Consider the following 144179-nt stretch of genomic DNA (forward strand, 5'->3'; position numbering starts at 1 on the left):
TTTGTAAAAGATTAAGCTCTAGGACTAATATGTCTAAAATCAATTCGTAAAGGGGTAGTATGTATGGAAGATTAGATAAAGAGATGGCAGTTCGCATTATAATAGTTAAAAACTAGATACTGTAAAAGGAATATGCTGAAAATTTCAGTTAAATTGATCCACTCTGGACCGAGAAATTAGCTTTTGAATTTTAGGCCAAGCCTCAATCATCATTACTAAAGTCGGTACAATAAAAACATAATCTCGTTTATCCATTTTTGGATTACATCATCAATGAGCGTTGAGCAGCAAATTGGATTCAAATCCAATAAATATCACAAGCCAGCGATGACATTGAGAGTTGACTATGGTCTGGATAAGTTAATTAATTAATACTTTATATAACATTTCAAGCGTAAAGAAAGGCCTGCAATAGACAGATTTAGCTCTTGCATAATGTATGTTTAATATGCTTTGCCTTGGTTTAGGATTAATTGGAGTATATGTGACCCACAGATCTTATTTTGTAACATATTTGACCCTAGGAATAATATTTTAAAATCAAATCGTTAACGATATGTATATAGATTTGATGTACCTATAAACGATTTTGAATTCCCTGGCGATTTGTCAGTTACTGTATTTATTCTATAAAAATAGACGAATCCAAAATGGTTTCGGCTTATATGTGGGTGTATCGTAGCAGCCTTGGAGATGTATTGAAGTTGATTTATTATATCGATTCATGTGTTAGGTATAATTATTGCTGAAGGATCTTCATTTGTTTAATATATTTCAATGACAATGGTGAATATAATATATCCATTCAATTAGCCACATATTCAATTTAGAAGGGATAGGAAATATTCCGTTCAACAACTGAAGCGTCCAAAGTACAAAATGCTGTGAAATGAAACATTTCGATTGTCCCAAGTTGTTGTTGGAGGATATAATTGTTGGAATCGACTAAATTGACTATCAAGCGCTGTCTATTTGACGAATTTGACGTGCGAATTCTGTGGTATGAAACTTTGTATACGTCAATCATACGTTTTTCAACAAATTTAGATGTTCACGCTGTTGCACGAGGACTTGATTGTTGGAATCGCCCAGCTTCCAGGACACTCTGGGTGAATTAAAGGGCTTGCCGCGCTATTCTTTGGAACCTTAAATGGGCCTACATGTCGATTCATAATCTGGCCAGTACTGGATCACGGACAAAATTGGAATTCATGAAAATTGTGAATTGGTAATGTAAAAGACTTCTCGTTAAAAGAAATCGCTTGCATGCCGTGTTTATATGCAACTCACGTACATCTGGTATTATCGAACCCAGGGAATAATTGAGCGGTCGATCGGAAGTGTTACTGAGTTGACAACTAGTTACATGGGTTTCACCATGATTGTGTCCTGAAAGTATGTGATATGTAATTCGCTTGTACTATCATTTAAATAGAATTAATAGCTAGGGAATTTGTGGTTGACACGACACCAGCTTAACTTCAATAACTCGGTGGAAACAAATTAACGAGCACGGAAACGAATTGGTTGTGGATCTAATTTATGACATGAACTGGTCAGCCAAAACATTTCCACCACATGTGATAACTAGTAAGGAACACCTGACGCTAGTTCAATACTAGGTTACTTTCCTTTCAACCAACGATTTGAATTTGAGCAATTTGTGGTGTGACGAGACGCATGTACGTTGACCCTGATATCCAGTTACGCTTTCGAAGAAATAATGGTTCAACATTTAAACGTCTCGTCCTGTATGGACAATATAACAACGGCCCAACATTCAAACATCTCGTCCTGTATGGACAACCAGACATCGAAAGAATGCATTACAACAGATATAAATGATTTTCTACTTGGAAGTATATTTTTAGTAACAGACTTCGTATTGATAGCACAAAATATTATATTGTTACAAGCCGTACGTAAACTGGTTAGTATTTCAAAAGCCTGTCGCTGGATTTGGTATAATGAATTGATTGTAGAAATAGGGATTTATTTGATATATCTCGGAGGGGACATTCCCGCCTTTTTCTTAGACGTTGAGATAAGTCATTTAGAGCTGGTCATAGTGGTCATTTTGTTTTTCACATGTTTATTCATGTCAACACATATGTTAGCAGCTAATATGTACAACATATATCTAGCATTCCATGCCAAATATGATTATTCGAATATCAGTAAAAAGAAAATTCGTATTTTCTTGTTGGTTTCTTGGATGCTCAACATTCTGATCTCTTGTATGGTTTTGTTGGACAACAGCCTACTTGTTCCAAGTCCAACTTTGTTAGTAGATTTCCAATTAACAACATCAAACATGTGGATTGTATTGATTCAGATTTTGAATTTCATTGTTTATCCCACTGCCTGTGTAGCATGGTCATTTATGCGAATTAAGAAACTTCAGGCTTGTAACAAAGCGTTGAGTAATGCGGCCCAAGTAGGTTTCCTTGCTGGATATAAACTGGCCTGTCTGTTATTTAAATTATATATGATACACATGGTATCCATTGCTCCTTTTATCATTTTTGTCTATCTTGGCCGCACCCTTAAAATGTTCGAAATTGGTATTGAATGGAATGTGTTAGAAACCGTGTGTATGATTATGGGTCTTGTGGCTCCGTTTTTAAAATTGCCGATATTTATATTGCGAAACAAGGAAATAATACAATTTCTAAAATGTAAACAATGTTGCTACAAAAACTCAGTTGTGCCATCTTCCGCATAAACCAAATTTAAGTTTCATCACTATCGTATAATACACAATTTGCTATCTCATATAGTAACTATTTTTGTCCACGGTCATTATAACTGTCGTTTCTGAAATGAAATGGGGTTTAACGTCCTAGTGTTCTGCACCGACTGGGCTAATGAAGACGAGCATACGCAATACAGTGTACTATGAGGTAAATTTTGCCAGGGCAGCAGCGCTACAACCCACTCTTTTAACGAATTCCAACTGCCAAGGGATCTTTTACGCGCTTGCCAATGTGTTTACGGGACCTCAGTGTTTCGTCCCATCCGCACTACTAGAGAGCTGCCTTTGTCAGGCCCTCTATAACCTGCAGCACTGCCACAACAGACAATAGGAAACCACTTTGAAAAATCCCGATGAACTTTTTTGGCCAACACAGTGGCTGTCCTGTCGTTCCTAATTTTCTGATATATTTGTTTATCGATTTCACTGATACCCCCCCCCCCCCCCAAAAAAAAAAAAAAATTGATACATATGTATATGTTGAATTGGGGGGGGGGGGGGGGGGGGCAAGAGCACGCCAGAAAATCCTAGTGATCATTCTCTGCCAACACTGGGATCCAACACAGGTTTTGAGATCCAGCGCCTTACTGAATGGACCATCGCGGTTCCTTCAAGGATAACAATTATTGTACATGAATTTCTCTGCTATTACATGTATGTGAATTATATGCGATGTATTCTGCAATTAGATGTTAAATATTATATGTGAATTATATGCGATGTATTCTGCAATTATATGTTAAATATTATATGTGAATTATATACGATGTATTCTGCAATTATATGTTAAATATTATACGTGAATTATATGTGATGTATTCTGCAATTATATGTTAAATATTATATGTGAATTATATGCGATGTATTCTGCAATTATATGTTAAATATTATACGTGAATTATATGCGATGTATTCTGCAATTATATGTTAAATATTATACGTGAATTATATGCGATGTATTCTGCTATTATATATTAAATATTATACGTGAATTATATACGATGTATTCTGCTATCATATGTTAAATACTGTACGTGAATTATTCTGCTATTGCATTTTAAATACTGTATGTGAATTATATACGATGTATTCTGCTATTACATATTAAATATTGCACGTGAAATATATATGATATATTCTGATATTGCAAGTTAAATACTGCATGTGAATTATATACGATGTATTCTGCTATTACATATTAAATATTGCACGTGAATTATATATGATATATTCTGCCATTGCAAGTTAAATACTGCATGTGAATTATATACGATATATTCTGCTATTACATGAATTTCTCTGCTATTACATGTATGTGAATTATATGCGATGTATTCTGCTATTATATGTTAAATATTATACGTGAATTATATACGATGTATTCTGCTATCATATGTTAAATACTGTACGTGAATTATTATGCTATTACATGTTAAATACTGTACGTGAATTATATACGATATATTCTGCTATGGCATATTAAATAGTATACGTGAATTATATACGATGTATTCTGCTATTACATATTCAATATTGTACATATATTATATACGATGTATTCTGCTATTACATGTTAAATATTCTCCATGAATTATATATATGAAAACTTTTCCGAAAATGAAAAATTCTAAATGCACAGCTCTGCAGTTTTATTTATTATATCTTACCCCTATACAAACTTCATTCATTTAAAGAAATCCCTCACAATTGTGGTAATTATAATCAGAATAGGTTTTAGCTTCGTTTTATCTCCTGAGGGGGTAGGGGTGACGGGGTGGATTGCTGAATGGTTAGCACGTGCGCGCTGTATCATAAAGTCTGTCATTGAGTCAACTGGCATGGTTTCGATAACCCAGTTGTACATGACAAGGAGTAGAATGGCCTGTCCAACCTCGTGGGTTTTCTCCGAGTCCTCCGGTTTCCTCCCACTGCTAAAGACCCCTACGCGCAAGCGAATTATTGAAATAAATAAAAAATTAAACCATATGCTAGTCCCGAAATGTAGTAATATGGAGGGAAAGAATTTGTGCTTAGAAACTGCTGTGTAAATTTTTTTATGGTTTTGATTAATTATTCCTCATTGCCAAAATATTAGCTAAGGTACATATTGTGACAATAACAAGACAGGGGGTCTACAGACAAAGGATGGAGAAATATGATGGCTAGAACAATAGCGTTATCTTTTATATTATTGATTCTAACTTCATAACCACAAATATAGAAAGTATATGCTGGTTATTACGTTAACTAAGCTATAGATTAATGAACATGTTGGTCGTTTACATTTTTCTCTACCTCTACTACTAAATGCCATTTAAGGATATTATATCATATTTGTTGACTAAATTAGGAAACAATCCCTGTCGATATACAGGTTTGGGGTGAATGACCATTCCATACTTGGAATTTAGCTGTTATCAGTTGTTTACGTAAATAACAGAGACAAAAGACTATGCACCTATATAAGGGAGCGGGACTAGAATAATTGAGTGAGATCATGTGGATTTTGTAGACGACTATTTCATGTGGTAGTGTTTTCCTGGGTCTAGCCATGCTGGCTAGATTTTTACAGGATTGGGGTTGGAGAGAAAGAGATGTTAATTTTAAATATTATAATGTAGACTATAATGTGTAACTGTTGTGACATAAAATGTTTAGCAAAAACACTATCGTTGTTCCTGTTACTTATTTGAGTCGGTATCGTGAGAAAACACAATGGTGAAGTCCTTAAGAAGAAAGATACAACAGTGGCAGTCCAGAGCCAACCAACCCCCCATTAGACGATCAGGCCAAAAACTAAGATGTGTAGTTGGATAGTACTACATGTCTTATTTGATTGCCGTGCCAGGATTCGATTTTTAAGGGAATGAAGCAGCCTCATATTGGTACATATGTTGATTTGGCACCAGACAAGGATAAATCTGAGATGAACACGGTGAGCAATGGAAAATTGGTGGAAATGGGTAAATACATTTTTTTCCTGACAAACTGAAAGTGTCACTTGCTTTAACAGGCCAAAAACTTAGATGTCTAGTTGAATAGTACTACACCACTGCTAAAGACCCCTACGCGTAAGAGAATTATGGAAATAAAATTGAACCATATGTTATTCCCGAAATGACCTAGTTTGTGTCGAGTGGACATTAAACCCTATCTCTATCTATCTCTCTATCTCCTGAACACGACACGGATAAGACAAGATTAATTAACGGAAAGAATTACTGTTGACACCTGTTATGTTTCCTCTCAAATTGTTCATGATATATTAATATTCATAATATACTTAAACATACATTTTCATTAATTTTCTCGAGTAACTATATATATAAGTTCCTGACAATAACTATGTTATATACCATTTAAACGCCATGTTTAAGTAAACATACATTATGCAAGAGCTAATCTGCAGATTTCAGATCTTTCTTTAATTTCTATTCCCTTAAATAAGAATAAGACAAGACTGGTTTGGGCGTTATAAGATTTTAATTTAAAAATTAGCGAGTAAAAATAGATTGATTACCCCTCGCCGATAAATTTGTCAATATTTAAGACATAAAATCAAATGTTGAAAGGGGTTTTAATTTTACAATATTCCAGTTTCAAGGTTGTCTTATATATGAATACAAATACAATAAAAATATATACTAAAAATGTAATACACAAATGCTGATAAAAGGGAATGGGAGGGTGGGAAATAAATAAGTCGACAGCCAGGTAAAGAAGCGCTTCAATGCTAGATTACAGGGCGAACAACACCTATCATCTCGCGCACTTGCGGCAAGTTGAGCGAGTTCATGGTTTGGCTGAAGGAAACGCACGCTAGCTATTTGAAACCTATCACGGTTTAAAGGGCTAATTCGACTACAAAAATTAACAGTAAATTCCCAAGTACTTTTATACTTAGACCTGAAATGTTATCTAAATTATTAATTAGACATTAACTTATCCAGACCATAATCAACTCTCGATGTCATCGCTAGCCTATGATGTTTACTGGATCAGGATCCGATTTGCTGCTCAACTTTCATTCATAATTTAATCATGAAATGGATATTTCGAATTCCATGCAACTGTCAGGGGTTCGGTTACGGTAGCGTCAATGTGTACACGGGACCTCGGTTTCTCGTCCCATCCGAACAACCATACGTTATCTCCTGCCAGGTCCTATTACCTACACCACGTCAAAAAATCAAGATGAACATTCTAGGTCAACGCAGGGATCGAACACGGGGCCATCGTTGGGACTTCCGTTTTGAGTTCTTAGAAATGGCTGGTTAATCATAATGATCATCTTATTCATGTGTGGCTTCCAGAGACATTCAGACGTTTGTTCTTTATTAGTTTTGAAGTTTTAACCAGAAACAGCTGATTTTAAAGTAATACTGCCTGGATAACCACGCTCGATTGTCAGTCTATCGAGGACTAAAAGGCGTGCGGCACTAATCCATTCAATTTCTTGGCTACCCGATAGTCCAGGGAATTATTATGGCTTCTCGGGGCCATGTCTAATTTTCCAAAACCATCAAATGCCAAAAACCTCTTCATTTTGATCGAGATTGAAGGCTTCGTTAAATATCAGAAAACCCACTCCCGGCATTTTTCCATAAAAGTGCCTATTTTATGTTACTAATTCTATCTGGTGAATACGAACAACAAACTAGCTCGTTGTTCAGGTATAAAGATAGCTTGTAACAATCTATTTCCTAAGACTTTGACGTTTTAAACCAATTAGGCTCATAAAATAACAACCCCAACGTATTCCTGATAAAATTGTCTTTATGGTGAATAACGAAGGACGAACCACAAGTTAACTTCACTTGGCTTATTGTTGTCATCCGTACGTTTACGTTTGTGGTCACTCTACAGGTCACAATTTTAATCCGATTTTAACGAAACTTAAAACATAGGTTTATCTTCCACCACAGATCTCGGTTCCTTTCCTTTCGATATTGGCATGCATCGGACCGTAACTTCATGGATTATGGACCCTGATTGTACGAAATAGGTTGTGGACACTCTAGATGTCAAAATTTAATCCGATTTTGATAAAACTTGAAATGTATATTTATAAATAAAATATCTCGGTTCCTTTTAATATTCGTGTCTCTCCCACCGTAAATTCATGGATTATGGACCCTGTTTGTACTAAATATCATGTTTTTAGGTTGTGGACGCTCTAGATGTCACAATTTAATCCGATTTTAATAAAAGTTGAAACTAAAAGACATCGCTCACAATCTGATTAAAATACAGATCTATATTTCGTTTCGTTGTTTTATACTTTCGATGGCCTACACTGCATGAAGATCTGACCAGTTGGTTTGGGAGGTTGCGTCAGGGGTCATTCGAGCGGCTTTTGACCCTATGCCGCCAGGCCTTTTATTAACCAATCAGCATTCATGTTTGTAGTGGATTACCACGCTTGCCATAACAGACCGTTTCATTGGCTAATCCCTCACATCATCCAGAACACGTCAATGATAACAACTCTTCCAGATCCTAGTGTAGTAAAGACAAGTAAAATGAAATTTTGAACTATAAAAAACGAAACAAAATAGGATCTGTGTTTTAATCAGATTGTGTCTCTCAAACCGGAACTTCCTGATTGTACGAAAACCGCGATTTTAGCTTTAGTCACTCTAAAAGGTCACAATGTTTATTCGATTGGATATATCACCGTTACACCCTAATGACGGTTAAGTTCGATTTTTTTTTTAAAGCCGGACTAAAATTGCCAAACAAAATGACCGCTCCTGTAAGCAAACTTTTATCTGATTTTGATGAAATCTAAAATATATGCTTATATCCGACAGATCTGAGCTCCGTTCCATATCGAGCATTTCGGAACGTAGAAAATCAGGTTTGTTGCTTGCGAACCCTCTAGAAGTCACAAATTTTATCCGATTTTAACAACAGTTTCAATATATCACCATTACACCCCAATGATAGTTGATTTCGAAAAATCGGACTAAAAGTGCCCTACAAAATGGCCTCACCTTGTACGCAAATAGTGTAAAAATATGTAATACCGACGTTGTGGAACCTCTAGAGGTTACAATTTGATAAAACTTAAAATATATGTTTATATACCAAAGATCTCGCCTTTTTCGATATTCCCGCATATCGGACCATAACTTCCTACATTATAGACCCTGATTTTACGGAAAATCGCGTTTTTAGCTTGTGGTCCACCTAGAAGTCACAATTATTATCCGGTTTTGATGAAGCTTAAAATATATTTTGATATCCCAAAGATCTTGGTTCCTTTTGGTATTGTCGCTGGTCAGATAGTAACAACCCGGATTATGGTTCCTGAGTGTACGCAAAATCGTGTTTTTAGATTCTTCTCTGTCCATCTCTTCCACATTTGCACGGCAACAACCTTTTAACAAACGTTTCAATGAAGACCAAAAAAGACCAATTTTTGGCAATTGGCCATTTTTCCAATGAACGCTTAACAAGACCCAGAATAGACAGATTTAATCGCTCAGTAAAAGATCCCTTGGCAATTGGAATTCGATATAATAGTAAGCGATAGTGCCGGGCAAAATTTCCCTCATAGCACACTGTATGGCGTCATAGGTCATTTTTGACTTATTTTTGAATTCCTTGGTATCAATTTCCTATAGGCTCCTAGTACATTATTAACCCCAAATATGAATATTAAGCGAGTTATCATAGACATTAACGGATTTTAGGGCGATTTCGGGGGTCCAAACAAAAAAGCCCCCTAAAAATTTTCCCCAAGGCCGACCAAGGGGGAAATTTTTTCTGAAAGGCTACTCACATTACTTGTTCATATGAAATAATATTCGCTTGGGTAGGAATTTTTTCCCACCAATTATGTACCTCAACCAGGCTATGAGCATTCTTGATATAATAGTAAAAAACAAAGATATTGCAAAATGAATATATTGAAATTTCATTCAAATTACTTTGTTTTGAGCGATTTATCACTGTTTGTAGTTTTGACAAGATGTACGCATTGATTGGTTTTGCTTCTCTATTTTAAAATTAAAACATTACATGGTTGAAGCATTCTAATCTACTTATAATCGGTGCCATCCGATCACCTAGAATATGGGCTTGTCATGTTAATAAATATTTAAATAATAGTTATAACTATTGAAGCCAAACGAAAGACCGGCTCCGGCTGGGCTAATAAAGACGTGCATACACCATACAATTTAAAATGCTCTTATATCGAATTCCAACTGTCAAGAGGTCTTTTACGTGCACTCCAATGTGTACACCTGACCTCGGTTATTTGTCCCATCCGAACGACTTGACAGTTGTCCTTGGCATCCCCTCGTACTGCATCGCTGACAGCGGGAAACCACGCCTGAAAATTTACTTCTCGGCTAACACCAGAAGTGAACCAGCAATCTTACCCACTTAGCCACCGTGTACCAGCATCTTTAAGAAATCAAAATATATATAACAGCGCTAGATAATGTCTATCAATTTGATTCACGGCAAAAGAAGATGGTGGCGTTTTGTAACATACGGAGCAGCATCTACTATGCAATTTTCAGTTCGTCATATCTTTGTAAATAATGAATGGAACTGAATCCTATTTGAACGGAAATTTCTATTAGAGAATCATCTTTCACAATTCTGCAATGGATTCTACAGCGTCAAAACCCTGCATGGAATCTTTCAAAATACATTATGCAAGAGCTAAATCTGCCTATTGCAGGTCTGTCTTTAGGCCTCAAATGTTATCTAAATTATAAGTTAAACATTAATTAACTGATCCAGGCCATAATCAACTCTCGATGGCATCAGATTTCTCCGATATTAAATAGATTAGAAAGGTTCAGCCATATTTTGATTTAATTTAAAAATGGAGGAGCGAAACTGAGCTTCGAACAACCAGTACCGTATTTGCATTATTGCACACCACTTGTCAAACCTTCAAAGGTTAATATCTTCGCTCGCAATAGAGTAATTTGAATGAAATTTTCAAATTGTTCATTTTACATTATTTATTTTCGAACTATTATAGCAATAATGACTAGTTCTTTATCTAAATCTACATAGTGTATCTTTAATAATCAGATTGTTATTAATGTTTCTCAATCTGCATGATTAGTTTCTTACATAAAGAATATAGAAGCGTCATTAATTGTTTAACATCCGTCACCCTGGCATTATTTTATAGCATTGTTCAGGTTGAAAAGGGCGTTTGGTTTTGAAAGAATCGGACGATCTAAGGTTCTATATACATTATTTATTTATCTAATATCCCGTTTCTTCATTGATCTTTTAACAAAATGATATCTTCCTTTTAAGCTGAATACATGTAATAAACGCTGGAGGAATTTATTTTATTAATGGTTTTAATCATAATTTTTTCATAAAATAGCAAACATAACATGACAATAATAAGAATATGATACAAAGCTAAAATCTTGTAATATATAACGTGCTTCGTGTACGACTTTATTCCCTTGAAGATATACAAGAATAGATTTGTATACTTAGTAGTACTAAATACATGTATTTAGTATGTTTCTTGTGTAAATTCCCAGTGTTTTGTCAAAATGATCTCTGATCTCTGTATGTGTGTCGGGGGATGGGGGGGGGAGCAGATGAGACACTTGTCCAGGGTCCAGAGCCGAGAGGGGCTCGGATAGGTGCTGAGTAATGTTTTAAAAGAATTGTTGGTAAAAATTAATGAACAAAATACATTATAACTTATTCGTAAAGTAGACGAAAATCGGTTACTTTCCTGTGTGTTGGTGGGATTAGAATCCGATTATGTCAGGCCACTTCGGTGAATTAAATATTATAATCCATCTCCGACCAGTTTGAAGCCCTCGTCACCATCAGGGTATCCGGGACCGTTAGGTAATTGGGCCTAGTCCGGGCCTGTCGAACCGTACAATAATTGTGAGGACATCAGTGTTGATCGCTCTAGACAGACTCAATAGTTTATGTGATTAATTTTTTTTATAGATGTTTTTGTTTATCCATTTGTTTGCTGGCTTAAAACTTCTTATCAAAATCATGTACAGCTGATTATTATTACATGAGTAAAACTAAAACGTAGTACATGTATTTGATATGTCACATGTTATTTTAGCGAAGTCATCCCCATTTACCCCAGATATACACCAAAATGATGCTACAAACCATGTATCTTTCAAAGATTTTCGAGCCCATGGTTGGGCTTACGTATCTCTGAATTCTGGTTAAGTGGACATAAATCCTCAGATTCATGTATGCCTATGTGTGGGCCTATTGTTGTAAATGGCTGTCGGGCTGCGACGCAGCAAAACTTTGGTCAGTTCTCACTAAAATATAATATTTGAAGGAACTCCTCATAGATATACCCTTTAAAGATTTTGATTGGTTGGGCTTACGTATCTCTGAATTCTGGTTAAGTGGACATAAATCCTCAGATTCATGTATGCCTATGTGTGGGCCTATTGTTGTAAATGGCTGTCGGGCTGCGACGCAGCAAAACTTTGGTCAGTTCTCACTAAAATATAATATTTGAAGGAACTCCTCATAGATATACCCTTTAAAGATTTTGATTGAATCAGTGCGTGGTGATTTATTGCTTTAGATCCTGCTCGTATCTATACCCGTAAACTGACCGACACGAAATTCATTAAAACGAATAATACTAACGCAGTGATTCATTGTGAATATATCGAGTAAGTGGCGGATTAGCTTTATTAACGTCCGCTTACACCGAAGTGACGTTCGTTCGTTCCTAGAGTTTTCCGTCCACTTCCACCATAGGGATCTTTAGCAATGGGATGAAACTGGAGGACCAGTAGTAATCCCCGGTTGTACGTGACAAGAAGTAGGGTTGCTTGTCTAACCTCGTGGGTTTTCTCCGGGTCCTTCGGTTTCCTCCCACTGCCAAATACCCCTACGTGCAAGCGAATTATTGAAATTAAATTAAACCATATGTTAGTTCTGCAATGATCTAGCCTGTATCGAATGGACGTTAAACCCAATATCTCTCTAACTATTGTCCGGTTGCCATGTCCGGTATTATATGATTGTATAGTCATATCCTACAGGTATAATACACAGTACACCGTACATATAATATTCATGATATATTCAATAACATAGTCTACATGTCACGCCTCATCAATTTCCACTCAGTACAACAAAATACCAAACATACTAACTAGTCCTTGACAGTTATAAACGGTGATTAACTTTTACACTAGGAGCGGTCGTGCAGGATGTAACACAACTAACCGTGTGCTTAATGGACAAAATCAAAAGTTGAATTATTGACAACAGAAGAGAATCATAACAGGTAAATACGACCAGTGTTTTACATGTTAATAATAATACACAAAGTACAATCTAGTGTTCAGGGTAAGACAAATTTCGTAGAATTCGACTTTAAATGGTGTCAGTATATAAATATTCACACACTGTATGCGAATTTAATTTTAAAAGAAAGTGAATTGACACACTGAGGCGTGATATATACGAGTGATCTAAGGAACTGTGGATATAATCAGTGACTTATATAATCCAATAACCTATACAGTAGTAAATTTACCTAGTAATCGTTGATACAATCGGGGATATATCAGTGACATATACAATCCATTAATCGATAATGTAACATCCACACATCCGGATTCATACATTGGGGCATAAGAGATTGATACACAAATAAAATGCATGCTTTGATTACAATATTGTGTCGCAATAATGTGACTATTTAAGCTGCCACGCGGGATTGCGCCAGGGCGATATACCTTCCCCGCCTTTGTTCACTCAATTTACAAACGATTTGGTGGACAAATGTTTCTCTTTATTTCTTGAGTTTCTTGAGTTTAGAAAAAGTATTAAATGAAATGGGGTTTAACGTCCTACTGTTATACCCCGATTAGGCTTATGAAGATGGGCATACCCAATACAGTGTGCTATGAGATAAATTTTGTCCATTGTCCATTGAATTCCAAATGTAGAGGGTTATTTTACGTGCGCACCAATATGTACATGAATTTCGTCCCATCAAAAGACTCGAACATGAGACCCCCTTAGTTAGCGAGCCAACGTCTAACCCATCAAGGAATCTCGGCTCTCCAATTTTTTATAGTACATTTACTGAACCTCCAGTTGATTAAACATGCATTATGCTAGAGCAAAATCTGTTTATTACAAGTCTTTCTTTAGGCCTGAAATGTTATCTAAATTATCAATTAGACATTAATTAACTTATCCAGACCATAATAAACTCTTGATGTCAAGGCTAGCCTTCGATGTTGGCTGGATTAGATTCCTATATGCCGCTAACGGCCGTTGATAATTAAATCAGAAAAAGTGGATAATCGAGACTATGCTTTTTATATAAATGATTTTAGTACTGATGACCGAGATTAATTAACTTATCCAGACCATAATAAACTCTCGATGTCAAGGCTAGCCTTCGATGTTGGCTGGATTAGATTCCTATATGCCGCTAACGGCCGTTGATAATGTAATCAGAAAAAGTGGATAATCGAGACTAAGCTTTTTATATAAATGATTTTAGTACTGATGACCGAGACTATGCAAAATTTTCACCCGCTTCTTTCTCAGCTCATAGTGGATCAATTTGACTGAAATTTTCAGCAAATTACCTTTACACTATCTAGTTTTTAACTATTATAGCGAGAACTGCCATCTCCTTATCTTATCGCCCATAATGTATCTTTAATAAATTTAAAATTAAACTTTCTTGTTTGTGAACAGAAATAAGAAAAATCATGTAAGAGACTCAGAACACAAGAGGATATGAGTAGTGAATCTGAATCTGGTGCTGCCGTGGAATTAAAGACAGTTGGTGATAAAGAGATTCCTAGTGATGGTTCACATGAGATGTCAACCAACAAAGCTGTGGATGATACTCCACGTCTTGATTACTATGAAGAACAGGTTTGTATATAATACAAGAGAGAGAGAGAGAGGGAGAGAGAGAGGGGGAGAGAGGGAGAGAGAGAGGGGGAGAGAGAGGGAGAGAGAAAGAGAGAAAGAGAGGGAGAGAGAAAGAGAGAGAGGGAGAGAGAGAGGGGGAGAGAGGGGGAGAGAAAGAGAGAGAGGGAGAGAGAAAGAGAGAGAGGGAGAGAGAGAGGGGGAGAGAGGGGGAGAGGGGGAGAGAAAGAGAGAGAGGGAGAGAGAAAGAGAGAGAGGGAGAGAGAGAGGGGGAGAGAGGGGGAGAGGGGGAGAGAAAGAGAGAGAGGGAGAGAGAGAGGGGGAGAGAGAAAGAGAGAGAAAGAGAAAGAGAGAGGGAGAGAGAAAGAGAGAGGGAGAGAGGAGAGAGAAAGAGAGAGAGAGAAAGAGAGGGAGAGAGAAAGAGAGAGTAAATAATTTGTGAGAGAGAGCGAGATAGTTTAACGTCCACTCGACGCAAACTAGGTCATTTCGGTAATAACATATGGTTCAATTTTATTTTAATAAATCCCTTGCGCGTCCGGGGGTTTACCAGGGTGGGGAAACCGGAGGACTTGGAGAAAACGTACACTTGACACACACACTAAATCGTTTGAGTTGTAACATATGGTCCAATTATATTTCTATAATGACAGGGGTTTTTGTGTGTGGATGGAAACCGGAGTACCCGGAGAACTCTATGTTAAGATGTTAAGAAGAGGCTTGTAATAAAACTGTGTAACTGCTGAGGGTTATATGTACGTACACGTCAACATGTACACATGACCACGTGTGGTTGTCTCCATCAAACGACTAGACGCTGTTTGTTGTCAAACCCACGGGACCCCTTGACTAGAGCCTTACTCATTGAGTCACTGCGTCGAGAGAGAGAGAGAGAGAGAGGGGTGGAGTTTAACGTCCACTTGATACAAACTAGGTAATTTCTGGACTAACATATGATTCAATGTTATTTCAATAATTCGCTTGCACGTAGGGGTCTTTAGCAGTGGTAGGAAACCGGAGGACCCCGAGACAGACGACCCTACTCCTTGTTACGTACATTCGGGGAATCGAAACCAATCCACTTGACCCAATGACAGACCTTATGATACAACGCGCACGCGCCAACCATCCGGCTATCCAATCCCCCCCCCCAATTCACCGCGTCTCGCACCATACAACACTAACTTATTAGCATCTTTTACAAATGAAATCGATTCAAATAAAAAAACTAGGCCCAAATAAAGGGACATTATGGAAGATTAAATAAAGTGCACTGTAAAGTTAAAAAAAAAAGATAACGTGACGAGAATTTGCTAAAAATTTCGGTTAAATTATTTCACTCTGATCGGAGAAAAACGAATTTCAAAAACACTGTAGCTCCGATTGTCATTGTTACCCTTGTTATGACAAGTTACAAAATCTCGATTATCCATTTTTACGATTATCATGCGCAGTCGTTGAATCGCAGATCGGATTCAAATCTGTTTAAAAATTGGGACCATCAGATGACATCGCGAGTTGATTATGGTCTGGATAAATTAATTAATGTCTCATCAATAATTTTTATAACATTTTTAAGGCCCTAAGAAAGATCTGCAATATCCAGATTTAGCTCGTGCATAACATATGTTTAATGGATAACAATTACCATGGATTATTTCACTGTGGCGTTTTAAAAGAGAGTGAGAATTAGGGTTTAACGTCTACTCGTCATTTGGGAACTTTGGTTCATAACCAAATAATGTTTTATTTGATTATGTTCCATTTTTAAACGTGCAACTTTTCTGCAACAACCGGGATAATGAAATCGTTGCCAACAGCAACACCGCGATATCATCCATTCGCAGAGTTTAGGTCAGTGACCAAATATGCATGGTGTCTAGCTTAAGGGTTCAATTTGATTTGTAACATCGGCTTTCTGCCTTGACGGAAAGATACTCAATAAATTTAGACAGAGCTGCAAGTCAGTGGCAGGCTTTGTTAACGCTTGCGCGTTTGATCATAAGGTCTGTCATGGAGTCAAGTGGTGTAGGTTCGATTCCCCGCTAATTGTACATAACAAAGAGTAGAGTCCGCATGTCCAACCTCTGCCCCCCCCCCCTCCACACTGTTAAAGACTCCTATGCGGTAGCGAATTGTTGAAATAAAATTTATTTCTCTCTCTCTCTCTCTCTCTCTCTTCTCTCTCTCCATGTTTAAGACTACACTGTGTATAAGAAATGCTTCTGACAGTGTCAAAACTATATACCAGTGATTCTCAACCTTTATTTGCCAACGGCACACCTTGGAACACATGAACAAATAGCGGCACATGTGGCTAAATATATATGAAAAATATTTGAATTTTGAAAATTTAAACATGGCAAGTCATAGACGGCATTTTTTTAGAGTTCCGTTAAAAATTTTGCGGCACACTTAGGAAGATCATTGCTATATACACATTATCCGTTTCGCCCTAGATCTTAAGGCCCTAGGTTTTAGTCTGGGCTATTAATTTATTTCCAGGAAGAAGAAGACGAAGTTCGCTGGATAAAGTCACATGTACAGAAAAAATGCCAATACCATAAATATCTTGAACCTCTACACACACGAAGTAGACTTGATGAGTTAGTAAAAAGTTTTTTTAAAAGTATAATCTCTTCATTAATTCATTTTGATTATTGTTCAGGATTAACAACCCCATATGTTACTGTTACTAAGGTATAATTCACACATTTAGTAACATTCCCATGTTAATGCCGTGGAAATATGCTCATTATGTCCATGCTGGTCAAGGAGAACTGTCTATGTTATGAATATACGTCGTATCGGCTTCGCTGCCGAGAATAATACCCCCATTTCACTGAGCTGCGGAAAGCTGCGGTACTCACGGACGCCGGCGGAATGGCTTCTACGGAAGAGCTTCGGCATTTTTACGCGGAAAAGTGGAAAAATAATTCCACGGAAAATGTCCATTTCACACGCTCTCGGAATACCTTCGGAACAGTCACGGTATCTTCGGAACACATACGGGTAAACTATGGTAGAAATCACGACGAAGCGGCGGAGAAACTGCGGAACAATTAGGAATGCGCCCAGATCGTCACGGAAGATATTCGGACAACTTGCGGGCTACACTCGGCAATGGCGGAAAATACGCGGGATAACTGCGGTAGCTGGCGGTACTAATCCGTTTGGCAAGGTAAAACTTCGGAATGACTGCGGAACAAGCGCGGACCATCTTCGGCAACCGCGTTTCGTCTCAGACCATTCGCGACGTACCTGCGGAAAATCGGTAAAGATCAAAGGAGGGCACCGGATTCCGCCGATAAAATCACTGTTTTGAAGACAGAAAGAACGTTTGCGGAAAAATTTGTTCGTGCTCTTCCATTGTTAAACCGGGAGTGACCCCTAACATTCGCAAGTTTTCCGCTGTTATTCCGTATACAAAGGCAGTTGCCGCATGTATACCGCAGACATTCCGTCACTTTCCGCGGGTGTCAAATAGTCACGGATTACATGCGTTCGTGTAAGGTAAAATACGGAAGACCTTCGCCTGCGAAATAAAAGCGCGGTATAATCACGAAATGTTACGGATTAGACGCGAATGAGATACTGAAGTGGCCTAAATAACCTGACGCCATGGATAATGATGCATTACAGAGCGGTGTGATGACGGGTTAGTCACGGATTAGGCGAGGTTAATATACGACTCGTTTGCGGACTACCTGCGGAAGCCGCGAATCAATTGCGGACTGTTTGCGGACTTCCCGCGGAACAATTTGCAGGGTATAAAATCCGTGCAAAGTCATCCTTCATTCATAGATATTTCTACCTCGTCATCCACAACAGGTATTGCAAACAATTGTTTTAAGATGCCAAAGGGGAAGCCTAGTTGTAAAAAGAAGGGTGCAGCAATTTTATAGGCGAAATCACGTGCAAATCATGTGCTCTTTACCAATTTTTCCGCAGGTACGCCGTGATTGATCCGAGACCAAACGCTGTTGCCGAAGATCGTCCGCACTTGTTGCGCATTTATTCCGCGTATAACGCAAGTACTCACAGATTATTCCGCAGTTCTACCGTGCCAAACGGATTAGTATCGCCAGATACCGCAGTTATTCTGCTACTGCCGGGTGTGACCCGCAAATTATCCTTATGTCTTCCGTGCTCATTCCCATGTGTTCCGCAATTTTTTCGCGATTTTTTTCCCGCAGCTCTGCCGTCGAGGTAGAAATATCTATAAATGGAGGTCGGCTTCCCACGGATTCTATACCCTGAAATTTTTTTCCGCGGGAAGTCCGCAAACAACCCGCGATTGATTCGCTGCTTCTGCAAGTAGTCCTCGCGTACCGCATGCAGTACTCAAATGACCCGTATATTAACCGCGCCTAATCCGTAACTAATCTGTCGTCAGGTCGGCTATCCCTCGTTCTTGTGCGTCTCATCCGCATCTTTTCCGTAAACATTCCTTGATATACCGCGCTTTCCTTTCGCAGGCGAAGGTCTTCCTTATTCTTCCTTACATGAACGAAGGTCATCCGTAACCATATAACACTCGCGGAAAGTGACGGAATGCCTGCGGTATACATGTGGACAACTTGCGGCAACTACGTTTGTATACGGAATAACAGCGGAAGACTCTCGGATCGATCCCGATTTAATTGCGGAAGAGCACGGAAAATTTTTCCGCAAACGATATTTTAAGGAACGTTCGCGGAACAATTTGGGCTCGCAAAAGTCTGTGGACGACGAGGAATGACTACGGATTCACTGGGCTTCCTGGCGGAGCCATACGGAGTGAGAGGAAAGACTTACGGACTTTGCGGTACACTTGCGGATTTCCTTCCGCAAGTCCTCCGTGGCCCAGTGAAATGGGGGTATAACCAACATGATGAAAAATGTGTGACCTATTTGATACATCAGTTCTAATGTGTTTTATATCTGTTATACACACGGGGACAAACAATGTAAATGGAAGCAGAATAAATACTTCTCATCATTCGAGAAGATTTGTCGATGTAGGAATTAAAATTTGATCAACTCGCTTGGTGTCTGTTTTCAAGTGGAGCTAATTATAAACAAACAACGGACGTTTCGTAGACGACAGGGAATTAGAACACGAGGATAATAACGATATCTGATTCTTTAATAATCTTTAAGAGTTATTATGAACGAAATATGATATTTTTTATTGATGAAGAGAGCCACGGTGGCTAAGTGGGTAAGACGCTGGCTCGCTAGCCTCGAGGTCACGGGTTCGATCCCTGCATTGGCCGAGAAAGTTCATCCAGATTTTTCGGCGTGATTCCCTCTTGTCAGTGATGCATGGCGGAGGGCCTGACTAGGGCATCTGTCTAGTCTTTCGGATGGGACGAAAAACCGTGGTCCCGTGTACACATTGGCGTGTGAGGGAGAGAGAAATGGCGTTTAACGTCCACTCGACACAAACTAGGTCATTTCGGGACTAACATGGTTTTAATTTTATTTCACTAATTCGCTTGCGCATAGGGGTCTTTAGCAGTGGGAGGAAACGGGAGGGCCCGGAGAAAACCCACGAGGTTGGACAGGCGACCCTACTCCTTGTAACGTACAACCGGGGATTCGAAACCACGCCAGTCGACTCAATGACAGAGTTTATGATACAGCGCGCGCACGCTAACCATTCAGCCATCCAACCCGCCACATTGGCGTGTACGTAAAAGATCCCTTACAGCACACTGTATGGCGTATTCCTGTCTTCAGTAGCCCAGTTCGGAGCAGAACCGTAGGACGCTAAACCCCATTTCATTTCATTTCATTATGAAGTGATATCGATATAGATTTAAATTTTATATTTTAGTAAGGTGGTTGGTTTAAACCCCGTGTGTACTTGTGGTAATCTCAGAAGTCAACATGAATCCACTGATGTTTTTGGTGAATTTGAATTTGATAACGATGATAATCAACTTGCAAGGGTAAAACATTTTTTTGATATAGATAATATGTTTAAATTCAAATGCAAATAAAACGTTTCGGTAGTATACAATGATTTTAGTGAACACATTAGAAGTCATCTGTCGGGGAGGGGTAGATGTCATCTAAGTTTGAAGAGAGAAATTAAACATGTACAACGTTCGATCTTGGGATATCTCTCTTGTGCGAAATTCGAAAGTCATGTAGATATCCCGTATGATTAATGTTTTATTAAACTAAGGCTGTAGAAATACATATAAAAGCACATTGAAAATTATCAAAAAACACACATTTATAACTACACTATATAACATATTCAAAACTCTGACAATTCAAAACACGAGAAATTAAAAGAAATTACGAACACTATAGCGAAACTTTTGTTAAAATATTTTCAACAAATAGAGCATTTTTATGTCTTAAAATTTGCCAGTTACATATCCGAAATTTTCGTTTGAGTTTTTCTACAATAGTCACACCGATAACAAATTTTCTTTTAATGATACAGTTTATCAATAAACTTAACCAGAAATTTATATAGTTAATGAGTTTACGCTCTACTGACGTCGGTAAACTTACCCAATCAACATTCTTAATCTCTTGAGCACTATAACACCAAGGTGCTAATTAAGTGGTGAGATTAACAGAATTTATTCCCATAAAAGATTTAATACACAAGCCGTACATTACTAATGTATGGACTAGTCTCTGTGGTTCTAAATTATAACACCGAGAGAAATATTAAACAAAAATTAACAAATATATTATGGCGTGGTTGCTATGTGATGTAGAGTTAGAACATAACAATATCTTTAACTTGCTTTTTCTCAAAACTATCTTTTCTGACTAGTGCGACCTCACACGGATATAGATTAGTCAATTTACAGTTTAATATCAGTTATCTTTTTAAATAAAGCAACCGAACTGCAGTCGCCTTGACACCAAAAGTTTTCCAATATGAACTCTGAATAAGCTCGTGCACGCTTGTACATGTATAAAAGGAATTGCTCCTTTGATCCAGAAGGTTGTCTACGATATCACCCTAGGTGGAAGTGGACGTAAAAATCTAGAAACGAAAGCACGAACGAATGATCGAGAAGGGTTACTTGATTGAACGGTACAGAGGTGTAACTTGGTCATTTCTACATAAATTGTATCATTATAATATTCTAAAAAAAGACACCCAGGCTTGTAAGCGAGTTGTTCGGATCTTACGAGTCATTCTGATCACAAAATTAAAGATAAGGTATATGTGACCCCCCCCCCCCCCCTATAGCATACTGAGTCGCAATGAAGACATTGATTTATTTTTATTGTTATTTTCACATTCTCCAACTCATTACCTTCAATTTGATGTATAGTTTGTTTGAATTGGGCAACAATTGACTGAGCTGTGTCCATTAGAAACTACCCAACTCACAAAAGTAAGTTTTGAGAAAAAGCAAGTCAAAGATTTGGTATGTTCCAAAACAAAATCCCATAGCAATCAGGCCATTTATTTGCTGTTTTGTCGTTGAATATATCTTTCCATGGATTTTCAGGGGTGCTGAAGACGAAAATCGTAGTCAAAATTTGATCCGACGATTTCCGAAATTCATTTGCTATTTTGCCGTTTAATGTGTTTTTTTGATTTAGGATTTCAAGGGTGCTGACGACGAAAATCGTAGTAAATGCACTTCTTTCGTAACGAAACATCCACAACACATACGACATAATATTCACATCATAGTAGTCTGTTGTGTACATTGTATAATAGGTGTGCCCCCACTATGCCCACTTTTGAAAAATAAGGGATTGGATTAAGTCCAATTAATTCTTAATTGGATTAGTGTATTAAGCGGATTAGTATATTAAGCAGATTAGGATTAGTTGATTGTGGGCACTTGGAAGGAAAAAAAATATAGATATTACTGTATAAAGTTTTATTTTTATTTTTCTGTTTGATATATCATACATGATGAAATATGGCAGTATGACTTCTGTGTGTCCTTATAAAGACAGTGTAATGTGTGCTGAACATTATTCATATTATATTCAAGTGTAATCATGTTATTATAAAATTCATCAATTTAACGATTAGAGTGAGTTCATCTCGTCAATCATAAGACTGAATATTTAGTCACTTCCAGTTTACTTCTGCAAATGCAGGTGAACTGTAGTTCATATATCAGGAGATATGTGCTAAGTACTGACCACACTAATTAATTCCTTGTTAATCTCTCTATTGTTCCCTCTAATGTTCGTCGCCTGAGTGAAACTTGTTTTTATTAGAAAAGTGGGCATAGTGGCATGCGACCGTATAATATAACTTTGGTGAGGTTAATCTCATCAATTAATTAACACATTAGCGCCAGCTGGTGGTCAGGAGATTAAGATTGTTGATTGGATAATCATCAAAAAAGCCGCCACAGCTGTACGCGTGTTCATTAACGAAATGAAATGGAGTTTAAGGTCCTACTGTTCTGCTCCTATACTGGGCTAATGAAGACGGGCATACGCCATACAGTGTGCTATGAGGGAAATTGTGCCCGGGCAGCGGCACTATCGCCTACTCTTATATCGAATTCCAACTGCCAAGAGCTCTTTTACGTGCATTCTAATGTATACACGGGACCTCGGTTTTTCGTCTCATCCGTGTTCATTTAACACGTGAATTAAAATAAGATTTTGCGTGTACGATATTTTCAGGTACCATAACGTTATCAAAATATGAGTCCCTATAGAAATATCAATTTCATAGTCAAGAAATGCTTACGTTCACTTCCGTGCATTTTGGCTTTGATGTAAATATCAACAATATTCGACCCATGGTGAATTTTAAACAATAATATCCAAGATGCATTCCATACTAGAAGCGACAGTAAACAGAATTCGGCAATCTATAAAGAAAATTATTGGCCATTTCGTTTATTTCCTTTTAAGGCCTATAAATTATGTTATGAGATATCAAATAATCACCACTTGGATTAATTATTCGGAGTAAATAATGTAAAATGAAAATATTGAAAATTTCAAACAAATTATTTCGTTCTGAAGCAAGTTATCAATGTGTTTAGTTTAATTGGGATTTGGCCTTGCTTTTCCATTTTTAAATTAAATTTTAAATGACGAACCGTTCTAATCTAGTTAAAATCTCGAGTATCCGATGCCATCAAGAGTTGATTATGGTATGGATAAGTTAATAAATGTCTAATTAATAGTTTATATAACAATTCAGGTCTAAAGAAAGTCCTGCAATAGGCAGATTTAGCTCTTGCCTAATGTATGTTTAAACACACACAGAGAAAGAATATGATCTTGTAAAAGAATCACCACAATTATTTCTAATAGCATGATACGCGAAAAGAATGTATACCCCCACCCCCACCCCACTATTCAATCTTATATTGTCAATTTGGTTTTCTCATTTCCAGTTCATGAAAACTGATGATGTCCAGTTACTCCCACAACTACTGACTAGAAGTCAACGAAGATGGAACAACCCAAGAAAACTGATTTCTATCGTAGGAGGAAATCACAACATCCTAATGTCGAAACAGTCAAAGGAAATATTACGTCACGGTTTTACAGATATTGCAGAGAAATATGAACGAAGTAAAGTCTTCATATCTTATGATGTGAATTTGTTTTTTTCACTTTGGGACCGTTCTGCGTGTAGAACAGTTTACGGTCTTGTTATTCTTGGTCGAAGTGAATTGTTTTATAATACATAAGAATATATAGAGAATCTCTTAAAAATCGTTTTTGATATCAACACAAGTCGATAAAGTAAAATAAAAACCGAGGCTTTAGATATATTTTGATATCAAAAAAGGCGAGTAGGAGATTTTATTTATCACCCAATCCTTTCTTACATGCAAAAATAAATAAATATAATTTACTGAACCTGATTACATTACGGCGTAGTGATACATCATTGTTTTGACAGCAATTCAACCATTGCAAAGTCCTTTATATTGACCCAATGTTTCCATCATGGCCAATTGAATAAAAATAGTTCCTTTTTAATAAAGAAAGAAGAAGTTACTTTTAATAAAAAAATAAATTGTTCATTGAAAATAAATAAAGTAGTACCTTTTTAATTCAGCAATCAAATTCATGTAAAGTGATATCTCTTAAGGAGATATCGCAGTTGATTATGAAATTTATCACACAGGCGATACCTACTTTAGAATGTGTTATTGGGTGATAAAAGGATATTCTAATATTACTAATGACTGATTCGGTTGTTATTGTGGAGTCGTTGAGTGTATGGTGGAGACGAGATTGAAATAAAATGAAATACTGTAACGTCCTACTGTTCTGCTCCGACTGGGATAACGGAGAGGATGGTTACTGGTAGTTTTTGTTATGCAGTGGGGCTTAACGTCCGATTGGGCTAATGGAGACGGGAATTCGTTATACAGTGTGCTATGAGGGTAATTTTTGCCCGAACAGCAGCACCACGGTGTACCCTTATTTCGAATTCCAACTGTCACGTTCACGCTAATGTATACTAGGTTCCTCGGTAATTTATATGCCATCTATCAAACACATTAATCAAAGTAAATCCGAGAAGAGAGAGAGGAGGAAACCGTACGACCCGGAAAATCCAACGAGGCTGGGCAGGTGACCCTACTTCTTGTCACCTTGTCACGTACAAGCGGTGAATCCAAAGCACACCATTTGACCCCATGCCAAACCGTATGATCTAAAGCACTCTCCGTATGTCATTCGGTCACTCAACCGCCCAAAGGGGGGTGGATGGCCGAATGGTTAATACGTGCGCGCTGTATCATACGGTCGTGGTTTCGATTCGCCGGTTGTTCGTGACAAGGAGTAGGTTCGCCTGTCCAACCTCGTGGGTTTTCTACGGGTCCTCCGGTTTCCTCCCACTGCTAAAGACCCTTACCCTTCTCCCTCTCTCTCAACCGCCCAAACTCACGAAGAGTAAGTGAAATCCGTACCTTTAATTTATTACTGGATTTATCTTTTACTGGGCAATGGCGGTCAATAAACCGGAGAAGAAAACTCGAATCCGTCGCATTGATCTGTAATTTAATATTTCCCTTCTTTTATCCTGTAGATATCTGTTTTGTAACGAATGGCGTGAACACCACAATCAACAGACTTGTTGGTAAATCATGTAAGAAGATGAATTTATTAACCGGATCTAACGGATATATTAAATTGACACCTGTTATAGGAGTTGTACCTTGGAGTAACATTCCCAATAAAGACCAGTTAATAGATAGACAGGTAACTATAGTAACAAGATATTTCATTAATAGTTATCTCCCCTTGGTGTAACATTCCCAAGTAAGATCAATTAATACACAAAGGGCGGAGCAAGGTATGTCGTTAATGGGGTTAATAGATACATAGGCAACTATAGTAACAAGATATTTCATTAATAGTTATCTCCCCTTGGTGTAACATTCCCAAATAAGATCAATTAATACACAGAGGACGGAGCAAGGTATGTCATAAACGGGGGTTAATAGATACATAGGCAACTATAGTAACAGGGTATTTCATTAATAATTATCCCCCCTTTGTATGATATTCCCAAATAAGATCAATTAATACATAGAGGGAGGTAATTGTAATACCAAGGTATTTTATTAATAAAGTTAATCCACCTTAGATTATCTTACCTCAGAGTAATTCACATCTAAGATCAGTTAATACATAGAGAGTTAATTATAATAACACGTATTGCATTAATGAGGTCAATTGACCATAAGTTATCTCCCCTTGGTGTAGCCTTCCCGACATAGAGAGTTAATTATTTTAAGACGGTATTTCATTAATGGGATTAATTCATTGTAGGTTCTCTCCCCTTGGTTAAAAGTTGATATTTTTAACCGGACGTATTTTGTTTAATTTATGTGTATATTTTAGGGTAAATGGCAGTTTAAGTACAGTCAAATATATGATAAAAATAGCGTGAATTTAGAAACAAATCATACAGATTTCTTCTTTGTGGATGATAATGACGAATACCGAATGGCATTAGAGAGACAATATTCAATAGGTAAGTTCTAAGGCACTCAGTCAGCAACAATCCCGTGTGGGTCGAGAAATTTCATCAGGATTTTCCAGCGGTGCAGGACAGAGGGCCTGGCAAAGGAAAACGTATAGTCGTTCGGGTATACATTGGCGTGTACATTCGGCCACTGTGGTTTGGTTAAACCTATTACCTCATGAAAACCGTGCTATGAATATAACTTACTTAGATATTTATCCAAACTTTAAATCTCTAGACCATTGGATGGTTGTGATTTTCAACGGATTTAAACATGATCACATGATTTAGTTAAAATTAAAAAATGGATAACTGAAATCGTAGCAACGACGTAACTTCGACTCATGACAAATGATTATAAGTTTAACTTATGGCAAATGATTATAAGTTTAAATTCAAATTTTGTCAAATGATTATAAGTCTAACTTCAACCTATGACAAATGATTATAAGTTTAACTTCAACTTATGACAAATGATTATAAGTATAACTTCAACCTATGACAAATAATTATAAGTTTAACTTCAACTTATGACAAATGATTATAGGTCTAACTTCAACTTATGACAAATAATAATAATAATGTATATTTATATAGCGCCAATTCAATCCAAAATTACATACTCAAGGAGCAGTCATGACACTCTGTACACTTTACACTATTTACACTAGTAGCTTGATCACACGTATGAGTATAAATGAGTTTTCAATTTTGTCTTATAAAATGATTATATGTTTAACTTCAACTTATGACAAATGATTATAAGTCTAACTTCAACTTATGACAAATGATTATAAGTTTAACTTCAACTGATGACAAATGATTATAAGTCTAACTTCAACTTATGACAAATGATTATAAGTCTAACTTCAACTGATGACAAATGATTATAAGTCTAACTTCAACTTATGACAAATGATTATAAGTCTAACTTCAACTGATGACAAATGATTATAAGTCTAACTTCAACTTATGGCAAATTATTATAAGTCTAACCTCAACTTATGACAAATGATTATAAGTCTAAATTCAACCTATGACAAATGATTATAAGTTTAACTTCAACTGATGACAAATGATTATAAGTTTAACTTCAACTGGTGACAAATGATTATTACGTTTAACGCTAGGATCATTGATTAATAAGTTTAACCTCGGAGTGCTAATATTTACGATGACTATTCCATTTGCTAGGTATTTTATTGGTAATACGGGGCGGAACAGAAGCCTTCCCGTTTATTGAAGAAACAATTAGAAATGGTTTGAGAATAGTTTTTATAAAGGTGAGAATCAGCTTTTTCATTCCACCCTCGCTTATACATGACAAGGGGTAAGTTCGCCTAACCTCGTGGGTTTCCCCCCATTGCTAAAGATTCCTATGCGCTAGCAAATTATTGAAATAAAATTGAAGCATATGTTCGTCCCGCAATGACCTAGTTTGTGACGATTTCTTACAAAATCCATACTATGAAGACCTACTCAGGATAAATGTCAACATTTGTTGTTTTGTTTTGTAACTAAACGTCGAAATCTTCAAAATATAAGCTTGTTTCACGATTTCAACCCAAAAAGTCGACGAATTTAGAATACGGATCGGACAAATATGAACTTTACTTTGCTAAAGATTTAATACATATAAAATTATCCATCGATGGTGAGATGAATACTTATATAACCTTATAAATGTTGTTGGTGTCGTTGAAATGGTTTCAAGGGATCTTTTACCTAATACTGAGCAAATAATATTTAGTAAGGGAGGAATGCGTTAAGATTGATAGAAATTGAGCTCTTTAAATTAATAATAGCATTATATTATATCGTTAACCAGTTCCTGATATAAAATGTAGAAACGAACTGGTGCATTGTTATTTCTGGTAGATAAATGTCTTACCGGCCGAGATAAAAAATATAGTAGAAGAAAATAAGAAAAAAATAACCAGAGACAATACTAGGCGATCACAAGGCTATTAAAATATGTAGCAGAATAGAAAGTATGCGTCACACGTTGGATGTGGGAAGTTTTTATGCGTTGTGAACTTTCCACATCTAGCCAGCGACTCATAGTACGGCATAGTGCTACACAAATTGAAGTGATGTTTCACTAACTAACTAAATTAATAATCATCATTAAAACGAGCAAACGCATATAATTATCTTATAACATTGACGTGATGTTTTACTAACTAACTAAATTAATAACCATCATTAAAACGCGCAAACATAATTAGCTTATAACATTGACGTGGTGTTCTACTAACTAGCGCGATATAAATGGAATTATTATTATTATTATTATTAACTAAATTAATAATCATCATTAAAACGCGCAAACATAATTAGCTTATAATATTGACGTGGTGTTTTACTAACTAACTAAATTAATAAACATCATTAAAACGCGCAAACATAATTAGCTTATAACATTGACGTGGTGTTTTACTAACTAACTTAAATTATAATCATCATTAAAACGCGCAAACATAATTAGCTTATAATATTGACGTGGTGTTTTACTATATTAACTTAATTAATGATCATCATTAAAACGCGCAAACATAATTATCTTATAACATTGACGTGGTTTTTACTAACTAACTTAATTAATAATCATCATTAAAACGCGCAAACATAATTAGCTTATAACATTCACGTCGTGTTTTAGTAACTAACTAAATTAATAAACATCATTAAAACGCGCAAACATAATTATCTTATAATATTGACGTTGTGTTTTACTAACTAACTAAATTAATAAACATAATTAAAACGCGCAAACATAATTATCTTATAACATTGACGTGGTGTTTTACTAACTAAAACGCGCAAACATATATGATTAGCTTATAATACTACCGTAAATAAATAAATATATATCTATTTATGATACAGCTGTTCTTACCATTGTTTCACATAAAAAAAACATATCAAAACACGACCCGGGATGGGGGAGGGCAGCCTTAAACGTCCACTGAGCTGTACAGTGCCGGACCCGTGATGGTCACCCCTCAACAAGTTTAACTTTTTATTGCCGGTGTTTAAAGTGAAATTGAAATCGATATTTAAATCATCCAGTTATTTGGTTGTTTGTGTTTTTATTGTAGGGGTTTGGTGGTGTAGCTGATATCGTGGCTCAAGTTTTACCGTTAACCAAAGATGAGGAGTAAGTTAAATAATATAATATTGGTTGATTTATGCATTACCACATTCATTTTACCGACTTCAATGTGGCCTACATCAATTTTTGAACATTCCGCTATGTGTATAAGAGAGAGAGAGAGAGAGAGAGAGAGAGAGAGAAAGCATTTGACGTACACTTGACACACACTTGACACACTAGGTCACTTGATGACTAACATATGGTTCAATTATATTTTTATAATAGTAGGGGTCTTTAGGTGTGGAAGGAAATCGGATGACCAGTAGACCCTCCACCCCATCCACCCCACTCACAGACAACGTTGGACAGGCGACCATAGTCCTTGTCATGTACAAGCGGGGAATTGAAACCACAACACATGACTCAATGACAGACCTTATGATCTAAAGCACGCGCGTTAAACCATTTTGCCACTACCACAAAGATTAAATTATGTGATGGATAATGGCCGAAGACTGTTAGCCCCGAAGTTTTTCTTTGTATTTACATAATGGACAGTCTGAGGCTATTATCAAACTTAAAAAATAGCAGCATAGAGATACAAATAATGGATAGTTTTCTAAAACAACAAGCCATAAAATAATGGATATATTCTTAAAACATCATGCGCATGCTCATGAATGCATGTGACAAAACACTCCAGTCATACCATGCAAGCATACACAGACAGTCCAAAATATTTTACATGGAGACATGTTTACAACACAGTCGAAAACAAATATTAATAATGAGAATATATTATGTGATAAGCATGTGGATACTGATTACATTGGTAATGCACTCGATATGGAAGATAATAGCCGTAATAATTGTGATGTTCTTGATATGGGGGATAATAGCCGTCAAAGTTGTGATGGAAAGGCTCCTCACGAGAATGATTTAGATATTGATAATATTCTTAGTACTGTGGTTAATATGGAGGGTACTAGCCGTCCCAATTTTGATTTAAAATTTGATATATACTCTGGTATAAGTGACAGGATACAGGATCACAGGCACACACCAATTCACGAAATGCAAACTCAACTGTCATTATGGTGTAACGGTGATATATTTGACGTTTTTTATAATCGGATAAAAATTGTGACCTGCATAGGTTTCACAGGCTCAAAACACGTTTTTTTGTTCAATCCGGGGCCATAATCCAGGAAGTTACGGTCCGATATGCGCCACTATCGCAAGGAATCGAGATCTTTGGGTTATAAACACACATGTGTTCAGTTTCATCAAAATGGGCTAATAATTGTGACCTCTAGTGTGTACAGTCAGGGGCCATAATACATGAAGTTACGATCCCATACAAGCCAATATCGAAAGGAACCGAGATCTTTGGATATATAGACCTGTAGAGTGTCCACAAAGAAGGTGTGAAGTTGTGGGCGTATAAAAACGTATCATCGATATAGTGCCGAACATACTATTAAACGGATAAGTGACATATAACGGAGGGATTTAAGTGGAATTCCTTATGTAGACGAACACGTGAAATCCACATTCGGCCATGTGACATTTCGGTAACTATGAGGTTTTAAAGTAATTTCATGTTCTGTAATTTAATTTGTTCAGAGAATAAATTATCCCAAAATACATGTTCATTTTTCAGATACGTGTCTATTATTGGTATTTTCTTAAACAATCGTCTATTATTTATAAAATTGTCCATTATTTATTAACAAAAAATAGACAGTTTTATAAATAACATACGATTGTTTAAGAATAGCGTACATTCCCCTATATACTGGTTAAAAACATCAAAGGGTGACGTCATATCTATGTTTTAACCAGTGATACGAGGCATCGTAATGGAAGCAAATCATACAATGTATCGGACGATGGGCATAAGATGGTATACAGCAAAATAGACAGTTTTATAAATAACATACGATTGTTTAAGAATAGCGTACATTCCCCTATATACTGGTTAAAAACATCAAAGGGTGACGTCATATCTATGTTTTAACCAGTGATACGAGGCATCGTAATGGAAGCAAATCATACAATGTATCGGACGATGGGCATAAGATGGTATACAGCAAATTCGGTTACTACGCAAAGACACAATATCAAAGTACCCCCCCCCCCCCGAGCAGAAAATTCAAACTAAAAATAAAGAATAAAAAAAAAGACTTCTATGCTAATAAAACACACATGGTATATTGTTTTCTTATTATTTAAAATCAAATAATTGATGTGATTTATTTTGGTTTTGTACAGGAGACACAGCCTATTAAAAATACTGATCGAACGCGGCACATGTCTGGGGGTCAGTTACTGTGGTGAAGAACTGCAACAAATCATGGATGCCGTAGAAAACATTGTCCATCACAAGAAATCCGTAGCCGTTTATGATCTCAGTTCAGACAGATCACAAGATTTTGGACGGTTTCTTTTGTATCAGATTGAAGAATCCCGTTATGGTAAACTAAGAGAAATTACAGCCCAATCTGATTAAAACACAGATCTATATTTCGTTTCGTTTCTTTTTATACTTTGGATGGTCTACACTACATGAAGATTTGCCCGGTTATAGTGGAAGGTCGCGTCAGGTCATACGAGCGGCTATTGACACTATGACGTCAGACTTTCAATTAACCAATCAGCGTATCAGCGTTGATGTTTCTAGTGAGTTACCCACAGTTCCGTGCACCTCACGCCAAAAAACTCGCCGTAACAGACCGTTTCATTGGCTAATCCCTCACATCATCTAGAACTCGGGTTATATAACAACTCTTCCAGATCCTAGTTTAGTAAAGACAAGTAAAATTTTGAACTATCAAAAACGAAACGAAATAGGATCTATGTTTCAATCAGACTGACTACAGCCCTGATGACACTTCGCCCTCCATTTATAAAAGATGCAGTATATAAGATATAGATAAAGAGCTGTAATATTTCAAACATAGATAAAGACAAATTAATATATTCAAAATTTCAGTCAAATGACTCGTTTCTGAGCGAAGTTATCAGGTTTTGAAATGTTCTTAACATATCGTCTTTGATTGGCATATTGAACATATTAACACAAGGTACAATTTTATGGATACACAATTACTGAATTTAATACTAAGCGATGTTTTGACGAGGATACTCTCGTCTTTATCAAGCAATTGTGTATCCATAAAATTGTACCTTGTGTTCTCAATTATACTACATATTGTAAGTCGGGACCATCCGGGTTGCCACGTGAATAAATGTCTAATCAATAATTTATATAACATTTGAGGCCAAAAGAAATGAAATGTATCTTTAACATATCGCTTATTATGTATCGACAGTGTGCTATGCTACAGTGTGCTATATGCTATGCTACAGTGTGCTATATGCTATGCTACAGTGTTATGCTACAGTGTGCTATGCTACAATGTGCTATATGCTATGATACAGTGTGCTATGCTACGTGTGCTATATGCTATGCTACAGTGTGCTATATGCTATGATACAGTGTGCTATATGCTATGATACAGTGTGCTATGCTACGTGTGCTATATGCTATGCTACAGTGTGCTATATGCTATTCTACAGTGTGCTATGCTACTGTGTGCCTTTTTGTAGAACTTCTAAGTATCGATATGGATCCGTCTGATTAAACGTCTCCTACATGAAATTCATTAAAATAGACCGGTATTTGTCACATCCAATGTTTTAGACTTATTTATCACATCAACCTTTTTTGAAATATTGTAATTATATTTTCGCCGCTCCTAGACTCAACGACATCAGTATTAAAACATGGCTAAGAAGTAATAGTTATTGTTTTTCAGCTCCTGGAATAGCCAAGCACGAATCTCCGATCGGCGGTGACTTGATGATTATAGAGGAAATGAGAGATGCAATTGTCGGTGGTAATAACAGTGTAGCTATAGAATTACTGGAGAGTGGAAGATATGATGTTAATTATTTACAGGTATTTATATAGTCTAACTGACAATCAATCGCATCAACCAGTATATACGCCAAGAAGAAGGGCACACGTCATGCAATGTGCTATTTGGAACATGTTGCCTCGACAGTAGCGTTTCTGGCTACTCTGCAATCGAATTCTATCTGCTAATTGTTCCTTTAACTGCAGCTCAACAAGTATATGCCCAACCTCGTGGATTTTCTACCGGACCTCCCATTTCCTCCCACTCCTAAAGTCCCCTACTCGCAGGCGAATTATTGAAATAAAATTTAACCATGTGTTAGTTCCGAAATGACCTACTCTCTCTCTCTCTCAACAGGTATATGACAGACGCTTGGTTGTTCTTGCCCACCTCCTCGTCTATCACGACTGACACGGGTTAACTAGTCTGGACAATTCTGTCGATCTTTCACTGTTGAACCCGGGACCTTTGGGAACCACTGTGCCCCCCCCCCCTCATAAAGATATGACTAGGCTAATAAAGACGGGTATACGCCATACAGTGTGCTATGGGGGAAAATATGCGCGGACGGTGGCACTACAGCTCACACATATATCGAATTCCAACTGCCAAGGGATCTTTTACGTGTACTCAAATCCGAACGACTAGACAGCTGTCCTTGTCAGGCCCTCCGTCCTGCATCACTCTTATGGGGTAGGGGGGGGGGGGGCACGTCGGAAAATCCCGATGAACGTTCTCGACCAACGCAGCGATCGAACACGGAACCTCCAGATTAGCGAGCCAGCGTCTCACCCACTTAGCCACCGGGATAACACTCGAGGCAAGGAAGAAACATCCACGGAATTATATCATATTGTAATCAGGGTGATAAAGATGAAAGAACTAACTTTAAACTGTGCTACAAATAAACAAATAACTTTAATGCCATAAAATTATTACTTATTCTATTCGGGTTGATGCATCTGAAAAAACCCACCCGAAACAAACATCCGAACCACATATGTTCCACATATTTTATACTATGAACGCCGTCTAAAGTTGCTGATATATTGTTATATTTTATGAGTTTTAAAGTTCATTGGATTAATGGATATATTTCAGGGTAAAGATAGTAACTTCGGACGGAGAATGACCAAGTTGTTATGTAGCAACAATTATGAGTGTCTTGATGCATTTTTTAACAATGGTTTAAAGGGTGGCCAGTTTTTAAGTCTCCGAGTATTAGAAGACTGTTATAAAGCTGAAGGTGTAGATGTTCACACGGTATAACTGGATATTATTATTATTATTATTATTATTAATGGACTAGAAACCATTCCCCAGACGCTACACATCTTATTGTTCTTTTTCGTTTGCTTGGGGGAGAGGGGGGGGGGGGGCGTGACGGCCTTTAAAAAAAGTCCAATACTCTGCCAATTCAAGTACGATGGGCACGACATTTGGCATGCGCATTCCATGGGCATCACAATTTCAAGATGGCTGCGATGACGTCATACCCGGTTTCTGTTTTATGGTATGCAGCACTTGTTTAGATAATTTCCCATTTATGAAGTCCATTTACAATTTCAAGATGGCTGCGATGACGTCATACCCGGTTTCTGTTTTTATGGTATGCAGCACTTGTTTAGATAATTTCCCATTTATGAAGTCCATTTATAATTTAATCGATTTTGTCTTACGGTTTATAGTTTACCTCGTTTAGGAAATGCAATGAAATAAAATGGGTTCAACGTCCTACTGTTCTGCTCTGAATGGGCTAAGAGGGACATATATCGAATTTCAACTGCCAAGGGATCTTTTACGTTCACGTCAATGTGTACACGCCCCCCCCCCCCCGACACACACACCCACACACACACCTGAACGACTATAACTCGTTTAGGGGTTTAATCACAAAAAAACATAATTTGGAACAAAACTACTATTTTAATTAGATCGTTTATGGTTTATAACGTACAATATTTGCACTTCAGACTTCATATCATCTGGAAATCTTAATTCTATGTAATAATCGATTTTGTTAATATTTATTGAGTTTGTATATTGAATATTGGTAATGGTTGATTGATTATATGGTAGTTAGGAGATAAAAATCGACTGTTCAGATTTTAGCGGATCTCCCCGCCTTTAAAGGCTCAATACCACTCTTGTTGTAACTGAATAATATGTCCCAATCTTTATTCTGGTCAACAAATTGTACCATTTCAATTAATTGATGATACAAATTTCATCTTAACACACCTTATTTAAAAATTTTGAAAAATTCAACATAATGGTTTGAAACGTCTAACGTAAACCTTTTCAAATGAAACTTCGATTTAAAAATATTTTCGAACCCTCTGGACAAGTAAAATAGGATGTAATGGATAATTTACACAACAGGTAGGACACTTAAACATCTAGTACTTAGATAGAGATATTATTTATTTTCTGGAGCTTTCAAGCCAGCATTAGTGTTATTGTCCCTTTAATGATTTAAAGTAGTTGAGTCTCTAACTAAATATCATCCAAAGTCTTCGACATTAATAACAATTTAAATCAACATTGATGATGTGATCTTATCGGGAAAAGATGGACTTCTGATATCCAATATTTAAGACAAAATAAACATTTTACCACGAATCGTGTACCATAATGTGTTCCAGCGCCATTTGTAACAAGGGAGTCGAAGAACGGGGTTAGACGAATTCCTCAAGTCATGTTAAACGGTGACGCCATTTTCTTATCTGGAGATAAATTCTATCGGCGTAGACTAGAATAACCAGACGCTAGAGATTGCCATTCGATTAAGACTTCTGTCGTATTTCGCCGAACATAACTGATTTGAAATTACAGTAAAAACAGAAACGATTAAATGTAAATCAGTTTATATACATTCATATTGCATTATTATATGTGTTGCGAACCATTTGTGTCAATTCCTAGAACCCAAATATTGGCGAATTATTTTATGTACTTACTATTATAAACTTTCAGCTGGAGGATACCTGGAAAGAATTCATCGATAGTTTAAAAGATTTGGGATACAGATGGCCGTTTGATCTAGGTAGACCAGGTAGGATTATGGGTTGTTTTATTGTAGTAAAGGTTTGGGATACAAATGGCCGTTTGTGCCAGTTTCACAGGGTGGGCTTAATTGTTTTATTGTAGTAAACGAATTTAAGAATGAAAAAATGAAATGGGGTTTAAGAACCCACTTTTCTGCAACAAACAAGGCAATTAAGATGGGCATAAACCATACAGTGGGCTATGGGGGAAATTTGGCCTGTCCTGCACCACTTAAAATAGGAACCACGCTAACAAATATAATCGGGAAACTACATCGGTATTTTCTAGTTAGTGAGCCCGCCCCGTACTCACGGAGTCACCATGGTAACCAGGAAACATAACCCGTAAACCTATAAAGTCCATATTTAACGTCGTTCACCCAATTACCATCGAATCAGAGCGGTATGTAAAAAATCAGTTTATTTGTAAAAGGTGGGGAGGGGGTATATCGAATTTATACCTTTTTCCGGTCGCAGTTGATCGGACGTTGATGAACCTGGAACATAATGAGATCTACTTAAACATGCAAGATCTAAATCTGCCTATTGCAGGTGTATCTTTAATTCTTCTTCCCTTTCAGTTGATGATAAAATAATAGACCTGGAACATCTGTTTGTGTGGAGTGTAGTGTTTAGACGACACGAAATAGCAAAGTTAATCTGGGCAGAATTAGACGTATGTTATATTTTCACCCTATTAATACGAAAGTCACTATAATTCCAAGTAGTCGAAAGAAAATTGAATATAGTCTAGTCTGTATTGTAATTCCTTCTGCTTTTCGGGCAGAAAACATGGACAAGCTCTTTTTTGAAGGTTTCGACGTTTAGTAACAAAAAACAAATGTTGACATTTTTTCTGAGTAGGTCATCATAATTATGGTACGCCATTGTTTGAATGGTAGCTATTAGGCGATAATATTCCAGCTTAATTTTGATTTTTCAATTCATATATAATGTTATCGACATATCAACTGTGATTTGGCAATGCACTAATATCGACAGGGATTATGACAATGTTTCAGTTTTTTCCAGCACATCATGCAGATATTTTCCGGATGACGACCATTTTTTTTCGGGGGGGCGGGGGAGACGAGGTGCAGATTTTGATTAAGTGGTAGTGTTTGGTGTCCATATATATGTTTTCGGGTATTATCGAAATCTTAGAATATAATTTATTAATTAAGTTCTGACGAAAAGTATTATTTATACAGGAACCTGTTGCCGCAGCTTTAGCGGTAAATAAAATACAACAACTTATAATCAGCACCAAGAGGATTAAAGATACGGAAGTTTTAAGTAAATACGAACAGTACTCAAAGTAAGAAATTATACAAGTTACTGTAGTTACCTTCAGAGTTATGTATGTTATTATTCTTACTGTCGGACTTATACTAAACCCCATTTCATTTCATTTCATTTCATATTGAAATTACGTATAGTTGTGACGGTCATTAGCAAAGTGATTTATTGTCATTTTTCTTCAATATTCTTAGTAAGAAATTTAATCAATCTAGTTGCCATAAATATCAATAATTAAATTGGCTTCGTATCACAAACATGTTGACAGTTTGGTTGATCAAGGCTATCGTATTAAAATAGAAACGAAATGAAATGGAGTTTAACGTCGTACTGTTTTGCTCTGAACTGGGCTAATGAAGACGGGCATACGCCATGTCATTTCGTATTTTTTGGGAGCCACGGTGGCTAGATGGTTAAGACGCTGGCTCGCTAGCCTGGAGGTCGGGTGTTCGATCCCTGCATTGGCCGAGAAAGTTCATCTGGATTTTACGACGTGGTTTCCCCTTGTCAGTGGTGCAGAACGGAGGCCTGACAAGGACAGCTGTCTAGTCCTTCGGAAGAGACGAAAAACCGAGGTCCCGTGTATACATTGGAATGCACGTAAAAGATCCCCTGGCAGTTGGAATTCGATATAAGAGTAGGCGATAGTGCCCGGGCAAAATTTCCCCCATAGCACACTGTATGGCATATGCCCGTCTTCATTAGCCCAGTATACATGAAGGAGCAGAACAGTAGCACGTTAAACCCCATTTCATTTCATTTCGTATTTCGTAGCTGATCAACTTTATTTGTTGATTCCAGTGATTTTACAGATTTGGGTATTGAAGTTATTGATGCATGTTACGAGAATAAGATAGCTAAATATAACTTACGTCGGAAATTAAGAAATTGGACGGATCAATCTTGTTTAATCATGGCTTCAGAAACTGACAATAAAAGATTTATATCTCGAATAGCCTGTCAAGAATACATCCGATCTATTTGGTGGCGGAATGACGATCTTCGATACTCGAAATATTCTGTAAGTATCAAGTTTATCTTTTGTAACGTCTTTAAAATTGAATAAAAAAATTCAGAAACGGTATCTAATATTAAGTCGAGTGGACCACACTACACACAACTAAAACTGAAAACACCAACCTGTGTACACAATATCGTCGACTACTGGCTGGCGTTTCGAAATAGCGATAGTCTGACGTCATGTGTCACAACGTCAAAACAAAAAATCAACAATAATAAGGACGATAATCGGGACAAAATTTCGGCGTTTCGAAATAGCGATAGTCTGACGTCATGTGTCACAACGTCAAAACAAAAAATCAACAATAATAAGGACGATAATCGGGACAAAATTTCGGAAAACGCTAAGAACGTATAAATAAAATGAGAAAATAATCTGTGAGTACCGGGTGTATATTATATAGATATTTAGTAAATATCCCCATAAATATCGAATAAATAATTCTGAATATATTCTATAAGTAGCCAGTAAATAGTCTATAGTTAACAACTAAATATTCTATAAGTAACCAGTAAATAGTCTATAGTTAACAACTAAATATTCTATAAGTAACCAGTAAATAGTCTATAGTTAACAAATAAATAGTCTATAAGTATAGCCAGTAAATAGTCTATAGTTAACAACTTAATTTTCTATAAGTAGCCAGTAAATAGTCTATAGATAATCACTAGATATTCTATAAGTAACCAGCAAATAGTCTATAGAATAATGACTAAATAATCTATAAGTAACCAGTAAATAGTCTATAGAATAATGACTAAATAATCTATAAGTAGCCAGTAAATAGTCTATAGATAATCACTAGATATTCTATAAGTAACCAGCAAATAGTCTATAGAATAATTAGTAAATAGTTTATAGATAATTCGGCCCTTTTTAGGCATCTCTTAGCATTTAATTTCAGTTTTCTCGGTATATACTGTATTGGCTTTCACGATGTTGTTCCCAGGAAATGAGAGAGAGGGCTAAGCAACTGAGTACATCACCAGTGGTGAAATTCTCGTTTAATGCGGCAAGTATTATTTTTATAATAAAGTCAGTTAAACATTTTACTGCCCAAATCAATCTTTTAAAAACAACTTCCAGTAAAAAATTTCACTGTATCAAGTAACCTTTAGCAACAACCTCGGGCCACATATATTTTACTGTCACGTATTTGACAACAACGTCCAGTAAAACATTTTACTGTCCAAATTAATCTTTTAAGAACAACTTCCAGTTAAAAATTTCATAGTGTCAAGTAACATTTAGCAACAACTTCAGGCCACATATATTTACAGTCAAGTAAACTTCTTAACTCAACTCTCAAGCATTGTATTGTGTCAAGTAATCATTAACAACAACTTTCCGTCAAACACATTACTACTACAAGTAATATCTAACATCAACTTGGCGTCAAAGATGTTACTGCGCCAAGTAATATCGCTAACTATAACTTGGCGCCATATATATTTCTGCACCAAGTAATGTCGTTAACTTTAAATTGGCGCCATAGATATTAATAGCAAACAATGGTTTATTTTTCAGTTATCGTATGTGATATTTCTTATTCTATACAGCTATCACATGCTAACCAACTTCAATAGTCAGTTCACAATTATTGAAGGAGTTCTATGTTTCTGGGTTTTTACGTTGATTTGTGAAGAAGCTCGACAGGTCTGTTAATGTAATAAAACAACTTGGTTGATCATTATTAAGAAGTTAGTTTTATTGGATAATTTGAAATTATTATTTGAAGTGCTCTCAATTTTAGTTTAGTTGGCTTGTTGTACCATATTTATTTTTTAATTTAAGAAATTAGAGTAAAGGGGGGGAGGGTATTTCAAAACGTTATTAGGAGGGTCTTATTGTAAAACAGTATTAGACTGGCAGAACACAATTTTTATGGGAAACAATCACTGGTTTTATTCTAAAAGCACGACGTTTCGATAAGAGGATATTTGTCGAACGTCGTTCTTTTAGCATAAAACCAGTGATTGTTTCCAATACAAACTGTGTTCTGTTCATGTGATTCCCAATCGCTAAATTTCAATTAATGATTATTATTAGATTGGCTATATCTTAAAACGTTATTAGAGAGATCATATTTTAAAACATAATTGGTGTGTGTGTGTGTGTGGGGGGGGGGGGGCTATTTTAAAAAAGTAATTGAAGGGGTTATATTATAAAACGTTATTAGACTGGCAAAATTTAAAATGTTAATAGAGGGGTAATAATATTAAACTTCATTAGAGGAGTTATATTTGAAAACGTTACTAAACTGGGGATATTTTGAAAAGTATTTGGAGGTGGGGGTAAACTCTGAAACCTTATAAGAGGGGCTATATTATAAAATGTTATTAGGCTGGAGATATTTGGAGGGGTAATATTATAAAACGTTATTAGAGAGGTTATATTTGAAAACGTTATTAGAAAACTGGTAGTTAGAAGTGGTATGGGATTCTTAAATGTTATTAGAGGGGACATTTTATTTTTAAAGTAATTTGAGGGCTGAATTTTTGTGAAATAATTAGAGGGAGATATTTTAGAATGTTATTAGAGGGGACATAACATTTTTAAAGTAATTGGAGGGCTGATGTTTTGTGAAATAACTAGAGAGTGATATTTTAGAACGATTTGGAGGCTGATATTACGGGGTAATATTTTATCTGAAAAGTTGACATAGTTAAACAATTTTTGTTATAATAAGTATGTACGAGTATACGTATACTATTTTGAATTTGTTTCTATTACAGTTTGTAACCAGTGACTCAGTATCTCTGAAGTCTAAGCTAAAGGTGTATATAACTGATTCGTTGAATGTTTTAGACTTAGTGACCATTGTGTTATTTATACTGGGTATTATATTACGGTTTATACCGAACAGTGACTGTTTCGAAGCATCTAGAGTCATTTTCTGTCTCAATCTCGTATCGTTTTATATCAGGTTACTGCGAACATTTGTACCGTACAAACAGATCGGACCTAAACTTGTGATGATTAATAAAATGGTAAGTATTTAGATGTACTGTACTTAATCTGATTAAAATACGTATTGTTTAATGGTCGAGAGCGAGACATTAAGTAATATATTGTAACAACAAGAGGGCCATGAGGCCCGAGTGTTTTTACAACATATTACGCAATGTCTTAAGCTCGAGACCATTAACAAACATAAAATACAGACACATGCACGTGCTTTGCAATGACATACGTCACTCGGGTTCAATATTTTAACTAGTTAAACTTGGCATTTTTATTGTCTGTACGATTATTTGAAATAATGGTACGCCAACATCAAAGGAATACGTCACATCTGTTTTTTTAAAGATTTATATTTCGGTTCGTTTTGTTTGCTTTGGATGACGTACACCACATGAAGATCTGACCAGTTATAGTTGGAAATCGTGTCAGGGGTAATACGAGCTGCTTTTGACTCTATGACGTCAGACATTGATTGATCAATCTGCGTTGACGTTTTTAATAGGATACCAACAGTTCTGTACACCGCACGCCAAGAACTCGCACCAACAGTCCGCTTCACTGGCTAATCCCTCACATCAACCAGAATGCGGGTTATATAACAACTCTTTTAGATTCTAGTGTAGTAAAAAGGAAACATGATCTGTGTTTTAATCAAATTGCACTGTACTGTGCATGATTTAGATTACTCTAGATCTGCGTGTACCATTTTGAATATTCTGACGTAAAATTTTAGCTGATCCCATAAAAGCATTATTCAAGATAACACACACATCATGCAGTTGTTTTCTTAAAGTGTAGCCGTATCAAAGTTGAAACAAAAGCTGGATCATTTTGTTTTTTTACTTCACTGAAATGCTTCTAGGCGTTCGGATGGGACCACAAATAAAGAGTTCAGCTCTTGTACTGGTTGGCATGCACCTACAAGAACATTTGACAGTAGGAAACGCCGCTGTGTGGCAAAATGCCACTAATAGCAGACAGCATGGCCATGGCGGTGTATACCCGTTTTCAGTTAAACCCCATTTTATTGAAATTCATTTTTCTAGATCGAAGAAGTAAAATAAACCAATTCATTCTCCATGCACATTCATATTTTTATTTACAAATGTTCGATTTAATAGGACCTTGAAATAACTATAATATTAATATTTGAAATTTGTATATTTCGTCAATATATTTAACGGGGGGGGGGGGGGGCACCGTGGGTCAGTGAGTAGGTCTTTGTCTCGAAAACCAACGGTCCCCGTGTTGCGCCCCACCCCCGACCCCCGGTGTGGGCTGAGAGAGTTTATCGTTATTTCCAGCGTGGTTCTCCCTAGTCAGTAGTGCGGGGCACAGGCAAACATATAGTCGTTTGGATGGGACGACAAACTGAGGTCGCGTGAACGCATTACCATACACGTAGAACACCCTTCGAAATAAGAGTGGGTCGTAGTGCCGCTGTTCGGGCAAAATTTTCCTCATAGCACACTACAAGGGGTATGTCTGTCTTCATTAGCTCAGTCTGAGCAGATCAGTAAGACGTTGCACATCATTTCAATTCATGTCTTTTCATTTATGTTTATCAGATTTGGCAGGATTTAACACCTTTTATGATCATCCTACTGGTCTTTCTGGTAGCTTACTCTGTAGCGTCGGAAGCATTGTTATACCCAAATACAGAAATATCTTGGAAACTGGTTTACTACCTACCGAGAAAAGCCTACTGGCAGATATACGGTGAACTATTTTTGGATAATATTGAAGGTAAGAAGTGGTCGGACAAAAACAAACCATAATCGACACATGATTCAATTTACGTGGTTCATCCCGGTAATATTAGGTCTGTCGTACAGATGGCATGGTCGATAAGACGAAATACGCTTGAGATCTATGATTAAATCACTATGTCAAGGCCCTATATGTAGATTTTATCAACATTTCCTCCTTGACAACAATGCAACTTTTACTTTAGATGTTTGAAAATTACTATTCTCTTTTAGAGAGGTGCAGGTCCCAATAAACCAATTCCAGTTCTATCTATAGCCGATCCTGATTGTACTATTGATATCGTTTGGAGAGTTGCAGGTCCCAAATAACCAATACCAATTCTATCTATAGCCGATCCTGATTGTAGTATTGATATCTTTTGGAGAGTTGCAGGTCCCAAAAAAACAATTCCAGTTCTATATATAGCCGATCCTGATCGTAGTTTTGGTACCTTTTGGAGAGTTGCAGGTCCCAATAAACCAATACCAATTCTATCTATAGCCGATCCTGATTGTAGTATTGGTATCTTTTAGAGAGTCGTGGCTCCCAATAAACCAGTACCAATTATATCTATAGCCGATCCTGAGTGTAGTATTGGTACCTTTTGTAGAGTTGCAGGTCCCAATAAACCAATACCAGTACTATCTATAGCCGATCCTGATTGTAGTATTGGTATCTTTTAGAGAGTCGTGGCTCCCAATAAACCAGTACCAATTATATCTATAGCCGATCCTGAGTGTAGTATTGGTACCTTTTGTAGAGTTGCAGGTCCCAATAAACCAATACCAGTACTATCTATAGCCGATCCTGATTGTAGTATTGGTATCTTTTAGAGAGTCGTGGCGCCCAATAAACCAATTCCAGTTCTATCTATAGCCGATCCTGATCGTAGTATTGGTATCTTTTGGAGAGTTGCAGGTCCCAATAAACCAATACCAATTCTATCTATAGCCGATCCTGATCGTAGTATTGGTATCTTTTGGAGAGTCGTGGCTCCCAATAAACCAATACCAATTCTATCTATAGCCGATCCTGATCGTAGTATTGGTATCTTTTGGAGAGTCGTGGTTTCCGATAAATAAATATCATATCTATTTGTAGGCGATCCTGATTGTATACAGGATGCTAATTTAAATAGTGATTATAGCAAACAAAGATGTCCGACTGAAGTAGGAAAATATGCAGGCCCTGTTTTTCTTGGAATTTATGTTCTTTTTACAAATGTGTTGTTGTTGAACTTATTGATCGCCATGTTCAGGTAAACACGTGTTTTGTTTACAATGTTAATATATACCAGTATAAGAATAAGTCACACATTAGATGTTCTAGTGTATACATACCATGTACAGCATCAATAACTACTTGTCAGTAACACATTGTTTAGGATCGGTATGCTTACTCTTTTTAGACCATCTGATACCAGTTCTGATTTTTGGACTGCACATAGCTAACAATGTTTTGTTTTAATTAAGTTAGCCCTGTAACAAGGATCCGGAGTGATATGATATTATGTTTGTTTTAATATCTCTTATAATATAATTAATATTATTGTTGAATTTATAGTATTAAATCAAGATTTCCATACTTATCAAAGGGTGAAATAACTAATTTGTAATACTCGTATATCTTAGAAGTTAATATGGTTTTCATGCTTATCTGAGAAAATAATGAGAAGTTAATATTGGCTTTATTGTAGTAAATCATGATTTTCATAATTATCTGCGAAGTTAATATTGTTATGTATTTAATAGTGATATGTATTATTTTTAACAGTAATACATTTGCAAGAATCCAAGAACAATCGAATCTGTACTGGTGTTCTAATTATTTTCACCTTGTTCGTGAATATGATGGTCGTCCCGTTCTTCCTCCACCGTTGATCATCATTGAACATATCTACAGGATATTAAAATCTATAAAATGTCGATGTTCGCGATGTAAACAAGTTCAATCGCATTCAGATGCTAACGTCACCGATACAAAATTTAGTAAGTTTTATTTTTTTATTTTATGTCGATAGATTTTTTTTATTCATGAAAACAATGTTTTAGATGGACACCATAGGACTTGTGTTACAAACGTTTGGCACACAAATATGGTTTCGATATTCAATTTTTTGTCTCGTTGTTTGTATATGACACACGTCGAGTTCCCATTGACAGTGTGAACTTAGGGGATCTCTCGAGTTAGCTTGTTCGATCCCTGCATTGGCCGAGAAAGTTCATCTGGATTTTCCGACGTGGTTTCCCCCTGTCAGTGGTGCAGAACGGACGGCCGGACAAGGACAGCTGTCTAGTCATTCGGATGAGACGAAAAACCGAGGTCCCGTGTATACATTGGAATGCACGTAAAAGATCCCTTGGCAGTTGGAATTCGATATAAGAGTAGGCGATAGTACCGCTGCCCGGGCAAAATTTCCCTCATAGCACACTGTATGGCGTATGCCCGTCTTCATTAACCCAGTATAGGAGCAGAACAGTAGGACGTTAAACCCCATTTCATTTCATTTCATTTCTCGAGTTAGCTAAACAGACGGAAATACTGATTTCACTTTAAAAAATGTCCCCCACGATCCCGTTGTTAAAATCTCATTCTATTCAAATTAAATTTATTTTCAGAAATGACTCTGGGCTATAAAATAGATAATTACTGTGGTCGTTTTGAAAGGATGGCAGCGAAATTGTGTTTACAAAAGAGAAGAGAAGTATCTGTCGATAGTTCCAAATATGTACGACAGTGGTATGTTGGCCAATCTTATATTTAACGACAGTCATAGTGGTTAAATCTATTTGTTACGGTCGCCGAGATGTAAATAAGGTTAGGGAACAGTCCGCACGTGCTAACCATTCGGCCATCCAACCCCGCAACTTTATGGTGCACTGCGTCATGTGAATCAGCTGTAGTCATAAAGAAGTGTAGAGTTCAGTACTTGCTTCATCTTGTGAATTAAAGTTACAATTTTATATTTTTAAGTTATATTTTTAAAATGTATTAAAATAAAGCCTTAAAATAGATGGTATCTATAAACAGTCCTACCTTGTTAAAGAATAATCCTATTAATCCTATAATTCACTATTGCCAGTTGAGAAATTGGCAAAAATATCATTTTCAACTTCAAATTCAAACGTTTGAAGATAGCTATTCCATGGTTGGCAATAGAAAAACAAGGGAGGTAATTTGGAGGTAATTGAGTTATTTCCGGTGTGAAGATGTGGACACAGATCACTAAAGATTGCCCCATTGACTCCAATGTTAATTCTCGTATCTTAGACCGGCTCTAACTTTTTCCCAAATTTTCGTTGGGTAGAACGCTTTCTACCACAGATGGAGCAACATGTGGCAACCACTTGCCCAAAAGCACGTATGAGGTTCTTCATGAAAAACTTGAGATACACAAGCTGGAAGTAGAGACAAGTAAACATGCAATTTCAGGCCCTACATTTCAACGTCACCAACCTCTCAACTCTTGTATCCTTCCGCATCAAAATTATGAATATTCACCAAAACCTGGCAGAAAATGTATTTTCAAACCCTTTTCCTCGATTCTACACCAAAAAGTCAACAAAAATCGCCATGCAAAAGGGGGAAAAAGGAAAAGGGAGAGGAAGACTAAAAATAGCTTTGGCCCTTGTTTCGTGGGTGACGGCGTAGGAATATTTGGTGATCTGTGTCCATGTTTTAAGTGTGAGAAAGATAACCTATGATCGTATAATAGTGAGTTGACAACCTATTGGGAAAAAGACATAGAAATAATTATGTTTTGACTTTCTTAGAAAATATGAAATTGTAACTTTAAAGGTACAATATAGGGAATATTAAAACACACATGTGCTCCAAAAAACGTCATAATAATAACAGTATTGTATATTATATTTAAATTAAATAAGAATATTTAATTACAAATATTTATTAGGTTAGAATCAAATCAGTCAGAGTTAAAGGAAGCTTTGAACAGAGAGAAGACGATAAGTGAAAGTCCTGACCAGGAAAGATCAAGACGAGATATCAATGAGGATAATCTGACAGCCTTGAGACAAGAGGTAGATATGATGAAGGTTTTTATATGATTAAGTGCTATTGAAAATGCACTTACAAGAACTCTTTACAGATTAAAAAAACATACTTATTACTTGCACTTGTTCGGATAAAAACATTATAACTTGGTGGGGGGGGGGGTATCAGTAGGTAGCAACCTTTCAATGTGGAAATAATTCACGTCTAATTTGAAACAAAAAAAAATATTTTAAAACTGTAGCCACTATCGCTTTCAGATTGTCGTCAAAGGAGGTTACTCCTAAACAGAAGATTGCGTACCGCTAAATATCGCAGTCACGAAGTATTTGGCTAAGGGGCATAACTCTGAAACGAAAGGAAACCAGATGATCAATAGAGTTCGTCCCCTAATGATGTCAATGTTTCAAACCCTATTTGAAAAAAAAAATCTGTTTAAAACTATAGCCCCTATCTCGCCCACAAGTTTTCGGAGAATGGAGCATAATTTCAAAACGGAAGGTCACATGCGTACCGAAATAAAACTCAGAAGAGTTATTTTCATCCTAAGCAAATATATTAAAGGGGCATTTTGAAAATATTGGCAGTTCTCAAAATATTGGTAATGTAAAAGAAGTATGCTGAAAATTTCAGTCAAATGGGTCCACTCTGAACCGAAATATTTTCGATTGAATTTTAGGCCTAGCCTCGGTCATCATTACTAAAGTCGGTACGATAAAAAAAAAATAGTCCCGATTAATCATTATCAATGAGCGTTGAGCAGCAGATCGGATTCAAATCCAGTGAAAATGCATAAGATGGCATCGAGAGTTGATTAAAGTCTTCTCACGTTAATAAATGTCTAATTAATAGTTTATATAACATTTCAGGCCTAAAGAAAGACCTGCAGTAGACAAATTTAGCTCTTGCATAATGTATCTTTAAGTTCCAACATACTTCACGTATCTCCATAACGGAAGGTCAGATGCGCACCAAAATAAAACATGTTGCGTAAAAGTCAAGGGGCATAACTGCACAAGGGAGGTCCGATGTACAGGGAAGGGGTCATACACCTGTAAATCTGGCCGAAGGTGAAGATAACAAAGTAACAAGGCTGTCACGATCATTTCTATTAGATAAAATCGACTGAAAGGAATTATACATTATTTTCTTTTGACGTTTTAAATTTTGCAATTTACAGATTGATGCCAACCAGAAGAAAATAGAAGTCCAGGTTAGTTAAATGTCTAGTGGTTGGGGTGACTTACTGGTATAGAGTGCCGCACTTCGACCTCTAGCTGGCCGGTCAGCTCTGACTTACGGTTGTGGTATGTGGCTTGGAGATAGGGGCGCCTTCTCAACAACGTGGGTTTACTCCGGGTACTCCTGTTTCCAGCCACAGGAAAGACCCCTGCGCATGCGCTAAGATAATTAAAATGAAAAATAAGACTTTTTTGCGGTATCACCTTCGGTGGAAGCAGAAGTTAAACACTGAGAACAACAACAACTCTAAACATCAATCCTGTCCATAATAACATATTTCATGTATTGGACGCTAAATCTTTAATAAACAACTACAACAATGTCTAAACATCAAGGAGAATACAATCTTTTATTTAATTAAAAATCTATTTGAAGTAAAATAACCGAGGGTGTATGACCAAGTGTCATGTTTATCCAATTTATATTAACTTGTAATTTTACTCAAAATCTATTCATTTATGCTATTGAAAGTGCTTTGTTATTCCTATTGATGCCAAATGATTTATATAACATAAGACCTGAAAACGAAACTTTATCCAGATTAATAACAATAGTTTTGTTGTTTTTATTTTAGATGAAAGAGATCTTAAATTATATATCCAGTGTATCAGACAAAAACATCAACTAGAGTACCAATCTGTTTCACAGAGGATTACGAAAGTCTTCTAATATCTCTGTAAAGCTTTCATTTGTATGCCGAAGATACTCAATGATATATTTCATTTACACCTAAATTGTCCATCTTCTTTCAATTTGTCAAAATTGCAACTTGAGAACTGTATTAGTGAAATTAGAAAATGGATGTCAAAATACTTTCTAAAATTGAATGATGATTAAAACTGAATATTAGTTATTAGGCTCAAGGCATCAATTAAGTAAATTTGCACATGATAACCACCCTGTTGTAATTGACGTGGCAAGGAGTAGGGTCGCCTGTCCAACCTCGTGGGTTTTCTCCGGGTCCTCCGGTTTCCTCCCACTGCTAAAGACCCCTACGCGCAAGCGAATTATTGAAATAAAATTAAACCATGTGTTAGTCCCGAAATGACCTAGTTTGTGTCGAGTGGACGTTAAACCCCATCTCTCTCTCTCTCTCTCTCTCTCTCTCTCTCTCTATCTCTCTCTCTGTGTTGTAATTGGTAATTGTGATATATTTTCATCTTATTCTGCTCGTAATATTGGTGCAATCTTTGATAGTTTTATGCTTATGGGAGCTCAAGTAAATAATATTTGTAAATTGTGCTATTTTAATTATTTTATATAGGTAAAATACGTAAATTTGTAATTGTAGAGGCCATTCTTAAAAGTCACTTGTTAATTATCTGGTCACTTCTCGGTTAGATAACTTTAATTGGGTTACCTTTAAAGCTTATAGATAAATTACAAAAAGTACAGAATACTGCGGCTAGAGGTGTTACTTTAACTAAGAAATGTGACCACATAACTCCGGTTTTATATACTTTACACAGGTTACCTCTTAAATATCGTATTGATTTTAAGATTTTATTACATACTTTTGAATGTTTAAATAATTTAGCTCCTGTACGGACTATTTCTGTTGTCTCGTGTTCTCTTATCTAATGACATTCAATTACTTTATTGAATTGTCAGGTGTCCTCTTACAGTCCCATATAACAACTTTTGGTCTTCGAAGGAATTATTAGTGAGCAGAAATTCGGTCGTGTATCTGTTATCACTCGTCACATCAGTAATTATATAAGGGGTGACTCGTGTTTCCCTTTGTATAGATATGTATAGATACATATACAATAATTAAGGATACGGTATAGGAGATTAGATAAAGAGCTGATAGTTTTCACTATAATAGTTACAAACTAGATCATGTAAAGGGAACATGCTGACAATTTCAGGTAAATTGTTCCACTCTGAACCGAGATATTATCGATGGAATTTTAGGTCTAGCCTCAATCATAATTACTAAAGTAACGGAACCGTAAATAAAACATAGTCTCGATTATCCAGTTTTGCATTTAATCATCAATGAGCGTTGAGCATCAGATAGGATTCAAATCCAATAAAAATCGAACACATAAGGAGGCATCGAGAATTGATTAAGGTCTTCTCGTGTTAATAAATGTCTAATTAATTATATAACATGTCAGGCCAAAAGAAAGACTGCAATAGGCAGATTTAGCTCTTGTATAATGTACGTTTAAGCATAAAAACACAAATCATATTTGAGGGAGATTAAACAGTTAAATCATTCAATATGTTCTAATTTCATAAATTAGTAAATTAGTAATTTTTCGAACTCATTTGCATAAAATACAGGACACATAATTATGCCTTGATATCAAAACTAATTAAAAAATTGCTTCGGCAAGCATCTTATATTCCAGTCGTACATAATGATTTCAACAGTGTCACTTCTTTGAAATGGTTTAGACATGATGAATTGGTAAGTTTTGGACATTTCCAGGTTTAGTATATCATGAATTGTGCAGTAGATTCTTCTTCCTTGGAGTTTTACGTACGCTTCCACCAAGGGTGATATCGCAGACGAGCTGTAGATTCATTGTCACCCCCTTGAATTACTTTAGGATACAATTTAGGTTTTGGTTTGAAAATTAGGTTACAACACGACAATTATGTTACAACACGACAATTGGGTTACAACACAATTATGTTGCAATACGACAATTAGGTTACAACACGACAATTAGGTTACAAAACCCCAAAAAGGATCAGAAAACATGCAAATCTATTTGTGAGAATGCTATAAAAAACGTAACTTTAAAGAACTATAACAATGATTCCAAACCCCAGGAGATGAGAAAATAAGGCTAATTTATTTGTGAAAAAGCTAAAGAACAAACGTGGTTTTCAAGGACTAATAATGATAATAATAATAATATTAACAATAAAAATTACAATAGCTAATCCACTTACGGTTAATCAGGCATAAAACTTCAAGCAAGTAATTCTACACTATTATAGTAAACAATTTGGATCCCGTTGCTAGACAAGATAAACAAACCGTGAAAAGTTGGTTGAATTTATTTTAAAGGGATATCGACACTCTTGATCGTCCTTAGTTTGTTAAATTTATTTCGAAAGGGTATTGACACCCTTGATCGTCGTTCTGTGTAAAATACGGAGCCCAATTTGTGATACTGGATACTGGGTTTCCGGAGTGGCCTCGTGTCCCACGGCTAGATTGTCACAAATAATCAGGTCACCTTCCTCCCACTGAAAATAAATGCAGAACAAAATCCATGAATAATTAGCACTTAGAACAAGTTGAACAGAACAAAATCCATGAATAATTGGCACTTAGAACAAGTTGAACAGAACAAAAAAAAACATGTGTTCAGATTAAATTATTTCAGCTTGGTATAAGGGAGTCGCCGTAGCTCAATGTGTAATATGGTGGCTCGCTATCCAGGAGGTCCCGGCTCATTTCCCCTTGGAAGGACAGAAGGTCTGGTATGAAGTGTCTAGTTGTTCGGATGGGACCAAAGTCCGCAATCATTTGTACACAAATTGGAATTCAATATAAGAGTAGGCTGTAGTATAGCTGTCGGACACAATTTCTCTCATAGCGACAGAGAGAGAAAAATGGGGTTTAACGTCCACTCGACACAAACTAGGTCATTTCGGGACTAACATATGGTTTAATTTTATTTCAATAATAATCGATACTCCATTTTTATTTCCAATTTGGTCTGTAAAACCTGTAACGGAGAGAGAGAAACATGACGGGAAATAATTTAAAAATTCAGCTAATCCCACTCCCAGCGGATATCTCTCAACAAAAGAAAAAAAAAGGGTTTTTTTTTTTATCAAAACAAAGATTTGTACCGTTCGGTCGAAGTACTAAAACAATACATTTCAGCACAAAAACGAGAGAGAATGAGAGAGAGGGAGAGAGAGAGAGAGAGAGAGAGAGAAATGAGGTTTAACGTCCACTTGACACAAACTAGGTCATTTTGGGACTAACACATGGTTCGATTTTATTTCAATAAATCGCTTGCGCGTAGGGGTCTTTAGCAATGGGAGGAAACCGGAGGATCCGGTTAAAACCCACGAGGTTGGACAGGCAACCCTACTCCTTGTCACATACAACCGGGGAATCAAAACCACGCCAGTTGACTCAATGACATACCTTATGATACCGCGCGCACGTGCTAACCATTCGGCCATCCACCGCTCCCCCCACTCCAATTTGGGACGACGATCATGCAGAAACTAATGTATTCCTTCTAACAACCGTACCTTTCGTTAGACTGAGACTCGCCGTCTAAAACCTACCTTCTACAACAATCTACACGATCATGTCTCTCCTTGAATATATCTCGTCGTGTTTTACTAATGTATTTGTGAGCGTTATTCTTAAAGGACCTAAGTCCGTAACTCAAAATCCTCCAAAATCTTCGACATCGAAAACACGAATTATTGGTCAATTTAAATCAACATTGATGATGTAAACTTACCGGGAAAAGATGAGCTTCTGATATCCGATATTTAAGATAAAATAATTTTTTTAACATTGGTACATGAATCGTGTACCATAATGCGCTTCAGCCCCAGTTGTATTGAGAGACTCGAGGGACGAGGCTAGACACATTGCACCAAATCAAATGGAGTTATATAGACTAGAATAACTAGACGCTAGAAATTTGCACTCGATTGAGATTGCCGACTTATTTCGCCGAACATAACTGATTTGAAATTGGAGTAAAAACGGAAACCATTAAATGTAAATCAGTTTATATACATTCATATTACAGTATTATATGCGTTGCGACCCACTTTTGTGAATTTCTAGGTCCCAAATGTTAGCGATTTAGCTCCTTTAATTGCATTTTGACAGTGAAATGTAGCGTATCTTTTAATCCGTACTTGGTAGGTGTAAATATATACGTTTATTGTTATTTAAATGTTCCGTATACTATAAACTATCTCGTTAGAAATATGTCCATTGTAGAAGATTGTTTACTTGTCACCGGGACATGGGATCACGTGAGATTGGATCACGTGCACTTTAATAAATTGTGGTTTATATAAGATAAATGATGACGGATTCAATACAAAGATGACACGCGCAAGGTATAAACTAATTTATAATGTAGTTTGGAGCCGCGGTGGTTCAGTGGGTAAGACGTTGCCTAGCTAACCTGACGGTTCCGTGTTCGACCACAATCTTGGCGGAAAAGGTGCATCGGGGTTTTCCAGCGTGATTACCGCTTGTCTGTTTGACAAGTGATAGCTTATAAACGTTGGGTTATGTAAATCGACTCGTGTAATACTATAAGGGTTGTTTTTGTTCTATTATATGTGCTCAGTTTAATATATTAAATTGGTTAAACAAATGGGTGACAAAGCGGAATAGGCTAAGTAATTATTTTGCAATCTCATCATGATGAGACCGTAGAGAAGACATAATCCGTGAGTTCCTAAAGTTGAGAGGCTGGGGTAGAGACAAAATGTGATGTTTAATCCGTTAGGTCAGAGTTATAAAAAATGTTAAACTCAGACCGTGGATATTTTAATAACTCCTAAAGTATCTCTAATAGATGTTGTAGTTTTCCTGTATTTAGTTTGCTGCATTTGTTATATAAACTTAGTAAAAACATAAACGGCGTTCGAGAGTCAGTTAATTGTTAACTGAAATGATTGATCTTACAACGTAAAGTCAGAGAAAGTGCCACATCCATAGTGTCACACCAGTACGCCTGTGAGCAAGCCGTATGGTCTGGCAAAGAAAAATGTCTGGTCGTTCGGATGGGACGAAAATCCGAGATGCCTTGTACTCTAGATTCGGATATCGTCCCGCTGTTCTGGTAAGAAGAAAATCCCAATAGCGTGTATTATGCCCACCTGCATTAAGACAGGGGATAAATCACACAAAATCTAAATTGGTTTAAAATTGGTTGATATATTATCAGTTACATTTATATAAAAGTTAATATAGTCACTCATACTTGACAATTCTATAAAATATTTAAAACGTTATCCAAGTCAGATAAGGTCTTAAGTTATAATTACCCCAATGATTCAAATATGTAAATAAACTGGTTTGTCTTCTACCATAGTATATGTCTAACAGTATATAGGTCATAATTCATGGGTACATGGAATATGATCAATGTTTAAATGAGAGAGAGAGAGAGAGAGAGAGAGAGAGTGAGAGAGAGAGGGGGTAACGTCCACTCGACATAAACTAGGCCATTTCGGGACGAACACATGGTTCACTTTTATTTCAATAATTCGCTTGCAGTGTGGGTGGGGAAACCGTAGGACCCACAGAAAACCACAAGGTTGGACAGGCGACCCTATGCCTTGGCAAGTACATCCAATGGACTCAATGACAGCCTTATGATAATGCTAGCACGCGCTAACCATTCGCTCCCCCCCTCCCGCCTCCACTAAGACTAGAGAAGCCTTGTCAAAACGTCACATGGAGGCCTATAAGTCAGAACGACTCTAAGCAGTAAATATATTCCACGGAATTGTGACCTAAATACCACTGAATCATATTTATTCTATATCTTGACACAATCAGCTGACATGAAGACCCTGGATGTCTGACGTCTCGACTTTATACACACTTCAATCAATATATACCAACCTCGTGAGTTTTCTCCGGGTTCTCCGGTTACCTCCCACTGCTAAAGAACCCTACGCGCAAGCCAATTATTAAAATAAAATGGAACCATGTGTTAGTCCCAAAGTGCCCTGATTTGTGTCGAGTGGGCGTTAACTCTACCGGTTTCCTCCCAAGATCCCTACGGGCAAGCGAATTAGTGAAATAAAATAAAATCATATATTTAAGTCCCGAAATGACCTGGTTTGTGTCGAGTGAACGTTAAATCCCCCTCCCCCCCCTCTCTCTCTCAATCAATATATGACTACCTGACAGGTAAGTTGTGAACATCTCAGTGTGACTAGGTAGAAACCAAGGAGGTTATTAACACCAACGATATAAATGATACAATGTCTATGAAGATGACAGAAGATAATAGTTTGCACTACCATATATATATATTGTTGCTAACTGACATTTTAGTTCTGGGTGTGTTAGAATAGAATCTGAATGGAGATGGCACTATTTATTGTATATTATGTCAAATATTGTTATTACTAGATACATATATATAAAGATACTAGACAATAATTAAGTTGGTATTATGCTTTGTTCGGATCCCCAGGATTTTTTAGACCAGGTATTTTATTTTATATATAAGGCCAAACCCATTCAACCGAACAAATCGACCAGACCGACGAAAACGACCTAAATATATATATATATGTACATACTATGTCTAAATGTTTGTCCGTGTCCAAATGTCCGTCCACATTCATGTCTGTTTTGTTACAAATTCGTCTGTTTTGTAAACGTCCACTGGCACCTTTTTATTCTTTGCACCTGTTATCTCAGGTCTCTTGCTGTTATCTATTGTCTTCTGTACATATATATAAAAACCTAATTATCCTCTTTTTCACTAATCGCATTTTAAATTATTGCACCTTGTATACATACCATATTATTGTCTGCGATATCACCTCGGTGGAAGCGGACGTAAAATACAACTAACTAACAACAACAACAACATTTTATCATCCCAAAACAGAGACAATTACTACTGCTTAATAAAGATACATTATTGAAGATTAGATAAAGAGCTGGCAGTTCTCACTTTAATAGGGAAAACTAAATAAGGTAAAGGGAACATGCTGAAAAGTTCAAGTAAATTGATGCACTCGAGATATAAGCGATTGGATTTTAAGTCTAGCCTCGATCATCATTACTCTAAAGTCGGTACGATAAAACAAAAGATAGTCTCGATTATCCACCTTTGCATTTAATCATCAATGAGCGTTGAGCAATCAGACATGATTCAAATCCAGTGACGATCGAACACATAAGATGGCATTGAGAGATGATTATGATCTTCTCATGTTATTAAATGTCTTATTAATTATATAACATTTCAGGCCAAACGAAAGACCTACAATAGGCAGATTTAGCTCTTGTATAATGTATTTTTAAGCTTAAAAACACAGATCATATTTGAGGGAGATTAAACAGTTAAATCATTCAATATGATCTAATTTCATCAATTAGTAAATCATAAATAAAATACATGTCACAATTCAATTTATTTCATTTCTATTTTTCGTACTCAATTGAATAAAATACAGGACAAACAATTATGCCTTGACATCAAAACTAATTAAAAATTGCTTCGGCAAGCATCTTATATTCAAATCGTAATGCAAAAAAACAATATAATTCATTAATGGTTTGAACAGTTTCACTTCTTTGAAATGTTTTAGACATGATCAGGTTTTGAATTGAAATGCAATGGGGTTTAACGTCCTACTGGGCTAATGAAGACGGGCATACGCCATACAGTGTGCTATGAGGGAAAGTTTGCCTGGACAGTGGCACTATGGCCTACTCTTATATCGAATTCCAACTGTTTAGGGATCTTTTACGTGCACGTCAATGTATACACGGGACCTCTGTTTTTCGTATCATCCGAATGACTAGACAGCTGTGCTTGTCAGACCCTCCGTCCTGCATCACTGACAAGTGGGAACCATGCCGGAAAATCTGGGTGAACTTTACCGGCCATTGCAGGGATCGAACACCCGACCTCCAGGCTAGCGAGCCAACGTCTTACCCACTTAGCCACCGTGACCCCCGATCAGGTTTTGAACATTTCTAGGTTTAGTATATTATGGATTGTGCAACGGATTCATTGTCACATCTTAGGAAAGATTTTAGGTTTGGTATGAAAACATAAAATGAACTAAAACTTGATTAAAATGAAAGGCGTTTAAAACAAAGTAACAGAATATAATAGCATGCTCGACCTCATTTTGGGGTATGTTGGTTCGCTCCCGGTGTTGGCCGACAAAGTTCATCGTGATTTTCCGGCGTGGTTTCGCCTTGTCAGGGGTGCAGGGCGGAAGGCCTGACAGGTACAGCTGTTTAGTAGTTCTGATGGGACAGGAAACCGAGGTCCCGTGTGCGCATTGGTGTGCGGGTAAAATATCCCTTGGAAGTTGGAATTTATTATCAAAGTAGCCCATAGCGCCGCTGTGTGGGCAACATTTTTCTCATTAGCCCAGTCGGACGTAAAACCCCATTTCATTTAATTTCAAATTTCACTGGTTAATTGAAGCAATATTTCTATTCCATGTTTCCTAAATATGGACAGGGGAAACATGCAGAGCTTATCCAAACCCAGCTTCCCTTAATTAAAATAAAAGTAGGTATATCAATTTTAATTAGGGAATATGTTTTTGATGAACCTGTTTGTTTCCCAATCCTTAGTGAGTTCGGCATGTTTATTGTGAAACAAACAGGCGTTAAGCAAAAACATATTCCCTAATTACAATTAAGTTACAACACAACAATTACAACACAATTAGGTTACAACAATTACATTACAACACGACAATTATGTTATTAGGTTACCAGACAACAATTATGTTACAACACAATAATTACGTTAGAATACGACAATGACGTTACAGTACGACAATTACGTTACAACACGACAATTATGTTATTTGGTTACAAGACAACAATTATGTTATTTGGTTACAAGACAACAATTATGTTACAACACAATAATTACGTTAGAATACGACAATGACGTTACAGTACGACAATTACGTTACAACACAACATTTATGTTACAACACAACATTTATGTTACAACACGACAATTAGGTTATAAAACTCAAAAAGGATCAGAAAACATGCAAATCTATTTGTGCGAATGCTATAAAAAAAACCGCGACTTTCAAGCACTAAAAATAACAATGATTACAAACCAAGAGATCATAAAACATACACATTTAGTTGTGGCTTTCAAGCGCTAATATTAATAAGAATAATATTAATAATAATAACTACAATAGGTAATCCACTTAAGGTTACCCAAACATAAAAGTTCGAGTTTACACTTATATAGTAAACAAGTTGGAGCTCAATAAACTATAAACACACTTATGGAAAACAGCTACTGATTTATTTAGGCGACGTTTCGACGAGTATTCTCTCGACGTTTTCAAGCTAATACAATATAACAAAATTTGAAGCAACATATATAGACAAAATTACAACAAAAGGTTGAAACCATTCATAGCAACAACAAGATCAAAGGCCTATGAAACAATGGGGTTATGATATACAAAAACAAGATAAAAGGGACTAATTAATTGTCTGAAAGTGGGGGTTGGGGTTCGTGGCTAGACAAGATAAACAAGCTGTGAAGAGTTGGTTAAATTTATTTCGAAGGGGTATTGACACCCTTAATCGTCGTTCTGTGTAAAATACGGAGCCCAATTTGTGAAACTGGATACTGGGTTTCCGGAGTGGCCTCGTGTCCCACGGCTAGATTGTCACTAATAATCAGGTCACCTTCCTCCCACTGAAAATAAATGCAGAAGAAAATCCATGAACAATTAGCACTTAGAACAAATTCAACAGAACAACAAAACATGTGTTCAGCGTCGTCGTAGCTCAGTGTGTAAGACGGTGGCTCGCTTTGCAGGAGGTCTCGGTTCATCTCCCCCTTGTCAATGGTGCATCTATAAACAGGGTCTTGTCCTTTGGAGGGGACGGAAAGCCGTGATAATTTGTACACATTGGCGTGCACACAAAAGAACCCTTGAAAGTTGGAATTAAATACAAGAGCAGGGATCAGGACAAAATTTCTCTCAAATTACACTGCATGGTGTATGTCCTTCTTCATTTTCCTCCTGTCCAACCTCATGGGTTTTCTCCGGGTCCTCCGGTTTTCCCCCACTGCTAAAGACCCCTACTCGCAAGCGAATTATTGAAATAAAATTAAACCATACGTTAGTCCCGAAATTGCCTAGTTTGTGTCAAGTGGACGTTAAACCCCATCTCTCTCTCTCTCTCTCTCCCCCCCCCCCCCAATTAACTAGTGCATAGCAGAAAAACTAATTGCGTGACAAACGGGTCTATCCAAACGGAGACAATGTAAATAATACTGTTTGAAGACGAACAATACCTTAAATCAGATTAAACGAAGGGCTGTCATGTTTCGGTACTTGGGATAGATTTGATTGAACGGGAAGAATAGACACATTCCCTCAAAAGCTGACGTATCAGAAGTCAATCCAGCAATGGCCAAAGGGGGATTTCTCGGGCCATTGCGTCAGAAATATGAGAACCCTCCTATTTCAACTACCCCCCTATTTCGACTACGGTTTATAACAGATTATATGGTCTGGTGGTTTCATTGTCACTACTTATATACCTCTCTATAGTTAAAATAGATTCGTCCATAAAAAAAACATCCCATTTCATTCCATCCTTTTCAGAGGAACCTTCCTATTTCGGAAACACCCCATTTCGACTACAGCCTATACAGATTACATGGTTTGGTGGTTTTATTATCCCTACTTATATACCCTCTCCATAGCTAAAATAGATTCGTCCATAAAAAAAAGTCCCATTTCGACTACAGCTTATAATAACTGATTACGTCTCACGAAGTCCCGCCATAAATATACACATAAAACAATGCAATATCAATAAATACATTAAAACAAACGCAAAATATTTCTACTTCCGACGTCTTGAAATTGAAAATAAACACGACATTTATATAAAAAAAAATCCAATCCAGATTACAAAATTTTGTCTGAATGATAGGGATCTCGAAAAAGGATTGCACAAAATTTATCTCATATAGCTAAGCAAGTATTAAACTCAATTTTTCCAAGAAAATTCCATACCAATTTTTAATTATATTATAATGTGCATACAATAATGCACATAACAATATGTAGCTTATGGCTATTGATCAACAATGTTGTAGAATACACATAACATAAAATAACAAAATGTAGCTCGTGGTTAGAAATACAGCACCATGGACATTATATCTCAAAAGGCTCACTCTCGCAAATAATCATGAAAATGGACAATCTGATTAGAATACAGATCTATATTTTGTTTCGATTTTTTATAGTTTCGATGGCCTGTACTACATGAAGATCGGGCCAGTTGTAGCGGGACGTCTTACGAGCTGATTTTGATCCTCTGGCGTCAAACATTTGATTAAAGGACAATATTGGTGCCAGTCATTATCACATGTCATAGAGTTGGTTAAACACATTCCAAATATAATTTTAACACAGAGATCATTGCTACGATAGCTGAGTAATACAGGTTTCCTGAATCGGAAGTGACGAACGCCAAAGGAAAACACGAGTCATACCTCTATATAACTGACTGATGTGATAACAGATACACGACCAAATTTCTGCTCACTAATAATTCCTTCCAAAACCAAAAGTTGTTGTGTGAGACTGTGAGAGGATATATTTGGAATGTGTTTAACCAGCACTATCACATATGTGATAATGACTGGCACCAATATTGTCCTTTAAGCAATCACCGTTGATGTTCTAGTAGGTTACGCACAATTCCGTGCATCGCACGCCAAAAACTCCTTGCAACAGACCCTTTCATTGGCTAATCCCTCACATCAACCAGAACGCGGGATATATAACAATTTTGAACGATAACAGAAAACGAAACGAAATGGGATCTGTGTTTTATCAGATTGGAAAATGGAGAAAGTAAGACTCCCCTATCTCCTAGACAAGCCTCTAATCTACGACTGTCTCTTCATGGCAGCTTACTAGAAATCACTTGTCTTACATATCACCTTGGTGGCAGCGGCTACGGACCCCCCCCCCCCCAAAAAAAAAAAACCGAACAAATATAATACATACCTTGTGCTTATAAATAAGACCGTTGCTTTGCTTTATTTCTTTGTCAATATCTTTCAATGCATCTTCTGTTTCATCGTTTTTAAGGAACCTTTCATCTTTCCCGCCAAAATCAAATATACATTCTTCGATAAGTCCTAAATTGAAGCACATCGTCTGAAAAACACGGAATATTTCATTTTATTTGTGTATATTTTAAATACAAATGAAAAGAAAAGAAAATGAAATGGGGTTTAACGTCCTACTGTTCTGCTCTGACTGGGCTAATGACGACGGGCATACGCCATACAGAGTGCTATGAGGGAAATCTGCCAAAGGATCTTTTACGTGCATGCCAATGTATACACGGGTCCTGGGTTTTTCGTCGTATCCGAACGAATTGACAGCTGTCCTTGTCCATCTCTCCGTCCTGTACCAATGACTAGGGGAAACCACGCCGGAAAATCCGATGAACTTTCTCGGTCAATGCAGGATCGAAAACGCAACCCCCAGGCTAGCGAACCATCGTCCCACCCACTTAGCCACCGTGGCTCCCTATTTTAAATACAACAGACAGTATCTTATCTCGATTTGTTTATAACTTGTATATGTTGATTTGTTTTAAAAATAAAGATATGTTTAGATTTTAAACCCAACTTCTACAGACAAAGCCAATTATCAGACATAATCGATATTTGGACACCAAAATTAATCAACAGTATATTCATACCCACTTCCGCTTTATCGGTTTACTGGGGGTTGGATGCCCGAATGGTTAACACGTGTGCGCTGTATTATAAGGTCTGTCATTGAGTCAACTGGTGGGGTTTGGATTACCGGGTGTACGCGACAAAGAATAGGGTCACATGTCCAACCTCGTGGGTTTTCTCTGGGTTCTCCGGTTTCCTCCTACTGCTAAAGACCCCTACGCGTAAGCGAATTATTGAAATAAAATTGAACCATGTGTTAGTCATGAAATGGCCTAGTTTGTGTCGAGTAGACGTAAAACCACATTTCTTTCTTTCATTCTTTTATCTGTTGAATGCAGCGCACTCGGATGCAACCCGACCCGTCAATGTTCAATGTTGAAAGGTAGCTAATTAGCTATATTAAAGGTGTTTGTCACTTACCGGTTGATAGGTAGCTAATGAGCTGTATTGAAGGTGTTTGTTACTTACCAGTTGACAGGTAACGTGTTGGCTACCTGTTTGTCACTTACCGGTTGACAGGTAGGGGGTTGGATGGCTGAATGGCTAGCGTGCGCGCGCTGTATCATAAAGTCTGTCATTGAGTCGACTGGCGTGGTTTCGAATCCCAGGTTGTACGTGACAAGTAGTAGGGTCGAATGTCCAACCTCGTGGGTTTTCTCCGGGTCCTCCGGTTTCCTCCAACTGCTAAAGGAATCTAGGAAAAAAAGTCACAGGAAAAAAAGTCACAGTAAAAAAGTCACAACTTATATATATTGTATTGTAGAGTGAGTATATCCTTGCACCTTTAAGTTATTTGTCTTTGAGTTAATTAGGTTTGGTTAATCGAGTGGTTTGGTTAATAGATCGTGGGTAAATTGTATTTAATCATGAATTTATTATAAAGCTGTTTGTATGTAGGTATTCTTGTTAGGTCTGTACTGTTACTCTACATTATCTTGCTGCAAACACAATACAAACACTATGGAACGTACATGATGCAACCATGAACAGTGCCCCCTGTACCAACAACATCTGCGAGGGATGGAACAACAAATTCTACAATCTTGTCGGCCAACACCATCCATCCATCTGGAGATTGGTGGAGTGGTTCCAGAAGAAATCAGCCACAGTCCAGACTGTCGTCGCCCAGGATGCCATCGGAAATCCACCTGTCAGGAAGGTCAAGAAGAAGTTTGTAAAGATGCAGACACAACTACGAAATCTTTGCAGAGATTGTGTCAGCGGTGCCAAATCCATCCCAGAATTCTTACATGGAGTTGGATGGAACATTAGAATTAACAAAGAGTATTGATGTGGTAGAATGTTGAATGAGCTAATAAGTGCTAAACCGTCTGATGTACTGATATGTCAAATGTGCTATAATGTATTAAAATGTGCTATGATATCAAAGTGTGCTAATTTCTAAAGACTAAAACAGTCTGGTTACATCTGTGTAATGAAAGGTTAAATATGTATGTTATTGTTTATATTGTTATTGAATTTGAGATGTAATAAAAAAAACTGTGACTTTTTTTCCTGTGTTTTTTTACCTAGGCAAATTTGTGACTTTTTTACTGTGCCTTTTTTTCCTGTGACTTTTTTTCCGCGCACCTGCTAAAGACCCCTACGCGCAAGCGAATTATTAAAATAAAATTAAAAACCATATGTTAGTCCCGAAATGACCTAGTTTGTGTCGAGTGGACGTTAAACCCCCATTCTAGCTATATTGAATGTGTTTGTTACTTACCAGTTGACAGGTAACGTGTTTATCACTTACCGGTTGACAGGTAGCTTATTAGCTATATTAGAGACTTTTGGCAAGCGGAATTTTTACCATCCGTATCACGTATCCGTATGTATACGTGATACGTTGCGTCAATGCAGTTTTTGAGTTTTGGCAGATTTTCGCGTAGCGTACGTTTGCATCGCTGAGCCGAGCTTAGTTCTATTACAGCATGATGGCAGATATCTACCAAGGTCACCATCAGTGCTAGTCAAGTGCCTAGCCTACAATTTCTCGGTGCGAGTGAAGTCGCTCGATATTAAAAAAAATTAATATCGACTTTGGTTTCACTTATGTATCATTTCAGAAAGTTTAGATTTGTAAGATCCTACCTCCCTAAATTGAGCACGTAGATCAACCAGCATGCAGACAGACGGGAAATGTATGAAAATCCCGAGAAAATCCCAACAAAAATAAGGATTAAATTCCAGTCTTTATCATGGTTAAATCACATCAAATATACACCTTCGTGTTCTAGGATACACGGAGATTCATAAAAACGCTATGATACAACATTTCAGCGTCTAAAAGTAGCAAAAGAAGGCAGTAAAAAGACGACAATGTTATACGGACCTTTTCCGTATGAAAGCTGTTCGATACGTGCTACCGTATCCGTGTTCCGTATCACGTATGAGAAATACACACACATAGATGACGTCACACACAAAATCCATACGGATACGCGATACGGACCAAGAATTTACGCTTGCCAAAAGTCTCTATTGAATGTGTTTGTTACTTACCAGTTGACAGGTAACCTGTTGGCTACCTTTAAAGATGTTTATCACTTACCTGTTGACAGGTAGCTAATTAGCTATATTGAAGGTGTTTGTTACTTACCAGTTGACAGGGAATGTGTTGGCTACCTTTAAAGGTGTTTGTCACTTACCGGTTGACAGGTAACTGGATGTGGATAGATCAATGGATGTATATTTTCATAACCATATTGTCTGAATATTCCATGAAGTGAATTCCACTGTTCTCTCTTTTCGGGTGTTAGTTGATTGATCAAATCATTCAGAGAAATAAAGGCTGTAAATGATAATTTTCCTACTTCAGTTTGTTGACGTTTATTACCAATAATTATGTGTTAAATGATTATCACTGCCCTGGAGTTAATCATCCTGACCAAGTACTATGTCATATAAAACCGGGGAATGGCGGATTGGTTAGCGAGTATCATAAGATCTGTCACTGAGTCAATTGGTGTGGTTTCGTTTGCCCGGTTGTACGTGACAAGGAGTAGGGTCAACTGTCCGGTTTCCTCCCAAGCGAATTATTGAAATAAAATTGAACCATGTTATTCCCGAAATGACCTAGTTTGTTTCGAGTGGACGTTAAACCCCTCCATCTCCCTCTCTCTCTCGCTCTCTCTCTCTCATAAAACCGCTCATATAAACCCATGTTCACAAAATAACGTAATAACATAATAATACATTGCAGTACTAATATATATATTACGAACAGTACCTACCTGTACTGCCTTCTCTTGGTACAGATACCATATTTAATATACAGAACCTGAATGGCTTTTCTATAAAACTACCATCAATATGCCAACCGTCTCGATTAAAGCCCACACATCCTTCCGTGCTATCATTAGAAACACGAAGAATATCAGGATGGGGTGATCTTTTGTGCTTTATATGTTTGGAATCCAGTTCTCCGAACCATCGACTGATTTCCAGATGGCGTTCAGCGGTGATTTCACCTTGGTTTTTAAATATCAGGAGTTTATGTTCATGTATATCCTTTTTAATCTTCTCAAGAATATTGTCTGGTACTGTTTTCTTGAGATCAATTCCACGTACTTCAACTCCAAGTTGGCCATTAGATCGATACTCCATTATTATTTCCAATTTGGTCTGTAAAACCTGTAACGGAGACAGAGAAACATGACGGGGAAATAATTAAAAATATTCAGCTAATCCCTGATTTTAGTACCGTTCGGTAGAAGTACTAAAACAATACATTTCAGCACAAAAACGAGAGAGAGAGAGAGAGAGATTTAACTTCCACTTGACACAAACTAGATCATTTCGGGACTAACACAAGGTTCAATTTTATTTCAATAATTCGCTTGTGCGTAGGGGTTTTTAGCAATGGGAGGAAGCATGAGGACCTGGAGAAAACCCACAAGGTTGGATAGAAGACCCTACTCCTTGTCACATACAACCGGGTAATCAAAACCACGCCAGTTGACTCAATGACAGATCTTCTGATACAGCGTGCACGTGCTAACTATTCGGCCATTCACCGATTCCCCCGCTCCAATTTGGGACGAAGATCATACACAAACCAATGTATTCCTTCTAACAACCCTACCTTTCGTTAGGCTTAGACTCGCCATTTAATACCTACCTTCTACAACAATCTACACGATCATGTCTTCCCTTGAATATATTTCGTCGTGTTTTATTAATGTATTTGTGGGCGTTATTCTTAATTGCACGATGACAGAGAAATGTTGCGTATCTTTTAATTCATACTTGGTAGGTGTAAATATACACGTTTATTGTCATTTAAATATTCTGTATGCTATAAATTATCTCGTTAGAAATATGTCCCTTCTAGAAGATTGTTTTCTTTTCACCGTGACATGGGATCACGTCAGATGGGATCACGTGCACCTTTATAAAATGTGGTTTATATAAGATAAATAATGAAGGATTAAATACAAAGATGACACGTGCAAGGTATAAACTAATTTATAATGTAGTTTGGAGCCGCGGTGGTTCAGTGGGGAAGACTTTGCCTAGCTAACCTAAAGGTTTCGTGTTCGATCACAGTCTTGGCGGAAAAGGTGCATCGGGGTTTTCCAGCGTGATTGCCGCTTGTCAGTGGGGCAGGACGGAGGGTCTGACGCTGGGTTTGGACAAAACGTCGAGGTCCCGTATACACATTGGTGTGCACGTAAAAGAACCCTTTGCAGTTGGAATTTTTCTATTCTAATGTAGCCAGATTGCTAAGAATACGTATTTCAACGGAGTATTTTATTAATTAAAGGGGCTAAGTCTCTAACTAAATCTTTTACATAATATTCGAAATGTTGTTATCTTGCCGTGCAACTAGATGATCCTAATATCCAATATTTAAGACACAATTAACACTTTACAATCAGTACACGAGTCGTGTACCGCATGCTTTCGGTGCAATTTTGTAATGAACAAATAAAAATATATCCTAAAACACAATGTGGAAATAATAACTAAAGACTCATTCACAAACGACAAAATAATAATTTTAAAAATGTGTAGAATGCACTAAGCAGGCGTAAACGACTGCCATTTAATTTGAACTGTTCAGGTATATCACCGAAGATAATTGATCTGAAATCACTTTTTGTTCAAAAATTGAATATTAATCACTTTACATATATTGTCATATTACATAAATATGTGCTTTTAGAACCATTTTTGTCTATTTCAAGATACCTAAAAATAGTGTCATATGCCCTTTAACTATTCCGTTAAACCATTAACTAATCTTTTACAGTAAATATTTTACAATCATTTATATACCATTATATTATCAATGAACATAAAGGACATTTTATAATGGGGAGAGACGGGGGTTAACGTCCACTCGACACAAACTAGTTCATTTCGGAACTAACATACGGTTCAATGTTAATTCAATAATTCGCTTGTGCGTAGGTGTCTTTAGCAGTGGGTGGAAACCGGAGGACCCGAAGAAACCCACCAGGTTGGACAGGTCACCCTACTCCTTGTTACGTACAACCGATGAATCGAAACCACATGCGCGTGCTAACCATTCGGCCATCCAACCCGCCTTGTTTAAAAGGAGCTGTGACATTATGTGTTTAACCCTAATACAACCCTTTGTATTTATGAGAGAGACAGAGAGAGAGAGAGAGGGGGCGGGGTGTTAACGTCCAGTCGACACAGCCTAGTTCATTTCGGGACTTACATACGGTTCAATGTTATTTCAATAATTCGCTTGTTGTTATATAGGGACCTTGTCTCGTATAGTGCGGAATCGAAACCATGCCACTTGACTCAATGGCAAACCTTATGATCTAACGCGCACGCGTTTAACCATATTTGCTCCCCATCTTTCAATTATTTTAGAAACTGAATTATTAACTCAACTTACCTCTTCAGACTAGTCCAAACAAATGTGAACCAGACTGTCGTCTCCCCTGCTGAAAAATAAATAAATATGTTAATATCACCACATGAATGCGGTGGTTTTCTTTGCACAGTCATGCCTGACCGTTGGCGACAAGGAGTAATAGCTTACTGTGTATGGTGTCAATTTGATCTCGGTGTACCAAATATAAAACGAAGTTGATTGTACAGAATATGCTCATGTCCGACATATAAATTCAGTACATTATTACGAGACCTTGTCGACAAACAATGTCATTTGCCTGGCTCATATTATTTCTTTAAATATTGTTGTGCAGACTATTGCAAGGGAGGTAATCCATGCACGGAAGCAGACCGTCATTAATTTCCCAATTGCCACTGACTCCAATGTTAATTCTGGCTCTTTTCAAGGCTCCAACTTTTTGTGGGGCTGAATGATATTCACCACAGACAGCGAACCAAATGGTCATGTCTTTGCACCAAATTTTGAGAAACGCAAACTTGAAGTAGCATACTAAATGCATGTATCTTTTCGCCGTGCATATCGCCGGAACAAACCATGATGAATGTTAATAAACACTCTCCTCTTCCATTCTAGACTAAACAAGTATGAACGTATTATGGACCAGGAACTGACAATGTTGTCAGATAGAATTCAAAAATCTAATTCACCAAAATTGTGCAAAGAACAAGCGAGCCCCCTTCCATGTCGATCAGACTTGACGGTGAAATTTAATGATCATTTTCTACCAGGTTAATCATAGTGATAAACAATTTAGATTGGTCAGTACCTCTGAGAACACTATACTAGCTTTGGGTATAAATGAAGGATAGGGATGCAACTGGGTGTTTCATTACTGCATCAATACCCTGACTACGTTCGATTATTTTAATTACCTGTCAATGCTTAGTATTTCTGATTCCAATCAGAAAATCGGGTGTTATTTTTAGATTACAGTAAAATACTCTAGCTTTTTTGCTCTATTTATGCCATTTTCCAGACCAAATGCAAAGACATACAAACTGGTAATATCAAACTGTTCTAATTTGAGTCTAACTGAAGAAGGGTGGTGCAACTTGGTATTTCATTACATCAATACCTTAGTACTATTGATTCAAATCAGAACAAATCAGAAATCGGGTGTTATTTTTGGATTACAGTAAAATTTCTCTAGCTTTTGTGCTATATTTATGCCATATTTCTCTGCCATTAAAATGCAAAGACATACAAACTTGTAACATTATTATATTTTATTGTTTTAATAAATATCTAAGACGAACAAGCGCCTTGTGATTTACTAATTACAATTAAGTTACAACACAACAATTACGTTACAACACAATTAGGTTACAACACAACAATTACGTTACAACACGACAATTAAGTTATTAGGTTACAAGACGATAATTATGTTACAACACAATAATTACGTTACAATACGACAATTGCGTTACAGCACGACAATTACGTTACAACACGACAACTACGTTACAACATGACAATTAGGTTACAACTCGACAATTAGGTTATAAAACTCATAAACGATCAGAAACATGCAAATCTATTTTTGCGAATGCTATTAAAAAAAACCGCGACTTTCAAGCACTAAAAATAACAATGATTACAAAACCAAGAGATCAGAAAACATACAAATTTAGTTGTGGAAATGCTATAAAATAAACCTGGCTTTCAAACACTAATATTAATAATAATTACAATAGGTAATCCACTTAAGGTTACCCAAGCATAAAACTTCGACTATGTAATTCTACACTTACATAGTAAACAAGTTGGAGCTCAATAAACTATAAACACACTTATGGAAAACAGCTACTGATTTATTTAGGCGACGTTTGGAAGAGTATTCTCTCAACGTTTTCAAGCTTATACAATATCACAAAATTTGAAGCAACATATAGTCAAAATTACAATAGCAAGGTTGAAACCATTCATAGCAACAACAATATCAAAGGCCTGTGTCACAATGGGGTTATGATATACAAAGCAAGATAAAAGGTTGGAGCTCGTGGCTAGACAAGATAAACAAGCTTTGAAGAGTTGGTTGAATTTATTTTAAAGGGGTATTGACACTCTTGATCGTCGTTAGTTTGTTAAATTTATTTCGAAGGGGTATTGACACCCTTGATCGTCGTTCTGTGTAAAATACGGAGCCCAATTTGTGATACTGGATACTGGGTTTCCGGAGTGGCCTCGTGTCCCACAGCTAGATTGTCACAGATAATCAGGTCACCTTCCTCCCACTGAAAATAAATTCAGAACAAAATCCATAAATAATTAGCACTTGGAACAAATTCAACAGAACAAAATCAAGTATAATAATCACTTAGAACACATTGAACAGAACACAATCCATGAATAATTAGCACTTAGAACAAATTCAAAAGAACAAAATCCATGAATAATTAGCACTAAGAATGAATTCAACAGAACAAAGACTATTAATAGTTAGCACTCAGAACAAATTCAACAGAACAAAAAAAAACATGTGTTCAGATTAAATTATTACAGCTTTTTATAAAGAAGTCGCCGTAGCTCAATGTGTTATATGGTGGCTCTCTATCCAGAAGATCCCGGCTCATTTCCCCTTTGCAGGACGGAGGGCCTGGTATGGAATGTCTAGTTGTTCGGATGGGACCAAAGTCCGCAATCATTTGTACACATTAGCGTCTACGTAAAAGAACTCTTGAAGATTGGAATTCAATACAAGAGTAGACTGTCGGGACATAATTCCTCTAATAGCACACAGCGTGGTGTATGTCCGTCCTCATTTACCCAGTCGGTTCAATGTGGTGGAACGTTAAACACCATTTAATTCACTCCTATTTCATTCATTCCATTTCAGAGGAACCCTCCTATTTTGTTTATTCCGTTTCAGAGGAACCCTCCTATTTCGAGGAGCCGCGGTGTCTAGGCAGGTAAGACGTTGGTTCGCTAGCCTGGAGGTCGGGTGTTCGATCCCCGCATTGGACCGAAAAAGTTCATCCAGATTTTCCGGCGTGGTTCCCCCTTGTCAGTGGTACAGAACAGAGAGCCTGGCAAGAACAACGGGCAAAATTCCCCTCATAGAACACTGTATGGCGTATGTCCGTTTTCATTATCCCGGTCAGGAGCAGAACAGTAGGACGTTAAACCCAATTTCATTTCATTTCCTATTTCGTCTTCAGCCTATAACAACAGATTATACGGTCTGGTGGTTTTATTAGAGACTTTTGGCAAGCGTAAATTCCTGGTTCCTATCGCGTATCCGTAACGATTACGCGTGTGACGTCATCAATGCGTGTGTATTTCTGTAGCACCATGGGTCTTTCTGTCTAACGTGGAGAGCGGGCGAGAAAACCGATCGCCACATCCTACATACGACCCATGCATCTTTTCTTACTACATATTTCTGTAGCCTTGTGATCGTCTAGAATTTGTCTCTACTTCTGCTTCACGTTGTGTATTTACTTCTTACAGTTTCTTAAGACGTTTGTCTTACCAGGAATAATAATGCATAGTTCGCTTCTACATTTTATATAGCATATAACTGAATACAGGTATACAAGCATAGCACAAATTACAATACTATATAGCTAAAACCACTTCTCCACCCTATCCAGCCTCTCGGCTGTCTAGGAACTCGGATGTACCCTCGATCTATGGAATCTAATGCAAGTCTGACATACAGGGTTCCACGGTTTCTTTTAAAGATATATGAATATCATGCACAATAAAGCGTGATCATGGCCCTGAACTTGTGTAATTAACAAAATGATTGGTTACTTTAAATCAAATGATGCAATTAAAATAATTCCACTCACGTGTAATTCTGGTGGTAAATAATTGACATATTTTTGTTAAAGAGCTCTTTTTTATATGTCAACTGTCAATTACAGACTAAGTTGATTTAGTGCACACTATATATGCGAATATATTTGAAATTACTAACTTGCCAAAGATATTAATTAATGAAATATAAAGCCATCTTATTTCAAGAGCAAAAATTCTAGCAATATTATTACATTTCTCATACGTGATACGACACACGGATACGGCAGCAAGTATGGAACAGCTTTCATACGGAAAAGGTCCGTATAACATCGTCGTCTTTTTATCGTATTTTTTGCTTCTTTTATACGCTGAAATGTTGTGCCGTAGCGTTTGTTTATGAATCTATATCATAGAACACGAAGGTGTATATTTGATGTGATTTTAACCATGGCAAAAACTGGAATTTAATCTTTACTTTTGATGAGCTTTTCGCGGAATTTTCATATTTTTCCTGTTTGTCTGCACGCTTGTTGATCTGCGTGCTCAATTTAGAGAGGTGAGACCTTGGAAATCTATAAAAGGGGTATATTTTTAATAAGATTCGACACTAATTTTTATTTTTTTTTAAATAAATCAGCGACTGTCGAACGACTTGACTCCCTTCAGGAATTTGTAGGCTGGGTACTTGACTAGTACTGATGTTGATCTTGGTAGATAACTGCCATCATGCTGTAATAGAACTACGCTCAGCTCAGCTACCCATACGTAGACTGCGCGAAAATCTGCCAAAACTAAATTAACGCAACGTATCACGTGACGATACGGATGGGAAAAATTCCACTTGCCAAAAGTCTCTATTATCCGTATACCATCTCTATAGCTAAAATAGATTCTCCCATAAAAACACCCGATTTAGGCGACAGCGTATAACAGATTATACGGTCTAGATTCTTCCATAAAAACAATATCGAAACAACAAAAGAATGAAAAGGTAATCTATGCAGAAATCATATAATATAAGTAAAAAGTAAGGACGCCCATTAGGGTCAATCAAATGAAAACAAATCTAATTGCTAGATAGTTATCTTGTTATTACAAGATACGGGGAAGCCCATGAGTAACTTATTTTAAGGTCGCCATACACCGATTTATCGCCAACAGCTAGGCCAACACCATATTCTATTTTATGTTACAGAATCGGTACATTTATGTCATGCTCCCATAAATATCATTCGCTGTTTTCATTTCTCCATTAAAATCATAAAGTTCATACTCCCATTAACATCATACTCCCACCAACTTCATATTAATATCATAATTCATCAACTTTAATGCTGCACTTGCAGCCACAGAACGCTATTTACATTTTTCGGAAAACTTCTTTAAATTTTTCGTTTTCCTTTGTGTTGGCTTTATACAGTTTTTATTGTCTGCAGTTATCGAGTTTAGCGATTTTGTTCATTTCAACACGAACGAAAACAAAAATCATTTTTATGGTTATCATCAACGGCCGATGAACAGCAGATATGATTCAAATCTTGTAATGTTAATTTAATGCATAATTAGCAGTTTATATAACATTTAAGGCCGAAAGAAAGACCTACAATAAGCAGATTTAGCTCTTGCAAAACATATGTTTAATAAGAACCCACTGACGTATGCTTTAAACAGTCATATAAGTTTTGGTTGTTTGGGCTTAGCGCCGTTTCGTCTATATCCCTTTTAAACACGCCGTTGCCATCTTTACATTTCGCTGAACCTCGTTCATGCGCCTCTAGTAGTAGGACGTTAAACCCCATTTCATTTCATTTCATCTCATTTGATTTCATGCGCCTCTATTTAATTATATTGAATCAAGCCTACAAATTATCTATCGTTGCTATCTTGATTTTGATTTCTTTAGTTACATGAACTTAAAACGTCAGTAAAATATTAAAACATGCAAAACATTTACTGGCATGATAGGGTAACATGTGAAATAGACATGCATGAAGTTTGAATTCTACGAAAATTGCATGCAAATTTTAAATCATTTTATATAATGTATATAAAATAAGGCACATTAATCAACAATGTTGTAGAATGCACATAACAGGGAAATAACAAAATGTACATTGTGGTTATCAATCAACAATGTTGTAGAATGCAAATAACATAAAACAACAAAATGTAGCTTGTGGTTATACATCAACAATGTTTCTATAATACAGATGAATGGACCTTAAACAGCACCATGGACACTATATCTCAAAAAGCACGGTTGTGCAAATAATCATGAAAATGGAGGCAGTGCAACTCCTCTATCTCCTACCCACGCTAGACAAAGAGAGAGAGAGAGAGAAAAATGGGGTTTAACGTCCACTCGACACAAACTAGGTCATTTCAGGATTAACATATGGTTTAATTTTATTTCAATAATTCGCTTGCGCATAGGGGTCTTTAGCAGTGGGAGGAAACCGGAGGACCCGGAGAAAACCCACGAGGTTGGACACGCGACCCTACTCCTTGTCACGTACAACCGGGGATTCGAAACCACGCCAGTCGACTCAATGACAGACTTAATGAAACAGCGCGCGCACGCTAACCATTCGGCCATCCAACCCCCCCACGCTAGACAAGCCTCTAATCTACGACCGTCTCTTCATACATGTTTACTAGGAATCACTTGTCTTAGATATTACCTTGGTGGCAGCGGCTGCGGAGCCCCCAAAAACGAACAAATATAATACACACCTTGTGCTTATAAATAAGACCGTTGCTTTGCTTTATTTCTTTGTCAATATCTTTCAATGCATCTTCAGTTTCATCATTTTTAAGGAACCTTTCATCTTTCCCGCCAAAATCAAACATAAATTCTTCCATATTTCCTAAATTGAAGCACATCGTCTGAAAAACACGAAACATTTCATTTATCTGTGGGTTTTTTTTTAAATACAACAGACAATCTCATCTCGATTTATTTATAACTTGTATATGTTGATTTGTTTTAAAGATAAATATATGGTTATATTTTAAACCCAACTTAAACAGACAATATCAATTATTTGATATTATCGATATATGGACACCAAGAAAAATGACCAAATATATTTATACCCACTTCCGCTTTATCTGTTGAGGGGGGTTATATGGTCGAATGGTTAACACGTGTGCGCTGTATTATAAGGTCTGTCATTGAGTCAACTGGCGGGGTTTCGATTCCCCGGGTATACGTGACAGGGAGTAGGGTCACCTGTAAAACCTCGTGGGTTTTCTCCGAGTTCTCCGGTTTCCTCCTACTGCTAAAGACCCCTACGCGTAAGCGAATTATTGAAATAAAATTGAACCATGTGTTAGTCATGAAATGGCCTAGTTTGTGTCGAGTAGACGTTAAACCCCATTTCTTTCTTTCATTCTTTTATCTGTTGAATGCAGCGCACTCGCATGCAACCCGACCCGTCAATGGTCAACATAAGATCAACCAATTGGACTTTTAGGGTCACGTCTTCTCCCTTATAGAATGTCTCAATTTGCAATGTCCCCTTTTTGAGTAATATAACGCTCACAGTCTGAACAAATTCAGTCCACATCATATACCTTGAAGATGTTATTAAACGTGTTGGCGATCTTAAAGTTGTTTGCCACTTACCGGTTGACAGGTAACAGGGTGTGGATAGATCAATGGATGAATATTTTCATAACCATCTTGTCTGAATATTCCATGAAGTGAATTCCACTGTTCTCTCTTTTCGGGTGTTAGTTGATTTATCAAATCATTCAGAGAAATAAAGGCTGTAAATGATAATTTTCCTACTTCAGTTGTGTTGACGTTTATTATCAATAATTATGTGTTAAATGATTATCACTGCCCTGGAGTTAATCATCCTGACCCGGTGCTAGTTCATATAGTTCTGTGTTAAATTCTGGTGTGAAACTGAATAACAACATGGTTCTCACTGTCCTGGAGTTAACCATCCTGACCTAGTACTAGTTCATATAAACCCGGGGTTGGGGGCGGGGATAACCGAATGGTTAGCGCGTGTGCGTTGTATCATAAGGTTTGTCATTGAGTCAACAGGTGTGGTTTCGATTCCATGGTTGTACGTAACAAGGAGTATGGTCGCCTGTCCAACCTCGTGTTTCTTCTTCAAGTCCTCCGGTTTTCTCCCAAGCGAATTATTGAAATAAAATTGAACCATGTGTTAGTCGCGAAATGACCTGGTTTGTGTCGAGTCGACACCACAAAATAACGCAATAACATACAGTACTATATAGCGGTACTAATATATTACGAACAGTACCTACCTGTACTGCCTTCTCTTGGTACGGATACCATATTGAATATACAGAACCTGAATGGCTTTTCTATAAAACTACCATCAATATGCCATCCGGTTCGACCAATGCCCACACATCCTTCCGTGCTATCATTAGAAACACGAAGAATATCAGGATGGGGTGATCTTTTATGCTTCTTATGTTTGGAATCCAGTTCTCCGAACCATCGACTGATTTCCAGAATGCGTTCAGCGGGGATTTCACCTTGGTCTTTAAATATCAGGAGTTTGTGTTCATGTATATCCTTTTTAATCTTCTCAAGAATATTGCCTGGTACTGTTTTCTTGAGATCAATTCCACGTACTTCAACTCCAAGTTGGCCAATAGATCGATACTCCATTTTTATTTCCAATTTGGTCTGTAAAACCTGGAACGGAGAGAGAGAAACATGACGGGAAATAATTAAAAAATTCAGCTAATCCCACTCCCAGCGGATATCTCTCAACAAAAGAAAAAAAATTATCAAAACAAATATTTGTACCGTTCGGTAGAAGTACTAACACAATACATTTCAGCACAAAAACGAGAAAGAGAGAGAGAGAAAGAGAGAGAGAGAGAGAGAGAGGGGGGTTTAACGTCCACTTGACATAAACTAGGTCATTTCGGGACTAACACATGGTTCAATTTTATTTCAATAATTCGCTTGCGCGTAGGGGTCTTTAGCAATGGGAGGAAACAGGAGGACCTGGAGAAAACCCACAAGGTTGGACAGACGACCCTACTCCTTGTCACATACAACCGGGTAATCAAAACCACGCCAGTTGACTCAATGACAGACCTTCTGATACAGCGTGCACGTGCTAACTATTCGGTCATTCACCGATTCCCCCACTCCAATTTGGGACGACGATCATACAGAAACCTATGTATTCCTTCTAACAACTGTACCTTTCGTTAATAGGCTTAGACTCGCCATCTAATACCTACCTTCTACAACAATCTACACGATCATGTCTCTCCTTGAATATATTTCGTCGTGTTTTATTAATTTATTTGTGAGCGTTATTCTTAATTGCATTATGACAGTGAAATGTAGCGTATCTTTAAATCAATACTTGGTAGATGTAAATATATACGTTTATTGTCATTTAAATGTTCCGTTAGAAATATGTCCCTTTTAGAAGATTGTTTACTTTTCACCGTGACATGGGATCACGTGTGATGGGATCACGTGCACCTTAATAAAATGTGGTTTATATAAGATAAATGATGAAGGATTAAATACAAACATGACACGTGCAAGGTATAAACTAATTGATAATGTAGTTTGGAGCCGCGGTGGTTCAGTGGGGAAGACGTTGCCTAGCTAACCTGAAGGTTCTGTGTTCGACCACAGTCTTGGCGGAAAAGGTGCATCGGGGTTTTCCAGCGTGATTGCCGCTTGTCAGTGGGACAGGACGGAGTGTCTGACAAGGGACAGCTTATAGACGCTGGGTTTGGACAAAAAGTCGGGGTCCCGTATACACATTGGTGTGCACGTAAAAGAACCCTTTACAGTTGGAATTTTGCAATAAAAATGTAGCCAGATTGCTATGAATACGTATTTCAACGCAGTACTTTATTAATTAAAAGGGCTAAGTCTCTAACTCAATCTTTTACATAATATTCGAAATGTTGTTATCTTGCCGTGCAACTAGATGATCCTAATATCCAATATTTAAGACACAATTAACACTTTACAATCAGTACACGAGTCGTGTACCGCATGCTTTCGGTGCAATTTTGTAATGAACAAATAAAAATATATCCTAAAACACAATGTGGAAATAATAACTAAAGACTCATTCACAAACGACAAAATAATAATTTTAAAAATGTGTAGAATGCACTAAGCAGGCGTAAACGACTGCCATTTAATTTGAACTGTTCAGGTATATCACCGAAGATAATTGATCTGAAATCACTTTTTGTTCAAAAATTGAATATTAATCACTTTACATATATTCATATTACATAAATATGTGCTTTTAGAACCATTTTTGTCTATTTCAACACTGAAAAAACACTTGTGTTGGATCTCAACACAAGTACTTGTGTTAAAACTAATCTACACAAGTTATGTGTTGTTTTGCATTGCATTAACACAAACTTGTGTCGATTTATAAAATCTTGTGTTTTTTTCATATCATTAACACAAGTAATGTGTACCTTCCAAGATTTGTTTTCTTTTTAAAAAAAAAACTCCATACAAAGTCTGAATTCGGGAGTCGTCAAGTTTTAAGAAAAGTAATAAAGGGCTTAATTCACATCTCGAAAATCACATGCTGTTCTTCACTGGAAGGGTGTGAGTACCAATTAATCAGACAATTGCCAGACAGACTTGAATGTTAATTGATGTTAAGTTGTCTGTAAAGTTAAAATGTCTGTCTTTTTTTATTGACCCAATAAACCGATAGATCAAATGAATATATAGTGTACATGTGACTTTCAGCACCCTGGTGTTTTCGAAAATTGATTCAATGTACAATGAACAAAAAAAATGAGTAAAACTCTTAATAATGTAATTGGTTGATGTGATCGAAATTGGACAGTATTGGTTAACTGAAAAGTAACCAATCAAATTTAATTGATCATCCACGTGTATCTCATAATCGACTTATTGATATAATGGTTCTCCAAGTTATCTATACTTTTTGTCTGCGATATCACTTCGGTGGAAGCGGACGTTAAATACAACTAACTAAGAAGAAGTATCTATACTTTAGTCATTGCGACAAATTCTTTCTTTGATATTATATCAGCGACATTCAGTTAGATAGATGTAGTGAAGTTAGCATCAACAGGGTGCTTTAGCCGTGATATTTTAAAAAAAATTATAATGGTCACATAGAATACCAGACCGCAGGTTTGTAAATTTTTACAAAAAATAAAACCGTGTATTTAATTTAGCATGTATATATTGCTTCTATGTATATAATAATTCGTTTCGTTTAAAACAGTCAGATTTAGAACTACTGCCACTGGCTGCACCGGAAGTCTATTTATATAATGGCGCCACAAAGAAATTTTTTTTGATGTGTTCTAAAAGTGTTCCGCTAATTCAGCAATCTAATGAATCTGTCTTAATTTTTCTGAAATAGTGTTTAATTATTATTAGCTAGTCGGCGCTACACCGTTGTTCAAATACTTATAATTGCAAGAAACCCCCGACTAGGACCAGCAGGTAAGAATCTGTCTTGATTTTATAGTAATACCCGGTTGCAATTATTGGCCGCCATCTTTGATTTTTATAGACGTTCAGGCAAAAGGAGAAATGTATATCCAGACATGGACTATAGCTAGATACTAACTTTTGTGTTAGTTGTTTAGTTGAAATGTAATCTTATTTCTGTAAAAGAAAAAAACAACAACAAACAAATCAGCCTTTTTTTATATCAATGTCATCAATGTGTAGGCCTAATATTAGACTTTCAATGATTCAGAAGTTTCTCTACAGTTTCGTTATTTTTTTTCCCAGTCATTGATGTTAGCATGTACTACACAAAGAAAAACAGGTAACAGAATTTCATTTCCTTTTAATATATTTTTTTAATAATGGCCAATAATTGTTATTGTATGTAACACGAAAAGTATTTATCTCTGTAGAGAGAGGGCGAGTAAATGGGGTTTAAAGTTCACTAAATTCACGTGACACAAACTATGCCATTCATTTCCTTGTATTAAATTGGTCGAATCAAGTAGGTCCATGCTATATATATATGTCCTAGAATCAAGTAGGACAGGTAGTCTTCTTCCGCCCTTTTTCTGAACACTGTCTCATTCTATTGCCATCTGTGTATGTTGTGTTATATTAATTCTGCATAATTAACTCTAGTTAACCTAGTTAACTCTATAATAATAAATGAATTTAATATATAAATAAATAAATAAAATATAAATAAACCAATAATATATTTGTAGTTTAATATGTTTTATCTTATCATTACAGGCAAAGCATGAAGCCAAAGGAAATGTTTTTACCAAGGCATGTTCCTCAATAGCGGAGAGAGTTTTATCCAGTGTCGGTTCTGCAGAAGAACCCATTCATAGCAGACCACCCATTGCAGCACTTGTAAGGTCGCTATAAAGAACCCGACAGACTCTGCGACCAAAAGATCCCACTGACGTGTCGTCAAGCATAAGTACTCATGCAATTAAATACCCATGTATATAAGAATTTATTAACATGTTATTAAATGTACAATTTTATTTATTTATTAACATGTACTTAAATGTACTTTTTTTATTTATTTTTTGTTTTAGCTTGACGAAGATTTCAACGATCATAGTGCACCAGGATTTTATCAAAAAAGAGTAAAAGTTGTGGAAAGGCGCCATCACATTTTTTGTACTGATAGACAGATGCAACTACTCGCACGCGCAAAAACTTGGTATATGGATGCAACTTTTCGGGTGGTGAACAAGCCATGGTCTCAGCTGTTTTCCATACACGCCTTCATTAAGACTGGAGAGACCACTCGACAGTTACCATTGGTGTTTTGTGTAATGTCGGGTAAAAGCCAAGACGACTATTATAAGGTAAATAGCACTTACGGATTGAATTACTATTAATAGTAAAAAAGGACTATTATTTGGGACCTTGAAATTGTCACAAATGGGTCGCACTAACAGCGACATTTGTTTCAGGCATATTTGTTTCATCGGTGACACGTCTGGTGTCATGTGAATGCAACGACAACAGCCTGGTTGATTGATTTGTTGATTGGAGTTCAGATGTCTACATTAAAATCGACCACTTTCAGGTTGCCGTATTCACGGCCAGGCAAGACCGACTTGAAATTTCTAGAAATTTTTCTGGGGGAGACAGGCCCCAACAAATCCCCCGACGGTGCGTTTCACGACTTTGGCGCAAGACGGTGACCTTGAAGAGACGTCGAAAACCATTTAATAGACATAGTAAAAGTCATATCTTACGAGATTATCGCTGGTCTTGTCAGAAAATGCTATTTTATATATGACCAGTTTGTGTTTGAAAAATTTAATTATTTATTCTCCCACCATTAAAGCACACTAATTACGAAATATCGCTCTCAGAAACTTCATGGTTTCTTTTGCAATTTGTTTGGGGTAAGACGTTATATAAATAATATCAATCTGTCTACCACACAAATTTAACAGATACAAATGCATGTTATTCCACAGGTAGACAGACAGGGCCTCCTTTGAAGGGACTCAGTGAAGAGAACGCGGTTGGTTTAGAGTTTGTCTGACCCCTTTGAATATTTGCGTCTCATCTCCAATGAAAACAATCATGTTGCTCTCATGCTGTTCTCAACCAGAATCAAACATATATCGTACCTGAGATTTGTTAGCATGTTCCACACAACCCAACATTTATCGGCACCGGGATTAAGGGTGTATATCTTTGTTTCTAACGCTTATTGGGAATACGCCACGGAAACTACAATAAAAACTTATTTACAAAAACATTCTAAAGAGGGAAAACTGACATATTTCAAGCTTTACTGTATTTAAAGAAATAATTTAAATCAGCCGGCTGAAACCCCGTCTCCGCTATTTGTTCAGTCATTCTTTAGGTATAGTGCCAGTTTCCACCGACAATGATATTGCAAACAAGTGTCCAATCTATAAAAGCATACATGCCTACAAAATGTTTCTTTAGTCAAGTGAAACAATAAATTCATAACTATGCGAGGGTGTGGTGAGTAAATTCGTGGTAACAAGTGTGAATAGGCTAAAGTAACATAGAACAAGGTCACATTGATGTTGACAAATACGTAAGACGATATGAACATCAACTAAAAAGATATGTAATGTGATTCAGCTGCAAGGTGATATATGCAGCATAGATAATTAAAACTTCTATTCAAGTTAAACCAACTGTATCTATTTATTTAAGTCTTACGTCGAGCTGAATACATTTTATGATTTATTTTCATCTATTGGTGGTTAACAGTGTGTAACTAAAAACTAAAGTTGGATCTTATTATTGCCAATGATATAATGTACATGTAATAGCAAGTGTATATATATTTTTTGTTCAGTCTGTACACAGTAACATATCTGAGAACCATATTATTATCATTTCTGCCCAAGGCTCCCTGTGCCTTATAGTTAGCAGTGATACAAGGCAATTACCAATTTTCCATGTTCTTGGCCTGAAGAAATAAAATAATAAAAGTCAAGTTTTTATTATTATGCAAGTGGAAAAATACAATTATTCATAGTATGATTTGAATAAATACAACTGATTTGAAGTTGGAATTATTATTTGTCTAAGATGACTGGGCATTTACAAATTGAAATAGCTACTCTTCATCAAGAAAATACATGAATATTTTTCCCAATTCACCTGGATTTTATTGTAGGTCTTTGTACGTGAAATAGCTTTATTTAACGTCCGCTACCACTGAAGTGATATTGCAGAAAATTAACAAATTCGGATTCCCTTTTAAAGGAAATTGACTGCACTATCGCTGGATTGTATTATATAGGTCATGTCAGTTTTTTTCAAAATGGCGCCCAGAACACAAAACAAACATTGCAATTCAGGGCTGACTGGTGTCGAGGCTATATCCTAAGAATGATTTTTTGAATATTTAATCACACAGAAACACAATTATGCACATGCAGTTATGATATAATATTAAATTAGCTTACCTCAAATACCTCGAAATATACTGTTTGGTCAGTTTGTCCGCCCGCCATATTGCTATTAGTCACACATCCTTCGGTCAATTAAAATGGACGTATATTTTGTTTTAACCGAAACGAAAAATTTGCGTTATAAATAGTAAACGAGCTTGATTGACCGACCACTGCTAATGTTTTTTCGTGAAACGGTATAACTGCAATCAACACACGGCCGCCATTCTCGATGATTGACAACTCACATTTTTCCTCATCCACCAAAGAACCGTTAGGTTTCTTTGAACATACTGTAATAACATTGGGATTATCAGTTAATCAGCTTTAATTATCCCGCTTTGATCGTTGCCATTTCTTATATTTTCCACAAAAAAACTTTGCCTTGTACGCACTAATTTATCAATTGGTATTGCCATCTACGACAAGCATGTCAACGTGCAGCTCACGGATTATCGTTAACAATTTCTAGGGGCTTGTAAAAAAAGATTGCATGTCGTGTAAATATTTATTTTGTTTTTTGTGTAGGTCATTTTCAAATAAATTCATCAGCATATTATTCGTTTTAAATAAATATAAAACTTTTATGAGAAACGATGATTATCAAAGAACCGTAAGTGCAACTAATGTTTTATCGTTTGGTTGAGCCTTTTACTAACCACGTGTTTCATGTTAATAAATATTTTCTTTCATGTTTTGTTTGAATTGGCCTATTTCTAATAAATTATCCCGAGTCCCAAACGTCGTTAACCCGAGTCCCAAACGACGTATACCAAAGTCCCAAACGTCGTATACCGGAGTCCCAAATGTCGTGGTCATATTTTTTTGAGTCCCAAATGACGCGAGTCCCAAATGACGTGAGTCCCAAATGACATGTAATCAACCTAGAGTTGTTGTTAGTGTTTGTCGGATAGATCCTTTATACTTACTGGCGCTAGGTAATTTCGAGGCTAATATTGTTCAATTTTATTTGAATGATTTGCTTGCGCGTACCGTAGGAGTGTATTAGAAACAGTGTTTGCGCAGGTTCGAGAACGGCTGAAGAACATGAAAACACTTTCATGAGTCTCGAACATGAGAGAACGGTATCCATGGTAACAAGATGAATTAAATTTATACAATCTGTTACGATAACTTGTTTAGTATTTACTTCGCTATTAAGCATAATTTTGATAAATTATGACACCGTTTTACTCCTTTTCAATTCTTTGGATGACGATTACATCACCTTTTAATACGCCCTCGTCCGTAGGTTTGTCCGTCGTCTACAGAACTGATTATTTTAAAATCGATATGTTGTTTATTTTAATGAGATGAATCCTATTTAATTTCAATAATTTCTGTTAGTTTCTTCTGGAGTTATGGCCCTTGTTTCACTTTGTGAAATTCATTTGAATCTTTTAAATTAGTGAAACGAAGACGTCTATTAAATTTCTGCGATTTCTGTGAATTATGTCTAGAGTTGTGGCCCTTGTTTCACTTTTTCGAACCTTGTGAACGCACGAACAACAAAATTATCATCCGATTTGTATGAAAATTGTATGCATTATTTAAATTAGTAAAACACAAAACAAAAAAATCTGTCAAATTTCAACAATTAAGGCCTTTGTTTCAGTTTGTTGAACCTTTGTAAACCCACAAAGGACGAAAATTATAATCTTGTATGAAATTTTCTTGTAAATGCCCACATTACCTACAAAAGAATGAATATGCGACAATCCCAGTTGACTGCGCAAACGATTAAACTGCTGTGGGCATATGTTTCGTTGCCTGGCAACCTAACTTACTTCATGTTATACTGGCCACATACTACATCCAATTTTCGAACGGTATTAAACTTCTAAATTAATAAATGCACCCATGATGCTGTTTTCTCAGCAGTTATCGATGCGTCGACCTTTGTAAACCCACAAACGACAAAAATTATAATCTTGTATGAAATTTTCTTGTAAATGCCCACATTACCTACAAAAGAATGAATATGCGACAATCCCTGTTGACTGCGCAAACGATTAAACTGCTGTGGGCATATGTTTCGTTGCCTGGCAACCTAACTTACTTGATGTTATACTGGCCACATACTACATCCAATTCTCGAACGGTATTAAACTTTTAAATTAATAAATGCACCCATGATGCTGTTTTCTCAGCAGTTATTGATACGTCGACCATGTTTGTTCTCCCTCACACCAGCTATGAGGTAGTGTGGGATTTGAGAACGGGAATGTGTTCGTGAACGCATTCCAGACTGCTCAAGTCCGACAAGAACCCATTCTCCGTCCATTCTCTGCACCGGAACACTGTTTCGAATACACCCTAGGGGTATTTAGCAAAGGGAGGAAACCCGAGGACCCGGCGAAAACCGACAAGGCTGAACAGGCGACCCTATTCCTAGTCACATTCAAGTGGGGAATCACATAATAATGGCCTATTTCAAATAAGATATTTGCATATAAAGAAAGTAGGCTTACAGCCTCTTCCAAATGTGATATTTGCATATAAAGAAAGTACAAACTTAAATCGTCAGTGCTGGATAAACTAGCCAAAGGATTTGGCTGAATCAATTGGCGCTAAACTTCACCTAGTTTATCCACTGACATACGCCCGAATCAAACATGTTTGATATATTTGGCCGAATTGTATTTGAGTGGTGTGTCTGCTTCGCCGAAGCATTCGTCTGATTTTAGAATTCATTAGCCAATCACCACTCATTCATATCGAGTGGGTATCGCAAACTAGCAGTCGAACTGTGACACGGGTGCTACAGCCAACAAATTCCAACTACCATACTATCGGCTTAAATGCACGCCAATGGGACCTCAGGTTTTGTGTTCCATTGAAACGACTAGAAATGAAATGAAATGGGGTTTAACGTCCTACTGTTTTGCTCCGAACTGGGCTAATGAAGACAGGCATACACCACACAGTGTGCTATGAGGGAAATTTTGCCCGGACAGCGGCACTGCGGTGTATCGAATTCCAACTGTCAAGGGATCTTTTACGTGCACGCCAACGTGTACACGGGACCTTGTTTTTTCATTTCATCCGAATGACTAGACAGCTGTCCTTGTCAGGCCCTCCGTCCTGCATCACTGACAAGGGGGAACCACGCCGGGAAATCTGGGTGAACTTTCTCGGCCAATGCAGGGATCGAACACCCGACCTCCAGGCTAGCGAGCCAGCGTCTTACCCACTTAGCCACCATGACGACTAGGCATGGAATCCATGCTGAAAAATTTAAATGAGCTTTCTCGGTCAACACTGGGAGCGAACCCGCAACCTCCCGGGTACCAAGCCAGTGCCTTACACACTAAGCCACATGACTCTCTTCTAATTACTGTGACAGTCCAGTCACATGACAAACAAGGGTTATTAAAACAGATTTTCAAGGCTTGGGTAAGATCTTCGGGATTCAAATGGTTTTAGATATCACACAGTTTGTATATGGTAAGGTATCTTAAACAGTTTATTACATGTCACATATTCATATTTTTCAGTTTCCATATTAGATGCCATAGCAAATCAAAGATCATATAATAAAATAAGTCAAAAAACCCAAATATGGAAAAAGAAAGAGCTGAAGAAATGGTGATTTGAGCACCTATGCCTTCTCATAGGTGTTTTTGGAGGGTGAGTGTTCAATTCTAATAGAAAAGATTGTTGTTATGGTATTTTAGAATCTCACCATAATGTGTTTGGCACAATATATCCCGGTTGGAGCTGATGTGACATAAACCTCCATTTCATTTTATTGTTTTGAAATTTAAAATTCAGTTTATTATAGTAAATTTGTACACGTACATGTATGTGCACAAACAGAATCTTACTTATGTCCAGATACATGTAGATATGACTGTCTCATCTGTCGGGGACCACGGTGGCCAAGTGGGTTAGACACTGGCTCGCATATTTTAAGGTCGCGGGTTTGCAGTAAGACATTGCAGTACGGAGGACTGGGCTAATGAAGTTGGGCATATGCCATACAGTGTGCTACGAGAGAAATTTTGCCGGGTACCGTGACCTTAAGGCCTTCTCTTGTATCAAATTCTAACTGCCAGGGGATCTTTTACATGCACACCAATGTGTACACGGGACCTTGTTTTTTCATTTCATCCGAATGACTAGACAGCTGTCCTTGTCAGGCCCTCCGTCCTGCATCACTGACAAGGGGGAACCACGCCGGGAAATCTGGGTGAACTTTCTCGGCCAATGCAGGGATCGAACACCCAACCTCCAGGCTAGCGAGCCAGCGTCTTACCCACTTAGCCACCATGACGACTAGACAGGGAATCCATGCTGAAAAATCCAAATGAGCTTTCTCGGTCAACACAGGGAACGAACCCGCAACCTCCCGGGTAGCAAGCCAGTGCCTTACACACTAAGCCACATGGCTCTCTTTTAATTACTGTGACTCTCCAGTCACATGACAAACAAGGGTTATTAAAACAAATTTTCACGGTTTAGGTAAGATCTTCGGGATTAAAATGGTTTTAGATATCACACAGTTTGTATATGGTAAGGTATCTTAAACAGTTAATTACATGTCACATATTCATATTTTTCAGTTTCCATATTAGATGCCATAGCAAATCAAAGATCATATAATAAAATAAGTCAAAAAACCCAAATATGGGAAAAGAAAGAGCTGAAGAAATGGTGATTTGAGCACCTATGATTTCTCATAGGTGTTTTTGGAGGGTGAGTGTTCAATTCTAATAGAAAAGATTGTTGTTGTGGTATTTTAGAATCTCACCATAATGTGTGTGGCACAATATATCCCGGTTGGAGCTGATGTGACATAAACCTCGATTTCATTTTAATATTTTGAAATTTAAAATTCAGTTTAGTATAGTAAAACTGTACAGTACATGTATGTGCACAGACAGAATCTTACTTATGTCCAGATACATGTAGATATGACTATCTCATCTGTGGGGACCCATGGTGACCAAGTGGGTTAGACACTGGTTTGCATATTTTAAGGTCGCGGGTTTGCAGTAAGACGATGCAGTACAGGGGGCCTTACAAGGACAGCTGTCTAGTCGTTCAGATTGAACAAAAAAACGTGGTCCCGTGTACACATTGGCGTGCATGTAAAAGAGCCCCTGGCAGTTAGAATTTGATATAAGAGTAGGCCTTAGGTGTTACGGTACCCGGCAAAATTTCTCTCGTGGCACACTGTATGGCATATGCCCAACCTCATTAGCCCAGTCGAAGCTGAACAGTAGGACGCCAAACCCCATTTCATTTCAGTTTTTTCATTTTGTCTCATCTGTGACAAAGCAAACCAACACATTACAATACAATTTAATTAAATTAAAACTTTCGTCTATTTAAATATTGAATCGATTTAAGTCAACTAAAACATAGTATGTTGTTTTTCTCAGTTAACTACATCAGAAAGATCAAGACAGTTGGAAATGGCTATTCATATTATGGAAACTTTTTCTCACAGAGCTTGATAATCAGGTAAATGTAAGTAACATACATATTTGTATTTTTAATCATCAACTAGTTCTATACACTTGATTGGTAATCTAGTTATTCTTCTTGGGGCAATGCCTAGGACTCTCCTATTCAAGTCGTGGCATTCTTGATTTTTGACAATCACATCCATTGATTTTCTTCAAGTTGTGATAGACCCTATGTGTATTTTTACAGTAAATAGCAGTATAAAAATGGACAATATTTTACTTTTCAAATAGATTTTAATAGGTAATATCCAATTTGTTGTCGATGGAAATAAAATATAATAATCTGCCTGGGTCTGTTACTGGACAAGACACAATAAGTGTTACCCAAAGATGAAACAAAATAGAGACTCAGTCTCGATGTGGCAAAATAAATTGTTTATTTAAACATTGTGAACCATAAATAGTAAGAAAGTATTCTTATTGCCTACTTTTTTTTTTAGGCTGGAAGATTATTTGATGTATGATAACAACAAGAGATCCCAAGCATCAATTTATTTTATAATTCTGGAAAAGAATGCATTTGACCCAATTTTTGAATATTTTTTTTGTTTTTACTGTTAAATATTCATCCCAAACACAATTAGATTTTAATTCTCTACAGAAATTTATGTATAATATAGAATGTAAAGTGACATATAAATCACTTAGAATTTGGTCGGAAATCATAAAGTATTTAATAGGCATAGTCTAGAAACCAAATGTAGATCAAATATACATTAAGGTGACTTTCCCTTGCTTATGAAATGAAATAGGGTTTAATATCCTACTTTTCTGTGTTATTATGGTGATTCTGCCCTACAACCTACTCTTATATCAAATATTTCAACTGTCAAGGGTTGTTTAAAGGCAACCCAGGAGGGCCGAATGGTTAACACAAGCACATTGGATCAGAAGGGTCTGTCATTGAGTCAGATAATTCAATTGTCAAGGGTTCTTTAAAGTAAACGCAGTGGGGGTAGTTTCAATTCTGGGCTTATACCCACGTGTGGGAACTATGTCGGAAAATCCAGTTGCAATTTCTCGGCCAATGCACTCACTGAACCACAGTGGCTCCTCCTTGCTTTTGACTTGTGATTATTTATATATATGTTGTACATATTATTTAATGTTTGCGATTTTCTCTGATATTTTTTTATTTTTCAATCCTGTAATCTTGATGCTTTGCTCCTTTTATGTACAAAATATTCATTTTGTTTGAGGAAAAGGTTCTACATCATTTTATTACTCCTGCAAAATAGTGCATTTTTCTTTTGTTAGTTTTCTGTGTATGCTAGTTATTTCTAGATGCCTCACAAATCACTTGTAATATGACTTTGTAGCACTTTTCAGTTTCTGAAAGTATTTCAATTTAGTGCATAATTAATCTAATTAGGGCTTGGTTTGGATGTTATTAAATTTAGATATATTTGAATTATATATTTTTGGGGTATGGGGTAGGGAGCTTTCTTTTCTCAGTTCTTGTTTTTGGGTAAAGAAAAAATTAAATAGCTATTTTGTATTTTGTGATGTGGGGGGGAGGGGGGCAAAGTATAACAACATTTTTATTAGTATTAGAATGATGTCTATTTAGTTTTGATTTGGTGGTGTTAATTTACTTTTTCCTATCATTTTATGAATAAATGATAATTTAACAAATAAAATTGTTGTTACCTCATTTATCAAACTTTACAGGTTAAACAGAGCAAAAGGGGTGGGGGGGGGGGCTGCATGGGAAAGATTGCTAAATTGAAGGAAAATAAAACACAAGTTTGTGTTGGTGGTTATACACAAGTTTTTATGAAACCACACAAGTTTCAGAAATTTCAACACAAGTTTCAGAAATTTCAACAGAAATTTCAACACAAGTTTCAGAAATTTCAACACAAGTTTCGACACAAGTATTGTGTAGATTTTCACACAAGTTTCAACACAAGTTTGTGTTGTTTGGTAAATTTTAACACAAGTCTTGTGTTGTTTCAACATTTAACACAATTTTGTGTTGTTTCAACACAAGTTTGTGTTGTTAAATAGAGACACCTAACTTGTGTTGAAAACAACACAAGTTTTTTTTCAGTGAAGATACCTAAAAATAGTGTCATATGCCCTTTAACTATTCCGTTAAACCATTAACTAATCTTTTACAGTAAATATTTTACAATCATTTATATACCATTATATTATCAATGGACATAAAGGACAGTGAGGACATTTTATAATGGGGAGAGATTGGGGTTAACGTCCACTCGACACAAACTAGTTCATTTCGGAACTAACATACGGTTCAATGTTATTTCAATAATTCGCTTGTGCGTAGGTGTCTTTAGCAGTGGGTGGAAACCGGAGGACCCGAAGAAACCCACCATGTTGGACAGGTCACCCTACTCCTTGTTACGTACAACCGATGAATCGAAACCACATGCGCGTGCTAACCATTCGGTCATCCAACCCGCCTTGTTTAAAAGGAGCTGTGACATTATGTGTTTAACCCTAATACAACTCTTTGCATTTATGAGAGAGAGAGAGAGAGAGAGAGAGAGAGAGGGGGTGTTAACGTCCAGTCGACACAGCCTAGTTCATTTCGGGACTTACATACGGTTCAATGTTATTTCAATAATTCGCTTGTTGTTAGGATCGTGTCTCGTAAAGTGGGGAATCGAAACCATGCCACTTGACTCAATGACAAACCTTATGATCTAACGCGCACGCGTTTAACCATATTCGCTCCCCATCTTTCAATTATTTTAGAAACTGAATTGATATTAACTCAACTTACCTCTTCAGAGTAGGTCAAACAAATAAAACTTTTAGCGGTATTCTGTGAATATCGATGGGTTAGAAATTTGGGAAATTTGTTATTGTTGAAATTAAAACGGTTGGGTACAAAATCTCTAAACTGTGTGAACCAGACTGTCACCTTCCCTGCTGAGAAATATATAAATATGTTAATATCACCACATGAATGCGGTGGTTTTCTTTGGTATACACAGTCATGCCTGACCGTTGGTGACATGGGGTAATAGCTTATTGCGCACATCTAACAATACTAGACTCTTTCTATAGGCCTTTAAGAATAGACAGCTATTCGCGATGTATATTCGAGAATAAAGATCAAATATCGCCTTTATATAAATTCGTTTGCTTTCCTTATCTGGTTTTATTTGCCCATATTTTCATATGTACGTATATTGTCGTCGCCCCTATTGTTGATAATCTACAGGTCATGATATTTATCCGATTTTGACGAAGTCTGAAATATAGATCTCAGTTCCTTTCGATGGATCATTCCTCCTTATTGTACGTAAATCACTCTAGATTTTATTCGATAGTTTATAACCCAACGATCTCGGTGGGTTCCTTTCGATATACGCGCATATCGGGCCGTAACTGTCTTGATTATGGCCCCTTACTGTAAGAAAAATGTCCTTTGCAGGCTGTGTACCCTCTAGGGGTCACAATTTTTATCAGATTTAAAAACTCGTTCGAAATATCAACGTTACACTATAATGATGGTTAAGTTCAAATTTCGTGAAAATCGGACCGAAACTGCCCGACAAAATGGCCGCTCCTTGAACGCAAACAGTGTTAAAGTATGTGATATTAAGGTTGTGAATCCTCTAGAGGTCAAAATTTTGATCCGATTTTGATGAAACTTGCATTACATGTTTATACCCCAAAGATCTCTATTCTCGCATATCAGACCGTCACGTCATGAATTATGGCATCAACAACCCCCATCTCGTGATCTCACATCGATCTCACCCAACCTGAAATCCTCACGTCATACTATCGACCCAATGTGTCTGGCAACGGTTTATATCCTACCCCCAAATACTACCGTCAAATAATAAATTAAATGAAATGGAGTTTAATGTCCTACTGTTTGGCTCCAAACTGGGCTAATGAAGATGGGCATCCGCCAAACAATGTGCTATGAGGGAAGTTTTGCCCGAACAGCGACACTACGGCCTACTCTTATATCGAATTCCAACTGTCAAAGGATCTTGTACCTGTACGCCAATGAGTACACGGGACCTCGGATTTTCGTCCAATCTGAACGCCTAGACAGCTGTCCTTGTCAGGCCCTCCGTCCTGCATCACTGCATCATCCAAAATCATTAATTATTTCCTGACGAATTTGTAACTGATTCACCTCAAAATCTATTGCTTTTTTCGATCTACTAACCGGATGTCAGTGATCTAAATATTAACAGTATCCTAGATTCACTCGACACAGGCCGTTGATCGAGAAGTCGACATTAAATTTCTAGACAAAGGGGCTTAAAAGCGTATGGAAGTGGAAATGGGTGGAATGGGAGGTAGAAAGAGAGCTATGTATTTACATTATAATTCAGTCCTTCATGTTTAAGGGGAGCCTTCGCTCCTGCTCCTTTCGACGCACGTCGGCTTTCCTTCGAAGGAGTCATTAAAGACTCCAGCAAATTAGCTAAATCGCTCTCCTAAATATTGAGATTAATAAACTACTTTCAGTTTTTGTATACTTTTAAACTGCATATCTTCAAGGTATCAGGAGCTTTTTATGGCTCCCGCACAATTTTATAAACATGAAGGACTGATAATTCATGAGAAAATTCAGTTTGCTTTTAAAATATTTAGAATAGAAACCGGGCCCCGACTTAAGTTAACAATTTACTCAAAATTGTTTGCCTTATTTTAACTAAAATATAGCTCTTTATAAATCTTTTGTTTTAATGTATCAAATACATCAAAAATAAACTATGTGTAAAGTTTTGTGTTTCTAGATCAAAGTTGTTTCTCATAAACAATGATTAAAAGTTGAGTAAATTAAGTTTGAGATTGATTTGTGAACTCGGGGCCGGATTGGTTAATTGCAATCCCTTTGCAGATGTAGATGCTGACTAGAATATGATATTCTTGTTATCCATGGATGGCCAAATGGTTAGCGCGTGCACGTTGTATCATAAGGCCTGTCATTGAATCAACAGGTGTGGTTTCCATTCCCGGTTGTACGTGACAAGGACTAGTGTCGCCTGTCCAACCTCGTGGGTTTTCGCCGGGTCCTCCGGTTTCGTCCAAGCTAAAGTCCCCTACGCAACAGCGAATTATTGAAATAAAGTTGAACCATATGTTAGTCCCGATATGACCTAATTTGTGTTGAGTGGACGTTCAACCCCCATCTCCCTTTAATTTGTAGTAGGATCGATGGTACGAAATGTTACCCACATGGTTTATTAACAGTCAGAATATTGCGATAGATACTGTTAAGGATATCTTCGCTATGTATGGTGTCAATTTGATCTCGGTGGACCAAATATTAATCCAAGTTGACTGTACTGAAAATTCGCATGGCCGACATATAAATTCAATACATTATTACGAGACCTTTTCGACAAACAATGTCATTTGCCTGACTCATATTAATTCTTTAAATGTTGTGCTGACTATTACAGACCGTCATTAATTTCCCAATTCCCATTGACTCCAATGTTAATTCTGGCTCTTTGCCCGGCTCCAACTTTTTGTGGAGCTGAATGATTTTCACCACAGACAGCGAACCAAATGGTCATGTCTTTGCACCAAATTTTGAGAAACGCAAACTTGAAGTAGCATACTAAATGCATGTATCTTTTCGCCGTACATATCGCCGGAACCAACCATGATGAATGTTAATAACAAGTCTCCTCTTCCATTCTAGACTAAACAAGTGTGATCGTATTATGGACCAGGAACTGACAATGTTGTCAGATGGAATTCAAAAATCTAATTCACCAAAATTGTGCAAAGAACAAGCGAGCCCCTTTCCATGTCGATCAGACTTGACGGTGAAATTTAATGATCATTTTCTACCAGGTTAAGCATAGTGATAAACAATTTAGATTGGTCAGTACCTCTGAGAACACTGTACTAGCTTTGGGTATAAATGAAGGAGGGGGATGCAACTGGGTGTTTCATTACTGCATCAATACCCTGACTACGTTCGATTATTTTAATTACCTGTCAATGCTTAGTATTTCTGATTTCAATCAGAAAATCGGGTGTTATTTTTAGATTACAGTAAAATACTCTAGCTTTTTTGCTCTATTTATGCCATTTTCCAGACCAAATGCAAAGACAAACAAACTGGTAATATCAAACTGTGCTAATTTGAGTCTAACTGAAGAAGGGTGGTGCAACTTGGTATTTCATTACATCAATACCTTAGTACTATTGATTCAAATCAGAACAAATCAGAAATCGGGTGTTATTTTTGGATTACAGTAACATTTCTCTAGCTTTTGTGCTATATTTATGCCATATTTCTCTGCCATTAAAATGCAAAGACATACACACTTGTAACATTATTATATTTTATTGTTCTAATCAATATCTAAGACGAACAAGCGCCTTGTGATTTAATGTGCAGGGTTCGGTGTGTACATCTTTGTTTCTCAAATTCACACCTGAAAAATTAAAGATACATTATGTAAGATTCTTATTATAATAGCTCAAAAATAGATAATGTAAAATGAAAATTTAATTCAATTTACTTCATTCTGAGCCAAGTTATCACCGTTTGTAGTTTTGACAAGATGTGTATATTGTGGTAACCAGGGCACTGTTATATTCGAGACTTAACCCCGCTTTCCCATTTTTAAATTAAATTTTTAAACGGCGAACAGTTCTAATCTAGTTAAAATCTCCAGTATCCGATGCCACCGAGAGTTGATTATGGTCCTGCTTTGTTAATAAATGACTAATTAATAGTTTATATAACATTTCAGGCCCAAAGAAAGACCTGCGTTAGGTAGATTTAGCTCTTGCATAATGTATGTTTAAATGCCACATTCCGTTTTTTTAATGTTAAATTTTATTCATTAATAGATGATCTAGGCAAATAACATCAGTAATGTTGAACTCCATATAACCACCCAGGAGAAAACGTTTCAGAAACAATGTTGTTTTAGGCAGAATGAATACAAAAGTGTGGTACCAGCAAACCATTCTATAATTGGAAGTCGAAATAGACATTAGTGCAGAAAATTCGGACTTTAAACCCAATTTTATTATATCGTTTATCAAACAAATTTAATAACGGATCAATACGTACGGTGCAGTTCGCTGGTGTGGGTCGGGTCGTGGCGGGGGATGGGCGGGATGATGGGGATACTACTAATAATATCTAATATTATACTTACAAGTTTTGATAAGTGACATTATCTGATGCACAGACTTCATCAACCGTTGTTGGACATTCCTGATGTGAAAGTTGAACACAGAGATAATCTAAAACTGCTTGATCACCATCAAAACCAGGCAAGGTCTGGTTATTGCTGGTTGGTGTACAGCTACCATAATGGGCTATGTCTGCATGAATCCCTTGACATCTAGCTTTAGTATAGTAACATCTGTACATATACCAATAAATTCAGATTAGCATTTCTAAGCAGCCATTAAAAATGATTAATCCTCACAAATTGGCGTAAAAATTTGTGGTTTCGAATTAAAATTAGTAGTAAACAAGTTAAAATTCGGATAGTAATTATGTATAGTAGATGGTCTGACGTAAAAATGTGTCTGAGAATGCTTTGTGAACTCGGGGCCAGATGTCACTAATGGAAACATTACATAAATAAATAAGATTGGGCCCTTTCTGATTTTATAAATATTTATCCAAAAACTATTATTCTTTGAAGAAATTCTTTACATTTTGTATATATATATCTATATATCTATATGTAGAATTCCTGTATTTATAACACCTGTATTTATAACACCTGCGGCCTTGTCCGTCAATACTTCACAATACCTCGCCCCTCCCTCTAATCGCTGAGTAATGCATATATATCATGATCTGATATTTCTAGTTTAATTGATATGGGAAGTGGCATGGTATGGGAGGTGGCGCACTTGAAAGGTTACCAGTGAAACCCGACAGCTTGACTTCTCATTCTAATTGCACTTATTTTGGTTGAATGTCTATTAATATCTAATATTCAGTACGATCATAGGCACTTAAGTATTTGAATTGTGTCTTTCATTCTGTAACGAATTAAAGCAAGGAATACGATTATGGTCAACGCTAATGGGTACTTTTCCGTGCGAAGAACCCGACAAAAACAAACGGAAAAGCCTAAAACTGCGACCACCTCATTTAATTGCCGAAATACGACGTAGATTAACATATTAAATCAGGTACACGGGGCTGCATGAGAGAGGGGGAGGGAGGGAGAGAGAGAGGGGGGAGGGGGCGGTAACGTCCATTCGGGTCACCTAGAGATAAGTAAGTTCCTATAAAAGTGGAAGAGGTGCTATGTATTCAGAACAACCTACTGGTTATCGTAGGTAACACCATCTGTACCACACTGCAAGTCTTTAGGATCCAAGTCACAGTCTCTGTTTGATAATATTCTACAATAGAAAGATCCGAAGTGGCCACTAAACTGACAATTGGCAGCAACTAAAAATATAGAAAGCATGGTGTTTCAATCATGTTTAAATCGTTTTCCGTTTATAACAAATCCATGATATTTAAAGCAACTTTGCTACTACTATGAAGGAAGCATAATATTTCAATCATATATTTAATGTCCTTAAACGTTTTCGTTTGATTTTTGTCTATTTCCCCTGGAGGTCGGTTGTTCGATCCCTGCATTGGCCGAGAAAGTTCATCCAGATTTTCCGGCGTGGTTTCCCCTTGTCAGTGATGCAGGACGGAGGACCTGACAAGGATAGCTGTCTAGTGGTTCGGATGGGACGAAAAACCGAGGTCCCATGTACATATTGACGTGCACGTAAAGGATCCCTTGGCAGTTGGAATTCGATATAAGAGTAGGCCGTAGTGCCGCTGCCTGGGCAAAATTTCCCTCATAACACACTGTATGGCGTATGCCCGTCGTCATTAGCCCATTTCATTTAATTTAACCCGGTCGGGGTCTTAGTCGGTGTCTATATAATAGACACGTGAACATGCAGCTCTGCCAGATTTACTTACAATGATTCATTGATAAGATTACTAGCGAGACAGTATAGACTATATTACTATGTCACGTCTCATATTATTATGCGACGTTTGTGTGCTCCAGCTCGTCTTGGTTGGATCACTTAAATCTATTTTGACTGTCCCAAGGAGCGCTTTATATACTATTCAAAAAAGTAGGGGATATTTGATTTTGGGGGCATAATACTAAAATATGCAAATGACTACGAAAAAAGTCACTATAGAACCTAACGGAAAAAACATTTCCAGTTACATGTGACGCCCAAACGCACCAATAGCTACCGCATGGAATGCAGGTGATGCTTGGGATCATCATGGGGGTCCAACCCAAGATTTGCACGACTCTGACTTTGAATGTTACAGTCATTGTGGCATTGAATTCCAGGGTGGAAACATCAGTTTAATTGTTTTAGTGACCAGAACACAAATTTTGATATGCGTCGGCTTACCCAAAATGAAAGGTTACGTGCCCTTGGCATGCTACAGATCGGCACAACACAGGCGGTTGTGGCGCGGACGATGAATGTTTCTCAGTCTGTCATAAGCAGGCTATGGTCCAGATACCGTGATACACAATCTGTACAGGACAGACCACGCTCAGGTCGACAACTCAAGCCCAGGATCGATTTATCCGTACCTTGGCCTTGAGAAATCGTGCCATCACAGCAAATCAGATCAGCGCTCGTCTTCAAACAGACACTGGTGTGAGAGTGAGTGGCCAGACGATTCGGAATCGACTGCATAGGGGTCACCTTCGCGCCCGACGTCCTCGCGTGATCCCTTGTTTGAGAGATCATCACATTCAGGCAAGACGTCGTTGGTGTAGGGATCGTCAACACTGGGATAATCGACGCTGGAGCAATGTGATGTTTTCAGATGAGTCAAGGTTCACTGTTGATTTTTTGGACAGACGTAGGAGGGTGTGGCGTCGTCGAAACGAGCGCTTCCAAGACGTTAACGTCATCATACATGATCGATTTGGGGGTGGTTCTGTTATGGTGTGGGGAGGCATCACTGTTGCTGGAAGAACGGCTTTACATGTTGTTGCAGGGCGTGTTACAGGCCAGTACTACCGGGACAACATCTTGGCAGTCCATGTTGTGCCGTTCGCACGACGTCATGGCCGCCGTTTCATCTTCCAGGATGACAACGCAAGATGTCACAGGGCCAGGATCGTTACAGGTTACCTCCAACAACAGAACATAACCACATTACCTTGGCCATCACTGAGTCCCGACCTCTCCCCCATCGAGCATGTCTGGGACATGCTTGGACAGAGGTTACGTCAACGTCAACAACGTCCTGCCAATGTCCAAGAACTTGCTGCTGCGTTGCAACAGGAATGGGACAATCTGAACCAAAATGAGCTTAGACGTCTCATTAGGAGTATGCCACGTCGGATCAATGCTTGTTTGGCAAACAGAGGAGGATTTACCCGTTACTGACTTGGTTGTGATGCTGTGGTAACTTTGCTGTTTGACCCCGGGTATCATTTTACCCTTATAATGGTCAGTCTGTGCCTTACTTAGTCTAACGATCATTTGGAATAAATCGATGAATGTGAACTTCATTTCATTTTGTCATTTGTTTCTTCGTCAGTTTCATTAGGTGACTTTAATAACACTTAAAAATCAAATATCCCCTACTTTTTTTGAATAGTATATTACAGATTTTTGTTTAACATATTCAAAGATAAATCGTTTACATGTATAAGAAAATAAATTAAGTAGTTTACCTGATAGTGCCAGCAATAATAAGATAGTTCGCGACATGACCCCGTGTCCTGTATGTATGAAGTGAAAAGACTATTTGTCTATTTACTGATTATAGTTTTAAGATAAGAGATTGGCAGAGATGTGTTCCCACAAGGGATGGTCAGTGTATGTTGTGGTCAATTACACGTAAGTGGCCTAAAATAACGGAAGAGTGGCGAACATTGATATCAACTGTTCCTTCAAACTTGATGTATTATGCCGTCAGCAGTGAAGAGCTAGATGGGAAGTTTCACACAGTCCATCGAAGAGGGGATTCAGTATAAAGCATGGGCGCAAGTTCACAAAACATTATCAGGCATAAGTTAAGAATTTACTCAAAATTGTTGGTCTTATTTTAACTAAAATATAGCCCTTTATAAAATTGTTGTTGTTTTAATGCATCAAATACATCAATAAGGAACTATGTGTAAAGTTTTGTGTTTCTGGATCAAAGATATTTCTCATAAACAGTGATTGAAAGTTGAGTAAATTCTTAACTTAAGTCTGAGAATGCTTTGTGAACTCGAGGCCTGTTTTCTAATGCAAGAGTTTCACCGGTTACAGTTACATAGACACTGTCCCATTACATTTGCATTATCCCGACTTTTTCTCCGGCAACAACGCGTACATGGAGAATGGGCCTTAATTCTATATGTCATGTATTTGGCGATTCACTCCATTAACGTCTAGGTCTTTCAGAACACACGTGTCGTCGGTTGTGATTGGTAGATTGGACTAAACATTCCGCGGATTACTGAACCGGCCTTGTGAAGAAATATATTCATACCATGATCAGATGCAAACAACCGTTTGCTTCTGAACAACTAGTGTCAATGAACTCCGATAACTGAAGGGGGTTTCCCTTTGTAGTCTTAAAGACAGTTGAAAGTTTTGAGGTTTTTTTTAAAAAAAAGGTCAGTTGGAGAACACAACACATTTTTTCTAATAATGTTTATTTGATATAATTAAATATACAGAATACGTTCCTAAAATTTAGTGGGAATGACATTATACAGGACAGGCTTGATAGGTCTGGATATTAAGGGTGTTGTCGTCACATCGTGCTTGTTCAAAAAGGCATCTGTAATAAGACGGGGGAGTAATAGATAATAATGTTTGCGAAAAGCAAGGCTGTAACTATCTAAGTCGAAGAACGGGGTATTTTACGTTACAGAATCAAGCGGATTCTATTTTCCCCATGGTAATAAACATTAGTCAGCTGCACCCATCCGCGCTTCTCACGACAGACAATTTTAAAGAGAGAGAGAAATGGGGTTTAACGTCCACCCGACACAAACTAGGTCAATAATTCGTTTGCGCGTAGGGGTCTTTAGCAGTGGGAAGACCTGGAGAAAACCCACGAGGTTGGACAGGCGACCCTACTCCTTGTCATGCACAACCGGGGAATCGATATCCCGCCAGTTGGCTCAATGACAGACCGTATGATACACGTGCTTCCCCCTCCCCCGCAAAGTTTAACTCCATGTTTTAAAAGTATATACTGTTATATACGTAAATTAGATGAAAAGAAATACTTACAAATTATCATATGTTATCATGTCCGTTCCACAAACGATTTCCAGATCAGTTCCACACTGTATATGTTTTAGATTGGCACAGAAGAATGTGTAGACCAGATCGCTACCATGAAGATTAGGATCAGGTTTATCAACGGTGGGATCACAGGTACCATTGTGGGAGAAATGAAGATCTGGTTCAAGACAATGGGCTTTAGCAAATTCACATCTACAAATGTAATAACATTTTACAGCTTCATGTAATTTAACGATTTCTATGGAGACCTTATCAATATAGATAATGCAAATGGAATATACTGAAAGTTCTGCGCAGATTGTCCAATTTTTAATTAAATGATTTAACTTGCGATCGTGTTTAAATCTGTTGAAAATCTCGGAGATCCGTTTGTCTAGAGGGTTGATTATGGGATTGGCATGTGAAGAAATGTCTTACTAATAATTTGTATAAGAGTAGGCGGTAGCACCGCTGCCCGGGCAAAATTTTCCTCATCGTACACTGTATGGCGTTTGCCCGTCTTCATTAGTCCAGGTTAGGAGCAGAACAGTCAGACGTTAAACCCCATTTCATTTCAATAATTTGTATACCATTTGAAGCTAATATAAATTCTGCAAGAGGGAGATTTGGCATTTATATAATGTATTCTTTATACTTCTTTGACTGCAGTCTTTATCCTCAATACATATAGACATCGACTGACAGCATATTCAGATATCCCGTGAGAATTGTTTCCAGAAACATTCATCATTGAGATATTTTAAGAGAAACACATTTTACTCTATATCGATTTTAACCCAGTCGCCATTATAAAACTAAAAATACCACATAATTTTTTTTTGGTCTCCTAGGTGACACAACTATTCTCAGAGAACATAATTATCTTTAATATGGTCACCTAGATTTAATTGTAAAGTTCCCTACTTTTAATTTCATATTTAGATCAGGACCCTTATATTTACTAGAAACTAAACTGGCCATGCTCTTTAATTCGTACCAGATTTGGAATATGTTAGCTACTGTGTGTTTTGAACCATAAAGTATGACTTTTGAAGGTATCACCACAAAACAATTGAATTAGAAAGGACCATTGCTGTCTCTTTTCTTCAAAACTGACCTATTTTTGTAGGTTTTGGCATCAGTAGCACACTGTATATGATCAGCGAATATAGTACAGTCGGCACCAGCTAAATATGCGCACACTGAGGTACCATCATTCTGTTCACCAGCATCTAATTGGCCATATGCAGCCACTGTAACAGTAATGTTGACAGGAAGGTAATACAAAACAGAAAAACAGATTAATTCAGCGTATTAGTAAATCTCGACCCCACCCCCACCCAAAAGAAATTATTTTGGCTATTGGACAGAAATGGAGTTTAACGTTCACTCGACAAAAACTCGGTCATTTCGGTACTTACGCAGTGGGGAAAACCCACGATGTTTGTCCTGCGATCCCACACCTTGTCACATATTACCGGTGAATTGAAACCTCGCCATTTAACTAAATGACTACCGCCGTAAACCCTACGGTCACTTAAAGCGCAAATGGCAAATTTTCAAGTTATATTTTTAAAATAAGATGGTATCCATAAACAGTCCTACCTTGTTAAAGAATAATCCTATTAATCGTATAATTCGCTATTGCCAGCTGAGAAATTGGCAAAAATATCATTTTTAACTTCCAATTCCAACTTTGGAAAATGGCTGCCCCATGGTGTCAATAGCAGAACAGGGGAGGTAATTGTGTTATTTCCTGTGTCATAGATTCTTAAGGGTGGGAAATAATGCCCATGATCGTATAATAGTGATTTGATAAACTATTGAGCAAAAGACATAGAAATAATTATGTTTTGACTTTCTTAGAAAATTTGAAATTCTCGCTTTAACTTCCGTGATTCGACAGCATATAAAGACATGGATATGAATCTGCTTTCACAGGTTATCTATATCAGTATCTTAGTTTGAATCAAGGTTCGAAATACTAGTTTGGTTTTGTGAGTTGCAAAATCAATTTTCTTACCTGCCAGAAGACCAAGGAAGAGTGTAAGTTTAAACATGTTGTCAGATGTACAGATGGAAGTAAAAGATGTTTTTTCAAAAGTATAAACGACTGTCCGTTTTTTTTTTATCTATGTAGGTGTGTAATAAGGTCACGCGTGGGAGCACCCTGTCGCTGTTATAGATAGTAGTTAGTGCTGGAGAACCACATTAAACGCCAGACAAAACCGATAAGAGAGAAAAGAGGGGGGGGGGAAGAAGTCCACTGAACATAAACTAGGTCATTTCGGGACTAACATATGGTTCAATTTTATTTCAATAATCGTGCTTGTTAATCGAACAGTCAGGGCGGACATAGGCTTATGCTCTGTCATTTTGTAATCTCAAACACTGTGTAATAGCAAATGTTACCTATTTTACGTTCTGGGGGGAGTAAATGTGATTCTGTCGAGGTCAATAATATAGGCGGCAAATGGGCAAAACCAAACAACTATTGTTTGTACAGGTCAAGGTGTTATCAGCTTCGTCTTTATAAGAGGTGTTGGAGAATCGCTAATCCATCTAAACCGTACACTCTTTAATTAATACTCTTTCTACGTTAGGAGTTGACAGCCTAAGCTCTTCATGATCTTCTATATCATTGTAATCTGAAGAATTAAAGGAAAGGTCCTCCAGTTCATCAAGCTGCTTCACTACGAATGGCAAGCTTGCTTCGGCGATCTGCCCTGAACTGTTTATATTTCCCACTTTCTCCGCCACGTCCCTAATCCTGCTGTCAATCACGGTAATTACAAACTCTTGAGCACTTCGAAGCCACCTTCCAAGCGTAGCCTCCGCTGATGTGGATCTTCTGTTGAATTTTCCTCGCTGAATGAAAAGGACATTGGATTTCAAACTGTGTTTGTCTGCGCCGTACCTGGTGTGATGCCTGATCTCATTTGTCACGATTCTGCATTGTTGGGTCCCTCTAACGGATTTTACAACCATGAACGCCCCTGATATAGTCAATTGAATTCAGATCAGAGTAGTAACGAACTCCTGGTGCTGTCGGCCATAACGATTAGCTGTCAAAGGGGAGCGCAGTCATATGAAGTGCAAACCTATATATTCCTCTGTATATAAATGTATGTCATGTTCCTATGTCGTTATACCCGTGCTCTACCACCATCATGAACATGACAAAGTATCTCTGATCCGACCATTTAGTTTATTACCATGGTGCCATGTTCTAATGATGACGTCTTCGGCACTGTCATTCGTGCAGCATTACCGGCACGTGACGATAGGTCGCCTGGCAGGTCTTATAGCGCTATAACCGGCCAATTCGAGCTGCCTGTGACGATCTATTATGTGAGTTAAGGGTGGTCAGGTACCCATTCCCTTTTCTATATAGTGTTTGGCGCAAAAGGATGTGCTTCATCTCTTGCAGACATATTGCGAGAACGGCCACGTTCACATGTATATAGTTATTCACGTATTAAACTTCGTTTAAGCGCATACATTTTTCTCGCTGTGTATTTTGAGTTGTATAAGGATTTTATTTCGTTAAATATTACTGGCAGCACTGATTTACATATATATCTTTAGTTCAACTATTTTTTAATGTATTGTAAAAGAAAGGTTTACCGTTTCCCTTAATCTTAAATTGTGGATATACGGCTAAAGGCTATCTTGTTTAGGAAGGTCATGATATGATCGATTGTCGCATGGAAATCAAACCCCCTGCATTATGTTAACAATGCACAGGCGCCTGTAACGTGGAAAATATTTTACAAATAACACCAAGCTATGACTAAGTATATATCTAAAGTCTGATACATCTATATCAAATAACTGGTCTGATTCCGATTTTCTCTAACATGATCTTAGAATTACAATCTGATTGCAAATACAGATCTATATTTCGTTTCGTTTTGTTTATACTTTCAATGGCCTTACCACGTGAAGATCTGACCGGTTGTAGCGATAGGTCGCGTCAGAGGTCCTACGGGCGGCTTTTGACCCTATGACGCCAGACATTTGATTAACCAATCAACATTGATGCTACTAGTGGATTACCCATAGTTCCGTGGAAAACACCCCTAAAGCTCGCCGTAACAGACCGTTTCAATTGGCTAATCCCTCACACCATTCAGAACACGTCAATGATAACAACTCTTCCAGATCCTAGTGTACTAAAGACAAGTAAAACGAAATTTTGAACTATAAAAACGAAACGAAATAGGATCTGTGCTTTAATCAGATTGTTAAAATTGGAAATACTGTGGAAAGCTATGTGTTTTGGGGGATTTTTTTTATAATTCAATAATTAACAATAATATATGAATATGAATTATAGCTAATGCAAGAAATATATGAAGATAAACTTGTATGATTATGTTTATTGATATATATAGATATATTTTTTCTACACGTTACTGAAACTGACATTATACAGGACAAGCTTGATAGGTCTGGACTTGAAGGTTGATGTTGTCGCATCTTGCTTGTTCAAAAAGGCACCTGTAATAAGAAAATGAAATAAAATGGGGTTTAACGTCCTCCTATTGTTCTGCTCCGACTAGGCTAATGAAGACGGACATACGCCATACAGTGTGCTATGAGAGATTGTGCCAGGACCCAGACACTACAGCCTTCTCTTATATCGAATTCCAACTGCCAAGGAATCTTTTATCGGCCCGCCAATGTATACACGGGACCTTGATCTTTCGTCCCATTCGAACGACTATATGTTGTCCCTTGCCATGCCCTGTCCTCAGTCACTGACACGGGATCAAACACCCGACCTCCATGTTAACGAGCCCTAATTGCTCGCCAAATAAGAAACAATTCCTACAATAATTGAGACCACCAATTATCTGTTGTGAAACACACTGTTCGATCTATTTAACAGATAAAACAGTTTATTTCCGTGTTAAAGAGTGGTTTGTTTGATTGCCGGAAGTCGGACTCGTTCTAGTTTCAGATATCCCTCTGTGTCTTACAATGTTCAGTTATGAATCTATAATTCCCGGATGATGAGATAATCCATGATGGAGGACAAATTCTAAACCCATTTGTCTTCCGCTTATCAACACTTGTGCCTTTTCATCTGGCTTGAAGATGACCACATAATGAAAGCGCATACTGGCAAGACTACATCTGCAGTCACTATCACTGGAACGTTGATATCTTTGACTAAGCAACAAATAACTGTTATAAATGAAAATATACGACACAAATAATAGATCAAAGTCGTCAGTTTATATACATAATGTGTATTAGTCGGCTAATAAGTGTTAGTAATCAGGCAGTAGTCATTAAGTAGGTGTTAAAACTTTGACTATTGAATGATATACACCACTATTGCCCAGTTTTGTGTATTCAATAGTGATGGGTATTATAAATAGTCACACTTTTACATCAGTAGTCACATATTTTACAGCTAGTTAACCACCTGCTACTTAATGACAACTGTATAATTTCTATCCACTTTCTATACATACTAAACATTAGGTTAGAATACTGACCACTTATATGATTTAATGACACAAATTGTCATTACTAAAAGGCCGAGCTTCATTAATCAACGGTATCAGCTTACCAGTGTATATAGATGGTAATAGTGTGTAATCCTGCGGCTAATAGTAAGAATATTTCAGCCCGTTGTCGTCAGAGAATGGCCATATGTGGTTGTCATCTTGAATTTGACAATGGCTATTTGTTTTAGTGGCTAGATTGACCCCTACCATTCATCTGATAATTAGTAGTACAAAGCTAGATCTAATCTGTTTCATAGAAATATTGCAAGAGTCTTCTTAGAACTCTGTGTAAGATGACTGACTCGATAAGCGCGTGCATTGTTTACTTAACACGTTATTGCGTTAACTGGTCCGGGCAGAATGGTGGCTTTTACTCAATTTATATACCCATTTATTATCCAGATATATATACTTCAAACACCTTTGTTCATTTTTTTAATACTTACATAACATGTTCTAGAATTTGATTTCTAGAAGGAAACAAGTTAAATTGACTATGGCGGCATAGCGAACATTCACTGCTAATCAATCATTGTGAGCAAGTTCCTCGATGCCATTAACAGAATCCATATAATATTACGTCATTTGTGCTGGGCCGTCTTCGATATAGCGTTCTCACATTACCAAATTAGAGGAAAACGAATACTTACAAATTATCGTAAGTTTTGCCATCAGTACCGCATACGATTTCTAGATCCGCACCACATGTTTGATGTTTTAGATTGTTACAGAAGAATATGTAGACCAGGTCGTTACCATGGAGATTAGGATCAGGTTTGTCAACAGTAGGATCACAGGTACCATTGTGGGAGAAATGGAGTTCCGGTTCAAGACAATGAGCTTTAGAAAATTCACATCTAAAAATAAGATGACAATATTTTAAAAGAGCCCACTTTTTTAACACGATAACTCTGCTTTAAACTGGGTTAGATTGTTCCACTCTTAAGTAGGTGTCTCGTACTTAAGTCCTTACAAAGATGAGAATATTCTGCTAAAGTCTAAGCAGAACTACGCAATAGGATTAGTCGGTGCTAACAGAAAAAAGTTTCATTACATCAACACATTGATTCAGTTCGATGATGATCATTAAGTGCACAAGTTGAGCAGAGTGATTAGCAATGGATTGGCCGACTTTCGAACTCGATAAAATTGATAATATTTCAGTATGAGTGGTGAAATTTTGTGTATAGTTGTATTACTCCAGTTGCCAATCAATTTGATTGGTTGACTTTGAAGCCCAATAACCCTTCTGCTAATTTAGTTGGCGTGGTGCTAATGTGTGTATCGTTTCATTCCCTGGGCTAAGTTCAATGATCATTTTCTATCATTTGTTGATTGGGAGACTTTGAAGTCCGATAACTCTCTTGCTAATTGGGATAGAATGATCAAACTCAGTGTAGGTATTGGTTAGGAGAGGGTTGGTCCGATGATGAGTGTTTTAAATTATGGCTAAGCAATGATAAGCAGTTTGTTTCACTTGGTTGGAATGCGAACCTTTGAATTTAATTGGGCGAGACGAGGATTTTAGTCTCATTACATCAATACCATGACTAACTTTAATTGCGAAAATTATTTTCTGATACGGTGTAGTAGCCATAGTAAAGGTAGAATGTGCATTACCTTGACAGTGTTCGATAATGATTTTTTTTGTGCCCAGGTTATGCAGAGTAATAAACAATTTTTTGTCTCAAAATTATTAATGTTTTTTTTTAATTCGAGACATCTGTCATAAATTCTTTTTCTGGGCAATTGTGTAATATAATATTACAATCTATATTTACGAACCAGAAACTACAGTAGCGTGCATTTTTATATCTTCCCCAAAACAATTTGAATCATGGCTCATTCTATCTGACACTATTGTGCTCGAAAACAACAAGAGAATCATTGTAGAAACTTAGCTCCGATTAAAATATATTAATCGCTTTCCATAGAAATGTTATGTTCAATTACTAAATGCCTTTTAAGCAGTATATCGATTGCAGTCTGTTTTTCCTTAAAACTCACCTATTGTTGTAAGTCTTGGCATCAGTAGCACAAAATACATGGTCAGCGAATATAGAACAATCAGCACCAGCTATATATGCGCACACTGAGGTACCATGGTGGTGTTCACCATGATCAGTATGTAATTGGCCATAGACACTCACTGTAACATGAATATTTTCGAAAAGTTACTACGAAGAAGGTGAGAGAGAGATGGGGTTAAACGTCCAATCGACACAAACTAGTTCCTTTTAGGACTAAAATTTTATTTCAATAATTCGCTTACGCGTAGCGGTATTTAGCAGTGGGGGGGGGGGGACCCGGAGAAAACCCGCGAGGTTAGACAGGCGACCCTCCTCCTTGTCACGTACAACCGGGGAATCAAAACCACGCCAGTTGATTCAATGACAGACATTATGATACAGCGCGCATGTGCTAACCAATACCACGAAGAAGATAATAGATGGATTCACGCAAACGATTAATGCAGTGTTGAATTCCAAAGGATACCTACTGAATTTGTTCTGTTTTTGTTAAAGGCACACGTCGTGGGTAGCCTGAATGATTTTACGGGCTGATCATTTTCAGATTTAGAGCCACTGCCGTAAATATTAATGATGCCACAACTAATCAAAATGTAACGCGGTAGGTATTAAGGATTATACGTCCGTTCCCACCTTGGATCATATCTCAGACAACATTAATCTTTATATAATTGCTCTACACATTTGTTACTGTACTTGCTTGAAAACGTTGAGAGAATACTCTTCGAAACGTCGCCCAAATAAATCAGTAATTGTTCTTCCATAAGTTTGTGGTATAGTTTATTGCTCTATCCAGTTACTAAATGCCTCTAAAAGATCAACATTAATCTTGACCTAAGACAAGCATTTTAAAGCCTAGACGGGGTCGTTGTTTAATGATCCGTAACACAATTGATCTGTCCACTGGCTATAGTGTAGTAGCTGCTTCTCAACCATCGCCCAGCTTAAGTTTGGTCGTGCTCACTCGTGATGTAACTGGGTTTCTTGATTGATACATCGCCATCGGTCCATGAAAGCTGCCCAGTTCAAATCGCGGTTCGATACAGATTATATATAAATATATCCTAATATATACACACTTATCAAATAAAAATGTTTCAGATTACAAAATGAGCTTAATATTTCACAAAATGAGCTGAATATTTCATAAAATGGGATTAATTAATATTTCACAAAATGAGATGATTATTTCATAAACTTATCTTACCTGCGACAAGCACAAGACAAAGGGTAAGTTTAAGCATATTGTTGGGTGGCCTGTTGTACTACAATGTGTTGAAAAGAGTTAAAAGACTGACTCGATCTGTTTTATCTACGTAGATGTATGTAAAAGTCACGCGTGTAACTGGAACACCTTACTAGTTTTATAGATAAGAAATGTATATTTAAAACAAAGTCAAATTTTATCTTCGTAGATTGACTGAAATTCATTTTAAATTGCAGACAATCATAAGAAACAATACAACCATTTAAGGGTATAATTAAGTTATTCCCACTCGACACAAACGTGCGATTTATTTTTAAATTCAGACAGTTGCACGGAACGGGACACTCATTTAAAGGAATGATTAAGGTATTCGTGCAATCCAAACTGAACTGAATAAATCCTCGGATAAATAAAAACACCTCTCGGTTTAATTACAGTTTTATTGATGTAGTTTAGGTAGGACATGCTTGATATGTTGATATCTGTAGGTTGATATCATTACATCTTTCTTGCTCAAAGAGACATCTGAAAGAAACAACAGAAAACAGAATTAAAGCTGGATTTGAGTTTGCCAAGATTTGTTTCACAAAGAGGGGGGGTCACGTTAGCTGGGCGGGTAAGACGCTGGCTCGCTAGCGGAAAGGGGTATGAATATATTGTTATTATTTATGATATCCAAACATCGATTATATCTGATAATTGGCTTGTCTGTAGAGTTATATATAAAACGAGATAAGATACTGTCTTGTATTTAAAAAAGGGAGCCACAGTGGCCAAGTGGGTAAGACACTGGCTCGCTAGCCTGGAGTTCAGGTGTTCGATCCCTGGATTGGCCGAGAAAGTTCATCCAGAATTTCCGACGTGTTCAGCTATGCAGGACGGAGTGGCTAGACAAGGACAGCTGTCTAGTCGTTCGGGTGGTACGGAAAACCGAGGTCCCGTTTAGACATTGGTGTGCACGTAACAGATCCCTTGTCAGTCGGAATTCTAAATATAAGAGTAGGCAAAATTTCCCTCAGCACACTGTATGCCCATCTTCATTATCCCAGTTCGGAGCAGAACAGTAGGACGTTAAACCCCATTTCATTTCATTTCCCAATTAAAACACTGAAACAATATATAATTAGTCTACATTTATACAAACCATAACACCCTCCAGGAAAGCAAGCCAACATCTTACTTACTGTGCCACAAGATAATTGGACAGAAATGGGGGTTGGTTTAAAAATATTTATTTACCATATATTACATACTGTATACAATACATAATAATTTATTTGGATTGGGAAACAAGAAATGGGGGTTACGATCTGGGGGCCTAGCGAATATTCACTGCTGATCAGTGAGTGTGAGACAGGTCCTCGATGACATTAACAGAGAAAGAGTGAGATGGGGTTCACTCAATAACAGACCCTATGATACAACGCTCACGTGCTAACCATTCGGCCATCCATTAACAGAGACACGTTACCAAATTATAAGAAATCTAATGCTTACAAATTATCGTAAGTTTTCCCGTCAGTACCGCATACGATTTCTTGATCAGTACCACATGTTTGATGTTTTAGATTGGCACAGAAGAATGTGTAGACCAGATCGTTACCATGGAGATTAGGATCAGGTTTGTCAACTGTAGGATCACAGGTACCATTGTGGGAAAAATGGAGTTCTGGTAGAATACAGTGAGCTTTAGAAAAATCACACCTGAAAAAGTTATTTTTTTAAAAATCGAATGTTGTCAAAACGGTGTTGTTTCTGCATTAAACATTTTTGATGGAATATAACATTCAAAACCCAACAACGTTTCTACTCAAATCAAAACCTAAAAACTTATCTGCTCAGATCAAGACTATGATGAGGGGTGTTCACTGAACTATTACATCCCAATATATGTTCTAATGTCCGCAACTTGTTCGTAATATCTAACTCAGCATTGGATCGGCATCTTCGTCTCCAATTTTCCATGCATAGACGAAGACGGCTGGAAGAAAATAATTTAGTTATACGGCTAGGGGGCGTCCAGAAATGTATTTTTGTTCATAACCTTACCATTTCTCTAACTCGGCATTTGATCGACCTTCTCGTCTCGTCTCAATTCACTTATTTAAACACTCATACAAATATGAATTCGTACTACATTGAGTAAAATAGAGCACAATACAATTCTAACCACCGGCGAGGTACCCCCAGAGTTCTGATGTCCCTTTAAATATGTACAAAACTCACGCATATTTAATACATCAAAGCTCTTGCAATTAAAGTATATCAATTGTGATTTCATAAATGATACCAGCGGCTGCCAGGCAGGATACGCCCACATTGTCGAGAGATGGATAGAGAACAAGCTAAAAAGAAAGTGATTTTTCGTACAATAAGGAGCCATAATTCAGGAAGTTACTGTCCGATATGCGCGAATATCGACAGGAACCGAGATCTTTGAGTTGTAAACTTACATTTCAAGTTTCATCAAAATCGGATTAAAATTGTGACCTCTATAGGTTCCACATACCATATTTTTACGCTATTTGAGAACGAAGGGCGGCTATTTTGTCTGTCAGTTTTGGGCCGATTTTCACGAAATTCGAACTCAGTCGTCCTTAGGGTGTAACAGTGATACAATAATACGTTTTTTTTTTAAATCGGATAAAAACGCGATTTTCGTACAACCAGGGGCCATAATTCAGAAAGTTACGTTCCGATATACGCGAATATCGAAAGGAACCGAGATCTTTGGGTTATAATCATACATTTCAAGTTTAAACTAAATTGGATAAAAATTGTGACCTCTACAGTGTTCACAAGCTAAAAACGTGATTTTTCGTACAATCAGGGGCCATAATCCATGAAGTTACAGTCCGATACATGCCAATATCGACAGAAACCGAGATCGTAATGTGATAAACCTATATTTCAAGTTTCATTGAAATCGGATACAAATTGTGACCTGTAGACTGTTCACAAACAATTGTGGACGGACAGGGGCGACGACAATATACGTCCACATGAAAATGTGGGCGTATAATAAAATGTGTTTTCTGCATCGACAGGCCATCCAGTTTGCTATGCGGACCATTAAATTTACAGTTTACTCTTATATTTCATGTGTCAACGGTTATTTTATGTGTAGGACAATGTTTAATCGAGACCTCGGTTGTTCGTCGCACCACTTCACCACTGACATAGTGGGTCCATGCTGGAAATCTGGTAGTGGGAGGAACTGATGAACCTGGAGAAAACCAAGCAGGATTAATTACAAGACTATTGTCCAATGGCGACACTTGACTCAATGACATACCTTATCTGATAAAGATTATGAAACTAGTTATTCGCCCAGCATAGATTATGAAACTCGCCTTACAATCTGGTTACATTGCTTGTGACAATCAACATGTGGCAAGGCACTATCAGATATGAAATAACCCCAAAAAGTGAGGATTTCTGTAACAGGGTCACTTTGTGCAATGAGCCCTTGTAATTCTACACTGCAGTGATGTGAAAACCTTTTGAAAATTCTCTGTAAGATGACTGGTACCAGAGTTCACGTGCAGTATAGGTGTACGTGTGACGTCACATCACTCGACATTGATAGCTCATGCATTGTTTATATCGTATGTAGTAACAAACTTTCCAGGCGTAATTTGAGCCTTTTTACTCATTCTGCGCGTCTTATGAACCCCTTTACACAAAATATATTTTTTTTCAAAACAGATAAACTTCCAAAACATTTAATTTATTTTTTAAAATAAATAAACAAATTGATTCAGAATTTAATTTGCAGAAGAAAAAAAGTTAATATTGAGATCTGATTAGATCGCACCGATGTCATCCTTCTCAGTGATATAAACGAATATTTACTGCGGATTAGTTTGTAAAAGAGAGAGAAATGGGGTCTAACGTCCACTCGACACAAACTAGGTCATTTCGGGACTAAAATCATGGCTCAATTGTATTTCAATAATTCGATTGCGCAGTGGGAGGAAACCGGAGGACCCGGAAAAAACCCACGAGGCTGGACAGGCGACCCTACCCCTTGCCACGTACAACCGGGGAATCGAAACCACGCGAGTTGACTCAATGACAGACCTTATGATAGAACGCACACGCGCTAACCATTCGGACATTCAACCCCTCTATAGTAAAAGTACAACTGGGTCTGGTAATATTCAGTAAGGGATATGAAACGAACGAACAGCAACAGAATAAAAGTTAAATAAAGGCGCAATACCCAGCGTATATTCATGTAAAACTCTAGAGTTAGCAACGAAAAAACAAACAGACGTAGAGGGGTGGACAGATCCCCAGAACAGTGTTAGTTCGCTGAGATACGGCTTGCGGGTATGCAGGACAAAATCTTTTTAAAAGCTATTTTTTCGGACTATTATAGAAAGATCGACCAGCTGTTTATCTAAATTTTACCATAGACTGCTTCGATTCTCTGCCGCTCGCGCCAGACACGACCAAATCTCAATGTCAATGGTAAACCAAGCGACGTGATTTTTGACATTGCGGGATTTTATGCTTAGAATTTACGGCATTGTTATGGTTACACGATAATTTTTCAACCGTTAAGTATTTCTATCTGGTAGTCACAAATTTCTCCAGTTTAGAACTTTGAAATTTCTAAATGCAGCAGTTGAAAATCATGAAATGATAGATGTCAGTATGTTCGTAGTTTTTGTAAGCATTTTGGTTTTGCTTAATAATCCAAATTCCCGCACGTCTGAAGGACTTTAAAATGATCAAAATAAAATTCAGGTATAATAATATCCGGAATTATGATTAATTGTGCAGAAGTTAAAAGTAAAGGGGTGTTTTAGTAGATTTGCTTTAAACGAAAACTCCGAAGTCCTAAGTAAACAAAGGCGTTGTTTGGATACATCTACACCCCAATCATAAGTAGTCGATCTATGTACGGGTAGAACAAGAAAACAGAGTAGCAAGATTAATAAACAAATTTTGAATTAATTTCTGTTTATTTGCCTGTTATCTTAATATTGGTAATTGGACGAGGGGAGGTAATCTTAGTTTAGTCACGATTGTCAGGTCTAGTTTTTGCCGCGGCACAGAATTCTGAAGGCTTCGTGGGCGTTGCCTATCCATCTCTATATAGTCCATGATCTTACATAGTCCTGATGCGCCATTTTAGTGCTATAGAAATAATTTGCAAACTACAATATTTTAAAATATGGATCTCTAAGAGCAACATCAGTCTACAAATAGTTCCATTCCATTTAGTATTCACAAAGACATAAGGAATTAGAATTTAAACGATCTATGCTGTTTAGCTATGCATTTTGTTTTCCGCAAAAAAATATTTTAAATCCGACTGAACGAAAGCCTGGACAAAATCTAGGGTTGGTATTTTTATTTTCTTTTATTAAATATTAAATAATCTAAGTATATATTAGCGTGGTTTCAGATTATAAAAATATGATATTTCAGCGAAAAATGCAAATGGCGCATCGGGATTCTAGGGATATACTTGATTGAACATTCCGGATTTAAATTATCTCAATTCCAAATATAGTGTCAATCGAGGGAACAGGAGAATTTCGGAGTACAACTAGTGTACTGAATGCATAAAAAATATCTAAACCAATCATGACAGCTGAAACATATTAGTTACTCACAATTCTACTCATACCACCTCAGCTGTCGGGACTGGCAGAACTGTGAGGTGATTGCAATTCTGTCAAGTCGTGGGACGTACGACTGACAATCGAGCACCCGCTAAATGTTTCTTACCGGTTATTGTAGGTCTTAGCATCTGTGCCACAGATCGTATGATCAGCAAAGAGCGTACAGTCAGCGGAGGCTATGAATCTGCACACTGATGTAGCATGGTGATGTTCGCCGTGTTCTGTATGCGGCCATTGAGCTTTTATACTCACTGAAATCAAGGTGTAAATACAATTAATACGATAAACCAACCTTTTCTAATATGGGTTCACTTTTCCACATGCCCACAATTGCTATTTTTAAGTTAACAATAAATATTTTCAAGAACTGGAAAAAAAAAATCCCAACCATAGGCTATATATAGGGATAATATGCCATCCCTTCGTTGAAGTCCATCTGCCTAGTGAACTTTTATACGTTCATCAACGTATAACAAGGGGAAACCTGACTGTAGAATCCTTAGAAACGTTATCAACCAACTCCTATTAAAACGGCAGATTGGGTGGAAGATTCAACTTATATCATTATTTCTTACCGGTTACAAATATGATCAAGCCCACGTATTTCATCATCTTGTGCAGGTAAAAGTTCTTGTGATTTGTGTCTTTTTATTTTGTTCAACTTATTTTATCTGCGCGTGTGTTACACAATTAATGCGTCACGGCATGTGAATTATGTCAGCCTATAAATAAAACTGATAACCCACAGCCATTCATAAATGAGGAAATGGAGATCAAAAATAATCAGATATGTGCGCGAGGGTTGGGAGTGTGCAGCAATATTATAGCCTCGACCTAAATATTGCTTCCATTATTAGATAGTGTCATAAAATACAATTAAATAATAGACGTACGGGGTCCACATTGAAATAATCAAAAACAAGAGTCATTCATTTTACCTTCAGGTGGTCGTGTTAAAAACTAGATAATGCAAAGTGAATATATTAAAATTGTCATTAAAATGACTTTATTCTGAGAGAAATTTTAAATGTGTGTAGTTTTGACAAGATGTCTGCATTGATTTTTCACTTGTAGATATTACATAACACAAAATAACCATATTATTATCAAAACAAAAGTAGCTCGCCAAAAAGTAACAACGTAAAAATCTACTTATGTTTTTTTCAATTTCTACTTTTCACTTTTCGCATTTGCAAATTCACGGTGACTTTTTCATTTTTGCATTTTCAACCACTAAAATCTCTCCAATGTAACTGACCATATAAGGAAAGGGGCATGTTTACGAGTTCGGACGAATTTGACGTCATAACTCATCTGTTTTATCGTCCAGACTAAAATTAATGCTCCCTGAAAGGGACGATTACTGTAAATTATAAGGGAGCATTTCAAACACAAAACTATGGTTTTACAAATGTATTCAAATTCTGTGAGATATTCAAACGTTATTATTGTAGAATATATTAGATTGATATATTTTTAATATCAAACTTGTTCGTCCTAACCCATTCACTTAATACATCTAAATTCCAACATCGCGTGTGGCCTATTTATTAGTCTTGATGAAAAATAAAAAGTATGTAACGCCCGCCCGAACATCGATAAGCAAGTCGTAAAAAGAATATGCTACATGTACCTACATGCGTCATACGTGTATATCCATTCGAATGTATTAAACTGATTCAGATGTAAATGCTCATTTACGGGTCTTTTTATTGACATCGAAAGAACCTCCATTTTGGTATCACGTGATTTTAATTACCTCCCCTGATGTACTAGAATTTGATTCGTGTTAAACACCGAAAGTCATTGACAACAATGCAATGTATTTCAATCATTCGATCTTAATCGGCTCATTATTGCCGGCTTCAGTCGGTCCATGTTTACAAAATCCTACTGATAAAACAAAGAATCGTAGAACAGGTTAATTATAACTTGTGGCTACGAATACGATACGATGATAGTCACCATACCTTAGTCAGAATCTGGGTCATTAGCACATTTAACGGTAGTTTTGATAATCCGGAAAATAATAATTGGATTACACATTTGATGGTTTTACTGACCAGTTGTTAGTTAAATTTAAATAGCCATTCGATATAAACCCCAGATAGACCACCGAATATCTTGAGAAACACACCGAATATCCTGAGAAACAGTCATTTCACGAATCTCGATGACACGTGACATGCATTGGTTGGAATTAGGTCAATAATTATAAACCAGCGATACTAGATTTAGTTCTTAGTGTCGTTTACCGTGATACACATGCTGACAGAGGCTTATACTCTTTAAAATATGTCGTTATCATTGACGGCTATTAATAGTCGTACGGAATTTCATTTTAAACCAATTTCAATTATGGTTGTCACCATTACCATTAGTAAGCTACATTACGTGAATTAAATATGGAAAATTATTTTCCTTTCAGTCAGTGTTCGGCGTTTTGAGTAGACTTGATTTTGTGGTTTATGTTCTAAGTATGTACAATATATAACTGAAAGCAAAACCGTAGACAAGTAATGACTTTCTCATTAAAAAAACATAAATAAATCCAGGCCGCCCTCCCGCCCCAACAATTTTCAACAATAGCCAAATTTTATTTTGCACCATCCTCTAGCCAGCAATGGGGTAAAAAAAAACGAAACCGCCCTCCCCCCTACAGTTTCAGCTGTCAGTTGCACGTGAAACAAGACATTTATTTTGTGTAGCTCTTCATATGACTCTCATCTTATTTTGTAGGTCAATAAGACTGCAGAGCAAATATTGCAGGAAGCTGCTGTCACCTTGATTAATGCGGCTAATAGTTTAAATAGAATTAAACCAGCATGTACCAATACCAGCATATCTACTACCTTTGAACCATCATGACCTGCACATGTAGTTCAACCCAGTGCCTCCAAACTTAGAATTTGGTTTAGACCATACCCTCGACCAAACTGGTCGACGTCCAAAACAAAACCCATTAATTCAAAATGGAGTCACAAGTTTGTGTGTTTGTCTAGTTGCAATCAGGTAATTGTATCACACAATAATGTAATATAGGCCTAGATATTGCTTGTTTGAAAAATTCCGCTTCACTACAGTATATCTCCCAGGTGTTCGGATTTTACTGCTTCATCCGTAATGTCTGCAAATGGGTTCAACATTTCTAAGTTATCTATACTGCTATTGAATATGATTTATATATTTTTGTTCAGCAGGATAGTTAGTGTTCGAGATAAAACAGAAAAGAAAGCCCTGGGTCTTGGTGAAAAAATGATCACATTCGAAAAAAAACAGTTCTCCGAAATATTTTTTAGGTCAACTAACCAAAGCCTATCAGCAAATACCAGGGAAGGTTTGTATGGAAGGGTATAGCTGCCAATATTAAATGCTCTGCTACAATGTCGTTTCCATTGATTATATGTAAAAAGTACAATGTACAAAGTCATAATACCGGTAATGATAAAGTCAAAATACCTCTAAGGCAAGAGTTAAATGTAAAACGTCAAATGTTAAGTGTTAAATGACAAATGTTTTGAGGGAAAATGCTTTTTTTGACGTGTCTACATTTTACATTTCTCTCATTACATTTTACATTTGCGCTCTGCCACATCCCATTTGTCCTTCACGCTTTCTACATAGCAACTTTCGCACAGCATCAACTTGCATATGCAAATGTAGGATATCACGTGACTTATTAACATATATGCTAAATTTGTAAGTACTTCATATAAATGTCTAGCTGATTTAAAGCGGAAATCGCAAATTTTTAAGTTATATTTTTAAAATTTATTAAAATAAAGCCTGAAATAAAGCCTACCTTGTTAAAGAATAATCCTATTAATCCTATGATTCATTATTGCCAGCTGAGAAATTGGCAAAAATATAATTTTCCTCTTCATTTTTAAACGTTTGAAAAAAGCTACTCCATGGTGGAGAATATAAAACAAGGGAGGTAATTGTGTTATTATTTCCTGTGTAAATGAATTTTAAGTGTGAGAATGACACCTATGATCGTATAATTGTGAGCTGACAACCTATTGAGCAAAGGCCATAGAAATAATTACGTTTTGACTTTCTTAGAAAATTTGCAATTTCCGCTTTAAAATCATCGGGAAAAGCAATTAGTTTTAATGTTTCCTGACCAGTGTCTACCCCCCTAATATTAAAATCATTTCTTATAAAATTACATAGGGTTTCAATTACAGGATTGAATAAGTTGCTCCTGCTCGGATAACCCTGGCGAAACCCCCTTTCTATTGGAAAATATGGCGTAGTAAAACCGTTATTTATCACACAACATTTGACATCATTATAAAGGGTACGAATACATCTTAATAATTTACGTTTACATCCAAAGGAGGATAGAACATTAAGCAAAAACTTTTGACTAATACTGTCAAAGCTGTTTTAAAATCGATAGCTAAGAGAAAGCCTTTTATTTTCTTCAATTTTGCCACATAAAAACAATCATCTATTATTCGTATATTTTCCTGTCCATGGCGCCCTGGTGTAAAAGCTGTTTGATTATGATTTATTAATAATTTTAAAAGGGGTTTTAATCTATTTGAAAGAGCGTTACTTATGATTTTAACATCTACATTAAAGTAGCTAAGTCTCTAACTCAATATCATCAACATTGAAAACACAATTTTTTTGTCAAATTAAATCAACATTCATGTTGTGATCTTACCGGAAAAAAGATGGGCTTTTGATATCCAATATTTAAGACAAAATAAACATTTTACCATTGGTACACGAATCGTGTACCATAATGCGCTTCAGCCCCAGTTTATCAAGAGATTCGAGGGACGAGGCTAGACACATTGCACCAAATCAAATGGCGTATGTCGACTGGAATAACCAGACGCTAGAAATTTGCACTCACTTGAGACTGCTGGCTTATTTCGCCGAACATAACTGATTTGAAATTGGAGTAAAAACGGAAACCATTGAATGTAAATCTGTTTATATACATTCATATTACAGTATTATATGCGTTGTGACCCACTTTTGTCAATTTCTAGGTCCCAAATGTTAGCGATTTAGCTCCTTTAATCAATGTTATAGATCGCCAATTAGATAGTAGAGATTTATCTTTTCCGGGTTTGGGTATCAATCTAATTATGGATTGTATTTGCGACGGTGAAAGGATTCCTGTTTCAAAACTATAATTACAGGAGTTTAAAACGTAGTTTTTAATTATGTCCAAAAAATGCTCGATAAAATTCCGTCGTTTCCAGGAGACATTATTTTTGAAAGATTTTATAGCCTCCTTACACTCACTTTCATCTAGTTTGTATTCTAACATTTGACTTTGATATTCGTTCAGTTTTGTTCAGTTCTGGTCAATGTTTGTAAATTGATCATTTTTAATATTAAGGTTAAATTTATAGCTATTAGGCGGGTCAAACGACGGCTAAATGATGTCGTACGTAGAACAAATTGCAACAAAAGGTTTTTTGTTTTCTATTGACCCATTATAATGTCCTTATTAAGGAAAAGAAAGTTTACCAAAATCGGAGTCCAAATAAGGACAGGGGGCGTGGCGAAATCCAAGATGGCGGCTGTCGATCAAAAATTGCAAATATCTCTAAAACTATTGGATTTAGACACCATAAATGTATTGCGGACAGATAGGAAGTCGGTACCAGCGAGTTAAAAATGGCGACGTTATGTCTCTACAACGTCATGACGTTACTGTGACGTCACAACGGCATATCAGACGTCGCATTTCTTCCAAAATTAATCCATTTATGCATGTTAGCAGTAGAAACCAATGCTGATTCAGAGAAGAGGATTTGCCCATTATGGGTTGATAACAAGAACAATGTGTTACAATAACGTAGAAGGAAGCTAAAAGTATATATATATTGCTGCATTGTCGATAGGTGATACTATTACAGTAGCCGTAGGAACACAGATTCATTTCAATTGTTGACAAAAATAGCCCATGTCAATAAAAAAGAAATGAAATGGGGTGATACATACGTCCTACTGTTCTGCTCCAACTGGGCTTCATCAGTATGCTATGAGGGGAATTTTGCCCTGCAGTGGCGCAAAAGCACTCTTATATCGTATTCCAACTGCAAAGGGTTCTTTTACTGGAGAAGTGCATTAAAGGTTGAATGGGCGGGGCTGGCCAATTTTCAAATTTGGGCCACTCAGAAGTAGGTTAATCCCCAAAATCATCATAAGGATTCATATTTTGACACAGGTGTACTCGAGATGTGTTACAAAAATAAAAAAAAAAAAATTGGGCTGTAATGCGAAAAGCGCCCCCTGGTAGTGTTCCTAAAAGCTACACTTAAAAAGTTACGTTTTGCGGGTCCCGTTCATGTGGACAGACAGGAAGTCAATACCACAGAGTTCAAAAAGATGAAAACGGGTCTACCCGATTTATGACGTTTTAGCTGAAAGTCTGTTGGGATGTATTTTTCCTGATGAGCATGGCTAATGGTACTACTCCGGTAGTCAAACACCAGGTTAAGCCGTGCGATGGAAATAAAGCATGCCCCGTAAGAGAGGGGGGCAACTGACACATGTCCAGGGGCCCGGAGTCTAGAGGGGCCCGAAGGTATTCCGCGTAATGGTAATGTTTTAAAAAAACATTTGTTGGTTTAAAGTAATTAAAAAAATACACTGTTACTTGATCGTAAAGCAGAAGAAAACAGGTAACTTTGCTGAATGTGGGTATCTAGTTCCATTGGTAAGATTAGAATCGGATTCTGCCAGTTCACCTTTTTTGGAAAAATTGGTAAATTTAAAACTATAAGTCACCTGCCACGGCCTTAGTGCCGTGGAGCCCTGACCCGTTCTCGTTCCGTTTGATGCTATCGTCAACATCAGGGTATCTAATCCAGCATCTGACTATGTTTCTGTAGGAAAGTTTGTGTAGTGAGAAATTTTTTGTAGAAATGTTTAGTGGGTGCCGAAGTAAGTATTTTGAACTTGGGTGGACACTCACCACGTGGTAGGTTATTTCACTATGACGTCATCAAATATGGCCGCCGACATTATATCAATTTTATCCTACCGCTCTACTTTTCCGTCAATTGCTATGAAATAAAGGCCAGAATGAAGCTGTTTATTTGAACGGATTTGATAAAAAATAGTTTTGGTATTTTTTTTATTAATTTTCAAGAAAACACATACCACATTTTAAAGCGAAAACGTGGAAAAAGTTTTAAAAAAATATAAGAAAATTAGCACATTTACAATGCTACAACAATAAGAATACTTTAATAACACTCAAAAAAGAACTTCTGTCTTTTTATATAAAGAACTAGCTGTGCATACTAATTAATGATGTCAAGCATAGTTACCGCAAGATGTGATGTCACAATACATAGTTTCCACAAGATGTAGTATCTCCTGACTGTGAAGAAATACATCGAGCGGAATCTCCCACACGAATTCAAAATGAAATTAGCAAACATATACCTAGCGTCAATAAAACCTATATATATTTATTATTTATACGTATCACGATAATAATTGTTACCTTTATAATAGAAGCATTGTAAGACATGTTATTACCGTAAACACTAAAATATCGCAAACTAGGCCCGCAGTAAAGGGTACGTTCACTTTGCATCAAACGGTATTCAAACCAGGTTTGGTGGCAAAATGTTTTTTATTTCTCAGAATCAAGGGATGAATAAACTACTAGACTGCAAAATTTCATAAGCCGCCTATGTTGTATTGTATTCAGGACGCCTATTTCACACAAAATATTATTTTATATCCATATTAACATCTATCTGCATAATAAGTTTATGAAAATATGCATTTAAACAACATTTAGATATTATCTACCACCTGTAGCAATTTCCCCGCAAACTAACAATAAATTGTTTATTGGAATTTTCTATTAAACGGAAAGGTGCTTGTTGCTGTAAAATACTCGATCAATATACCAATTGCTAATTTATATAATAATTTAAAGCATACACTATTTAACACCATATCTTTTTGCATGAAATGACAATTTAATTGCTTTTTGAATAAAACGAAAACATACTTTTCCTTCGTTATTGTAGCTGTAAAATAATATACGAATTATTATTTTATATAGCGTATTTCTACTGATGATTAAAGTAATCAGGTACCGCAGAAATTTGCAACACGTTTTAACATCCCATCTTTCCCCTCCCTTTTTAGGGATGGGTTGAACAAGAGTATAGTAGTTTCAGGGCTCCCAAAACTAGTTTAGGTTCTTGCGTAATTTGGTGTCCCCGTTTAATCATGAATTTATGTCGTTTTTGATGAATTGCTAAGGTTGCCGCAAGTTAGATGTGCAGAAGCTAGAAACACCAATATATACTCCACAAAGCACTTCGTTTTATTAGCCGCTAAAAATCTGGAAGTTTTTCGATATTTTTGGCAATTGCGGACCTTTTTCCAACCAATGTGCTTTAGCAAAGTGACCTCCAGTTACTCCAGATATACGCCAAATGACGCTAGAGACTATGTGTCTTTCAAAACGTTTCGTCGAGTTGCTTGTCCCAGAGCCTGGATGTCGTTGTCGCGGGTCATGAAATAAAGTCCATCTAATGTGTTTTGATGGATTATATATCTTTAATATGTGCCGATTCAGAATCAGGATGATGCCAATACAAATTAGTATTCCAATATGACGACTTTATTCAAAATATGGCCACATATGACGGGAAATTTCGATGTTAGCAATGTGGTGGCACAATACGTCAAATAGTAGGTTTACGGGGTAGGCAAATTAACATCTGAACCGCAAAATGTGCCACGACTGAAGAAAACACCAATATGGTAATCAAATTTGCCGTCACTTTTGGGGGCGGGGGGATGCCCAAGCTCTTTGGATTTAGCGAGTCGTATTCTTATAAAAACCAACCTTCAAACCGACGTCTGAAATAAATTACAAGAAAATGTATGGGGACAAATATTAGAACTTCTTCAAAATGTGGCCTAACATAACTAGTATAAAGGCTATATAATCAAATGTAAGGATGAAGCCGAATGAGAGCGACGATGTAGTGGCCAAATAGATAAAAAAAAAGCGCCATTAAGGAGCCCAGCGACTCAATGTTTGACACCCATTTTGTGCTTGTACTGTGGAAGTGCATTGAATGTTGCATGGATAGGGTCGACCGATTTTCACCTTTTTGGTCTCTCTGGTATTCAGTTCCTATCTGTCCACATATGATCTGGACCCACAAAACGCCACTATAAAGTAATGCTTTTGTGGACACCACCAGGGGGTGCTGTTCACATTACCGCGAATGTTGGTTTTGTAACACATCTCGGGTACATCTTTCTGATGATTTTTGGGCCAAATGTCAAAATTGATCAGCCCCACGCATTCACCTTTTGATGCACTACTTCTCCAGTAAAAGACCTCATGGCGGATGAAATTCGATATATGAGTAGGCTGTTGTGCCAATGCAGGGCAAATTTTCCCTCATAGCACACGAAGCGAGCCAAATCGGAGCAGAACAATAGGATGTATAACCTCATTTTATTTCATTTCTTCAACATTGAAATGAATCTGTGTTCCTGCAGCTACTCTGATAGTATCACCTGTCGGCAATGCAGCATTAGTTATACCTTTAGCTCCCCACCCCCTCTCCGTAATTGTAACACATTGTTCTTCTTTATCAACCCAACATAATAGGCATGCACTCTTTTCTGCATCAGCATTCGTTTCTGCTGTTAAGATGTGTTAATGGACTAATTTTGGAAGAAATGCGACGTCTGATATGCCGTTGTGACGTCGCAATTTTTGGACTCGCTGATCCGACTTCCTATCTGTCCGCAATACATTTATCGTGTCTAAATCCAATAGTTTTAGAGATATTTGCAAATTTTGATCGACAGCCGCCATCTTGGATTTGGCCACGCCCCCGTCCTTATTTGGACTCCGAGTTTGGTAAACTTTCTTTCTTTTCCTTACTTAGGACATCATAATGAGTCAATAGAAATCAAAAAACCTTTTGTTGCAATTTGTTAGTTTAGTTTAAACATATTTTATTGACAAATATCAAAAGGATTGAGCACAAGTTTCAAAAACTTAGAAAAGCCCTTTCCATACATAGAAATGATAGACATTATTTAATACTAACAAGATTTCGAAATAGTATATACAATAATAAATAATTTATAAGTAATATAAGTAAAGTCAGATGAATTATATCTCAAAGCTCTATATAAAATAAGTGAAGAGGTGATAAAGAGAATATAAAATTATATTTAAAACATTGAAAAAAAAAGTTTAATAAATGGGATATAAATGAACTGATGCATGTATAAAATGATAAAAAGAAATAATAAAAAAAAAAAAAAAAAAAAAAAAATGGGGGGTGGGGGGTGCGGAAAAAAAAAAAAAAAAAAAAAAAAAAAAGTTATCCACCAAAAAAGCTAAAGCTAATAATTTATTCTAAGATGTAACTACTAACAATAACTTTTATTTAAATTTAAATCGTTTTGAAAGTTTGATATATTTGTGAACTTCAAGGAAAAGGTTTGTATTCATCTCAATTGACAATTCTGAATTGCCGCACAATAGGATATCTATATTTATCACAGAATAACTTGACAATGTATTTAATAGTTCAGCACGAATTACATCATATAAGTGACATTGCAGGAAATAGTGTTCGGCATTTTCTATAAATTTGCCACAAGAACATGTGGGATCATTCACAACGTTTATTTCATACAAATCATTTTGCAACGAACTACACCCATGCCGTATTCTAGTGTGAATAATATTTTCATGTCTATTACCTTTACAGTAGTAGATTGGCGCTTTATGTATTAAGGAACGTAATTTTTGTTTGTATAGATATTTGAAGGATTTAAGAGTGGTTGATTGCTTTATGGGGTCCTCTAATAATTCCCAATCTCGAATTGTTGTGGGGAAGTACGAAGTTTGGTGTAATGCTGTTCTACAATAAGGATATCTATATTCGCTAATGTTTCTTAAATTGTATTTTTGTGGTGTTTGTTGATAATATTCTAGAATGTCATATAAGTATGCTGGGTTTCTCTGATTTTTAATTTGAAAAAATGTGGTTAGTCGCTTTTGTGTACGTCTGTCTGACAATTTATTCCATCCGGTTTCAAAATAAAGCGCTTCACGAGAACAAGTTTTAGTTAGTCCAGTCACAATCCTGGCAGCTTCTAGCTGTACCTTTTCAAGTTTTTCGGTATTGGAAACGTTACACCCATCCCACACTTCACATGCGTATTCCAATTTTGGCCTTATGAATATCAAATATACGTTATTTAGAGTTTGTCTATTAAAGGTGAATTTTAGTTTCCGCAAAATATTTAATAATTTTGAGGTGGACGAGATAATAGTTTCTATATGGATGGTCCATTTGGCGTCATTTGAAAGGGTAATGCCCAAGTGTTTGTGACATTTAACCACTTCAAGTGCTTGATTATCGAATATCAGACTCGGATAATTTTCTGTTTTTTTTGGAGCTAAATAAAATAGCTTTTGTTTTGTTTGGATTAAAGTTTATAAGCCAATTATTCGCCCAAATGTTGAGATTTGTCAGATCGTAGTTTAGGGACTGTTCTATCTCTGAAACTGACTGTTTGCTACACCCAAGTGCCGTGTCGTCTGCAAATAATCTAGCCACATTATGGAGTACATCTTGTACATCATTGATGTAAGTCAAAAACAAAAAGGGGCCCAAAACTGATCCCCGGGGAACTCCTGATTGAAGAGTAATTTCTGATGACACAGAGCCATTTACGAATACCCGTTGAGTCCGGTCTTGGACATAACTAGACAACCACGTAATTAGCATGCCTGAAACCCCATATTGACTTAATTTGTGTATCAAACCAGGTAAATATACGCGGTCAAACGCTTTAGATATATCGCAAAAAACATAGCAGGAATATAGTTGCTTATCTATTGCAGATGAGATATCATGATACACTTCTAAAAGTTGATGAACAGTAGAGTAGTTCGGTCGAAACCCTGATTGGTATTTGTACAAGAGATTGTTTTCATGAAAATAGTTAAACAGGTGTTTGAAAACTACCTTTTCTAATAATTTGCTCAAAGAACTTAATAGGCTTATAGGTCGGTAGTTTGAAACTAGAGAGCTGTCTCCTTTTTTATAGAAAGGTAGGACATTTGCTTTTTTCCAAATTGTTGGAAAAACGCCTGATTCTAGTGATTTGTTAAATATATATTTTAATGGTAAACATATTGAGGTTTTGGTATATTTTAGTAACTTGTTACTAATATTATCAAATCCATTGGCTTTTTTCAATTACAGTGTACTTATAAGATCTGCGATTTCCTTTTCTTCGACTAAAGGAATATCAAGTTGACAATTTGTTCGCTTATTGAATTTTGGTAATTCTCCTTGCTGAGTGTTATTTGAAATTGATCCGAAATAGTTGTTAAGTAATTCAGCTTTATCAAAATTTGAATGAGCAATTCTTCCATTGGGGTCTAAAAGTGGAGGAATATCATTTGATACATTTTGGCCTAATACTTTCCTTAAATTATTCCAGTAATTCTGGCTATTTGTATCGTTAGAATTCAAGAAATTTGTGATTTCTTCTTTGTATTTTGTTTTTAACGCTTTTTTAAAATTATTTACTTTATTTCTTTGAACTTTGTATTTTCTTAAATCGCATTCATGTTGTGTTTTCAAAGCTTTTTTGTGTAACCTGTTTCTGATTCTTATCGCTCTACGTATTTCTGTATTGAACCACGGTTTGTCAGTTAGTCTTATAGTTATTGATTTCTTTGGTATGCACAATGTAATATAGCTATTTAAAATTTCATAAAATTTTGAACATACTAAGTTAATATCAGAATTTGCAAAGGTACTCTCCCAATCGTGTTCTTTGATAAGAGTATTTAACCTATTATAATTACCATCCTTATATACAAATATCTCCCGTTTAAAATTCCTGGGACTTGAAACTGGAAAATCTAATAATGCATAAACACCCTTATGATCGGATATGTCAGGAGTGACATTAATCGTTTCACTGGAACTAATCTGAATTTCATCATTTACTAAAATTACGTCTAATAAGGTTGATGACGTCCCAGTAACGCGTGTAGGTTCATCAATAACATTTCTGAGATTATTTAAAGATAAAATATCCCGTAGCTTGCAGCGTTGTGCTAGCAAGTCATCATTTAGATCACCTAAAATTACAACCTTAAGCGTGGTTTGATAGGCTAGTTCAATGGATCTTTCGAACAATGACCAGAATTCAATTGTGCTGTTTGGCGGGCGGTAAAATAAGGCAACAAGTAATACGGTGTTTGGAAATTTGCATTCCACCCAAATACTCTCTATACCTGTAACCTCAAGATCATCTCGCCGTTTGCAATAAATGGTTTTATTAACATATAATAATAACCCGCCACCATGCGACGTCCGATCCTTCCGGTATGGAGAATGGTAACCGTCCCATTTTAGAGATGAATCTAACACATAGTTATCCAGATGAGTCTCAGTGAAACTACAAATATGGTAATCATTGACATCGTTGTATATTGTTTCAAGTTTGTGTCTTATACTACGTGCATTTAAGTGATAGACTGATAGGTTTTCATTTGAATCGTGATTTGAAGGTCCAGGATTTTTATGAACGTCTCCTGATCTTAGAACTAATAAGGCTAAAACAGTACTTAGCAGACAAAAATTATCAAGTTCACATAAAACTATTGGAGATATTATTCGACATTGCCATTTCTCAGATGCCTCGTGCTTTACTGTGTAGTAAATGTCAACTATTACAGTAGCAATGAAAATATAATGAGTGTTGCACTTGCGCCAGTATTGCACGAGGGGACTGAGAAATCATCAAACAGTTAGATTTTAAACATTTAGTGGTTAGTTTTGGTGGATATAGAGACATGAGAACATGATGTAAATAACTAGTAAACAAATAAAACATACATACAGACAAAAACAGTGAATTATTTACAGTTAAAGCAATAGTATAATACATAAACATTGAATGTTTCGGTCATAGTTAAGTTAATATAACAATATCGTACGATGATATCTAAAGCAGGCAATATTGACAAAAAATGAAGATGAAGGTTAAAGTGATAATACTTAGAGGGTGGTCAGTTTAACAATCCGATATGCAATTTTAATGCAAGACTGAGTTCCCATAATTGACAATTATTTAGATAATTGGCTGTTTATATTTCAGTAATTTAAATGGAATAAAAAACGAAATCAAAAGTTTAAACTGAGATGATAACCCAATTAGTTAATATTTGAATGGAACTTTTAAGTAGATAATTGAGAACTTTTAAAAGATACGCCCATAAATAATGTGGGCATAGTTTTATACATTCGATTTTTTTTATTATCATAATTAGTTATATAATAATATAAATGTATAACTACATGTAACTATGTATTATAAACTAAACAGTGGTCTAAGCTAATATTACTCTGTAATAGTTAGACAATAGGGAACCAACAAGTAAAATACATGTACATGACTTTACTTTACAGAAAGATTTTGTCATTGTTTTAAAAATCTAAGCAAACTTATTATTACATGAAGGATAATTGGGGCAATGGTGAATGCATGAAACGATTTGAGGTACTATCCAGTTGGTCATCAACTTAAAGATACATTATGGGCGATTAGATAAAGAGCTGGCATATCTCACTATAATAGTTAAAAACTAGATAATGTAAATGGAATTCGATTATCCATTTCATGATTAAATCATGAATGAAAGCTGAGCAGCAAATCGAATCCTACTCCAGTAAATATCGCAGGCTAGCGATGACATCGAGAGTTGATTATGGTCTGAATAAGTTTTAATTAATGTCTTAATTAATAATTTCAGGCCTAAAAAAGACCTGCAATACGCAGATTCAGCTCTTGCAATGGATGTTTAAATATAATTAAATACGTATATATATTTATGCATTTGTAGACATTAAGAAAAACAGGAAAAATCAGTACACAATAAGGTACAGTACTTTGGGAATGATATTGATGAATGAAATTGGTTCAAAAATATAAAGATACTGTCAGGCATCATTATTTCTTTTTATCAGGCTGTGGGGTCGAGGCAAACCCGCCAAAATCTCGTAAGGATTGTTGTTTTAATGGCCCAACTCTGTTATCATCGTCTATACAGTCGGAAGATGTGTTGATTGCAGAATGTGATAAAGTAGCTTCGTTGTAGTTAAACAAAGACTTATTAGCTTGTGAATTTACTCTGTTTGTTGATGTATGAAAGTTATCGAAGTCCTGCTCACAGGTTATGACAATATTTCGGTCGTCTGCTAGAGGTCGTATGTAAACTCGACCATCATACGTCCAACAGTTTTTAATTAGCTTTGATTTAAACATATCACGACATTTTTGTAGAGTGCAGCGCGTTTACGAGTGAGGGCTTCATTGATAAAGATCTTGTGAATCTGGGTGAGGTTTCTCTGTTTTAAGTTGCGTTTAGAACTATATATCTTTGCCCTGTCTCTATAACTATTGAAACGTACTATTATATCACGGCCCTTTTCTCTGCGTTTGGCTCCAACCCGGTGAGTTCGGCCAATTTGACTTAGTGTGAGTTTAGCCTGTTTTTCAGGAAGTATGTCATTGTTAATAATATTTAAAACTATATTATCAGTGTTTTCTTCAGGTGTTTCGGGGATGCCACTAAATTTTAGGCATGTTAGCCTAGAATACTGTTCTAAGTCATCAACTCGGTTCTCTAAATCATCTATACGATTGTGTAGAGGGTCTGTTAATGTTGGATGAATTATTTTTATAATGTGGTCCATTATCAAATCTCGTTTGAATAATTCTCCAACGAATGACTTTAAGGATGATTCATTCGAAAGAACATCATCTAAAAACTCAGAAATGCTATGGGAACTGGCACTCGAATCATGATTTCCGCGTTTACGTTTTATGGATACAGACCGACCTCTAAGTTTGGATACAACCGGTTCTTTCACTTTAGGCATGTTTGGTGTTTTAGTGTAAGGTTGAACGAATCTGGCTGTTACAAAATCTTCTCACAACAATCTCACACAACTGAGTATATGTCAACCGAGGAAAATATCTACACTTGTAAACATCAAATATTTTAAAATCGGCTCTACATAATGTTAATCTAATTTCACAGAACACTTCGTCTTCATACTTATCTAAGCTATGCAGTTTTTAGAACCATAATATAAAGTATACCACTCATGATTTATAATAACTTGCTATGACCAGGTACACGTCTAACTTCTGTCGGCCATCTTATTTGTTCTACGTCAAATATTAGTTTGACCAGCCTATATTGTCACGCGAAGAATACAATGTTTTACAGTAATCATGAATTTCACTTAAAATATCATTACATTGGCTAAATTTAAGAAAAAAAATTGAACTCTTTTCGCCATGTACATACCATTGAATTTTAGATCTCAATATGGCCCCCTTTGCTTCATCTTCGTAAATTTGATCTAGTCTGTTTAACAAAAATTGATATTCTTTTTCAACAGTTTTTATTTCAATATTACCGGTAGTAATAAATTATAATTTTTAATCCTTTAAAGGTGTTTCTTTTTCTTGCAATATTTAATAGTACTATGTTTACTTTTAAATTTTAAATAATACCAAAGACCCCCCCCCCCCCCCCCGTGTCCAGTGGATTATGGAACTCACGACCCCAAGTTTCTATAGATTGATCAATATATTTATAATTTGTTTTAATCTAAAACCAGACTATTATTGAAGATCCATAAGCCCGGGCCTGTTGTTTTTGGTGCATGCCCGACCCCCAGGGAAAGAGCCACGTCCATTCTTTGTACAGGCCGCATTTCTTAATGGATCATTTTGAAACTTTGTATACTTACTCCTAATATGCTAAGGATTATCTCTATTGTTTGTCTTGCATGCCCAACCCCCAGGGCCAGAACCACGCACCTTTTCTCTTTGTGTCGCCCACAGGCCACAATTCTTAACTGATCGCCTTGTAAATTTGCATACTTATTCCTTATACCCTCAGAATGATCCCTATTGTTTTTGGTTATTGCCGGACCCCCCAGGGACAGAGCCATAGTCATTTTTCTTTGTGTGTATGGGTGCGGACTATAGGCCACAATTCTTAATGGATCGATTTGGAACTTGGCAAATGTGTTCCTTATATAGCCTAAGAACGGCAACTATTGATTTTGTGCCGATCCTCAGGGGGAGAGCCACGTCCAATTGTTATGTTTATGCTATATAGGCCGCAATCCTAAATATATCATCTTGGAACTTGGCTTATGTATTCCTTATAGCCTAAGGGCTACTACTATTAATTTTTGTGCATGTCCCGACCCCTAGGGGCAGAACAACGCCCATTTTCTCTTTGTGTGTTTGTCCCAATTTTTAATGGATCGTCTGTTCATACGTTGTCCTTAAAGATGACATCATTTATTTTTGGTGCATGCCCAACATCCTGGGGCGAAATGAAATGAAATGGGGTTTAACGTCCTATTGTTCTGCTCCTATACTGGGCTAATGAAGACGGGCATACGCCATACAGTGTGCTATGAGGGAAATTTTGCCCGGACAGCGGCACTACGGCCTACTCTTATATCGAATTCCAACTGCCAAGGGATCTTTTACGTGCACGCCGATGTGTACACGGGACCTCGGTTTTTCGTCCCATCCGAACGACTAGACAGCTTTCCTTGTCAGCCCCTCCGTCCTGCATCACTGACAAGGGAGAACCACGCCGAACAATCTTGATGAACTTTCTCGGCCAATGCAGGGATCGAACACCCGACCTCCAGGCTAGCGAGCTAGCGTCTTACCCACTTAGCCTGGGGCAGAGGCATGCTCGAATTCTAGATGGATCATCTTGGAACTTGGCATATTTATTCCTTATACCGTAAGGATAGCAACTATTTATTTTTGTGCAGGTCCCGACCAAAACACACACTTTTTTGTTATTTTTTTTTGTCCGTTAATACTCCACAGGTTGCATATCAATCATTTCAGTAACAGGGTTGTACCTATTTATATTGTTCCATCCCCATTCCCCAAGGCATGAGCCAAGCCCATTGTTTTGTGTTTATTATCTACAGACTGCAATTCTGAATGGAACATCTTGAAACTTTAGATATTTTTTCCGTATACTGTAAGGACAGCAACTATTTATTTTTGTGTATGCCCCTGTGTCGTGCCCAGGTTTTTTGTTCATATTTACGCTGTAATTTTGGAAAAATTAAACCCAACGCCTCGCCTTCTTTGTCTCTTGTCATATTACAGCTATTGCAGCCTTCCATACTGCATTATCTTCATTTTAAAAAAAGTACTATATCAATTAAAGCAGGAATGTGGACGTATATTGCAGCGGTCCGATGCTCTAGTTCTCACAAGAGAGGACATGGGAGACAGAACAATAGGCGGATGCTTGTAGGGTTGTCTTAACGCAAGGACACTGGAAGGCCCACCAGTAAAAGAGCCATACTTTTGATGTACAACACGTGTTGTTGTTTATTACAAATTTAACGTCCAATACAATAATCATGATATTATGGACAGGTTGATTTAATTAAAGTATTTACCCTTGAAAATTGTTATAAACACAAAATAAAAGAGTCCTCGGATATCAAAAGTTCCTTAATGGGTTTTAATATATATGTTTAATTTTATCGACCCATTGGCCTGTTTGGCAGATAGCCTATACTGCTGTTAAAACAACCCCGAATAATAATAATAATATCGCATTAGTCATAATCATGGTATCAGCTGTCATGCTTTTGCCGATCGTTAAACTACCTATAATTTCTTAGTTTATTTCCATTTGTACAGTTTTTATCTTCCGTTTTTAAATACCGGAAAACATCCTAAATACCGGAAAACACCCTAAATAGGTAACCCGGAGCCTGGTCCTCTGTGTGCGGTTTTGGACCAAGTGAACGCCGATGAAGGAAGGTCAAGGTCATTACGATGTTCGTTTTACAAATACCCTTCCACCCCCCCAAAAAAATTTCCGATTTTGTTTTCTCCAAAATTTTTTTGACGAAAAAAAATTTGTCACAAAAAAAAATTCGAATTTTTCCGAAAAATTGGTTTTACAGAAAAACATTCCGTAGAAAATAATTTTACAGAGAAAAATACTGGAAAAAGAATTTTTTTGGGGAGAAATTTAGGAGAAGAAATTGTTAAAAAAAAATCTGAAAAATTTTTCTTTGAGCGTAGGCGATCGCTCGCTTGTGTGTTAATGAACTTATTTCATCAGCGCTCACCTGGTCCAAAACCACACACGAGGACCAAACTCCGGGTTACTAAATAGCTACCGGAAAACTTAGAGTAAATTGTGCCCGTGACGAACATAGATCTTCCGTTCCTCAACCCATATTATTTCCACAGTCATTGTTATTAATCACAAATTACGGGATGATATACGAAAATGCAGGTTTACTTTGAAATAGTGCAAATGATACTCATCATCTACAATCTTCAGATCAAAGGATGCAAGTTCTTACACAGTGCAGCATAATTTGTGCAAAAGAAGACATCTCGAAAATCGATCCGGAAAAAACATTTTCTCGGTGTAAGTCTTCAGCCACCAGGAAGTGGTTAAAATAGTAATGTTTTATTACGATAGTAGTATATAAAACAAATTGGTTGCCTGAGATTCTCGAGGAGGAAAGTAGCCTCATCGGCTAGAGTCCTCTATTTCACAAACAAAAACAACAATTGCTTCCTTGAAAATTTATCGATCAACCCTTTTCACAGACGTACAGCTTACCACTTCCCGTCAATGCAGTAAGATAGATTATGTAGTTTTCTCATGGACAATTGGGCGAAAGTTGGGGTTTTCTCAAGGAAAACTGGTCAACAAGTTGGGGAAAAAAGCTCGAATAGTAATCCAGAAAAAAATCCTGTGTGCGGCCCTCGGAATATGTTGAATATTATTATGGTTCAAGTGATTATATTTGACCCTGGAATGAAAGTAAGCCTAGAAACAAGTAGATTTTTAGCCCTTACAACGAGATGGATAGCTCTTGGAAAGGATAAACACTTTTCAGATTACAGCCTGTCAGAGAATTGCGTGGCATCCATTTCGTTTGGTGATTAGGACACATAGCGGTTAAACCTGGAACTTCAACTCGAACTATTCAGAGATTTATTAACTCGCTTTTGATGATACTTGCTGTTTTATGATGCGATTTTTTGTTACCTAGGGAAGAGTTGGCCTAGTCGTGCCTTCCACTAATTCGTACTACCCTGATGCCACCGTTACAGGTAAGAACCAGGAGATCGGCGCAACTGGCATATAATGGGGCCCTCCGAGGGCAGTGTTTAATCTACCGAAACACTGAAATTTACTGAAAACTAAAATTAAAATATAAAATAAAATATTTCAATGATGGAGGTAGACTGATTGCGTCTTTTAAAACATTCAAAACATAATAGGCATCAACAAAATTTTAGAGAAAACAAATCGGAAATTTTTATTTATTTATTATTTTTTTTAGGGGGGGGGGGCTATTTGTAAAACGAACATCGTAATGGCCTTGACCTTCCTTCATCGGCGCTCACTTGGTCCAAAACCGCACACAGAGGACCAGGCTCCGGGTTACCTATTTAGGGCGTTTTCCGGTATTTAGGATGTTTTCCGGTATTTAGTGTTTTTCCGGTATTCAGTATAAAATGGTGTTTTCCGGTTGTTTTCCGGTATATAGTATGCCCACTACTTGCCAAGTCATCTTCTAGAGGTCATGTAACAGAAACTCTTCAAAATTTTCACTGGCTGCCTGTGAAAGACCTGAGCGACTTTAAAGTGCTACTAAATGTGTATAAAGCTTTGTTTTCTGATACTGCCCCCTCCTACATAAAACAATTATTCACATTCTACAAACAGGAAAGACCAAATCTTCGATCGTCTACAGATACTACGTTATTCTTAGTGGGGAATGCTCACTAGTCCACGTGTTCATTACTCCACTGATATCTATTATTAGGGTTGGGTTAGGGTTCATTAGTCCACCGATATCTGTTATTAGGGTTGGGGTTAGCTTTATTGATATTTATAGTATTTCTTATAGCGGCGGATAGTATTTTTTATAGCGGCGGACTATTGCACCCGCGGACTAGTGAACGCCTTTCGTATTTGTGACCCAGGGGAAAATTATCCTCCCCTTTTATTATAATGGTGCCCACATGTGAAATAAGCTACCAAAACAAAACTCAGAAGGAGTTCAAATTTTGTTAAATTTTATTTGGAGTTAAAAAAAAAACCCGATTGTTTCAATATTACTACAAACTGTGATGTGACAAATATTTGTAAAGAGCTCTGTAGAAGATGGATGATAATAATAATAATAATAATTCTGTCAGTTAATTAACAACGACTGGAGACGATGTTTTGTTTGCCGATTCTGAAATTCTGTAAAATGCTTTGTAAAGACTGTCAGACCTTTCGTATGGATAAAAATGCCACCATGTACAACCCCCTGGTTGGTGTGTTCTCCTATAAGTGCAATCATGGTACTTAAGCCCACCATGGAAACAAGTACGTGAATCATTAAAGTCATACCTTAAGGGATCAAGCTTAACAATTTTCCACAACTGATGTGCCTTTGGAAGAAAACAAAGTTTGGATTTCAAGATGGCGTAACTAATAAATGTCTGATCATAATTCCATTGACTTGCACTTCTGAGTAGATCACCATTGGCGCTCACCAAATCGATCGGACTATCCACGCCAATAACATTTTTCCAGTCACCTGCAGTCATTGCGATAAAAGTCATAGGCATTGTTCCGCCACTTTGAAGGAAACGTGAATATTGAAATATCCATACACGATAGCTTTCCTCCAGTGGTTTAAATATGTCAATGTCCATGACGAAAGCGTCGACGTCTGATATTACAACCAAATCAGTTGAACGGATGAAATCTTCTTTATAGGCGAATAGTCTTTGTAATTGGGACTGCAAAGAACAAGACATATTTGACACTGCTGGAACCAATATAACTGTGTTGCCTATATGTTGTAAATCTAGTACGTATCGCCTTAGTTCCATATTAAATGTGTCCTTTATGTCATATATTACAAACACCATTGTTGATACAAAGGTTTTCATATGCCACAACCTTGTACTCAATTTAGTCGCTAGCCTATATGGAAAATGTTGTTTATGGTGAAACTCTGTGTTCTTTGACCAGCAAACAGAAAGTGATAACCACGTTGTCCTTGTAACGTTAGAACTGTCACCTATATAAGGAACAAACAATTTAGATTGTAGATGCCATTTAATATAAACGCAAACCAGCACAAAACATAATGTTAAAATTATTTTCTGTTTCAATCCCACCATCGCAAATATTTTATAGTTGAATAAAACAGTGCTCTGGCACCCTACAGTTAACAGTATGGTATGCAACCGCGCCAATATATATACATGTACTTTTACCAGGTGTGGGTGTGTTTAGGGGCAGGACCGTAGCATAGGGTACATACCTATATATTGTATACAAATCGTAAGTCAGTTAGAAATATCATATTGATCCATACTAGTATAGCAATTATAAGTCTAATGTAAATATCGTATCGATTCAAATTAACTTTATATAAGCCCATAATGATTGTCATCTGTAATTTGTCGGCATACTTTTTATCATTTACCATACCACAAAATAGTGCTGTTTTACGGCTGTGCCAATGTTTTGATGTAATATTGAACAAATTAGTTGATCAAAATGATGTCTAGAAAAATCAAATACTATTTACCAGGAACTATATTGGTAATTACCATATGTACAGTTATACAGTATCTTAAAATACAGGTAAAGTTAATTCTAATCTATTTAATTTCCCCCATCAAAGGATTTTGTTCTACCGTATTTGGGGGGGTTGGGTGGCTGAATGGTTAGCACGTGCGCGCTGTACCATAAAGTCTGTCATTGAGTCAACTGGCGTGGTTTCGAATCCCCGGTTGTACGTGGCAAGGAGTAGGGGCGCCTGTCCAACCTCGTGGGTTTTCTCCGGGTCCTCCCACTGCTAAAGACCCCTACGTGCAAGTGAATTATTGAAATAAAAAAATTAAACCATGTGTTAGTCCCGAAATGACCTAATACGCCCTCTATTGTGCTATGAGGGAAATTCTGCCCGGGCAGCGGCACTATGACCTACTCCTATATCGAATTCCAAATGTCAAGAGATCTTTTACGTGCACGCCAATGTATACACTTGTCCTCGTTTTCTCGTCCGATCTGAATGACTAGACAGCTGTCCTTGTCAGGCCCTCCATACTGGTACTATCCGATTTAATTCAACAATATGTAACTTCTCGTCCGTAACGTTCGTCTCATAAAACCAACTTGTATGTCCAGTACAGATGTCAAAATTTTGAGAGAGCTTTTGTGCACGCAGCCCCAAAAGAATGGAACAAATTGTCATGCCACTGGAAGTACAAAATAGTTCCAACCTTGTTGTTTATTTGTATACATGTATATTTTCCATAATCATGTTCACATTGTAAGTCGCCACAGTCACACTGACTGAATGTTCAACGCTATAACAAACGATAATTATTTATTTATCTATTTAACATGTCTCTTTTTTAGAAATCAACTCGGACAAAAGCTTATATGAAATTAGCAGAAAAGAACGTGGCCGAAGGTAAGTAAACGCACTACACACTTCTTTTATAAAAAAAAGAATTATGTTTAATTGATTGGGGATAACACGAATCATATTTTACTGTCACTAATCGATCAACCAGTCTGTATGTCCAAAATTTCTTGTTAATAGTCTAAATACTGCAATCATCATCCAATTTTTTTGTGTAGGTTGCGTACTTTAATAAAGCGGGTGCCCTGCAAGATGTGCCGACATTTTGCAAGAGAAGGACAAAGAACAAGCTAAAAAGGCGATAAAAGGCCATAATCCACTAAGGTACAATACAATATGGACGAATATTGAAAGGACAAAGATCTTTGGGATATAAACATACATTTTAAGTGTCATCACAATCTGATAAAATAAATTGCGACCTGTAGAGGGTCCACAGCCTGGAAATGAAATGAAATAGGAGTTTAACGTCCTACTGTTCTGCTCCTAACCTGGGCTAATGAAGACGGGCATACGCCATACAGTGTGCTATGAGGGAAATTTTGCCCTGACAGCGGCACTACGGCCTACTCTTATATCGAATTCCAACTGCCAAGGGATATTTTACGTGCACGCCAATGTGTACACGGGACCTCGGTTTTTCGTCCCATCTGAACAACTAGACAGCTTTTCTTGTCAGCCCCTCCGCCCTGCATCACTGACAAGGGAGAACCACGCCGGAAAATCTGGATGAACGTTCTCGGCCAATGCAGGGATCGAACACCCGACCTCCAGGCTAGCGAGCTAGCGTCTTACCCACGTGATCCCCACCACAACCTGGTATTACATGCTTTAATACTATTTGCGTAAAGGGGAGTAGCCATTTTAACGTGCAGATGTGGTCCGATTTTCACAACACTCAAACTCCACTGTAATAAAAGTGTAACGGTGATATAATATAAACGGTTCTATAAAATCAAATCAAAATTGTGACCTCTGGAGGGTCCAAAAGCCACGAACACGATTTGTCGTACAATCAGGGGCGATAATCCAGGAGGTCACAGTCTCCGATAAAAATTGTGACCTCTGAAGGGTGCATAACCTTGGTATTACGTAGTTCTACACTATTGGCGTACAGGCAGTGGGCAGTTTCAGTTTCAATCGACCTTATGTTGTAACGGTGATATATTTGAACGGTCTTTAAAATCGGATAGATACAACCTTGGATATTACATACTTTTACACTATTTGCTTACGAAAACTCGAGGAGCGGTCAATTTGTCGGGAAGTTTTGTTCACGAAAAACGAACTTAAACGTCATTAGGGTGTAAATGTCATATATTTGAACATTTTTTTAATCGGCTAAAAATTGTGACATCTGGAGGTACCACAAGCTAAAAACGCGATTTTTCTGTACAATCCCATATGCAAGGAACCGAGATCTTTTGGTGCATGATAACCATATCATTTAAGTTTCATCAAAATCAGAAACAAATTGTAACCTCTAGGTTGTGCACAAAATTGTGATCTCTGGGGGATCAAGATACATGTCAATATCGGCAGGTACCGAGATCGTTGGGAGATAACCCTATATTGAAAGTCTAGGCAAAATCTGATAAAAATTGTGACCTGTATAGTGTGCACAAAGAAATTATGGACGGACAATATACGACCACATGAAAATGTGGGAGCATAAAAAGTATTTTATTTTCAAAGATTTTCAACTCCCAACTTTCCGGCCAATTCCCTACTAAAATGCAGCCCGCGTGAAGACTTCGCTTACAACTATCGTCGGACAATTTGTTCTCAGAAATTTTCACTACCCCAATTCAATCTACAGATCTAATATTTCTGCCCCACCCCACTCCCTGATGAAAATCCGGGATCCGTCCCTGTATTCTTTGTATGCATCCACGTTTTTATGTGATCATATATTGTCATCAATACAAAACCATTCATTTTGAATAATTCCCATTATTAAAAACACTTATATGGATATACTACTTCTGAATTTATTAACATGCTACGTTTCGATACACATACAGATATCGTTATCAAGCAAATAATGATATTTAACAAAAATGTGGTGCAATATATAGATAACAATTCAAAACCATTGATTACAAAAGTATTAATAAGTTTTATCTGCTAAATTCATCTCATTTCAAATTGTTATCAATATAATATTACATTCTTTCATCTTGTTAATTCTTTGTAATTGTTATCAATATTAATTCTTTCATCTTGTTAATCCGTTGTAATTGTTTATCAATATATTACTTCTTTCATCTTGTTAATTCTTTGTAATTAATGATTAATCTGTTATATGGTTTCCAAATGTTATCTATATATTGCACCACATTTTTGTTCAATATCATTTTTGCTTGATAACGATATGTGTATGTAATAAATTCAAAGTAGTATATCCATAAAAATGTTTTAAATTTGTAAATTCTACTTCTATATGTCTTATAAGAATTTCCATTATTACTCCTAGATGTACCACAACTTTGAGGTTGTGGCAGATTTTGTAACGAAAATGTACTGCCGGGAGGACGCCATATTGCGTTGTCTGGAAAAGTATAAAGTTGTAAAGATAACGCATTGTTCATTTATATTTTTAGGAAGAATTTACGGACATGATAAAAATTGTACCGAATATATTAGCACCAACAAACTTAATAACATGAAACGATTACTGAACATGAAGACGACCGAGGACGTTGAAGACATTCTGTATGGTCTGGGATATCCCAAGAGGACTACAACATCCGGTGACCTCTATATACCTGATTTACCAGACCCTAAGGTTCATATTCCAGATATTCCTGTAATTGTGGCAGGTGCGTCGTCTAATCATTTCAAGGAGATGCAAGCTATGATGCATAATATTGATACTGTTATAAGACCAGTTTATCCTGATATAAAAGTTATTTTATACGATATAGGATTTACAGAACAAGAAAGACAAGCGGTAAGTGGCATAGTATTATCTACTTTGATACACATTGGATAACATCTGGTACCAGTATAGGTGGGGTTCAACAAGGTTGGGTACTAGGCCCCTTTACTATTTATAATATACATAAATGATATAGTTCCAGATGTTCTTGCTAGTGTTAGAGTCACAAGAAGATTCCCGTTCTTGAAAGCTTCATAACTCATCTATCGTAGCAATGATCTTCGTGTTAAAATTATACCGGGAACGTGTTTAACTAGTTCTATCACATATGGTCCTTTAATCAATTTATCGATAAAACAATGTTAATGAATATATTCTCAGATAATGAAATATGGGAGATGTGAATTGAGGAAGTTTAACTTTACGAAATATCCAGATCACATAAAATATCTTCATACCTGTGCCTGGAAACCTATCATTATACAGGTAACTTAATCATTCACACAATTCACCTTTATGTCGGAAAGACTTAGCTTCGCCCCATTTTATTATTAGCACCACCCACGCGTTCAGCGTATCGTACCTGGAACCGTTCCAGGCCCCGATAAAATTCACGAAATTGCACAGTTTACGTTGTTATACAATAGCCGTGCTCGGAATCGTGCCTGGTATGCTTAAACATGCATTAATATGCAAGAGCAAAATCTGCTTATTACAAGTCTTTCTTTAGGCCTGAAATGTTATTTAAATTATCAATTAGACATTAATTAACTTATCCAGACCATAATAAACTCTCGATGTCAAGGTTAGCCTTCGATGTTGGCTGGATTAGATTCCTAAATGCCGCTTAACGGTCATTGGTAATTAAATCATGTGGACGTATTATGCTGTCGCCCCTGTCCGTCCGTCCACAATTTGTTTGTGGACACTTTACGGGTCACAATTCTTATCCTATTTTGACGAAACTTGAGATATAGGTTTATCTCCAAAACATCTCAGCTGCTGTCGATATTGGCATGTATCGGATCGAAACTTCATGGATTATGGCCCCAGTTTGTACAAAAAATCACGTTTTTAGCTTGTTGACCCTATAGAGGTCACAATTTTGATCCGATTTTGTTGAAACTGGAAATGTAGGTTTATAAACCAACGATCTCGGTTCCTGTCGATATTTGTAGTTTCCTGAATTATGGCCCTTGATTGTAGGAAAAATCACTTTCTTTTTAGCTTGTTCTCTATCCATCTCTGGAAAATGTGGCGTATCCTGTCTGGCAGCCACTGGTTTTTGATTTGGTTGTTTAAATAAAAACAAACGTTTATTACACGGCATAGTACAAAGTTCACTTCATCATTTCAATGTACCCATTCACAAATAAAAAAATAATAAATACAATAGCGATTTTTCATTACAATTGTGCCTTCTAGAGTAGTGTAGAGGGGTCATTTCTCTGAAGGGTGGCGGGAGTGTATCTGGCACCATCCAATGGCAAATGAAACCAGTCAGGGGCTGTATATATCGAATATCCAGGAAAGGGTAATACAAGGTGTACTTGAATGGCATATGCGATAAGATTAAATGAAATTTGACATGATTGAAAATCAGGATGTATCGGCCGGAAAATCTCCTGATCTGAACCCGATTAATGTTACTACATAAATTTTGAGCATGTCAAGTGGACAAAGTTGGGAACATGACCCTTCCAAAAATAATTATAAAAAAAATATATGTAATAGCACATGACCTCAAAATAACAAATCCGAAATTATACCGCTCTGTGACAAAAACTCGCCGAGATATGTCCATTTTAAATTAAAGTGCCGAAATGGGCCATCAATTTAGTATTTTTATTCAGTTTTCAGGTGCTTTAAGCTCACATTTCGCACTTTTGGTCCAGATTACGAATTAAGCACCTAACTCAAGTGTACGATTTATAGCTTGCCACCAGGGGTGGCAAAATGTGGAACAAATCGTCGCGTTTCTCGCAAACCGATGAATCTGGGAATTTTATGTTTCGAGAAAAACTCATTTAAAATTTGAAATCTAATGTAATCTTTGTGGGCTTCAAATAATACTATTTATTTGTGATTTAATATTTCATACCTGTACATAAGGGCCCTGTTTCACGAAATTTTAACTGAAGATAAAATCCAAATTTTAGTAGATACTTCAATTTTGATTGGCTAAGCACTAAAACCAATCTAATATTATCCAATCAAATTACTAAAATTTGGATTTTATCTTAGTTAAAATTTCGTGAAACAGGCCCCAGAACTATAACTATTCTTTAGTTGTTACTGTGTGGTAGGTAATGATAATTACCTTTGTCATTTTGTTAGACAAAAAAGAAAATGATACGGTTCACAATTCGTCACTTTGTAAGATCAAGAAAATGTTGTTTTATAATGGAAATGGACAGTATATGGCATTCTAATCATATTCGTCATACATTTGTAAATGAACACATAGTCTAAGGGCATCACAGTACCGCAAGGCAAATCACTTATGTAACTCAGCAAAATAAAATTGGTGAATGTATGTAAGTTTAAAGGAGCTAAGTCACTAATATTCGGGTCGCAACGCATACAATAATGTAATATGAATGTATATAAATTGATTTACATTCAATCATTTCTGTTTTTACTGTAATTGTTAATCAATTAGGTTCGGCTAAATACGCCAGTATTCTC

The 144179-nt window shown here is 36.8% G+C and overlaps 4 protein-coding genes and 3 long non-coding RNA genes across 9 annotated transcripts; 3 read left to right on the plus strand and 4 right to left on the minus strand.

The window, feature by feature from the left end:
• Positions 1–12925: 12925 nt before the first annotated feature.
• Positions 12926–50653, plus strand: LOC126824565 (transient receptor potential cation channel subfamily M member 2). 2 transcript variants are annotated; one of them, XM_050553797.2, is made up of 26 exons: positions 12926–13043; positions 14477–14659; positions 17162–17262; positions 20478–20592; positions 24004–24184; positions 25656–25828; positions 26474–26606; positions 27792–27880; positions 29699–29757; positions 31969–32171; positions 33516–33658; positions 34719–34880; positions 36594–36672; positions 37246–37340; positions 37876–37982; positions 38765–38984; positions 39889–39996; positions 40512–40640; positions 41720–41974; positions 43517–43694; positions 44799–44955; positions 45471–45685; positions 46316–46436; positions 47611–47737; positions 48889–48921; positions 49525–50653. In XM_050553797.2, exons 2-26 carry the CDS (start codon positions 14519–14521, stop codon positions 49576–49578), a joined length of 3378 nt encoding a protein of 1125 aa, XP_050409754.2. In that variant the 5' UTR covers positions 12926–13043; positions 14477–14518; the 3' UTR covers positions 49579–50653. The 2 variants fall into 2 exon arrangements, with proteins under 2 accessions (XP_050409754.2, XP_050409755.2); XM_050553798.2 differs by lacking the exons at positions 40512–40640; positions 41720–41974; positions 43517–43694; ... (4 more) ...; positions 48889–48921; positions 49525–50653 and having other exon boundaries at positions 38920–38984.
• Positions 50654–58027: 7374 nt separating this feature from the next.
• On the minus strand, positions 58028–68467 carry LOC126824679 (alpha-ketoglutarate-dependent sulfate ester dioxygenase). Of its 2 annotated transcripts, XM_050553999.2 has the most exons (6): positions 68415–68467; positions 68268–68316; positions 65626–66025; positions 65041–65183; positions 61704–61856; positions 58028–59362 (listed from the first exon to the last, which is right to left on the minus strand). In XM_050553999.2, exons 3-6 carry the CDS (start codon positions 65996–65998, stop codon positions 59219–59221), a joined length of 813 nt encoding a protein of 270 aa, XP_050409956.1. In that variant the 5' UTR covers positions 65999–66025; positions 68268–68316; positions 68415–68467; the 3' UTR covers positions 58028–59218. The 2 variants fall into 2 exon arrangements, with proteins under 2 accessions (XP_050409956.1, XP_050409957.1); XM_050554000.2 differs by lacking the exons at positions 68268–68316; positions 68415–68467 and adding an exon at positions 66513–66603.
• Positions 68468–69535: 1068 nt separating this feature from the next.
• LOC126824680 (alpha-ketoglutarate-dependent sulfate ester dioxygenase) lies at positions 69536–91329 on the minus strand. Its single transcript, XM_050554002.2, has 5 exons — positions 91185–91329; positions 76320–76719; positions 75664–75806; positions 74769–74921; positions 69536–70525 (listed from the first exon to the last, which is right to left on the minus strand). The coding sequence occupies exons 2-5, from the start codon at positions 76690–76692 to the stop codon at positions 70382–70384; spliced, it is 813 nt and encodes a 270-aa protein (XP_050409959.2). The 5' UTR covers positions 76693–76719; positions 91185–91329; the 3' UTR covers positions 69536–70381.
• On the plus strand, positions 79455–80490 carry LOC130013197 (uncharacterized). The gene is made up of 3 exons (XR_008788556.1): positions 79455–79515; positions 79810–79846; positions 80281–80490. It is a non-coding gene; the product is annotated as an uncharacterized LOC130013197 (long non-coding RNA).
• Positions 87528–89141, plus strand: LOC130013198 (uncharacterized). Its single transcript, XR_008788557.1, has 3 exons — positions 87528–87656; positions 88346–88433; positions 88873–89141. It is a non-coding gene; the product is annotated as an uncharacterized LOC130013198 (long non-coding RNA).
• Positions 91330–94757: 3428 nt separating the features above from the next.
• Positions 94758–96846, minus strand: LOC126824193 (follistatin-related protein 3). The gene is made up of 3 exons (XM_050553378.2): positions 96701–96846; positions 95566–95775; positions 94758–94830 (listed from the first exon to the last, which is right to left on the minus strand). The coding sequence occupies exons 1-3, from the start codon at positions 96844–96846 to the stop codon at positions 94758–94760; spliced, it is 429 nt and encodes a 142-aa protein (XP_050409335.1).
• An 8170-nt stretch (positions 96847–105016) lies between these two features.
• On the minus strand, positions 105017–109483 carry LOC130013203 (uncharacterized). The gene is made up of 4 exons (XR_008788563.1): positions 109414–109483; positions 108184–108325; positions 106827–107033; positions 105017–105157 (listed from the first exon to the last, which is right to left on the minus strand). It is a non-coding gene; the product is annotated as an uncharacterized LOC130013203 (long non-coding RNA).
• Positions 109484–144179: the final 34696 nt, after the last annotated feature.

This window comes from Patella vulgata, chromosome 6 (assembly GCF_932274485.2).
Source record: "Patella vulgata chromosome 6, xgPatVulg1.2, whole genome shotgun sequence".
NCBI classification, from domain to species: domain Eukaryota; kingdom Metazoa; phylum Mollusca; class Gastropoda; family Patellidae; genus Patella; species Patella vulgata.

Excerpts from the sequence above, each read along its gene's own strand:
- LOC126824565 (XM_050553797.2), top strand. The coding sequence starts at position 14,519 with ATGAGTAGTGAATCTGAATCTGGTGCTGCCGTGGAATTAAAGACAGTT. Across the intron at positions 40,641-41,719 it reads TTTGTGAAGAAGCTCGACAG|TTTGTAACCAGTGACTCAGT; the intron begins GTCTGTTAATGT and ends TTTCTATTACAG. Across the intron at positions 45,686-46,315 it reads CGTCACCGATACAAAATTTA|AAATGACTCTGGGCTATAAA; the intron begins GTAAGTTTTATT and ends ATTTATTTTCAG.
- LOC126824679 (XM_050553999.2), bottom strand. The coding sequence starts at position 65,998 with ATGGAGTATCGATCTAATGGCCAACTTGGAGTTGAAGTACGTGGAATT. Across the intron at positions 65,184-65,625 it reads ACCAAGAGAAGGCAGTACAG|CCTTTATTTCTCTGAATGAT; the intron begins GTAGGTACTGTT and ends TATCATTTACAG. Across the intron at positions 59,363-61,703 it reads GTCTTATTTATAAGCACAAG|TGGGAGGAAGGTGACCTGAT; the intron begins GTATGTATTATA and ends ATTTATTTTCAG.
- LOC126824680 (XM_050554002.2), bottom strand. The coding sequence starts at position 76,692 with ATGGAGTATCGATCTATTGGCCAACTTGGAGTTGAAGTACGTGGAATT. Across the intron at positions 75,807-76,319 it reads ACCAAGAGAAGGCAGTACAG|CCTTTATTTCTCTGAATGAT; the intron begins GTAGGTACTGTT and ends TATCATTTACAG. Across the intron at positions 70,526-74,768 it reads GTCTTATTTATAAGCACAAG|TGGGAGGAAGGTGACCTGAT; the intron begins GTGTGTATTATA and ends ATTTATTTTCAG.
- LOC126824193 (XM_050553378.2), bottom strand. The coding sequence starts at position 96,846 with ATGCTTTCTATATTTTTAGTTGCTGCCAATTGTCAGTTTAGTGGCCAC. Across the intron at positions 95,776-96,700 it reads GGTGTTACCTACGATAACCA|ATGTTACTATACTAAAGCTA; the intron begins GTAGGTTGTTCT and ends GTATATGTACAG. Across the intron at positions 94,831-95,565 it reads AATGTCACTTATCAAAACTT|GTGTGAATTTGAGAAACAAA; the intron begins GTAAGTATAATA and ends TTAATTTTTCAG.